The sequence below is a fragment of the Tenebrio molitor genome, chromosome 6 (assembly GCF_963966145.1).
Source record: "Tenebrio molitor chromosome 6, icTenMoli1.1, whole genome shotgun sequence".
NCBI classification, from domain to species: Eukaryota; Metazoa; Arthropoda; class Insecta; order Coleoptera; family Tenebrionidae; genus Tenebrio; species Tenebrio molitor.
The window spans coordinates 17,329,886-17,467,925 of NC_091051.1; the positions used below are offsets into that span (position 1 = coordinate 17,329,886).

Below are 138,040 nucleotides of genomic sequence, written 5' to 3' on the forward strand. Positions count from 1 at the left end.
GAAAAATAAAGCAGATTGGATTTAATCAAGCAATATTTGTTCGCAATCGCTTTAAATGCGCCATTTTCGCATATAATCAGAGCTAAAATTTAATTAAACTTTAGCCGCGCTCCCCGAGAGGTAAGAAGGAGGTATATTGCAGCGTTAATTCCCGTTACTCCCAATTTTAAACCGATTAAGAAAATCCTAACCGAAAAGTAGCTACAGGAATTGGAGAAAGGAGCATTAAATTTCATCGCATTCAACTTTATCAAAGTAATATGCCATGTACTGTACCCACTTACCCCACTACATGAGAACTTTCTTAATTTGTTTTCCCCAGGATCAACGGTTTAATTTTAATCAGGGGTGACGTCCCAACCCCACCGAAAATTAAACCCGCACAGCGAAAAAATTCCAAAAATATATTAAACGATTTCTACCAACCACCCACGTTTCTCCTGACGAAATCTTTCATCGAGGGCAAAACGCTCCCCATTGTATCCCTGACACATTACCATATCAGAAGCACAACACAATAAACATTTAAATAGAATTATAATCCTTTTTTGGGTCAGGAGAATAACATAATTTGAGTTATTGTTTAGAAATGCCACTCATAGATCCGTACGAGCGATAGCGCCGTTGAAACAGAAAAAATAAATTGGATATGGGATTGACTTCAAAGTGTAAAGAAACAAATGTATTTTCTCAGATCAGATATAGACCAGTAGCTAAATCGGAAACAAAAAAGCGCTAACCGTGACTTATATTGCGGTCATTTATCAAAATCTCCACGGAAAAAATCGACAGCAGACTCGAGTCAATTTAGACCTGGCCCAGGTCACATGCAACCCCTTCAAGGAATGAATAACTCACACATTACGTAACATTCTAACCCTGCACAACACGAAAGAACATATACACCACCGTTTTGTCAAAAAAAAAAACAGACATTCCAACCAGCCACTCAATAAAAATTAACTTTTTTTTATTGTTAATTCTCTCACTAGTGTAAAATGCATTCACGTTGTTTTGACATAATGGGAGGCCATGGAAATTTTGCATTTAATTTGGTAGTAAAGCTGTCTGTTCAATTAGGTTATGTTTTTCTAAGTTTGAGGTTATAACTAACCTCAATGTCTAGTGCATTGTTTCACTAGTTTGCAATAGAAGAATACTCAGACATCGCCGGAAATTCAGCAACATGTTATGTTCATTTTGATAGGTTCACATGTCAGGTACTTTACAAACAGTGTGTCCAACGTTTAAAAAATAAATCATGACCTCCCATTATGCCAAAACAACGTTAACGGTGTTTAAATAGGAACATTATTCCGAGCAAACCGTTTGCGCCTTTTGATTTACTGTGTAAGTACTGTTTTCCGACTGTATCTGATGTAATTATAGTATTTAATAAATAACACTTATCGCAAATATCAAATTAACACAGATTGTTTAACGGTTACCTGGCGTATACAACCATAATGGAGCCTGTGGTGGGCACCATATTTCTAACGTCAAAAGTTCATTGTAAATATTGATTACGTTGTTAATGTTTCAGCCAACTGGAAACCGATTCCTTCAGCAAAAAACAGTTCGATATTTGACAATTAAAACCTCCCCGCTCAGATTTGATAAATAAATCGACGCAATCACAGCTGACGCTTCGGATAGGACCATCAAAAACGCCAAACGATGTCCATTACAACCGTGAAAATAAACGGAAAGTTGTTCACTCCTCTCACTGGTCGTGTTATCTCAGTTCCAGTGGATTAAAAGTTCGAACGAGTTTCGATCACACCCTCACTAATATTTAATGAAGACAATTTTTTTCGAACGCTTTATCTAAATTACTGGTTTAACTGCAATTTATTATTGTTTTATTAGACATTAATGGCAACGAGAAAAATTCGTCGATAATGTTTCGATTCAATTTCAAAACTTATCATTACTTTAAATAAAGTATTTTAAAAGCGTCAATTGCTACGAAATACATAAGTCACGAACTACTAAAACTAGAACGAACACCGATAAATTATTATTAGTAATCTCGCGGCTAAATGGAAATGCATTAGTACGACGTAAAGCTTGTCTGATAACAGTAATCCGGAATGTTAACGCGGAAAATACAAATTTGAATAAAAAAGCAAACAATCAGAATTAGCCGAACAATTAAGTCGATTTTCACTTGAAGTTAGAGTTGAATTTAGCTTGTTCTAGATTGACTCTATGCATGCTGATAAAATCACAATATAAAAATCGACAGTATACAGTGTGTTTAAAAATGGCGCATAATATTTACATCACATGATTCTATGATGAAATATGACCAAAAATCTCTAGTACCAATTTACTGTTAAAGCTCGGCTCGTGGAGTTATTAAGAATCAAACTTGGAAATTTGCTTCGATTGTAATAGAGAAATATATTTTCAATTATTTTCTGATTTTTTTTTCTTTTTTTTAAATACAGGGTGGTCCCGATATAACCTGCCAAAAGAAATCCAGTAATAGGTGACGATGAGTAGAACTCATACACAAAAAATGTTCATAATAAAAGTCCTTTCGTTTTCGAGATAAAAATAATTGAAATTTTGGTCAAAATTTGCTGTACGCTAATGAGTTAATCGGGTTTAAAAAGGTAATTCTGGTTGCTTGGCTGCAATTTATTTAGCAACGGTACCTGTAACACCTATGACATTTGTCAAGTTTAATTTTAAATTTGCGAATCCTTCAAAAAGTTATGAAATTCACAAAACAAGAATACGCCGATTTGCATTTACTCTATGGCGAAACACGTGGTAATTCAAGACCGGCAAGGCGACCATACGGCGAGCGTTTTCCTGAAGGAGTCCCTCCGTCCCGTTGTACTTTTGTGGAGCTACATCTGCATTTATGTGAGGTTGGTTCTGACTGATTCCAATACGATGGCGTCCCCGATCCTCCATTTAACCCCTCTGGATTTTAATTTTTGGGGCCACACGAAAGATTTGGTATACGAAGTTGAAATAAATACAAAAGGCCAACTCCAGAAACACGTAACAGACGCCGCGAACCAGATTCGTAAAAACCCAGAAATGCTGAATTCTGTTTATGAAAATTGGTACTAAGGGAAGGCACACAGAACATTTATTATAAAATCAATTTTCTAGTCTAGTTTACCTTTCATTAGTTAGTTGATCTTCTCAGTTAGAGTTGAAAGTACGAATATGTAAAGTGTAAATAAATTTATTCAATACATTATTTCGGCTATTTAACCACAATTAAGACGATACTCTTTTTACACACATCTTCCACAATTTTGCACACACTACCTCTAAGTTTATTTACACATTGAGGAACACCACTTTATTTATTACTCATTCATCTCAGTCTACAAAATCAGCTTTTGTACCTAAATAAGCTGGTGAATTAACGCACACAGTGTACAGCAATTTCAATAAATGTCATTAATTTAATTTAGTTTGTCAGATTTGAGATTTGTCAAACGATTCAGGTACCTATGTTGCTTAGATACTGTCATCCTTACAAACACCAACAATTAATTCCTGAGTAGGTACGTATTTTTGTGGTCAGCAGCGTCGAATGGGTGTGGATAGGGGTTAATTTATCCCCATTATTTTGGACCTAATGAAGAGGGGTTTTTTGGACTTGTTAGATACTTCTAATGACCCAGAATTTTTTTGGCAGGTTATATCGGGACCACCCTGTATAGTTCATATGAATTGTATTAATTACTTTTGATTGATTGTTTTTTTTTTAATTATTATAAGTATTTGGGGTTCCCGTAATAAAAGGTCTTATTATTATTATTTATGCTATTTACATCAATAATACATAATTCAACAAGTCAAATAAATATTCCAGCACTAATTTTACAATTGTGATTATTGGTTTATTTGTAATTTCATTGTTAAAAATACTGTTCATTAATTTTGAATCTATTGCAACAAGCAACTAAGCTAGAGTGATTTTTTGAACTTGAGTAAACTCAAAAAGCAACAAGGATTGTCATTAATGTCATTTTTGTAATTAATAATAATTTAAAAAATATTCGTCTAAGACCAAATTCGGATTAGAATTTTTTGTTTGATTTTCAACGTAGATTCGCGTGACATAAATATTATGTGCCATTTTTAATACACCCTGTATAAACAGTAAAAAAACAATTTTTTAATAAATTAACACGCCGCCGCCGTGCCGGTAAAATGAGTATGTATCATTGCAATATAAAATCAACGAACAAATGTATCAGTTACTCAGTTGCATACACACTCACAACAGGAGTATAAAGTCTATTCAAATAACATCTGGACTGTCAAAATCAAAAGTGCAGGGTGGTTAAATCACTAGTTATTTTCATATTGTTTGGTCGATATCTATGATTTTTTGATTTTTCAAACTATTCACTTGGTTAAATTGACATTGTCAAATAAATTGCGAAATTATTTAAGTATACCTATTTTGTAAAAAGGTTAAGGCCCGGTTTATTCACCTTCAAGTAAATTTATCTGGCCAGTAGTTGCTATAATTTAGAATCTGCTATGGATAAATCCATGGTAATTAGTAATTACCGTTCAAATAAAGTTACTTGAAGGTGAATAAACCGGGCCTAAATTGGAAAATTCAAAACGAACTAGGGTATTTCTATTGGCGCGAAGAAGAGGGCCATAACAAATTATTATAAAGCCATACCTTCAACAAAAAACGTTTCTGATTTTAACCCAACTATGTGGAGAAGTAGCATCTTGCATTGTGAAAATGAAAACCTAATTAAAGCTGATTGGAAAGGAAAGGATACATCTTTCATTCCCCCGAAGGGGGGCGGCGGGCTGCTGAGGCTTTCCAGAGTCTTTTCAGCCACACTGACTGGAAGATTCGGGATGGGTACGGTGAGGATGGGTGCGGAAGGAAGGTGGTAGGTTACTGAGAGGTTGGATACCGACCCAGCATTCGCCTTCTCTGTGATGTGAGACCTGTGCTCATACCACGATGTGATGGTGTGGGGAAAGCTCTGAAAAAAACCCACACCGGGGTTAGAACCCGGGACCTCCCGAATGCAAAGTGGCGCGCTAAGCGCTTGCCCACAGTGTTCGGACTATAGATCACCATCAGATCATGGATCAGCTGTTTAAATCTGACCTCACTTTTTGCGTTGTTTGTGTTTTTACTATTTTTGCTCTGCAAACTGACGAGTGGTGCGTTCACAATCGACTCTTCAACGCCAACTTTCAGGAGAAATTTAAATGAACACCCGATATCTGATTTGTGGCTATATCCTCGCCCCTTGACGTCTTACTACAAGAAAACATTTTTCCAGTAAGATTTTCCGAAAGTAAAGAATTGTAAATGACAATCAATGATGCTACTTTTAGATCTATTCGATAAATCCTTTTTATTATAGCTACTAGAATTAGATCATTCATTTTTCAAAAAGATTAGAATCTTAGCTAATTTATTATTGGAATGTTATTATTGTCGTTTAGATTCTTACTACTATGTTACTACTTACTACTACTGCTACTACTACTTTTTTCCGTAGTAGGCATGTATGGGAAAAACGGATTTCCTACGTATTGCACACATGATTTTTTCTACTGGAGTTTGGATAAATTTGGATATTTTCAATTTTCTATAATTTATTAAAAAGTGGAATCAAAATTGTTCTGTTTTCGTTACTATAGAGAAACAATTTTATTTATGAAAAAAACAAAGTTTGAGTTTAAGGTGTTCGCTCGAGTAAATTTACAAAAAAAATATTAAAATGTCTGGTATAGTGAACCGTTTGATATTGAAAAATATGCAAAACAGGCCGAATACCTGAAAAGTAACAGCGCACGAATATTGAACAACGTTTTTCGTGTTAGTTTAAGGAAAGTCTTAAAAAAACATTAATTAGTTGTAAATTTTGAGGTTATCAGGAAACGATCAAAATTGAACTTTTAGAGTTGAAATATTATTTCTGCACTTGTTAGGAAATACATATTCCACTTTTCCTAACTCAAATTAGTATTCAAATATGTTAATTTTCCAAACTCTAGTAGAAAAAAAATTAAATAACTCTGACGAATCCTACTTTGGGGTGAGCAAGTGACAGATCTCTTAAAACAGATACATATAAAAATTGCATGAATTAAGCTAAAATACTGAGTTTTGATTTTCAAAGGTAAATTTGATGGTTTCTTTTATCACATGGTATAATGAAACGTCAGTTTTTCAAATAAATAAAACAAAAAGACAAATCCAAAAAATTCTAGAAATTTCGCATTTTTGCACTTTACCTTTTATCGCTCTATTTAACAGAGATTGATGAAGTGGAGTGTCCAATACTTCCAAAATCCAAATCTAGACTAAAAAGAAAGTTTACATCCGTCAAAATCTACAAATCTAAAGAAAAGTCCAAACATTCTCGGTGTAAAAAATGCTTGTTAAAAACTTTTTAAAAACGGATTTAAAAAACATAATAAAGTACCTAGATGAAGGTTTCAACTACATTTTTTTTTCATTTTCAATTAATTAACGGAGTAGATTAATTTCTTTAGTTCACATTTCTTGTGAATGAAAATTTTCATTACGCAATTCGAAATGCAGGGTATTTTACGAGTGATAATGAGCCCGACAGAATTAAAAATGCAACCCACAATACATTTGGAAGGTCAAACTGGATATGGACGCGGTAAATATCCAGCTTGGCCTTCCCAATGTATTGTGGGTGGCATTTTCAATTCCGTCGAGCTCATTATCACTCGTGAAATACCCTGTATAGGCATAACTTATATGGACACATTTGCTGAATCCCAGTAAATTAATCTGGTCACTTGTTTTGTTGTAATTAAAAGTGTTGACCACACGATCTGCACTGCACTCAAAGACTACAAAACCATAAAGACTTTTATAAGTGAGGTTACGTTGACCCAGTTGCTGAATCCCAATAAAATTTCATTTCGCTATAAAGACTGTAATAAATCTTCTAAGAAAAATATTCAACGTCAAAACGAATTTTGGTCAAATATTTGCATTCAATTCATTTTTCTCTTGCATTCTTACACTCGAGCAACTGACATTAAAAAATATGTCTACTTTGCAAGGTGACGTTACGACGCAGTTATGATATAGTCAAATGAATCTTGGGGTGTAATTGAAATTGTTAAATGTCTGAGCAGGTGGTATGTTAAGAATTTAGCTATCCTGAAAAAAAATAGAAGAGAACAATCGAATTCGGCAGCATTAATGCAAAAAGTTTTGCGCCGGCATGAAGCACCCCAAATTTGTCTTTATGTGCGGTGGTGGAGCTCGTCGTGCGGCAGACATATTTTACGTCGGAACATTCAAATCTTTAAAAGCGATCTGGTGAAGTTTTCAAAGTGTTATTTTATTGTCGGCGCACATTTCAAAACAAAACTCGTTAAAAAGTGTGATATTTTTTATACGTCCCGTTGTAAGTAAGAGTTTGGTAGAGTCGTCTGGAAATTGATACATTTGTTTTCGATTCTAGTTATAAAACCTTCAGACTGTGAATTTTCGCGGCCGTCAAGCCATCTCTCACACTTCATTTGTTCGCGAGTCATTTGAGGATCGGAGGGATGGCCGTGTGACACCCCCCGAACGTAGTTTTCGAGATCAACGGAGCACAAAATATGACTGGCTCCTTCGAATTTCGCACCGATCTCTTATTCGGGATTATAATTTAGTGATCTATGGGCGGCAGTCGATAATCGGGAGACACCGGAACGAAAGCCGCCCCTCGCGCGTTATGGTTTGTTAATTAATTTGGGACAAGGGCGGCGGAAGGATGCGTCGGGAATTCGGCTCGGCCCGGTTAAGGTGTACAATAAACGCACAGACATCTAATTAAGTGTGAGGCATTAAGTCGCTTTATGAAGTAATTACAAAGCTTACATAAACAGGTTGTAAATAATAATTCATAGGGAAATTTAAGGGGTGGAAATACGCGACCATCTACGCATAATTTATCACAGCGGTTTTGGAAACAACTCAGACAACTTTACAATTACTCCGCTGTCACTTGAAAGTTTGCCGGAAAACTTAATTTACAGACTTTAAATTGTTCCAGCGAACCTTCCGAATACACAATAATCAATGCATCCAGTCGGAGATTTCACGGTTTTCGTCGGGAAATCGACGAAAAATAACGCGAAAAGTTGCCCGAGGGTTCCGCTGCATTACACGAAACTAAACAAAATCCCCGGAACGGCTCTAAACCAGACGCAAATCTATAACTGATTCGGGAGATCCGGGCTCCTTCGCCCAAATTTCATTTTCTCGATTGCAATCACAAACGAATGAAACTGCTTCAAAGTAGTTGTAAATATTTCAAGATTTTATTCCAATCGCAATACGCAAAATGCCGGAAGAAATGCTACAACCCATCCAGTTACCAACCGCAGCACTATTAAAAATTTCAAAATACATACTACCATTCTTGATGATAAGTCCCATATCTGACAAAAGCCAAAAAGAAAATTCCTTTATTTTGTAACCAAAAAATATTTACCATATTCCAAAAAAATTTATAACAGAGCGGTTGTGAAAAACAAAAGATTTGAAAACGTATGGCTTAACTTGAATAATCCAACCGTAAATGTCATTACTAGTCGTAAATGAAGATCAAAAATGGTTTTAGTTTGAGAACGGTTCCTAGATGATGAGTCACACCATATATCTTATTAGGTTAATTATTACTAGGTACTCGTGAATTACCTTGCATAGACGAGCAAATATCGAGGGGAATTTTGAGTTTATATTTTCAGCGATACATTAAAAAGTAAAGAATTTATTTGGAAATATTTTCTTTGTGGTGAGTTTCAGACAAGATAATCGAGATCTTAATTTATTGTGCAAATCATAAAAGAAAAAAGTAATTCCCACGTCGTTTAAAAATTCACAGCTTAATTAAAACGCAACAGCAATAAGACAGTAGCAAATATTTACGTCTGGAAATAACAAAAAAATACGAATAAATTAGAATCCCACCGTAGAATAAGCTCTCACGGAGTTATCTGATTTCATTTCAAACTCAGAATAATGAATTGTAAAAAAGTTACGATTAACAAAAAAAATCAATATTTTTCAATTAGAGATCTTCAGTACAATCAAATATTAATTTTAGTTGATTAACTGACCTTACCTGCGTTGTTCTTTGCTTTAGATGTAAAACCATCATCGTTTATGCCACATTAAGCAAAAACATTTGCTTCAACCAATTAAGCATAAACCAAACTAGACTTCTTACATTCAGGCAAAACCAATTTAAGTCATAATCCATAAACGTACGATTTTGACAAAGGATAAAATCATAAATTATTATTATCTGATAACACTCGGTCGAGCTATTTGATAAAATTCAGTAACCTCCAAAAATACGTAGTTTTCTAAAGAATTATCAGATCCGTGTAACGAAACCTTGAACTAGTGGAACTAGTTCTGAAAAACTGAATAGAAATATATATATACAGGGTCGCTAAAAAGTATGGATACAGCTAATTATTTTCAGAACGGTTTAGCAGAACTCGTTGAAATTTGGCACGCAGAAGTATTTAAATTCTATCATCTGAATTTTTTTCAATTTTATAACATCATTTGTTTTGAAGATACAAGGCTAAGTTGATTTTTTTTTAAATGACACGGGGGGTCAAATTTAATATTTTTGAAGAGTATTTTTTTCTGAATTCAGTGATGTAACACATGCCCACATCGTCGCCATTTTGAACATCTTTTTTCGCATAAAAATTATGTATTTCGTGTTTAAACTTTTAATTTTTTTATTAAAATCTATTCTGTTTCAGTTAAATGTCTTATTTTTACACTTGTTTTTTGGTTAAAGTACAGGCGGCAAAGAACTAACGATAGATAAAGGCAAAATTTTCAAGGGTAGGTAACTAAATTTTAAATTTTTTCAAATTTCATTAATTCGATAATTTTTTATAAAGTTTCAATTAAAATAAGACATGCATGTGTTACATCACTGAATTCAGAAAAAAAACTCTTTTCAAAAGTATTAAATTTGACACCCGTGCCATTTAAAAAAAATCAAATTAGCCTTGTATCTTCAAAACAAATGATGTTAAAAAATTGAAAAAATCTCAGATAATAGAATTTAAGCACTTCTAACTGTGTGCCAAACTTCAACAACCAATCCTAAGCGGTTCTGAAAATATTTAGCTGTATCCATACTTTTTAGCGACCCTGTATGCTAATGACATGCTGATCTGACAATTGAAAAAGAAAGGAAAACAAGACATAATAGCATAATAACATAATTTTTGAAATGTTGACAGATGAATTCAAACTAATAAAAATTTGTATTACATATTACATATTTCATGAGACGGAATAAAAATGCAACCCACAATACATTTGGAACGTAAAGCTGAATATGGACGCGGTAAATATCTAGCTTTACGTTCCAAATGTTGCATTTTCAATTCCGTCGGGCTCATTATCACTCGTGAGATACCTTGTATACGTTTAATATACTAAGAAATGGAAAACAAGATATGATAGTGTGATCAGAAAAAGATAAAATTAAAAAAAAAAACATTGAACAACGATAACAACTTGTAATTTCAAGAAGTTTACATTTACCACATTATCAAGGACCTCTTGGCTATCTAAAAAATCTGCTTTGAACATATTTTATTCTTTGAGAACATTTCAGGTTAAATAAGATCCAAAATATTTTAATGAATCTGACCTGGAGTACATTGGAGACCTTGCTTTTTTGTCAACAAAATGCTTGCCCGCTCTTTTAAAAATTATAAACATTCAGGTTCTTACCCTGACTCGGAATAAAAATTTAGATAAATAAAAAATTAACATGTCTGTCAAGTAAATAACACACAACGTTTAAAAAAAAATTAAACCTAAAGAAAAGACAACACAGTGAAAAAGAAAACGAAAATATTTGTTGCATTACTTTTATTTTTTATTTTACTAGAATGCTGACACGACAGCTTATTACGTCATAAAAAATCGTAAAGTTTCACAAATAAATCCCATTGATTTTAATAGATTTTGTTTCGTTCTGTAGCACTGTTGAGCCCATAGAAAACATTTTATACGTCTTCGACGCTCGACCGAATAAGTTTGTCCTCGCTGTTGACCTTCCGAATCGAGATTTTTAGACTTTCATTTGATAATAGTATATTATACTAGCTGACCCGGCGAACTTTGTACCGCCTCAGAATCAATAAATGGTGTGTTAACTTATTAGGTGAATTAAATTAAGTTTTTTTATTAAGATAAAATGAATAATTAAAATGAATTGAAATTTAATGATTTAATGCATACACAAATTTAATACAGTTGGTTGCAAAAAAAAAACGGGAAACGAAAATTTTTCTAATGTAAATTTGGTTTTGTCCATTTGTCAGTTAATTGTCTACTCGACAATACCTATCAAATAATTTCTAAAAATGTCTGAATTTTGACTCAAATTCTAACCTCGTAAGAAGGTTTCACACTATGAAAAAGTTGTAAAAATGTGTCAATTTTATACTGACAGTTCCCGTTTTTTTTTTGCGACCAACTGTACCTTAATTTAATGCTAAGTACTACGCCCTCCGACGGAGGTTATTCATTCGTATTCACGTCACGTGATGTGCAATTTCTGCACGGATGTTGACCTTCAGGTCTTGTAGGGTCCTTGGATGGTTGATATAAACGCGAGATTTCAAAAAAACCCATAAACAAAATCGCAAGGGGCCAAATCTGGCGAGCGAATTCTCTACTACAAATTGCCCCTTATTGAAGTGAAACTCCAGTTCTTCGTCTTGTCGCACTCCCGGTTTGTCTGAACGTAGTGACCCATGTAACAATTGATTTCTGGTTCTGGACACGACCCAACATTGAAGCGATTTCGGAAGGGTTGCGATCACAGAATATCAGTTTGAAAAGTAGACCTCGACGGCAAACGCAGGGTCTCCATCTCCACTCTTCCAACCATGGAGGTAGTATTAACAGGAGGGAGCATTCCCTATAGCCCTATACCATCAATGCTTTAGATGCGTTATCAGTCGGCCACTCTCTGGTAGCACTTTATGACTCTTCTCAAACTACGCGCAAGCGTTAGTGACACTGCTGGCCCTCTGCTGGGATCTTTTCACATGGTGCGCTCTGTATTTAGTACCACTTTATGGCAGTGCGCATTTCCGCTTTTTTCAAATAGTGCTCCCTCCTGTTAATACTACCTCCATGCTTCCAACGCATGATGGCAGCTGACAGAGATAGGGAACAAATCTTTAAAACTACGGCACCACGGCTTCCGAATGAGACCACTCCCGCCCCATTACAGTCTGAATGACGCGCATTCCAAAAAAGGAAGTTATGTTGTCGCACCCTTTACAATGCAAAAGTAGGTAAGAGTAATACGTGTTGATCACCATTGATCACACTTGGTGTCAAAACTCAGCTGACGTTAAATATCAAATAAATTCAAATTGTCAAGCGCGCACAATGACAGATGACATAACCTTTCAAAATGAATTTTCTTCATAATTTTTTTTTCGTTAGTTATTCGATGTTTTAATAGTTATTCTGCTAATCGGGGCGGAGACAAATCCAACAATGTGTAACACAATAAAAATCATTGGTGTGAGCTCGTGACACATGTCGAGTACTTTTGAGGTTATATGAAATCACTGAATTAACTGAACGATGAAGTTATCGACCGGGGTTGAAAATTATTTAATTACTAATATCGCTATTAAAAAATAGGGGTTGATGGTAGAAGAGTGAAAATTTAGGGTTATATGTATTATTTAATGCTACATCATAAAAAAATGAATATAAATAATTTTGTCCAAAAAATAACAAATAAAAATTTGGGGTGGACGACCCTTATCACTTAGGGGTATAAAAAATAGATAACAACCTATTCTCAGACCTACTGAATATACATATAAAATTTCATCAAAATCGGTCAAGCCGTTTCGGAGGAGTATGATAACTAAAACTGTGACACGAGAATTTTATATATTAGATTATCACTGATAGAAATGCATCATTATACGAGAGTGAGAATTTTGACCGAGGAGTGTGCTTGCGCACGAGTGGGACACTTCTCACGAGTTTCATAATGGCATTTCGATTGCAAAAAATCCAAGAAATGAAGTTTCATTCAAGTAAAATTACAGCTGTCAAATTTACTCACTTGTGAGTACTTTATCTCAAGTAAAATGGCAGCTGTCAAATTTACTCACTTGTGAGTATGTACTTTATTTCACTTGTGAATAATATTTGATTTCTATCACCGAAAACAGTGGTCTAAGGTAGCTCAAAAACTCAATCTGTAAGATAAAATATAATATTTAATATCACTTTATTTCTTGACGTAGTTGTAATTTATGCATAAAGTCTGAAAGGTTGTTCCGATTAGCAAACAAAAAAAAAATCCCTTGGAGGATGTATTTAATTATACCTATAGGTTGAAAACGGAGGCTTAAGAAAATTCCGTTGCCGATATTAATTAAGAAAATAAACGTAAAGATCGTAAGTTTCGGCTGTTATTGGCTCGTGTACGTTATGCTCTCGGTTCTGCACTAATTAATACAGTAAACCCGCCGAACCGATTATAGTGGTAATAATTTAATTCGGAGATTAATTAATAATTAAACGTGCGCCGGCAAGTGGCTTGGATGACCTTCAAGACGCTTCACCAGCCCCGGAATTTGGATAATGAAATTTCAACTAATATGCAACTCGCAACGAACTCATATTGAAATTTCGGTATTCGTAAATTGCTTAGGTGGAGTGGCGGAAGCGGATGCGTCCGGCTTTGAAACCGACTTCACGGTGATATTTGTTTTGGTGACTTCGTAGAGGACACTCGGACCCGTCTGAAGAGCTCCTCTTCATCCAGCCGGACGATGCAATCCGCCATAATAACATCACCGGCGAATTATTTTGCAATATCAAAGTGCGTTTACATGATTACTCCGTAAATTTAATAACGACCTCAAAGACGCGCTCCGGAGGCTCGATTAACTTTTTTCAGAAATCGTCAAGTCGGATCGACGTCGGCGCTTTTTCCTTCAGCCAACATTTTAATTAATTTAAATCGGCCACTTTGACTTTAAACACGAGTTGTTATGCTTAATTACCGACTTCGGCAATGATGTAATCGTTACAAGAACAAAATTCGGACGAATTAATTAAGTTAAAATCTGAACCGGTCGGCGGTTCCGCCTCGGCTTTCACGAAGTACTCGAGCCGCAGCACGTTGCTTTCAGTTTTGATAAAAAATGATCAGAAAATTTCAAATCATAATTAATTTCGTATTTTACCGTGCGCTAATAGGTTACGCCTGTCTGCTGTGGTGCTTTATTTACGGTGGTGACATTTTTATGGTGTCAAGTATTTTTAATGGAGTAGTTTGAAGAAAAATTCGTTGCGGGGCCTTATAGGAAGTTCAGTGTATTAAAATTTGTAACTGGTGGACATTGCGGGGAAACGACTGGATGAGGGCTGGAGCTATGATAGCGGGCAACATAATGCACATAAAGCTGTCATAATTATATTCATAAGGTACATAAAAAGTATTTTATACTTAGGGCTTGAGGGAGAAAATTGTCGTAGAGGGAAAATTACATTTCCAATTCATGAAACGGTAAAAGGTAAAGGCGCGTAAGTTACGGAAACTTTCCGTACATAGGTGAAAATTGCCGAGTTTTCATCATGTAAGCGGAATGAATTATGTGTGTTTTTGAATAATATATAAGCACGGTTAGTTAGAGAAATTTATATATACAAGGTACTTAACTGCATGCGCTTTGGAATAATCTGCTTTGCGTGTGTACTTCCGTCCTCCCGTATGAAATAATAAACCCTCATTAAAACGCCCCGCGCGCGGCCGGCCCCGTGAAAAATTATCGCCCCCGGTTCGTTTCTGATTTTTTATTCAAATGCAATTTCGGCAACTCATTTGCGGTCAAACTCCGTGTGCCGTGAAGCTATACCGGAAATGACAGAGGAAGCATAAAATACATCTTCTTCTTCCTGCTGCCGCGTCGCTGATTCGACGACGCACCCTCGCCCTGCCGCCTTTTCATTTGAATAATAATTTAATTCAAAAGTTGTCGGCACGGCTGGCATTATTTTCCTTCGTTTGAGTTTTCATTTTAAATATTTTAATACAAATGTATTCGCGCATAATGCGCTACCGAAAACGGTTATTTTATCGGGATATGAGAAGTCGTTTTAAATATCAAATGACTCGCAGTACTCCCCCGGAACCCGTTTTTTTTTCCAGACTGAGGCTCATAAAGCACCGGAAAAATAACGCACGAAAATTAGGCGGGGATGACACGGACGAAGATTTTCCAGAGGTCACCTCGAATGTCCAAAATACTTGAATATTTTCGAAAACGAAAATTGTTGTTTTCCCGGCGCCTCCACCCGTTTTGTTAATTATAATCAAAGTTGAATGGACTTCAGCTTGGTCTGGGTCGGTCAGAAATGATTCCAAAGCTGCTCCGGGTAACTCCGTGTTGGTTCTGAACAACTCAAGGTCAATTCCAGGTTATAAAACATAATCGGTCCAAATGTAATGTTGGTTGCATCACAAATTTCGTTAGGCTCACTATTACTCGTGAATCACCTTGTAGCTTGTCTAAGTGGATTACAAAGAGGTGCAGATACTTAGGCTTCTCATGCGATTCCAATTGTTTTGCAAATATGTACATAATTACACCAAGTTTCCAAGTAAAAGTTTAAGCGATTAGTTATTGTGAATTAAAAAAAGACATGACAGACAAATATTTAAATTTTCTTTAGAGGATTGTCCGGGAAGTATTTTATTATTACGATCTAGAATCAAAATAACAATAACGCTCTGCTTCCCCTCATTTAAAGAAGTTTTGTGCTTATAAAAAGCTTGCTTTTGGGACAAATACGGAATGATGTTAACAAATTACTTAGAACAAGGTAAAACTATGGCAGAAGTATAATGCTCTTCATTATTAAGTAAGCTTCATCAAAAAATTATGGAGAAAGATTGCGGTAAAGTTTCCAAAGTTACGAGGTTGCTCTTCTTGCGAAACAACGCATCTTCTCACAATAAATCTGTAATTGCTTTGTAAAAAATTATGAAGTAGGTTTTAAATTAGTTGACCGTTCGCAAAGTTCGTAGAATTTGCTCCCTTTGCATTCTCATGTAAATATGCATTTCCAAAACTTAGGAAATATTCAAAAGAAATACGTTTTCTTGAAATGGTAATAACTGCTGCGAAAGAGTATTCTCTTCAAACCAGTTACACTTTTTTTAAACGTATTTAATTACTTTACAACTTTAGTGTTCTGATATGCAACAACTTTTCTTATCTTAGCTAAGAAATTTTTTTTTTGTTCGACACTGTCAGAATTTGAGAATTTTCTCCTATTTGAACGGATTTTGATAAATGTCACAACTTGTCAAAACGAAACGTCAAGCTAATTTTAAGATTTTAAGAGATTTGGAGGATTTAAGGGACTCGTTGTACAAAAAAACGTTGTATTCAACTCGTTCATGTGTAAATTGGGCTCTCTATGGCCCACGAATGTCATAAAGAGCCCAATTTACACACCAACTCGTTAAAAAAGCTACTACTTTCTATTTCGGTGTCACAATGAGCATTTTGTGACACTGAAAACAATTTCACAATGATCAATTTTATAGCATCGTTTCTAGTGATTATTGAATATGGGGTTGGTATTGATAGTAAATTTTAGAGTTAAGCGTGATGTCATTTGAACCTGAATCCATGCAGTGGGATCAAAATAAACTATTAAAGGGGTAAATTATTATTGTAACAACATTTGGGAGACAATTTGAAATTTAATTTTCAATAAAATGACATTGCTTCATCAATACCAACCCAATTCCATTAAAATAAAAGTCACTTTTAAAATTAAATTAATGAAGCCGAAATTGAAAAAATAGCATGTTACACTCGTTTCACAAGACATTTTGTCGAACTCGTTCCTTGAAACCCTCTCGTTCGCCAATAGACTGTCTTGTACAACTCGTATAATAATACAGGGTAGTAAAATGTGTACGGCAATGAAGATATATACCATTCACGATGTTTTGGCATAAGGGGAGGCTATGGTTTCATTTTTTAACGTTGGATACATGTTTGATTTCTGTCATCTCTGCTGTCACTAAAGTGCCTGACATGCGGACCTATCAAAATGAACGTAACATGTTGCCGAATTTACCGTAATCATAATTAAGCGACTTTAAGACGTATTGATGGTGTTTGTATTAGACTGTAGAACATATTTTCAGTAAGTTACAATGAAGTCAAGTTTTTTTTTTGTGTATAAATTGAATCGTAGGTGAGTACAAGAAAAAAATGTAACACGGATAGTGAAGGAAGAAACAACGACCCAAATGAAATGGCACAGGGGTTTTGTAAGACCTATTATAACTTCGCGATATAGTTGTGAATTTATGGCTTCAGTCTATTTTGAAATGTACTCCTGAAATTTGCCAATATTTTTGTAGATATTGTGAAGAACTTATTTCGGAAGATTGGGCAAAATTAATGTGAAATCTTTCATTTGAAAACGTTTTTCCTTTAAAAATTTCATTAGGAGAATCTGACTCGGAATTTGATTGGGATTTTGAAGCAGGTAATGATGATTCAGAATTTTCTAATGAAATTATGGAAGTTAAAGTTCTTTTGTGTCATAGACGATGGGTGTGTAAATATTTTGCAGAAAGATTCGAATAAAGTAAGGCTTAATAAGTAGGTACAAGATTTTATACAATCTAGTTCTAGGAATGTTTTGGTTAAAATGAAAAATTCATTGAGAAGTTACTAACTGGTTGGTTAAGACACTGTATAGCTGGGTTATCTAAGTGGTGCATAAATTAACAGGAGCTACTTCGTCTTTCGGTCCCGGTCCCTACTATTCTGTAGTTTGTTCAAGTCAGTTTCCTGTTTTGTTAAATTGGATTAAAAATGTGTGAGTATTGTTATATTGCAAACTAGTAAAACTGACAACAATGCACTAGACAATGACGCAGTTTATAACCTCAAACTTAGAAAAACATAACCTAATTCAACAGACAGCTTTACTGCCAACTTAAATGCACTTTTTCCATGGCCTCCCCTTATGCCAAAACATCGTGAATGGCATATACAAGTTAATTTTTTTGAAATTTTTGAAACCAGTCCTGCTCAAATTTACGCTGATTTGTTAGAAATTAGAATTGACAAAAAAAAAATCAAATGAGCATGGACGTTAATCAAAAATACTGTCAGAGTTGTCATCTAATTAGTCGAAATGGCTTTATTATTAGAAAAATAATCAGCTCTCAGAAATGTTGCTAATGTATGGGCAATGTTATCACGTTATCAGAGTGCAGCTGCGGCGTCCAGAGAGTACGCAGAGCGATTTCCGAAAAGACACCATCCTGGGCCACGTCAGTTATTAATCTAGTACAGCGGAGAAATAAACAGGACCGGACTCAAAATTTTAGAAAACAATAAAAACATACAATCAATTATCTCCGTTAATACAAACATCTTACTAAGAAGATTTAGGCTAAAATTCTTAAGAATAATGTATAGTACCTCGTGTTACAAGGAACGCCTCAACTTCGAAAACATCCTGTATATTATTGTAAAATCAGAATATTTGTGTTCTATTTATTACCCTTTTCATCATATTATCTGATAATTCGGTATTCTTTGAGATAGTTTGTAGAATTTTATTTCATTTCTCCACCTTTTTTAAATATTCTAAACTGAATAAAATACAATGTTTCTAATTTTGACATATAAAGTGACACTTTTCAGAGTTAATTGACGTTTGGAAACGTCACACTTTTCGTAACTGGTTACGAAAAGTAAAATCTTTCCTAACTGGTTAGGAAAAATTTATTGTATCACCAGTTGACACTGTCATATTTTTTGTTTTTAAGCAAAATAACCGTGCCTACTTACCTACTTGATATTTTAACACAATAATAATTAATTATTAATGAAATTCATTACTTCGTTTAACGTTTGCAGAAACTTTTTTTTTGTCAAAATTAGAAAAAATCTTGTATGTAACACGTTTGGAAATGCAATTTTGTGTAACTCGTGTGATTTTGCGGGATCTCGCTGCGCTCGTCCCGCAAATATTCCACTCGTTACACAAAATAATGCATTTCCTAACTGGTTACATAAATAGCTATTATCTATTTAATCAAACAACAGACAGATTTATGAACACATGTATTTTTGTAAAGTAGAGACATTACATATTTTTTCTCAGGCTCTGTCACAATAAAATCCTTTGTTGGTTCATGAATTTGTGCGTGTAATAAAACACTAACAGTAATGTCAAGACAGAGGGAGTTGTCTATTTCGTTCGTCGTAACGTAATAAATCCCTTTTTTTTTACCTATTTCATCAAGCTCAGGAATCAACAAATATATCGCTATATCTTGGACTTGGCTATAACTCTCAAGTCAACAAAATTTTTAGACCATTCGGAAGCCTGGAAGATTTATTTATCTTAAGGGGCGTTAAAATAGTAATAATCTTTATTGGCCAACAGAACAAATATTCGAATTGTATAACTGCAAACGTTTAGATCAATATTATTACTACAGTACCTACTGACCAAAATTAAAAGTACATACATAGGCTGAATTGTTATAATGTAGTATACAGGGTGATTCACGACTAATAATGAGCCTAACGAAATTTGTGATGCAGCCAACATTACATTTGCACCGATTATATTATTTAATCAAAATCATTATATGGATTGTGAAATGATCAATAAGAACACTATTTAAAAAACTATGGGGACATTCATTGTTAGTTGCATCACAAATTTTGTTAGGCTCACTATTAGTCGTGAATCCCTTGTACCGGGTGTTTTTTTAAATGTCACCTCGTAGTAGACGTTGAGGAGTCGATTGTGTGTGTGTAAAAACGTAAGATTAAACAGCTGATCCGTGATCCGTAACCCGTATACCGGGTGGGGCATCGTATACGCGCACGCGAGAAATCGTGACTTCTAATTAAATAAAATTGTGGAAATTTTTCAGACTTACCTGGCTATTGGTAAGGTACATTTCATAATTTTTTGATAATTTTTCACTTACAAACAAAGCCAAAAAAAAATTAAAATGTAAATTTCAACCAAAAAGTCAAATTCTGATTTTTATACTAACCTACCCAGATTCACTTCCTATAATTATTTACGAAATCTACGGAAAAAAATACCAATTAGATTTTGAATTAAACGCAGTTTTACATTTCAACTTTCAAAATCATTATTATTTATGACCTGCTACTTGTGCTGTCGTAAATTTAGGTGACAATGGAAACTGTCAATTTTATGGCAAAAAGGTTTAAAACGGTCGGCTATACCTTTGTTGGGAAATTATACCATTGTGCCCTAAATCACCCGTCTGGTTTACGTTTAAATAAAAAAGCGAATTATTTAGCTAACCAAGTCAAAATTTGTAATTGTGCCACCAGGGTTTGATGGGCTAGCAGATACAGATTCATTTAGTGTAAAAACTTTATAGGTAAATTAACAGTTAATTTCAGAAAACTAATAAAACTGTTACGGCCTTATTTATTAACAAAAAAAAAATTAAAAATTCTCAAATATACCTTATCAATAATTAGTCAGGTATATAAAATTTCGTCAATTTTATTTAATTAGAAGTCGCGAGAAACCAACATGGAACTCTTGAGGCGGTTTGATTTTTTATTTTCTTTTTAATTGTCGTTCAAAGCAACCACTCAGGTGTTTATACCTAAATGATGTTAACCCAAGAATTCTTTTATTAAAATACTGAACGGGAACCTTATTTATAGCCCGTTTTTTAAATTCCAATCTGTCTGGTATTTACGAATTAGTCATGAGAATGAGTCAAATATTTTTAGTAGCACCATACTAATTATTTAGGGGTAAACTACGTCGCTTTCATTTAAGGGAGCACAACTGCAAGGGTGAATTTAATTTTCTTCCGTACGGCACACGGGGTGAACATTAGTTGCCGTCAGAATTTCAACGCACGCTGATCTCAATGTAGGTGTCAAATTTTTCTTTTATTCTCCTTTAAATCTTGGCTCGAGCAGAGTTACTTTTGAAAATTAGGCTAATTTTTTTTTTATTTTATTCCCCGAGAAAACTGATTTCAGTGCTGCTTTCGTGGTCCTTTTAAGTCCCAGACAGCTCCCCGTCCTTATTAATTTAATCAATTCCAGTGCGGAACTGCAAGCTCAAAAATTACATTCCTCGGTTTATTTTTCGTCGGGTCCGCTGTGCCGAGTTTTCCCTGGAAGAGATCGCGATAAGTCGTTCGCGGCTGAATGGGGTTGAGATAGGCGACGCTTTTTAACCCGGTAATTGAAGAAATGATAACCTAAGACTGCTTTTTGTCGTTATCAGATCACTATTAGTCTGTTTGCGCCGAGGGCAGAACGCGGTGCGCTATAATATGTATGTATAAACTTAGCGAATGTAATTACGGGAGTTTGTGATTAATGAATCTCTGGAGAGGTAATTAGACTCTGAACCTTTCGCCTTCAGTTCAGAAGTCCTTAGTTGCTCGCCTATATCCTTCCTCCCCGTCGTCTTTGTGCCGGTTCCGTTCCCATCCCGGTCTTTTCTCGGCGCGATTACCGAAAACGGCCGCGTTTTCGTCGTTTCGCACCTGAAAAATTTGTAAACTGATTAGATGTGTGCGAGAATGGGACATCCGAACGGCTTAACACTGAGAAATGGCAAGTGCCTTTCGGGGTCGAAGTCGGATTACATTCGATAGAGAGTGCAAGTTCATGGATTCCATCCGATCTTATCTGCTTGCGTCTTGTATACACGTGGTTAATACTTTACACTCCCACGAAGGATTGGACTCGTTGACATCCCCGACACACCGACACCTCTCACATTTATCAGACAATTATTACCATTACCGCTGAAAATCCTTCCCGCACCATCACCCGTAATTATTATTAACAATGGCGTCACCCAGATTTGGACTAATCCAGGATCGGATACTTAATACAGTTCTTCGACTTGTTCGAAAGGAAGTTTTAATTAAATCGTGGAGTTTTTCGAGACGAGGTGAATTTCGAAAAATTTGCATCGACCCCGAACCCTTCCCACCGATAGAAAAGAAATAAAGATAACAAAAAATTCGTCTCGTCTCCGATTTTAAATTTTAAATTCAGCTGGCGAGTTTGGCGGTGTCTCCTTCAACCCTCTCGTCCTGTTCGAATGCGGTCTGTAAAAGTGAAAATAAGTCATAAAAATTAATAATGGATCCCAATGGCCCATCCAGCCCCCTTTCACTGCTGCATTATTAATTTACGGTGTTTGATAAACTTTTGATTTGATGGCTGTCGCTCCATATGCATATAATTCACTCCGCATATTAAATCGGGGTGGAACACGCGGAGGACATCTTCGACGTTTCATTCGTCGGAGCAGACAGTTAAATAAAGGGTTGACTTTAGCCATCGCCGAGTGGCAGGATATAAATCGGCAAAGTAAACAGTCCTTTGTGACTGTTTGAGTTGAACGAATACGAATAAGAATGAGCTCTAAAACTGAGTTAAATTGAAATCACAGTTCTGTTTCAAACACTTGGGTCGCTTCCGCATCAGACGGTCGACAAGTCTTTGAACCAGGTACAGATAAATCGTGGTATTAGTTATTAAAAGAGAAAGAAGGGCACAAGCACGCCAGAGAATTCCAACCCTTTGCTCCCAAGGCCCCCATTTCACGCGCCGTGTTCTCGAATCACTTCCTCGTATTTTCGATGCCTCACACCGACTTCGTTGCAACCGTGCAACTGACGAACAAAAAATAAAACAGACGAATTGGGAATTCGATCGAGAGGTCGAGGTTTTTATCGAGAGGAGGATGGATAAGGCAAACGAAATTAAAGTGCAGACAGTGGTGCCGCATAAATAAATATTCGGTTAAAAAGGTAACCAAAAAAAAAAAACAAAGTACCTAAAAGTTATTCTATATTAAAAACATAGGAAACCAAGATTTAAGACAAGTTAAATACAAAAATTGATTGTTCGTTCTTGGCATACCTAATGTATTGATTTGTAAAAATTTAATTAATGAAAATAATTAATGCATTATGTTGTCCCTCCTCCACGACGAGGACCTAATGAACTTGGAGGAGACTTACAGTAAATGAAACACTTTGCAACCAAATGTGGAAAGATAAAATAAATTACAACCAATTATAATAAATGAAATGAGTATCAAAAAAAACGTGACTGTAATAACTAATAATAACCATAATACAGAAGCAATTAAATCCTATGTATTCATCAATTTGTAAACAAAAGATTTTTGAAGTTTTGGATTTCGAGAAAGCAATGATATTTAAGGAAGTTAATTTAAAAACAAAAATTGGAAAAAATAGATTTATACAGTGAGTTTTTTTTAAGACTGGCCATAGGGTTTTACATGCTAATTTTTCAACCCCCTGTTAACTTTTATTTTTGTGGAAATTACAAAGCCTGTTTTTAGATTAAAAGTAATATTACCTAGCCATTTACTTCATTTCGTGATACTTAAATGGTTGTAATAGACAATTTACAAACAAAATATTATTGGCAAAAATCCACAAAACAGTCTGAATATTACTTTAATAAGGATAGATTCATTATTTATGTAATAACAAGGTTCTTCACTTCAATAAAAATTAAATGAAATGTTCAAAATCGCTTCCATAGGGAGTTAAGCAATTACACAATCAATTACATATCAAAATTACAAATGTCAGGTGAATATTTAGCCTACTGAAAATTTAAAATTGAACCAAACGAAATTCAAAAAACGTCTTTTTACTAGCTTATTCCTTGCTTCTGGTTAATAAATTAATAATACATTATCATATCCCACAACTTTACTACAAAACTGGGTTGAATATTTTCATGATGACAAAACTTAACAGGGGGTTGAAAAATTAGCATGTAAAACCCTATGGCCAGTCTTAAGGATGAACTGGAGTAACATTGAAAAATGGCGAAAATTGCTCAAAATTGGTACAATAGTCCTATCCATGCTAAAGTACTGTGCCAAATTTAAAAAAATTTGATCGAGGAATTTTAAAGTTATTACCTTTTAAAGTTTCGGAATATTTTACACGCGTTCTTACGAGAAATCGATCAATGCTCGATTGCTCGTATATAAATTGATAAAAAACATATTCCAAAATGGCCAATTTTTTTTTAATTTTTCACACATAAAGTATCGATATCGTAGAATTTTCTAATGAATTTACAAAAAAGTTGGTCGAGGATTTTCCATGTAATCGCTAATTATATGTGGAAAAACACGGTTTTTGAGGTTATGTACTATTGGGGACAAAATACTTTGGTCGTCATTTTTCTGTCACTTCAAAACAAATTAATGTAAACCAAGCATTAACGTCAAGTCAACATTGACGACAATTTTAAATTATTGACTTTTCTCTTGTCAAAAATATGGGACCTTCCACCATTCAAAAATTTAGAATCGTCTCCCTTGCTTCTGAGGGATTGTCCATGGGCCAATTGCCTTGTGGAAACCTTCTCAATTTTTCCTCCTTGGAATTTCTCATTCAGTGGTCCATTTTTCGGTATTTAACATTTCGCAATGATGAGTTTGACAGTGACAGTGGTTGACAGTAGTAAAAAATAAGGTTAACCGTCCTAATGCTTGCTTTACAACTTTATGTCAATCAACTGACTTTGACGACCAAAGTAATTTGTCCCCAATCAGTTGCGGCCGTTGAAATCTCAGACAGGAAAGATTTAAACACTCTGTATAAATTCCGAAATTTGATTAGCGTAAACAGGGTTTTCATCAAGGATTATAAAGTCACTGTCAGTATTTGACATATTAGGTCACAATCGCGCGTAACTTTTGAAATGCCGCAATTATCTGATTTGCAAAAATGTGTTTGACTGAGGGACGGTGTGAGTATAAGAGCCATTGCGAGAGAAATTAATGTGGATAATGTTTGAGTGACATTTTGAGAAACGTCACTTTCAATACCATTTACTAAGCTAAAAGTTTGGCGTTGTCAAAGTGTCTGAGTTTTCAACGGCCGCAACTGTACCTGTTTTACGCATATGATTGACGTCGGTATACAATATTACACTCATATCGCACGTTTTACTAAAGTTACGTTAAGAACTTTAACAGAAATGCAATGATAATTGAATTCAGTGTGGTTCTGTTTACTTTTACGTACAGTCTTAGTCAAAAGATTGTAAAATCTCATGTAAGTAATTATCCAAATATCAAGAAAATAAACACAAAATTTACTTGCAACTGATTACAATTCGTTTCCAAAAATTAAAAACTTTTTTTTCAAATATTGATTCCTCGTAATAAACGTTTCATAGCATTATAAGAATTCCGCAACTTTTTGCTGAGATTGTTACTCGAGTTCATCCTTAAAAAAAACTCACTGTATACTTACTACTCCACAATTGAAAGTTCTTGATTAAAAAAATTCGGATAGCTTCCGAGAAAACAGAATATCAGAGTTTACTCTCACGTTGCACCAGTACCGAATAGGTACTATTTAACTAAATTTAACTTAACATCTTAAACAACTTTATCAAATAACAGCAAAAGAAAAATGTATCAACAAGTTTTTCCGGCTTGAACTACGTTCCGTAACTCTTATTCGATTAAGTTCAGTTGATAATCGAGATATCATTAAGTACTTGGTTCCCCACCAGTTTTACTAAGCAATATACTCGAAGTGTTCTCAACTACTCAAAATAGAGTTATGCAGTTTTTTGTAATCATCCATCACAATTAATAGTCCGCAAAACACAGTTTCTATTTTAATCCGATACAAAAACGAAAAGTCTCTCAGAAGTCAGAAATCACGAATAATTTTGACAATCCAATATGGTGGATGCGCCATGTAACCTTTGCGGTTGCAGTCAAACGGTTTTATGATTAAAATAGTTACACATTTAGGTAACATTAAGTTCGTTAAGTCAAGTATGTATCAAAAAAAAAATTATAAACTGAAGCATTAAACAATGAATAATCAAACCTGGACCTCACATTACTCCGGGACAATTTTGTTGAGTGACGATCAAAAAATCAATCAGTACAAATGCACATCTGCAATGTTTCAAAATTCCTGTTCGCATTTTACAAGAATTACCAGCGGCTAGTAACCAAAATGTGAGTAGACAATTGTGTCAGGCTTGGACGGCGATAAATGAATACAAATACAAGTTATATTTCCCGCAACTGACCTAGGGATTTCTGCCATAACCTCTCCGCCAACGATCTGTCAATTGTGACGCACTCCCTCATTTTAGGTTAGAAAAAATGGCAAGAAATTTAGTAAATGAAATAAAAGAACTGAATCAACCACACGTTCACATAAAAGACGCCGAACAACTGAACGTTAAACTAAACGGTATAATCAATGACACCTTTCAACAATTGCAAATAGTGTCAGATTTCGATTTGACAATAACGAAACAACACGAAAATGGCAAGCGACACTTAAGCAGTTTCCGTAAGTTTCTTCAATAGTAACATTTCACTTGTGCCTCCTAATGTTCGTTTCAGGTATGTTTAGCTATTGTCCATCAATTACGGAGAAGTACAAAGAGACGTCAAATGCGTTGGTCACAAAATACTACCCAATGGAGTATGACCCAAGCATACCCCTTGATGAAAAGCGCAAATTGATGGAGGAGTGGTGGTCGCAGTCAGAACAAGCTCTCCGGTAATGCTGTGACTCTTTTACACTTTATTCATTACAGAAAATATATTATAGTGGTTTGACAGTGAGCCCTCAAGAGATCGATGAAGCTGTCACAAAACTAGCTACCTCTCTAAGAGACGGAACCAAAGAATTATTTCAAACGCTATTAAACAACGATGTACCTGTGCTAATCTTCTCTGCTGGACTAGGGAACACGGTTATTTCAGTTTTGAAACATTACGACGTATATTTACCAAATATTAAAGTACTTAATTAAACTATTCTTTGGAGATGCATTGACTGATCACACTTTTTAGGTGATTTCAAATTTCTTAAAGTACGATGACAACGGCACAATTCAGGGTTTCCAGGGGCCTCTAATTCACGTTTTAAATAAAAACGAATTTGCCATAAAAAATTCTGATTATTACGACCTCGTAAAAAATCGCAATAACGTTATTTTATTAGGAGACTCTCTAGGTGACGCTAAGATGGCCGATGGGATGGCTCACGCTAATCATGTTCTCAAAATCGGATTTATATTTGAAAAGGTTTATTTACTTTAAAAATCTGGAGTTTGTCTTAATAACTGTTTTTAGGTTGAAGGCAATCTCCCGGCTTACATGGACACATTCGATATAGTCTTAGAAGACGATCAAACTATGGACGTCGTCAGGGCCATAATTAGGCTGATTAAATGAAATCGTTATTGAGACGTAAATTATTGTTTACTTAATTAAGGCTAAATATCTCACAAATGTATATCTGCCAGAAATGAGGTCAAATCATCTTTTGATCTATTTTTAGTCGCCTTTAAATTCCCACGGAACCCTCATTATTCTTGACTCATTGTTTTTTAAACAAACAACGTAAAGCAAAGCTCTCATGGAGTACTTATAATATTTTTACACAAATTAAAATTTGTCTGTAATAATTATACAGAGCGGTAATTACTTATTTTTCTCGTCAGTCAAAGTTCGATAATATATTTTTAAGGTCACAGATTCGTTATCAGACTTGTGATACTCTCCACTGCTTGTTGACATATTGTGTGAATGATGATGTCTCATTTGAATTTAATAAAAACAACAAAATGATACATTTCCTTCCTTCATGGGAAACGCCAACAGGAAACACAACTGATAATTAGCTCATTATCGCATTATAAAAGTCGGTAAATCATGCGACAGTCGAATAAAATGCAATTACTTTGCATTTTATTACAAATAGCCTTCAAATACGGCCAACTCGTCGTGACACGTGAAAGAGATTAATGGACAATTAGTTTGGAAACGAGGCTACTAAATTGGAAACGGTTTACTTTTCGAAGCTAAAAAAATTCGGCTCGCTCGGCCTGAATGCCGTGCCGGCCGAGAGGTTGGATTATCGGTGGGCGTTTATATAAATTGTTCCTCGCAAAAGTGATGTCGTTTTCAGCGAAACAGCCGTCCGTCGAATATGTAGTAAATTATGATGAGTGGGGACGACTTGCGACTCTTCATAAACCGAAACTCAGTCGATCCGTGGCGAGCGACGTTCGAAAAGCGACTCGAAAAACGTAAATAATGTCGATAACGCGAGCCTCGAAGATGCCGTTCGAACTGAACAACAACTCCCCGGAACTTTTCTCTGGTTCCTTCAAGAGAAACCGGAACGAGTCCATAGTGTCCGTATCTAGTGCCTCCAGTTGCCATTCGGATTCGAGCGAGGATGTGGAGGGTTTATCGAGAAAGTCATCCACAACGCAAGAATTAGCACAAAAGGATAACGCAGCCGAGGTGAGAAGATTAGATCTTGGCAAGGGTCGCCCATTGTCGGGAGTTTTTCGGCTTTTGTGTAAGAAACTCGGTATCTCCACAATAGATATTAGATAATATTTTAGCGTTTGAGCGTCGCACGGACAATAATGTTGCATTGCTTAACCATTGTCTTTAATCAAAAGGGTCAAGCAATATGAACCATCCATTTTGCATGGAGCTGGCGTACCACATCCTGATTGACCATTACGATTAAATATGCCCAGATTATGATTAATCATTAATTCCATCTGATTAACGACAAAGACACGCTGACATCCACAAAACAACTCCAGCGCGCTACAATTGCTTCGGCTGTTCTTGGACATAAGATAAAATCCAGATCAAGTATAATGAAGTACCTTCATTTTTTGACCTATCACTTTGTTTTCAGTCAGAAGCAAAATATTCCTAATTAAAATCTCACAAACAGCTACACTAATTGAGGATTTAATTGCCGAATTAATTCTTATTTTAGTTAATTATCCGACATGTGTGTCGACCGTACAAATTACCAATACACGATAAATAAAAATAAACAAAAACTTGAAGTTAAACCATTAAGTATTTTACTTATTTACGGTCAAAAATAAAAAAACAACAACTATTAAATCATCTGTTCAAGACATCAAGTTTATGAGTCAGTTTATTTAATAAAGTCGTAAAAGTTTGAAGGGTTTCATAAAAACATGATTGGCATTTTTGTTATTTTATGATAATCGTCTTGTTTTTCTCTTAAAGATCTTGTTTAATTAAATTATTAAATACCAATTAAATTACCTACTTAATGGCAATTTTCTTAGATAAAATAAAACACTTGAAAAAACACGTTAAAATGTTGGCCCAAATTTTACAAAAATTTTCCCCAGATAGAAATAAACGTTTTCACACTTTTTAAGTCAAACGCTACTCTGGTTCTTTCCTCTTGATTAAAAAGGAACAAATCATTAAAAGTAGAATCAGATCTGATATTTTATTTTTTAATTACTCCCTTGGTGATTACCTATTAGGTACTGTTGGTAGTTGATAATAATAATTAATACTGTTTATTACAGAATAAGTGCAACTTTTTATTATAGAATAAAAAATTAACAACAAAGTATAGGTACATCATCAAATCATTATTAGAAATAATGTTTAGACGCTGTTAGTTTCTACGTAATGGCTTTTTATGAAAAATAACTGTAATTAAATAAGGAGGAGTCATTTAAAATTTAATTTGCACTACACCACATTACAAAGAAACTTAAATTGATTATTAGATAGTATGTATTTCAAATTTAGCAAGAAACGTTGTACTTGTTATTTATGGACTCGATCCACGAATATACATATTTATGTTTCGTCACCAAGTAAGAATTCTACTGCGTCTTTTGTATTGGACAATATTTTATGAATGGGCATTCTAATTTTCAATAAACACTTGCAACTAAACCGTAATTTATTATTGCATCGTTTCATGTGCGACCAAGAGTATTAAAGATGTAGGTAACGAGTTCTCATTCCAGATTTCCAGAAATAACCAGTGGTGAAGTGGTGTGCTAATTTGCTAAAAAGTGACATATTATAAACTTTATACAGGGTGTAGTCGATGATGCATAAAAATAAATAAAATGTGAAGAAAAACAAAACTGACAGGAGTACTGTTTAGAAAAATAATCGCTACGTTAAAATTAGAGCACAAATAATTATTTCTCGTGTCTGGTCAGTCAGAAAAACAATCGCATTTAATAAAGAAAAGGAGAAATGAATTATTTGATGGGGTTTTTGTTTGAAGCGGTAGTGGCTCGTTTAACTTTTGTAGTGTAGGATGGATAATCGCATTCATACAGAATGCGCTGTCAAAGAAAAACAAAGAGAAGGTTGCGTAAACTATTAAATAACACTGTTTTTAACTCTTTAAGCAAAAGACATATGTATAACCCCTAGAATACTATTGGTTCACAGATGATTTTTTTATTGATACCTTCACAGTTTTTCTTAGTGTTGAATCCGCCCATAAGAAATAATGTCGTATAGTAGTCGAGAAATAGTCAATTTTGTCTTAAATTGTAAATCATTTTACAATATGAGAAAAAACCGTCTTACCTTACTACCATAAATAATTCCATTATACCCTCTAATTTTATTGCTCCTTTGTTCAGGGTAAATACCTAATCCTTTTTGCTGTGTTATTTATGGTAGTTATAAGACAGTTTTCTCTCCTATTGTAAAATGATTTACAATTTAAGTCAAAATTGACTATTTCTCGAAGACCACTTTACCAAACTTTATAACATACTAATACTTTTATGAGGGTTGGAACGGTTGGCACAGCCCATTGCTGTCGGTCGTCATAAATTACTCAAATCTTTGAAGATTCAGATTACTTACTGGTGGTCTTCAACGCATTAGGTCGCACCGATCAGGATTGCATAAATGTCATTTTTGATAATACGTAATAATAATTTAAAAATTATTCGTCTAAGACCAAATTCACATTAAAATTTTTTGTTTGCTATTTAACGTAGATTCGCCTGACATAAATATTATGGGCCATTTTTAATTAGTGGTCCTAGGTAGGTACCTAGAAGGGCCCGAAAAATCCAATAAACCATTTGTTATCGAAACAGTCAAAATTCTTGGTACACATTACAAAATTTCGAGTACGGACCATCATGCTGCAAACGTTTGGAGCGTGCCGAAGCAACCGAAATCAGTAAAGTCACTAGATAGTATTTGCGCCATCTTTACGGACAAGCCATAAACCATTGTAACCATTGTAAGAGGTAATCGACTTATTTTATAACGAGTTCCCAATATGGTTTGCTCCTACTACAAAGGTATAAAGATAAAGATAGAAATGAATAGCACGTCCAAAACTACATCAGAACTAAAAATTTCTACCATTAATTGCCACATCAAACGTGCGTGTTCAGCCAATCAGAGCGCTTGCTTTCATCCAATCAAAAATGTTTATCGCGATAAAAACGCCCTACTACTGTGTCATCTGTCAAAAGTGATTAAAATTGCATGCTACTTCTGTCAGATTCTCAAATTGTTTTTAATAATTGTGGTTTTAATAACTGTATTATAAATAAATAATTACTTAATGTTAAAGTTTGTATTCTGGAATTAATCTTTCCAAAAATAACACGACCCAATTTTTAAAATCTGATAAATTTCCCAATTTTCTCTTAAACATTTTTGCTTTAGACAATTTTACTCGTTGATATTAGAATAAAAATGCCCAAATTCAACTCGTTAAATTGTCAAAACATAAAGTTTATCCGATAAAAAAATTAGATCTTGTAATTTTACCTTCGACTAAAATTGAGTAGGTACTGAGCATCTTGCAGATTCTAGTAGTATATAATGCACTTTTAAACTACACCAGTTCAAATTTAACTATACAGGGTATTTCACGAGTAATAATGAGCCCGACCGATTTGAAAATGCAACCCACAATACATTTCCATTGCAAACCTGGATATTGTCCGCGTCCATATACAGCTTTGCTTTGCAAATGTATTCTGGGTTGTAATTTCAATTCCGTCGGGCTCATTATCACTCGTGAAATACTCTGTATATTTTGAATTTTACACATTACATTTTTCTTTTAGTTTAAGGCATTGACAAACATTTTACAACTCTTCCCTTTTAAATAAATTAATAAATATCAGTGACAAAACTAGAAATTTCTCCGTTGCAGCAATTTGTGCAGCATGCTTTTCAAATTTTAATTCGATGCAACGCACACACGTAGGTATGTGTTCCATTAAAGTCTAAATTTCCACTTACAACAGAAAATAATTTAAAAAAGTAAATTTACAAATCCAAGACTCATACTGAGCCAATGCAAAAAGTGCCGTAGAATAAGTTGTCTATCATGAATCATGATCCTTCTTTATTTGTTTTTATAATTAATAAAAATTTTCTGTAAACCAAGAGGAACATTTCTCTAGAAAAGATAACGTAAAATAGGTGTAAATACTGTAAATCTCGCGTGGGTTCAAGTAGAAAAACTCAGTTTCTTTGGTACATTTTACACAGGCCAGACCTTCCTTCCCTAGATCGATAAAAATTATATAGTGGAAGAAATTACACAGCGGTTTAAACTGACAGTTTCTTCAGACAATCAAATATTCGCGTGCACGAGTTCATTGTTCGTTTGTTCCAATAATTTATTGTTATTGTGGTTAACAAGGTTGGTAATTCCCTGAATATTTTTATTTGTCAGATCACAGAATTCCCAAAAAGCGTAAGGTTTTTAATCGCCGAAAAAAATTCGAAACTAAACTTTTTACCACCTGTAATTCTCGATTCAGCACTGAACCATGAGAGTTGTTGAACTCCCAAAAAATTCCAATTTGATCAATTTTCACCGTCTTTATTCTACATATATTCTAAAGTGACTTTTAGTTTATTTTAACGTTCTGAAAAATATTGCAGTTACCAACGAGTTCATCAGGTCGAATTGTGTTTAGGTACATGAAAAGGAAAAATTATTCAAAACTTTACCCCTCCAACGTCACCGTAAGTGGAGGCGCCTTTATCACACTGGAGACAACACTGAAACATTCTAAAATGTCCGGCGATTGTCTTATCTTTAAAAATTCCTGTAATTTTTGTCCAACAAACTGAAAATTGTTTTTGATGCACATAAATAAACAACGAACTCAGGACATGTGTTTTCTGTCAGATTATAGTCTTTAGTGCGACCTCAAATGATAAGAATTGCTTAACACGTGACCTGACCAGTTTTCTTCGTTCCATGTGCAATGATTGGACTTTACTGTAAAATTATGATGATTATGAAGGTAAGTTCAAAGGAAAAAACAACAAAAAATGTAATTATTGTATTAATGACAAACTGAAAAATTTTCAAGAACACGAGAGGTCAAGTTTAATTAACAATAATTTCAATCTGAACGCTGGCAGAATTATGAGTCCTATTAAGATATTTTATTGCTTCTACAAACACTTAGCTAATTGCAACATTTTTACAAGTTACTTTGTTTCTACTAAACTAACGCTTTATGGGATTACGGTAGTGATAAACATATAAATGTTAAGAAGCGTGAATTATTAACTAGACACCGTTTACTTGTTTACTGCGGCTTTAATGACATTTATTGCAGGATTTGTGAACACCATTTTGCAGCAATTTCCCTCTATTCAAGAGTCGATTTTGTTCGTTTTTAATTTATTCCTGAATTGGGTTGGCTAAATTGCTTTCCATTTCCAATTACGTCCGAACTATTCAAATCTGATATATTGCTAGACTTTTGGATCATCAATCCACAATAAGTGTCACAGGAAATGGAAATCAGACTTGTTTTTTTTTCTCAACTTGGGAGTTCTTTGTTGATGTTTTGCTTTGTGTTACGTTTTACAACAAATTTAAAAGTGCAGTTCTGATAAAAATGAAGTACTACTCCGTGCAAGCAACGCGCAATAAATTTAAATAATCACGAAATACATTTACCGCAGTCAGGTGCTCACGACTTAGATCTCGCCTTTGGATAGTGTACTGCAGGAATTTTTGTATTTTTAACACGCGTTGGTTTGGGAATATTCAGAAAATAATCAGCGATCCTGTTGCTTATTTTTGTAAAAGGATCTGTTTAAATAATTTCATATGAGAAACCGTAATGAAAACAAACCTTCAGACGCGGTATCAACGGATTTTGCATTAAAGTAAACACATCAGATACATTATAACCGAATAAAAAAAACGGTGTCAATGCGGCAATCCATCAAGGAAAACTGAAATCTCGTCGAATCCGACGAGATAAATTTTGCACGATAAATCGATGTCCCAGTTCGAGAGAAATTACAGCCTTTTCCGCCACCCATCACTTTTATATAACTTATTGCCCCTTTCCACGCCAAACCTCAGCATAAATAAACAGCCCAGAGCCTGATTAAAACATTTATGCGAAATTATTAATGGATTTGTTTCCGCCAAATGAACAGGACCGAGGCTGCTGTGGTCGGTGCTCGGCGTTTGATAGTTCCTTCATAATTTCATTGTTTCAGGATGCAGATTTCAGGAGGTTTCGATCGATGTCCGATGGAGCCACTCAACGCTTACCCAACCAGGAGCCCTTCGAGGTGTTCCCGAGCCTGCCGGATTCCGTCCTGGAAAAAATGGGACTTTTGGGCAACGGAGCAAGGTACGATATTCCCAAAACCGCTCATCTCACCGACGTTCACCTCCTCCACATCTAACTCTTTTGCCGCCGAGTCTCCTTGTATAGAGTCGGCCTTAATCCCATTACCCTTGACCATACCCGGGCGATTTGCTTTCTTTTCTGCATGTGCTAAATCGCCTTTGATATTGTGATAGCGTTGAGGAAATAGCGTTCCGATTTGCGATGTTATTGTAAGGCATTCCTAAACGGTGCGTGGGTCGAAGGTACAAGAACAAAGAAAATATTTTCGGCCTGAATAAACGATGAATTTCCGCCGATTTTCTTTACATAAATCTTTTCGAATTAAAGCGAAAAGAGTTATATTTGGTGCCGCCGCACAAATTTATTTCTCGCAGAATAAACTGTGATGGCAGGAATAATCCGCGGTAACGGCTCAGGCTCAGCTCTAGATTTTCTAAAATTAAAAACTGAATTTGTTTGTAACAACTTGCATCGCAGGATCTGTCCACTATGCATTTCTGTGACGATACAACAGCATAGCAACTCATAATAAATCTTAATTAAGCCCTAATTGTTGTCATTTAATTGTGAGTAGCAGATATGAGTAAAGTTTAGATTTGGCATTTGAATCAGATTATATAATTAAAGAGCATCGAAAGTTTCAGCATAAAACCACATTAAAAACCGCACTTCAACGATAACGCAACCTTCATATTTTTAAAACTTTCTGAGAAACGTAAACAGACGAAAACTCGGGATATTTCCAAGAACCGGTGCGAACTAACTTGAAAGCTTTTCCGCAGGGAACGCTTAAGCGATGAAGAACTGGAGCAAAAATTCGTGGCTTTGTCTCTGGCTTTTACCATCGATGCGACCACCGTCAAAGACAGGTGCGAGCGTCAGAGGCGGTATCGAGACCAGACCGAGACCAATCTGAACACAGAGCTGGAGAGGCTGATCCAGAAGGCCAACAAAATGCAATCGTTATGCATCGATGCCGAAACCACGGAACTTCTTTCGGCGCTCTTGGGGCAGATCGATATCGTGATGAAGGCGTCTTCACACGCGACCATTTCTTCCGAACGATACGGGGCGGTCCAACACGAAAATCGTATATCAGAATCCGTCGGTGTGATGATCAATCATGTGAATCTCCTCAAACAACAAAGAGATTCCGCCAGGAGACAACTTCAGTACACAAAGTGAGTTTTTACAGCGACTGGAGACTTAGAGAATAGATGCATCACGTTCGTGTAATCTACATCCTGGTTCAGGACTACTCGTTTATCTGAGAAATTCATTTTTTGTAGAGTTATCGGTTCATTGACAGGGCCATAAAGTATGAAATAATTTCCGATAATAAAAAATTGTCAGATATCAAACAACATTTCACAAATAGATTAGTGCTGGCTGTTGCGAAATATTTATGAGCTAATTTTAGGCGGGTCCTGCAGAATTCGAATTCTTCAGAGACGGCTCCAGCCCAGAAACAAATCGCAACCACCTCGAACGGTAGGGTGATTACAAAAAGACGGGCGAGCATTGCGACGATTACACGACCAATTGAGCTCTCTAAAACTGCAGACGCTCGTAAAATAACTAGGAGGACTTCAGATCTATCCTTGCGAGCTTCCTCTCTAGCGCGCAGTTCTAGACCTAACCGTCTAGAGTAAGCCTTCGGGAAAATTCGAAGAATTTATAATGACTCACAATTTCAGACTCGGAGTAGATCTAGTCAAGATCAAAGAAGGAATGGTCGAAAACGAACCAGTTACCAACGACCATAACAGCGACGACGAGTCGAACCAAAACGAAGATAATTCTAGTCTGGAAGATAACAGTCTGCCATCTGTGGAAACAGAAACAGCTCCACTCTCTTTAAGGTTGTTCTTGTCCAACTTTTTAGGGGTAAATTCTCACAAAAAAAAACCTTACAGGTATCGACTGTTGAGACGTTTCAGACGGTTACGTAACCACGCCGAAGAACGTTACGACAAATGGACCGAAGATGGTACACTTCACGAGATTTGTTGCTTTTGTGCTCTTATGTGCTTCTCAATTAGCATCATTATAATGGCGAACATATTGATAGAAGTAGAGTTTGCAAAGCGAGGATTGGCTCCGTCTAATTTTTTTTGGTTCTGGACCGATCACGGAAACACACAGATCCAAAAACGAATATATCATGGGAGCATCAGTACAACTTAACCCTTCAAATTATTTATAGTTGTAACTTAATAAACGTTGTTTTCAAGATGCATGTTTATTTAATTAAACGTTCTATTTTCAGTTTCATTTACATTTTAGCCCTCAAAACCTGATTAATAATATTCGAACTGGATATCTCAACTAACATTTGAGAGGAACGTACCCCACGTTACCTGTGACCTCCACATGGCCCGCTGTCATCTCAATGTCATGAATGTCAAAATCTGCTAACCTAAAAGTGTTACTGGAATACTGCATAAAATGGAATTAAATTACAAAATACAAACGTACGCGTGGGGTAGGAAAGGTGGTGAAAGTAAAGTGGCGGCTCTTCATGCGAACGTTAATAAAAATTTTAAAATCGAGAAGAATGTGCCGTACGCCGAGCTCTGGCTAGGAACTCATGTTAATGGACCGTCTAGTCTCAAAAATGGGGATGATTTGTCGAAAGTAATAGCTCAGCACCCGGAATATTTGGGGGATAATGTCCGTAAGCAGTTTGGTGACCAACTTCCATTTTTGTTCAAAGTCTTATCAGTGAATCAAGCATTATCGATTCAGGCGCATCCTGCAAAGGTAAAAAAACTGTTCACCTTTAACTGCATTTAATAGAGTGATGTTTAGAAACATGCAGAAGAATTGCATAAACAACGACCTGACATTTACAAGGACCCTAACCACAAACCTGAATTGGCAATAGCATTAACTCCTTTTGAGGCTCTGTGTGGTTTTAGACCTCTTCCTGAAATTTCATTTTTTCTCATGAGTATTTTTTTACTCTTATTTTACAAAATTTAATCTATTAGTGTTCTTTAACCATTTCAGACATTCCTGAATTGAAAAAAGTAACTGGCGATGCTGCAGAAAAGTATAAAGCTGACACTGTTGAACTATTAAAAGAAGCTTTTAAGGCCATCTTTGCCACCCCCAAACATGTAATTAGTGAACAACTGAAAAAATTACTTCATAGGTTTCAGTCTCTAGGTATCTTTTATTATTTTGTAATCATATTTGTAACATTTTTTTTTTAGATGTAAATGAAAGAAAAAACCAGCTGGCAGATCTTATTGAGAGACTTTATCGCCATTACCCTGATGATGTTGGATGTTTTGTTGTATATTTTCTAAATTATCTGAAATTGGAACCTTTTCAAGCTATTTACTTAGGGCCCAACTTGCCTCATGCATACCTTTATGGAGGTAATACATCACTAAGGCCCAGTATTTCAGTGCAGGGTTAACTTTTGGGTTTGCAAAACGCGGTTAAATTTTAACCCAATTATTAACCTTGTATGCGCATTTCAGTGCTTAGTTATGGGTTAAAGTATTTAACCAACTTTTTCTTAATGTTGGCAGTGCTTTCGGCAGACATATTCGAAAAGCTCGTAGCCAGTCGTAGCGGACAGGTGTAGAATGCTGCCGTTTGCTGTCAGCTGTGACAGTATTTAACCCACGTGTAGAGTTGTTTTGGTTAAAGAGTGGTGTTTTTATTCAAAAATTCATACCTATTTTTTTATAATGGAATTTTACAACAGATACCGACTTTTGGATCAGATATGTATATTAAAAAACAAGAAAATAATTATAAATATTAATGTAACAATAAAAAAAAAAATCTTCTAGCTCTTTTTAATTCGGGGAAAATCAGAACATATAAAAATTTATGAAACACAAGGTACGGGCATACTATTAAATAAAATAATCTTTTATTAACAAAAAATAATTCTTTTACAATACTGTAAACTATAATAAAAAAATATCTATTCAAGTAAAAATAAATAATAATAATAATAATAATATATTTGCATGTTATAAATTGTACAATTTTACACATTGTCTACAAATACCGAAAAAAAAGCAACAATAAAATAAAGAGATATAAGTAAAATTTAAACAAAAAATCTATAAGGACTTTGTAAATGAATAAATAAATAAAATAATACCTATTGTAAGATCAAATTAAATTGAATTTCACAATTAACATTTTAATGTAAATACAATGCTTATATCAAACTCTAATTTTTTGACCTTCGACGACTGTCCATTTTCAAACTTTCATTTGGCGCCCCTTCAAAATGCGAAATAGCCGTTATAAGTGCTAATTTAATATTAAACTTGCCAAAACAGAAAAATAAATAATTCTGCACCGCACTTTTGGCACGAGTAATGCGCATGTCTAACCGAGAAAAAGCAGGTTAACCCACCCCTATCCCCTGGGTTAACTTTCCAGTTAAATTTAACCTTGATTAGAACCAACCCGACACCGAAATACCCCTAACCAGGTAATTTAATAGTTAACCATTTTTATTTGGTTTAACCCACGACTGAAATACCGGGCCTAAGGGTTGTTTAACAATAAAGTGATTGTTGTTTTTTTTTTACAGATTGTATTGAATGCATGGCTTGTTCTGATAATGTCGTCCGCGCAGGCTTGACTCCAAAATACATCGACGTAGACACGTTATGCTCCATGATTATTTACAAGGGTGAAACAGCAAAAGAAAAAATCTTTAAACCAATCGTGGAAGACAATTGCTGCCAAATTTTTAAACCACCGGTAGCAGACTTTGCCATTGCTCAAATTCGAGTAAGTTTGAACCTTGGCTCTATTGTATGCACAAAACTTCGAAAAAAACTTTCCCAATAAGTTGTTTACAGATATTAACGGTAGATGGCACCTAGTTCTAATGAAGCGTCATCTGTTGTTACATTCTTAATTCTGATGACAGGGGTTCACGAATTTTATTATGTATTTCCTGTACTTACATAAAAGTTGTCCCTATTTAAAAAGCATGACTTGCTGTATTATAACAGGCCTGTTCACACTAAAAATACATTATGCAAATGTTTCCAAGAAAGAGCCAATTTCCGCCGATGAGAGCGCGACAAAACGGGCGCTTCACTAAAAATAATAATCAATACGCAAAATAACAAAGAACAGTAAACACAAAAACAACGAACAATAAGGAAAAAGTTCACAAATTTAATTTCAAAGCAGCAAAAAACAAGGAATTTTTTCACAATGTCATTTGAACAAGAAAAATTCTCGGTGACAAAATCTTAAGATGAATAATATCCCCAAAAAGCGCCCGTTTACTAGTGCTCTGCGGGGATCACTCAAACTACACTTTTGAACAGGCCGATTATAATAGAGCAGTCATGTTAAGAAATACATAATCAATCATGATTCAACACTTACCAATTTATTTTACAGGCTCCTATCTCTCTAAAAAGCTATAATGTTAAAAAACGAGGTTCAGCCAGTACTGTGCTTGTTGTCAACGGCAAAGCCAAATCAGATAACATTTGCCTTATTCCTGGAACAGCTGTATTCTTGCCAGCAAATCAAGAGTTCAAAATAAGTGATATTTCTGAAGATTTGCTTATGTACCAAGCACTTGCCAATGTTTAACTAGGTACTATCAGATTCTGCTCATGCAAAAAAGCTTTATTATTATAAAGTCGATTTCATTACTATCCGTCCATTAAATAAAAAGTAAAATAGGCAGAGTTACCTTTTAGTAGTTTATACTTTCTGTGGATGGCAACTCTGCTCTTTGTCCGCAAAGACTTTTTTACTGCAACAGAGATACTGCAATTACATTTACGTGCTTCAGTTTATTAGGGATCGTTACTTCTGACTCTTAGTGTTTTTGATTTTCATACTTTGGCAAACAACCTTCACAAGAAAATTTTACAGACTTCACTGTAGGGAATTGGCGGATAGTAATGACCTCGGGTGTGTGTACATATTGTGCATATGTAGATTTGCAATATTAGATTTACCCAACAAATGTAATTTTTAAGGTTTTTATTAGTAACAAAAAAATATATTCCATAATTTCAATGAAAAGAATACATTAAAATTAAATTAAGAAAATTATTTTTAATTCTTACAATAATAAAATAAAAAGTACTTCCTAGACTCAGTCAGTCTTTAAAACGTAGTAAATTAACAAATATTTTGTATTTCGTGGTCCTCGCCATGGTCGCTGGATTTAGGCACTTCATTGTGCTGAGTAATCTGATCTGTCACCTTTAAACTAAGAGAAACTTCAATCTCTTTAACCTCCTTTTCCGATTTATCTTCACTTTCTGAACCGCTAACGGACTGTTCATCATTTTCTGTTATATTTTTCAAAACGGCATCGACTCTAGAAGGCACATTTTCTTCATTCTCAGTTGTTGCATTTTGTTCTGCAGTTTCAATCTCGGTACATTTAAATTTAATAGAGTTGTACAACTTCTTATTTTGTGCTTTCTCAGCTAACTCCGCCGCAAATTCCAAAAATTCTTTACGACTACGTCGCGCCAATACTTTTGCGGCGTCCTCATATTGTTTCAAAGAAATATAGCTGAAAATCGATATTAGAATAAATTAACAATTTTACGAGTTAAATTTACCAGAAAGCAGCATTTTCGAAATTCCCAGTATTGGTACAATGTTCGGCCCATTGTTCCGTAACTTTGGTAATCATATCGCTATCTTCGGGAAATCTTTGTTTGGTTAAAGCCAAAGCTTCTCTGAACATCGAATTTAAACACAAGCAATTGACTGCTTCCTCCACTTTGTGACAAGCCAAGAAATACATCGCGGTTTCTAAAGGATCAGAATTCGCTTCTTCCGATAATTTCTTGGCGTAAACTTCACACGCGTTTCGCCACAGCCTAAGTTATAACTTAATTAAGATGACTTTAAAATAAACATTTACTTACTTTGGTGAAACCATCGGAGCTAACACAATCAGTGTGGGAGTAACACGATTCTCATTTATGGCGTCTTGAATGTGATCTTCCAAATTTCCCTTCCACAAAGAAATCATTTCGCAAGACTTATGTTTTCCTTCCTTTTTCTGTTGATCGTCTGTTTTATCGATAGTATCGTATCATTTTAGTTCGTTCCATTAACAATAATAAATACTTACAATTTGCATCCAAGAGTTGGGATACCTGTTGCTTTGTCCCAAAGAGTTGTAGAGGGTCCAAAGAATTATCAACATTCTCAACCAAACTTTCTCCACTTGCCAACACTTTTCTCATCTCGGCAACTTGTGCGCTTATGTTTTCATCATTTGAAACATAAAATGGTGGAACTATCGAGTTCTTAGCAACAATTTTAATCTTCGAAGGCACGTCCGCTTTAGTTTTATTTTTATTTGACTTTTCCAAATCACTCTTAGCTGTTTTAGCTAGCAATCGTTTTCTGGCGGTCAAAAATTCTACAAAAAATTATATCGATAAACGATACCTCATCGATTTATTTTACCTTCGTCGGTCCTGGGTGGATTTTTAGAAATCCTCCAAATTCTAATTGTTCTGTCACCGATTATGATTAAATCGGGATCGTGAGGACTCCACAGAATACTCTGATTATGTCCAATAAATGGATCAACAAAGGTTGAAATAAGAGATTTTGTAATCACATCCCAGACCTGAACAACAGAAACTATCAGATATTGTAATTTTCAGAAAATTTATTTAATTACGAGAGCCAAGCCGTCAGCTGCCGTCGACACAATTTTATTCCCTTCAAAAGGACACCACGCTAGAGACAACGGAGGCTTCAAATGTCCTTCAAAATTGGCTACAATATTATCAGCAAAATTTTTATTTTCTTCTAGAGAACTGCAGTCATAAACTAAAAGTCCCTTCGAGGTGGTCGCAGCGAACCATTTGCACCGAGGAGAAATCTCGACGTTATTTGTAAAAGCATCTGGATGCCACACGATTTTATTCAGACACTTCTCGGTCGGATAGAGTGTTGTAAGTGCCACCAGATCCGTTGTCAAAATGAGCAACAAACCATCTTTACCATTTATTAACAACAAAGTAAAATCTGGCTTCCACGCAAACTTATAAACGTACAACTTTTCGGGGAGCTCCAACTGTATAGGGTCTTGAACAACAGATACAATAACGTAAAATTCAAAATTGATGTTTTACCTTCGTTGGGTTGAGTTATATCGTAAACTGCCATTTTTCCTTCAGCCAATACGTACAGTCCTAGATTGTTCTTATTTCCCTCGATCGGTCCCCATTCGACCTTGTACACTTGGTTGCGAAAATAGTGAGGAAACAGAGTATTTTTTTTGGAAATCATCTCAATAAAACCGACCTAAATGTATAATAAAATTAGATATTTGGCAACAAACTTTTTTTATTTCATTACTCGTCCTTCTTCGGTCCCGAATCCCAAAACCATTTCTTTAATTGGGTGCCAAGCAATCGCAGATACCTTGTGCGTAAACTTTTGTTGATATTTCTGCATTTTGACAATTTTTGTATGCGGAAGACTTAAATCCCAAACACGAATATTTCCGTCTCTTAGACCGATCGCTAATCTAATAAAGATCAAGAGAGTAAAGAGTTACAGAAACAAAAATGGAAACAAACCGATTCGGATCGAGAGATAGTGAGTCCAAACAGGTAACAGAAGCGGTAACTGTGGAGTAACTAAGCCGTACTTTTCCTTCATTTACATCGTAATTTATCAAACGCCCGTCCTGACCCCAAGTCCACACTTTTAATTCAATTTGGTCACGCCAATTGTATCGAGATGAGTATTTGGGCGGCGCTACTATGTTGAAAATAAGAGAGGAGTGTTCATAATGAACCACCTTGTACTGTTTATTGGATCTACAATATCCAATTACTTTTAGTCTTGAAAAATATAAATTGGTAGACTTACTCTTTTGGTTTTGGCAAAGGCCAAGCTAGAACCTCGCCTGTTGCCGATGACGAGAGGATCGTGTCGGGAGTGACCCAACAGATGGCAATCCAAGCATTTGAATTCTTGTCTCGGCGACTGCCCCTTTTTGGCATATTGAAAAACGTTTGCATTCGTCCATCCGTGCCTGCACGCCAAATGTAGATGCTTTTGTCTTTTCCGGAGGATGCTAACAAGTATTCAGTCCTTGGTTCCTCTTCAGTTTCGTCATTTTTGACAAATGATTCATCCGTCATTATTCCACTATCTACCGCATCAACTGCATTTGCCTCTTGTTCTGCATTTTTATCTTCTGTTTCACTTGTTTGTTCTTTTACTCCTTGGTTATTCTCACGTTCAGCGTCAACGTTTTTGTCTTCATCTAGTTCGCTTTCCTCACATTTCTTTTCGATTTTTGTTTCACATTCTTCCTCCTGTCCACTTTTAAAATTCTTATCTTCCACAAATGAAGTATCAGAAACGAGATCATCCAAAAAGTCACCACTTGGATCAAATAATTTTGGCAGAGGTCTATCACAAACTCTCTGCTGACAAATTTCTTGCGACGGACTTAATTCTTTTATGCTTTCTACTAGCGCTTCAAATGTTTCTTCAAGTTTTTTAGATGGCGTTGTGGGCACATCTTCTCCCAAAATTTTAGACTTTAAAGCGTTACACTCATCTAAGAAGTCGTCAGACTCCACAAGAGGTTTTTGTTCATCTTGGGAAATTTCCGCATCATCGACATGGACTAAATTTATCCAAGGATTTGATTTTTTAGACTGAGAAACATTTTGCTCATTTTCCAATTTTGGATCTTCATTTTTGTTCTCACTTTCCCCTCCCTCAGATGTATTTTTAATTTTGTTCTCTGCATGCCCTAGGTCTTCACTTTTATTGTCATTTTCCCCACCCTCAGATTTATTTTTGACTTTGTTCTGTATATGTCTTGGAAAAATATTAACTGGTGCAGGGCACCAGGATAATGAGACAACAGCCTGATAGTGCCCCCTCAATTTATACAGAATTCGCCCATTTCCTGAACAAAATAAATGAACACAGAACTAGATAGTAAAAACGTGGTGAAACTTACGACGTAAATCTGCGACAACCACACCACCATTATTTAAACCAAAAGCTAGCAACCAAGTAGCATGAGGACAAGAGGAAAGACAGGTGAGGGTGACTTTGCTTTTGAATAAATCTTTCAAAGGTTTAGATTCATTTGTATTGATGTTCCATATTGTAATAAAACCGTTTGAGGCGGCGCTTACAACTCTATCGTCGCCAGCAAAAACGGCCCCAATTACTGGTTCTTTATGTTCCTAAACCATTTGATTACAGTTGAAAACAAAAAATTAAATGTACTTACCACATGATCCTTGTTTGAAGTCTTTTTTTCAAAAGTCTCAAGGTTCCATACTTTGATTACGCTATCCTCTCCCAAAGAAACTGCATATGAATGGGGATCTTTCCATTTTTTGTTCAAACTGATCGAAGTAAGACTGTAATGGAGAAATAACTAATCAATTGATTTGGTTGGACTTAAAATGAAGAAAAGTACGTTTTAGAGTGGGCTCCTTGGATGAATGTTACTTCGGCACATTCTTCAGGGCCCCCCTCTTTGAGGACTATTATATCGTTTTTAGATCCATACACCAATGTGTTGTCTGGGGCACATGTCACCACCGAACTCCTGTACCAAAGGGGTGCAGGTGGAATCACTAACTCGTTCATTTTTATAAGTTTTATAAAATTTTAGTTTTTAACCACAAACCACTGTACGAAAAAGCTGCGAATGTACGAAATTTAAAAAACTAAGTGGGGGGTCGGTAAAACAGATCACAACTCTATCAACAGGAGTAACAATCAATTTGAAATTGTAAATTTGTAAATTTAATTTAAAATGCAATGTGGTCAATATGTCCGGTACAAATGTTTACTTTTCAAATGATTATAAAGAATAAAGAAAGAATCATTGGGAAAATCGCTGGAAAATCCAATACAATTTGACATTTTGACGTATATAGGTATATATTGACAGTATGACAGTTGCCAAGTGGTTGCCAAGTGAACAATACCGAAATGTCACACGTCACGCGTCTCTAATCTTAAAATATGTATGAGTTTTAAATTTATCATTTTCAATAAATCGGTAGTCGTTCTTAGTGAAGATGGAGCTTAAAGTATTTACTTTGAATTGCTGGTAAATTCTGACATGTGATAAGTGAGCATTGGCTTCAAATAGTAAGTTTCAGGGGCCTTGCCGTAGTTTCAAGAGACAGGATACACAGAATAAAGGCGATAGGAGAAATGTTAGCAACAAGCCATTATGATGTAGTCTGCCTTCAAGAAATTTGGCTCAAATCGGATTATGAATTAATCAAGCACAAAGTGTCAGGAGTCTTGCCTTATTCCCACTACTTTTACAGGTGATTATTTTGTATGAAATAACCCCGACTGTATCGCCGTTTTTAGTGGAGTCACGGGTTCTGGAATTTGTATCTTGTCACGTCACACAATGGAAGAAGTGTTTTTCCATCAGTGGCCTGTCAATGGATACATTCACAAAATCCACCATGGAGATTGGTTTGGTGGAAAAGGAGTAGGTTTATGCAGATTGAAAGTTAACAATTATATCATTAATATTTATTCTGCACATGTAAGTCTTTTTTCATGATAATTGCATTGGAATTAATTAAAATTTCCTCAGTTACATGCAGAATACAACCGCAAATGTGATGAATATCAAGCTCATAGAGTGCTTCAAGCCTTTGATACTGCTCAATTCATTCAGATGACATCAGGAGGTGCTGACCTGGTCATTTTAGCTGGAGATTTAAATACGGAACCTGGAGATTTAGCCTACAGGATTATACTGAATGTGTCTGGATTTACAGATGCCTTCAATGAAGCTGGTGAAACAGTACAAGACATGGCAGCAACTTGTGAGAGTCTCACAAACAGTTACACACCTACCGCTCTACTCAAGAAGAATATACCTGGTAAAAGGCTTGACTACATCATGTATCATTCCAGCTCAAACTTACAAGTTGACTTAAAAAGCTATGAGCTGCCATTGCCTAACAAAGTCCCTGAGTGTTCTTACAGTTACTCAGATCATGAAGCTGTAGCTGCTACTTTGATTATCAGAAGAAGTGAGATTCAGTCAATAAAAGAGGATGTGCATTTAAAGAAAACAATATTAGAGGAGAGTATTGAGATTTGCGATGAAGCGCTCAAGAATTTGAATAATCATAAATATTTGTATTGGTTTTTCACTTTTGTTTCATTCATTTTACTTGTTGTTACTTTAACAACTAATTCGCCATTCGGCTATAATTTTATTTATCACATCTTAAAGATTCTGATAACCATTTCTATGTTTTATACACTGATGATGGCTACAGTCTGGAATAAAATTGAAAGACACGCCATGATTGCAGGAAAACTAGGGATGAATACTTGTTTAAAAAAAATAAAATAAAAGCCAAAGATGTTTTCTAATAGAATTGGATTATCGTTCCATTTACGAGTATTATTAGAATAAGGGCCAAAAAAATATCTAAATTTATGCTCAATGTTGTTTATATCGGAACTCGTTTATTATTGATGACACAAAGACCAATCAATATTGCTCATTATTTCTTTTTATTCCTAAACTTGTATTTTTATAACCGCTTTATGGCTGCTTTGCTGTGAAATGGCTTTCATTCAAACATGTTATGTTGCAAAATTAATTAATTTATATCATCTGACCTGTGATAATAATTTTCTGTATTTATTATATGCATTTATTTAAAAAATAAATACTTTATACACTCTACAACCCTTCTTTCGACGAAATTATAAAAAAAATTTGAAGTCAATCCTTGAAATTGTTTGAATCTAGTAGCCTAGGAAGCGTGCTATCTTGCCGCCTATTTTCAAATGTGATTCTATTTTGCCATCTGTTTGATGCTGATTGGCTGATAGTTTTGTGTTTATTCTCCTTCACGAATGCCATGATATACGTGGTCCTTAAAACCTCAATTACATTTATCCAATGTTAAATTAACTCACCTTACGATTAGTTTTGAAGTGAATTAAGCTGCTGATGTTTGCAATTGTGTTGTGAATACGTTAAATAGTGTGCTGTGCATAAAAACCGCTTCCGGAATTTGAGGTTAGGTATGACATTTTAATTTGTCGGCCGGAACTGATTTTCGTAATTCCTTGTAAAAATCGGGTGTTCCTGTACATTTCTAGTAACAACGCAACAACAACACAGTCAGAGTTCTCAATTTCGTACATTTTCGGCGATAATTTTGCTGCTCGAATCGATATCAGGAAGTGTCGTTCAGTAACCCCTCCGGTTAATTTTTTTAAATTAGATTAGTCCTTGATGACTTTCATTATTTAATATTTCGTCGCGAATTATACGAGCTTTTCTAGTAACTAGATACTTATTTGCATTGCAGGACAATATATGACGTCACGTTGAGCACAATGCACATAAAAATTGTAACTGCAATAGTTAGTTTACTTATAATTTTTTCCAACGGAAAATGTGATGAAGTGGATGACTCTGAAGAAGCAATAGTGGAGACAGAGGAACCTGTCATAGATATACCATACGAAAGTCCTGAACCCTTAGATCCAAAAAGAATTTATTTAGCTGAACACTTTGATGACTTGGATCAGTTTGCCAAGCGATGGGTGAAATCGCAAGCGAAAAAAGAAGGAATCTCAGAAGATATAGCGAAATACGACGGAGAATGGCAGATAGAGGGGGCAGGGAAAGACGGATTAGTGGGTGACAAAGGTTTGGTACTCAAATCGAAAGCCAAACACGCCGCCATTGCGTCATCCTTATTGAAACCTTTCAACTTTGACACCAAACCTTTAATCGTCCAGTACGAAGTGATTTTCCAAGACGGGCAAGAATGCGGCGGTGCTTATTTGAAATTACTGAGTCAGGGCCCTGAAACCCAAAATCTGAACAACTTCCACGACAAAACGCCATATTCCATTATGTTTGGTCCCGATAAATGCGGCAACGACCATAAACTGCACTTCATATTTAAACACCGCAACCCTCTTAACGGCAGCTTAGAAGAAAAACACTGCAAGAAACCGAAAGAGCGCATCGAAGACGCATTTTCCGACAAGCTTCCCCACTTGTTCACTCTGGTGCTGCAACCTGACAATACATTTGAAATATCTTTGGACAGAAAGATTGTCAATTCTGGAAGCTTGTTGGAAGATTTCACCCCCACCGTCAATCCCCCTAAAGAAATCGACGATCCCAACGACAAGAAACCTGAAGACTGGGATGAGAGGGAGAAAATTGCCGATCCAGAAGCTGTGAAACCTGACGATTGGGACGAGGACGCACCGGCTCAGATCGTCGACGAATCGGCGGTGATGCCCGAAGGTTGGTTGGAGAACGAACCGACTCATATCCCGGATCCCGATGCTAAAAAACCGGACGATTGGGACACGGAAATGGACGGAGAGTGGGAACCTCCGCTCATCGACAATCCGCTTTGCAAAGATGCGGTCGGGTGTGGATCTTGGGAACCACCGCTGATCAACAATCCGGAATTCAAGGGCAAATGGAGGGCGCCGTTGATTGATAATCCGAATTACAAAGGGAAATGGAGGCCGAGGAGGATCGCGAATCCGGAGTTCTTTGAAGACAAGCACCCCTTCAAAATGCAGGCAGTTGTAAGTGTAACTTTTGACAGGCATTTTGGAAGTAAATTTTATTATCGAGTGATAACAAATCGAATTTTCTAGGAATTCGATTTGTGTCGTCAATGGTACTATTAAGCGAATCAAGCGGTGCTGTTGAACTCGATATGAAATTGCTCTCGACGTTGTGGATGTAATGATAATTTAAATCAATATTTTTCTTAATGGGAAGGTTCCTCTTGTCAGATTCAGTGGGAAATTGTATTTGCAAAAGCTTACAGATTTTATTTATTTAATTTAAATGTACCGAGCATGATTTTACAATACCGACGTATGCGCACTTTATACATAATCCATTACTATGTACTTTGTAAAAATTAATGTTTGCGCCAGAACACAAATTCAATTTAAAAAATTTAGTCGTTTTATCAAATTTTCATTGGTCACGTTTTTGAGCTGAATTTGAATGTGTAGAACGTTTTTAAAAAATTGCCTTTACCCTGTCTCCTCTTTATTAAATTAGTTTCATGGGAAGTATAGGATGACTCAATTCATAATCCAATTATTATAATAGTATTCCCTCCATAGTCCAGCAGGAAGGTTGCGACATTTTACGGCATATTAAACCCTGGTTTTAATACGCGATTAGCCGAAACCGCTCAGGAACATGTCGTTTTCGCAACAAATATTAAACAACATAACATGTTAATGCGTAAATTATCTGTAGAGGGGGATACGGGTTGCTAGGTAAGATACTGTGTGCTTAAACCGCACCCAACTGAATATTTAAAAAATAAATTACGGGGCCGAAAATAGATATGATATTCATTTCGTTCAGGTTCTTTTTTTATTGTTTATAAAATATCAAGAAAACAAGTGTATAGCCCAATTAAAGTTCAAAACATCAGCGGTGTCGATAAATACAGGGTTATTCTAAATGATTGTAGTCGAAGTAGGCGTGAAAACTGAATGTAAAATTTATGGTTGCCGCTCCACATAAAAAAATCATCAAAATGATGTGTTAAATTGGATGCAAAACAACTCAATATTTTTAAAATTGATTGTAGAACAACTCAATATTTCTGGATTCAATCGTTAATTTAACAAAAATAAATAAATCACCGCACTTTTCACCTAAAAAATGACAGTGACAGTGACACAACTGACAGTTCACATGAAAGCGGCAAAAACGTAATAACATGGACATGGCCTACTTCGACTACAATCATTTAGAATAACCTCCTGTATATGTTAGGTAGGACAGGTTTTTCGTAATTATGAGAAGTACATTCGCCAGTAAAGTTTTTGTCATTATTCAGAAAGATAAATTAAATGAAAAGTATTTTTATCTATCTTTGGTTGACGAAGAGTGGTATTTACATAAAAAATGCATTAATTCGATTAGTAAATTATTAAGCTTGGATATTTTACGTCAGAGTTTTTTTGTTACGGTGGATAAGGCGGAGAACATAGGTCCTCCTTTTTAACAGTAAAAATTAAAATGGTGACCTACTACGATTGTGACGTATGATGTATGTCAAACCCTTCGTTACGTATTTCCGATAATAGCAATTTTATAGCAGGGTTCATTATGTACAAATAAAAGCCAGATATTACATGTTTATTTTTGTATTCGACAATTATTGGATTATTTTTATTGCAGTCCGCTGTTGGTTTCGAATTATGGTCAATGTCAAAGGATATTTTCTTCGATAATGTGATCATTACTGACGACCTCGCCGTCGCCGACCACTGGGCCGCTGCTACTTTCGATAAGAAGAGGCAAAAGATTGCCAAGGATTCGGTTAGTATATGTTTTAATGCGTCGCTAAACTCCAACCTGCAAAATGTTGTTAAAAAAAATATATTCAAATCTGAAATAGGGTACGTTGTGGGGTCGCATCATGAAAAAACTGAATTACAAGCCTCTACCATGGTTTTTGTATTTCGTTTATTGCGCCATACCGATCGGTTTTTACATATGGTATCTCTACGTTTGCGTCGAGGAGGTATTTTATTTTGTACCCCAGTAGAATCGTCCCTTTATAATGCCCCAGTGACCGCTTGAATGTACTTTTTTGTGTAGGAGAGCGTAATTCAAAAGTTAGCCACCCTGACCAACGAGTACCCTTGGCTTTGGGGTGTGTATATTCTCGTGCTAGGCATACCAGTTGTTCTCGTATTATACCTTTGCTGCAAGCCCGGATCCTCTGCTAGTCAGAGTCAGGTATTTAGTTGAAAGATTTTACTCGATGTGTATTGTTGATGTGTAAAATCGCACAGGAGAAAGAGGAACTGAGACAAGCAGCGCAAAACAAAAAGACTGATGAACCGACTGAAGACGTAGAAGAAGAAGCGAAAGAGGAAGTGGAGGAAGCAGAAGTCGAAAACCCGGAAGACGACGATAGGGAGAAGAATTCGGGACCGGATACCGACGAGGAGGAAGAGTCGGAAGGGAAAACAGAGGTGAGGTTGTCGCGATCGAAGTTTGTTCAATATTTGACTTGCGTTTACGACAGGATCATTCACCTAAAGGTTCAGGGGACGGGGCGAGGAAGAGGAAAGTTCGTAAGGAGTGATAATTTTTTTAATAACATGCACCAGCACTGTTTTCATCTTGCAAGTTTGCAATCATTTATTTATGATCGTTTTGTTTTTTCTTTTTTGCTGTAAATGATTCGTTCCATTTTTTTATTAGGGAATTTGTACTTTATTAATTGAAGGTATAGTTGTAGTTGTTATGTTTTCGAATAAAATATTTGACAGCGATTCTTTTTCTGATTCGAGTCAGAGTTGGATTTGTAAATAAGAGTTCTACCAGACCAAACAGAGTAAAACCATTTTAGTCCGTACTAGTATTATGTCACTTTTAATGGGATAAATTGCATGATAATGATTTTTTGCATCAGCGATTTTTCTATATATTTATATAATCTGTCCTGTGATTATGTAATAGTTCAGAGGAAAATAACTTACTTAAGTTTATTGTGTGGATTAAAGCTACAATAAATAAACTTAAAAATAATCACTTGTTTTGTTGGCGTACACTTGCTCTTGAATCCCGAAATTTTGCGGCATTTCCTGCATCTCTTCGGTCAGCGGTATCTGCTGCGTGTGCGATATCGTCCGACTTCTCCTTTTAAACTCTTTGTTGTTTCTGTCCTTGAAAGAATGATACTTCCGCGCAATCTCCATCTGAACTTCGCTGTTCAGTAAACAGTAGACCAAACTGGCAAAGAGACCTTGGAAAGCGGTGAACGTCTGGTCGAAGAACAACCACAAGATTTCGAAAGTTTGGTTGTTGTCGACGTAAAACGACAACACGAAGGAAACGGCGTAAGGAATTCCAAACAGCGGTACCAAGATCAGAATTGCTCTGACGAGCTTCTGGTATTTGACCCATCTCTGTTGGATGTACATCGAAGTCAGCTTCACAGACAAGATTCGCATTATTAACGTGAACAGGATGAAAGTTATCTGGAAATTATTTTCGGAAATCAGTCGACAAATCGCTGACGTACTTACAATGACGGAAAGTCCTATCGGAACGTCGATGAACATGGCTACATATTTATTGGTTTGTTGCGTCCAGCAGTAATAATTTTCAGTTTTAATTTTGAAAATTATCCAAGGCAATATAAAAATGACGGGGAAACCCCAGCCCATGCAGTAGTAGATCGCAACACCGTTCTCTGAGAACAGTTTCAAGAATAGTAAATTGTGTAAGTATGCGCTTTCCATCAAAAGAAACATGTAATTCGACATTATGAAATAATTCCATAGGCTGATGATAGCTTTGCAAACCCATGACTGAAAAAGGTGGACGAATGAGTGTTGTTGGTCGGACGATACAAGCTCAAACAAGCTTTTAATTGATCAGAGCACTCACGTAATCCGCTTTGGTGAAGACCGGTTCACCGTCTTCGTAGATGATTTCGTGAGGTAAAGCAGTGCCCTTAACAAATAACCCGTCCTTAATAAGTGACATCAACGCTCTCATTACAAAAGATGCAAACAAGTGAACGTGAAGTTTATTTCGAGCGCAGTGTAATCTCCTAAAAATAATAGTTCATTTGTCTTTATTTGCTCGTAATTAACTTACTTGATGTATATAAAAACAAACAGAGCGATAATTAGCGATATTGTTGACAGAATATACCCAAATTGTGTAATGCTTTTGATAATTGGTAGCCATTTATTGTAAATACTTGGATTGGTCAATGTTTCGTTCAGTATTTTTTTCTCAATGAAAAGGATACCGCATTCGCTGTAATTGGTCCACGGTTCGATGTTTCCCAGTGTGAGCCATCGTCCTTCGCTGTCGCATTGTTTACTGGCGAAGCCCTGAAAAAATAAATGTTTGTAGCGTTTTGAAAAAAATTCTGACTCAACTTACGATTTTCGTTGATTTTATGTACTCGTTAGAGCACGATTGGTTCGCTAGGACGCCGGCGAGAGTCTGCGGCCAACACATGAGACCATCAAACGTTAATTCGCAGAATTTGCCCTCTGCTGGAGACGCATCAATGAAAGAATTATAGCAATTGGTTTTGGCTTTGTTTAAAATAACATTGATTTCAGACGAGTCGTTCATCGCTTCGACCTTTGCGGAGACACGATTTTCTTGCGTTCGGTAAGGTGATATTGGGCGGAATGGCAATATTTTTACTTGTTTACCAAACGACTCCACTTGACATAGATGAATCGACTATTTTTATTTTATTAAATCACTTAAAGTTCTCCATTTCTATTTATAATAATCGAAAAATTTTAAGATAATCGTTACATAATTGCATGAAAACATTTTGTTACCGAGCGCTCGTTCGGCTATAAATCTAATTAATCATTTGATCAAGCGAAACCTTTTCTACTGATCTTAGATAGTAATAGGTAAATATTTGCGATTGCTTTCAATCTGATTGATGACTTTGCCAATCTGCGTTCAAAACAACAACAGTGCCAGATTCAAATTTCCCGCGGCCGATGTCTACTGTCAAAATTTTGGAGGTTATGTTAATGTTCGTTTTGAATTTTGCAAATTATTTCTTCGATAATGCCCAAAATAAAAGTTGATCACGTTGTCAGTTTCAGCAGCGAGGATCCCGTAAGTCCACTTCGAATAAAAATTATAATTGTATTAAAAGACAATTCCAGGTACACGTTGCAAACAACGTTGTGTCCAACGATCCCGCTAAAAAGTGGAAATGCAGAGAATCGGGAGAGAGATCAGCCACTATCGTCCTTCAACTGGAAAAAGCTTGCGTGATCTCGGGAATTGATATCGGCAATGAAAATTCAGCCTACATTGAAGTGCTTGTTACCAGATCTGGCACCACCGATGAGTATAAAGTGTTGTTGGTGATGTCTTCCTTTATGAGTCCTTTAGAAGCGCGTCAGAGCTCAAATATTAACAAGGTTCGGATGTTTAGGCAAGATCAGTTGTCAAAACCGGAATGTGAACAAAAATGGGATAGAGTTAAAATTGTTTGTACTCAGCCGTTTAACAGACATGTTCAGTATGGTTTGTCATTTATCACATTTCATACTCCTGCAGATAAAGTCAATGGAGCAGCTGTCCAGGCGACTATTGGCAAATTTGCTCTAAGGCCTGAGTCACCTGATGATTTATCAACTGGAAGCTTATTTGCTAGACGTACGGAATATCAAAAAGAACCCCTTTCTGTGGCAGCTGCAATCAGAGAAGCCTCATCATCAGCCTCTCCAGCAACCAAACCAAGATTAAAGATCAACAATACATCACAAAAAAGAGATGATAGTAGTGACAGTGAAGTTAAAAAGGCTTTACCTAGAAACAGAAATGAATTGCTTTATAACAAAGATGAGGAAGAGCCTAATGAAAAGATCGACACAATAATTGAAAAGAAACAGAATGATGTTAAAGATAAAAAAGCTAAAGAAGAACAAAAAGCTAAAAGGAATGCATCACCCAAACCTCAAGCTTCAGGTGAATCTAGTAAGAGAAAACATGAATCAGTTTTGAGTACTAGTCCTAGCAAAAAGGCTAAAACAGTAGAGAAACGCAAGAAACCATTTTCTGAGTTGTTACGAGGTGTTACTCTGGTGATCAGTGGTATCCAAAATCCTGACCGAGCAAATTTGAGAACTATGGCGCTTGCTATGGGGGCAAAGTATAAACCAGATTGGGAAAATAGTTGTACACATTTGATGTAAGCAACTTAAACAAGTCATAAAAATAAAGTCAACAGGTTTCTGTTACAGTTGTGCCTTCACAAATACCCCCAAGTTCAATCAAGTAAAAGGTAAAGGCAAGATTGTTAAAAGAAATTGGATTGAGGAGTGTCACACGCAGAGAAAGCGTTTGCCTTGGCGGAGATTTTGTCTGGACAAAAATGATTCAAAGAAACCAGAAAGTGAAGATGAAATTTGGGAAGAAATCAAGGAAGAAAAGGTAGAAATTGATGACAGTACTGATGAAGAGGGCTATGATGATACACAGTGAGTGTTTCATGTATACTTAGTAGGATGAAACGATATGGGGAACTCATTATAAAATTGCCCCTTACAATGGTTTATGGCTTGTCCGTAAAGATGTTGTAAATAATACCTGATTTCGGTCGCTTCGGCACGCTCCGAACGTTTGCAACTTGATGGTCCGTACTTGAAATTTTGTAATTTGTACCGGGAATTTTGATTCTTTCGATAAGAAATGGATTATTGGATTTTCCGAGCCCTTCTAGGCACCTACCTAGGACCACTAATTAAAAATGGCCCATAAATATGTCACGCGAATCTACGTTGAATAGCAAAAAAAAATTGTATTATTATCAAAAAGGACATTTATGACAATCCGGTGCGACGTATTTTTTATTTCGCAAAAATTTCAGAGCACAAATGCGTTGAAGACCCCAGTAAAAATGTTTAAATACGGCCCATTTCTGAACCTACAGTGGCTTGGTAATTTGGACAGCAATGGGGTGTCCCAATCGTTCCAACCCTCATAAAAGTATTTATAATTTCGAAATTGTGGATTGAAAGAGTTTATTTCAGGATGCAAAAAAGGATAGAAGAAATTCAGGCTAAACAGAAGGAAAAGGAAAACAACACATTCACAGCAGATACAGATGAAGAAATAATATGTATAGATGATACTGATGACATACCAAAGAAATTACCAGATTTTTTAGACTTCAAGACTTTCTTCATTGATGAGACTCTAGACGAAGACATTTCAAAAATGTTGGAGAGGTATATAATAGCATATAAAGGGTAAATAGTGAAATTTTTAAGTTTCAACAAAACTAAAATATTACTTTTTAGAATTGTCACCGAGAATCCTTCTGAAGACGTAGATTATTTCATCACTTCTGAACTGAACGCTGAAAACCTAAAAAGCTACAGCTCGCAGGCAATATGTGTAAGACCTGACTGGTTGTGGGACTGTCATAATAATAAAGCGTTAGTTTCTACTGACGGTTATATACTATAAGGTAAGCTAATTGTTATTTATTTTTTATAATAAATCGAAAAAAAAATTAATATTCTAAATAAAAAGCGAGACCAGCTTGAGTCCACTTATCCTTTTCCTTCACATTACAGAAAACTTGCAAAGACGTCAGTTGTTTTTCTCTGTTAGAAGTGTAATAAAGCGGGACGTCCACGCACCTATCTTCTTTCACGGCAATTTTCTAAAAAATATTTTTTATCGAATTGAATAACCGGTTCGTGCTTTACCTTTTCTCTCCAACTGATGTAGCAATTCGGCGAGGGATTAATGTTTTCCGAGTGAGGTAGACACGGTTTTAGAATGCTTCCTTCAAACAAACCGCCTTCCACCAGTAATTCAGTCAAAATAATATGATTTTTGTGGGTGGGAACTTTCCAACTCGATTCCAATTCAAGCTGATCCATTGAAATGTTGCTTAACCTAAGGATATGTTAATTAGCACGTCGGTAAAAACGTCAGCCGTAATTTTTAAAAGAAGGGTGACCCTTACCTTGAATATTCTTGCTTGTATGAAGCCAAAAAGGCACTTGGGTGCAACAGTGAAGATAAATTAAGGGGGTTTTGTAAGATCTCAGTGGATCTTTTATCCTTCCATTTCGAAATGTTTGCAGTTTTGCTGATTATACTTCGCAAATATCGGGTGGGATCTTTGGGACCTTCCCATAACAACTCCCATGGTTTAGGAACCTGTAAACTTGAAATAATCAGACAATAAACAAAAGTAGAAGTGACAATTGACCTGATAATTTATTAATGAATTCCCAACTAGCATATCCGTATCATTGGGAAGTGCATTTCCTTTGCAAATTTTATTTAGAATGGCGATATTTCTGTGTATATTTTGCACTAGGCGAATTGCGTTATGAAACTCCTCCGCCATAAAAGTTTCGATTGAAGAATTACTCGATACAGAAGCGGGTACCGACATACGGACAAAATCGTGCCCTTGATTCAGCTTCTTCCACAACATCATAAACGGCGATAAACTCCTTTGCCAAAGATCTCTGTCAAATCGTAGAGAAATTTCTTTAGAGAGTAGAATAGTTTTGAGTTTGGTTACGATTTCATTGGAAGTTTGCTTTTCCCAAGCTCGCCCAATATTTTCAGGCAGTCCAAAATACGAAGGCAGATCTCTTTCTGGTAGTTGTTTTAAGACGTTCACGTAATCCTGGAAAACTGCATAAAAATCAAACATTTAGTGATAACTGCAGCGTACGTTAAACTTCGAAGAACTCGGTAACATGATTTTAGTCCCGAAGGGAGTCCACCTGTGGCTCAAAACTTCATCCACCAAATACTGCCTCAAATATGTTTTGAGAATCCCCATATCGTCGATATTCTCGATCCTGCCCCCATATACAGCGTCGCAGCACAACCCAGAAATAAATTTCCATTGCACTTGAGGCGACTGCATTTGCCACAAATCTTCCACGAGTCTGACACACGTTGCTAAGTCTGTGTCGCTAAACTCGTACCACTTTGACCACCCTTGGGGAATATAAGTGCGACGTTCCTGAACGATCGCGTGAATGCACGAAAGAATGAAGAAAATTCGTCCCGCTGTCGGGTGCAATTTCTCGATGTATTTGCTCCCCCAAGTGGCGTACGTTCTTTGAAGATTATTTCGTAATCCTTGCGGGGCCTCGTACACGACTTTCAAACTGTTTTGGGCTAAGACAAAATTGAACGTAGGATTCGGTTCGGTGATTAACCACAGTCTGAAGTTGTCGTGTGGTTGCAAGTTTTGTAGATTCTGACAGAGAATCGACAACCACCCCGTGACCAAATGCAAATTTTTCAAAATGAGCCATTGTCCAGCTCGTGCCGTTTTATCTAAAGCTGCAATCGCTTTGCTCTCTTGACCTTCCCCCATTGCGACTTCGACAAATTGATTCGGAGCCAGATCACGAATTTCCGAAGAAGGATCGCTTCCAGAAACTGTCAGTATTAGAATAGGCTCCGACGAAGATGATTCTCTAAAGATCTGATTCAAGTCGAACACTGGAGGATCGACGCTTCTTAACCCCGTCACGTGTAAAACGCATTGACTCATTGCGGAGTAAGCACGATCAGGGCGTAGAGCTTGCACGACTAGAAGCTTCTGAAACTCGCTAATTTTACAATGAGCAGGAAAATCCCTCTCGCAACAATCCGACGCCATAAACTTGTTCCACAAATTTTGTTCGTCTAATTGCAAAATTTGGTATAATGCCGGCAGCGAAGCCTGCAGATTCTGCACGCTGTGTAGACAGTGTTTTGGAATCCACGGAGGGATGTTTTCAGGGTCTCCTCTTCCGGTCACGGAACTGCCCAAAAAGTGTCTCCACTCTCCCGACTGGACGGAGAATAATTTTTGAACCAAGTGCATCGCGAACGTCAGTCGATCTGTCTTCATAATGCCCCGACTTACGTAATTGTAAACGGTGAAAAAGAGATGCTTCTTTTGAGACTCGACGGTACTCTCCATTCCCTGATTGCTCCAAATGATGAAAATAATCCCGTAGGCTTTGTAAACTTACCTGAAATGTCTGCAAAGAGGTCAGAAATAGGCGAATACAGGCGGGAACCGACAAAACATAAAGAACATTAAATTTGGAGAATTCGTTACAAGCGAAGTACAAGTAGCTCCCAAACACAGAAATTTCTTGATAAACCTCGTATCCAGATTGGAGTTTCTTCTGTATCTGCAACGACTCCTCCAAGGCTTTTGTGATTGCAGTGGAACTCGCTTTAGTTTCATTCAAAGAAGCCAACAAGTTCTAAACGATAACCGCATTGTCAAAATTTGGTTTTCATTTTTTATCTCAAGCTTACAGAATTTTGTAAGATATCTCCCGAAGAATTTGCCAGATCTTCGAGGAGCTGATTTTGAAGCTGGTACTGTTTCTCTTGTAATTCTTCCCTTTCACGCAACAGTTGCTTCCTTTTGTCCTCTAGTTCGGGATTTTCTTGGCGAATGGTGCAGGAGAGGAGTTGTTCTGTTAGTCCTGCGTGAGTCACAGTAAAATTCATGGTGGAAACTATGGCACTGACGTCTGCAGCTACTTTCAACTGTTCATTTCTGCTGCTCAAAACCATCATAAAGTCGTAGTGGTAATCAATTAATTTTCCGTTAAAATTTATGAGTTTTCTTTCGCCTGAAAATAATTTGTCGGATTAGGAACATGTCAGTTATGACGACAAACCTTGATAAACAAATTCTTTTCGCAATATCGGAAACAGTACAGAAGAAACTTCTTCGATCTCTTCAATAACCAAGATCTTTCCAAATCTGTAACGTACGAGAGAATAGAAGAAACATAAAAAGTTGTGTAGCTCTAACCTGACTGATAATTCCAAGTTGGTGTTAAATTTCGGCGAATTTTGTGTGACTGTTTCCATCTGTCGATTTTTGAAATGATTTCTGAACCAACTTATTGCGTTGGAAGTTGGATCAATAAGCAACGGCGTAATCTTGGCCTACGAGAATATGTTAAATTACAAGAAAAACAAAATAATCAGTCGAACTTTTAAAATTATGCTGGCGTTTTGGACTGACAATTTATCGTAAGACAGTCCTTCGCTTTGCCATTGTAGATGTTCTCGTTCACTGGACAAGAACTCTTCAAAACTGAAAGCGTCAACTCCAAGTTCTTTGATCCACCTGTCCAAGATTATTCTGCGAAAATCAGAACAGAAATCGAGTTGAACACATTTTAATTCAATTATTACCGCCTTCCTTCTTCCGATTCATCCGACAAATAAGTAATGAAAGCCGAACCTAAAGAACAGTTTTCCGGAAGTTTATCAATCTGCTGTGACAACTCTTTTAATTGCTCCTGCCACCTCTGATATTCATCATCCAGCTTCGAAACCAATCCTTCAGCGGCCGCTAGTGTCTCTTGAGCTTTGTTCAAATCGATTTCAATCTCAGCGGCCTCCTTGGTGTAGGCGGAAAGTTGAACTTTTAGTTTTGCAACCGTGGCGTCAACATCGGACAGTCCCGCACTCAATTCGCCCAATTGCGCCTCCGCACTTGCCAAATTTCTTAAACACAAAAATTAACTAAAACAAACCAAATCCATTGTTTTCTCTCACTCTCTCAGTTTATTTTGTTCTCGTTCTAAAGGTTTGATTTTGTCGACAACATGCGAATATTTTACGTTAGCCGCGACCCATGCCGCTAACGGTGCTGCCGCCACCGACGCCCTTTTGGCCGCTTTGGGATCGAAAGAGTCGCCTTTGTTCGCCATCAATCGTTCCACAGATTGGCGGTTTTCGGTTGTGATTCTGCTCGCGTCGAACGATCGAATCTCTTCCTTGACTCCTCTTTTGGCGAGGAAGGTTTTCATACTGTTCCAGGAAGTGTCCTGGATTCCCATCAGTCTTAGAACCCCTTCGAGGATGTCTCGGATCACGTCGGGAGGAGCTCTCAGAGAGCGAATTTCCGACAGCGATTCCGACTTGATGTTCCCAACTGCCGATCGAGCCTCTTGAATCAAAGGCTCCACTTCGGAAAGTTCCGTTTCGATCTCCTTTTTCCGCACCATCAATTGCTGATTTTCCGCTTCAGTTTTCTGTTTCAACACTTCCATTTCTTCCTTGTGAGTGCTGGCGTTCTTCATCGTGTTGCTGATCATGTCCAGAGCGGTATTAGCCTTGGCTTGTTTCTCAGCAAGTTTATTTTGTTGTTCGGCCGCTTTCTGCTTCAGCTTCGCCACTAAACTTCCAGCCTCAGTTAACTTGGCAACTCCAGCTTTTAATTTGTTCTGTTTCGACGTTATTGTCGACTTTTTCTTGATAAAAATCTCCACGTAAAGCTTAATCATCGAGATGAAACGCGAAGGAGCTGCCATTTTTTCTTTAATTACTTCAAAAATTTTTGGGAAGTTGCTGCAATGTTGCACTTCACTTTTTTCGTCACTCTCGTTGGACCTACAAAATCTCAACACACTGTCTCAAAAACTTAAGAATTTTTCTTTACCTGTTGATAACTAGAAGGGGCATCAATCGAATCGTCTCCAAACTCCATTCTGTCTTCCAAATGATCGTACTTTCATGGAGAAATGCTGGACAGTTTTCAAAAATATTCCAAATATTTTCATTATTAACATCTATGCATGCCACAACATGCAGTCGTCTCTTCACACCTGAAGTTTTCAATTAAAACAATTAAAATCATCTCATTAAAACCAAGTAGTTACGTTCGTTGAAAAACTCCATTAAATTTCCTTCAAAATTTTCCCTGCTGGCCTCATCCTTCAGACCGGCAATCATCGATTCCAATTCCGCCGCATTATACAAACCAGGAACCTAGAATGGAACTTGAACACTTCTCATTTCAGAAAGAAGAAAATTGTACCTCTCCTGCTGACACCAAAATGTTGATTAAACTCAAAATGTGTTTCTGGTTAAAGATGTGGTCTTCAAGTAACAAATAAACTTGTTCCCCGTCGAGTCCAGATAATTGTATTGCCTAAGAAATCTGGAGTCAACATTTTTTCCATCAAATCTATTAAATCACTTACAGATTTTAAGTCAGCACTGAACTGGGGTTGCGCTCTCGAAATCGGAATTATCAGTCGAGCCGATTGCAAAGATGAGACAATTTTAACCGCAGATTTTCTGCCAATTCCAGCTCTACCTACCATAACTGCATTACCCTCAGGAGCGCTCAAGATCTTTGCCACACTTGCACTCAATTGGAGCAATTCACTGGTAATCAAAATATCCAACTCTTGACCTTCTCGCCCTAAAAATCTACAATTATTTTTTATTTTTTCTTCAAGTTATCAAAACACGACCAAATTGTGTGATTCCTCTTTGTACACTGCTAGTCCATTCTTCTTCGCTCAATTTCTGAAGGAGAAAGCTCTCGGTCGTTGAAGAATATTGCGGAGCTGGCACGCAAAATTGATTTTGTATCGCCTTCATTATGTTAGACGAACCCCATTGGGTTTTGAAAACTTCACTAAGTATGTTTGCAAGTTTTAGACGATCTTCTTCGCACACTAGTTTATCCCCAAATTGCTTGGTAGCTTCGTAGCACACTATTTCCAAGAGTGAATTTTCTGCATCTGTCTGAAGAATATCTTTGTAACGCAAAATGCTAGAACACCAAATGGTGACATCGTGAGGACTGAAGTCGTAATGTTTGTAATTTGTAGTCAAGAAAGTACCCCTTATCTACAATCGAATGTTTTACAAGAAAATTATTTGAAACAAGAAATCATACTTTGTCGTAGGTCGCTATCATTGTAGCTGCTAACTTAACAATCTTGGCTTTTGGCCAAACACTCACACATTCTTTGATCAGAACTGTTAAATATGATACTAAAATGATTGACAAATCTTCTTGGTCCGGTAAACTACGACAGTAGATTGTTTTATGGAAATACAATTAAGTCGATAATTTACCTGATGTTGTAATTATGAACTATAGATGTAAATCTGGTCGATAGAACGGTTGTAGCAGACATAGATCCCACTATTGTGATATTTTCGTATCCTACCAATTCTAGACTCGAATCGAAGAAAGCTTTGTACGTTATCATCTAAATAAAATGAAATGTGTCATGTACCACTTCAAATGATTGGTCAGTTGTATAAATTTTTCTTTAGGAATTCACAAGAAGGTGAGTTTAATTCAAGTGGTTTTAGTCAGTTTTCGATATTACTTTTTGTTAGAAAAAAACAGTGAAACGTTTAGAATTAAAGAAATCACTGACAAGATAACCACAATGGAAAAGAAAGTCACGCAACTCGAGGAACAAAACAGGGAGTTACGAAAACAGTTGGAATATAATCGTGATAAGGAGGCAGCTCTGCATAAGGTGCTACACAATTACGATAATCTGCTTAAGAAAGTAATAGACGAGAAAAATATGAAATGGCAACAGGACGAACACTCTTGGCGTATAGCTAATCTGGAATCCGCTTTTTACGACTTATTGGAGAAGTACGAGAGAGCAAAATATCTCGTTAAGGGTTTCCAAAAGAACGAGGCAGTTTTGAAGAAACAAGTTCAGGAATATGAAAATATGTTAGACACGGTAAAAGTGAAGTTTTCAGCTTACAAATCAATATCGGAAGAATCGACGGAAATAAAGAGAAGATTAGTGGTGGATAAGACCAAGCAGGGTGCCGTAGGAAAGAGACGAAGACTAGTAACGACGATATGATTTTAAAAACGATTACCTGGTGCAGAAATTCAATCACAATGTTAGTCTCCCACTTATCCGGTTTCAGTAAATGTAAATTTTTGAAGTACAGAGTTAAATTACCCCTCTTCGGTTTATAAACTTTGCCTTTGTTTGTGTTTACCACGATACAAAGCTGAGAGATTTTGTTGATGATGTAGTTCGGAACTAGACTGGCACTGCAGTGGATTGTGGCCAATTCCATATCTGATCGTTCCTTGACCAAATGCTCCAAAATCAAGCTGAAATTGAATTTTTATCTTGTATCTGAATTGAAGTCTAGGCCTTACGATTTCGCTGAACCGTGTGGTCCAACTAGTAGAAAATTTTGTTCGTTTCCTGGCAAGAGCCACGTTCTCAAACCATCCAGCGTCTTGCACACATCTCCGGTTAAAATCAACGGGATTTTTCTACTAGCTACGTCTAGAGTTATGTTCGGATTTGTGTAATAAGTGTCAATGATGTCCCTCTCGCTGTTGTATCTGGATTTTAGGATTAAGGGCGGCGGAATTTCGCCCATCCATTCGTAAATTTGTTGGGCGAATAATTCTCGAAAATCATACTGGAGCTGTTGCCCCAACCCGTTAACCAGAGCAACAGCGAATTGAGTTTTATTTTTGACATCATACAACTGCGTCAACCCGGTTTTCGCTACGGCTATTTTAGAACAAGGTACTGAAATTTCTCCCTCGTTGCAGATCCAGTCAACACCTTTCAGAAAGTAGTCGTTGATGTATGACCCGAGAAGGCGTTCAAAATCTTCAGGTTGATTTTTGATATAATTCTCTGTGTACGAAGCGACGTCTAAATCTTGTTCGCTGAGTAGAACTATACCCATTCGCGAAATTGTCGCTGGCGAAGCATGACTTAAATCGTGCGTTTCAAAAATGAAGTTGACGTTGGGCCCGAATTGGACTCTCCAACCTGACGGTAGTGACAAGAGGCGGTTGTCGTCGAGGACTGAATTGAGCGCCTCCACCCATTCTGGATCGATATTGCCGTCGCAAACGATCCAAGACCACGTGTCTGTTAACTGTTATTGCAAAATTTGTAAGAGTTAAGGCCAGAAATTTACCTGATGGTTCTGTCGTTACTTGAAGACTGTACAAAGTTAACACACCATCGTACCATTGTCTAGTGTCCAGATCGATTTGACCCAGTAACTCAGTCTTTTGCATACTTTTAGGATTGAAATCATGTTGTTTCAGTATTTTTCCCATTTTATTCAAGGCCTGGAACAAATTTTGACAAAATATACGATAATCACACGGTGCTTACGTTGAACAGTAGATTCCGTATAGAGCTTTTTCCCGAGCTGGGAGGGCCAACAATAGCAACTCCCATGCGCTGTTTGAGTTGTTCGTACAATTCCAAGCATTTGTCGATTTGTCTTTTGTTAACTGCAAGTTTTAGCTCTTGGCAACTTTCCTCCAAAGCTTTAACCAATACTTCGTTTCCCATGTCTTCTATAACGACGTCCTTGAACACATCCTTTATCAAACCTTCAAATTTGACACTGTCTGCGAATGTTAATTTAGACAAAGTGTCCATCCTCAAGACTTTAACCACCAGAGATAGTTCTGTGAGTAACTGATTGCCTTCAGCTTCTTCAGTTTTCTTTCTGTGTTGCTTTAGAGCCCTTCCACAACCAGTCAAAATTGTTCTAATTGCTCTAAGACCCCAGTCGTAATGTTGTTGCTTGCTTAACAGTTTACTAAAAAACCAATTTCCAAAAAAATGCGTATTTTATTTGGTCGTTTACCTTGACGAGTCAAAGATTTCGATCAATTTTTTCCCGATTATGTCAGCATTTTGATAACCGTCACAGTGAAGTAAAGTCCTAGCAATTTGTTCGTGATCTGGGTGAGTCATCACCACTGGTCTAAACAACTGTTTCAGATTATCCGGGAGTTTATTACGACCCCCGTAACTTCCACCTGCTGGATTAAGCGTGACAAAAATCCCACAGTGTTTGTTGACAATTATTTCTTGGTCCAAGAGACCCACTTTTTCTTGATGCGTTTTTAGCGCGATCTGTATGGGTTGTATTTGCATGGATACTGCCGACAAAGTCGCCTCGTCCAAACGGTTAAACTCGTCGAAACAACCCCAAGCTCCACTTCTGACCAATCCGGATAAAATCCGTCCCATGGAAGAGGCATCTATGCCTTCGTCACAATTAAAAACTAAAACTTGCCTGCCCAAAAGTCCCCCCAAAGCTTTAACCGATTCGGTTTTGCCCGTTCCAGCTGGACCATAAGGGTTTCCCCCCATTCCCAAATGCATTCCTTGGGTTAGAGTCAAGAAACAGCGATCTGTCAGTGGAGTTCTGACCAACTTCGCCGAATTCCCCAAATATTCGTAGGCATAGTCCATGCGAGCGTTGGCCATTTTAATCGTGACCTCACCAGACGAGTTGGAGTAAAATCTCAACTGTTTTTGCCAGACCCAGTCAGTGACTTTTGTTATATTCGCGTCGAGCAACTCTCCGAGTACATCGATGTGGTGGATGGTGTCTAGAAGCAGAGACTTCAGTTTAAGTTCCAAAATGTTATTTTCTTCATTTGTGTCGAGATTCATCGATGCAAAACTAGTCTCTTCGCCTACGCTTAGTTCCAGCGAACTGTAGTGGGTCAGTTGAGCTTTGTAGTACGCCAGCAGAGGAGGCAGAGTCATGCTGGCTATGGCTTGTTCAGTTTTGAGCGTGAAAGTTATGTTGTCTGCCAAACACAAGACTTGTGATGGGTATTTCAAGGGGTCAGCGTTTTGGCCTTCGCTGAGGCACTCCACTAGTAGTTCTTTCAGAGTTGATTGCATTTCTTTGACTAACCCGTTTAACCACTCCTCTACAGGCTTGTTAATATTGATAGGATTGATCAACGGGACGATTTCACCTTGCAGCGAACACATTGCAACAATTTTTGTGCCATCGTTATCCAACTGAATACTATTAATCCCGGCAAATAATTTTTTGAGATGAGTTTGAATAACTTGCTCCTTAGATGATTGTCCGACCACTTCCAAAAGATCCTCATCACCGAGAAATAGAAAACGGGGGAATTTATCACGTTTCTCCTAAAAATCATAAAATTCTAAGTTGCTGCTGCAGTTTTGTTTGCTTTTTACCATGAGGAAGTTATCTAAACTCTTCTGGCAGCGATTCAACTGATCTTGAAGATTTTTTAATAATGCGCTCAGATTTGGATATCTGCACAAAGACGAAACGCGTGGATCTTTCTCTATAAAGATTAACACATGATGGAAGTCTTTGTCGATTTTGTCGAAGCGAGCTTTTTCTTGAATTAAAGTACCACTACCAAAGATAGGTTCCAGATAAACCCATCTACGAACAACAAATAATTAAATTTGATCAGATGGATTTGATTTCAATACTTTCGCTGGATTTGGGCCAATAAGGTCAAGTTTTGATCCAACGTTGCTAATTTGTTCTCCCATAAGCTAGCTCGTTCGGAAAAACTTTCATAATCAGCAGAGTTTTTGACCGATTGCAATAGACTCTGATTGTCTCCGATCTACAAACAGCGAACGAGTTAACTAACAAATGGAGAAAACTAAAATACCTTGCTTAGAATTTCTTTAAAATCTTTCACCAGCATTATGTTTTTGTTTCTAGAATCTGTATGAGATGTTAGAATGAATCTTGCTTGAACGTCCCATTGGTCAAGCTCAGCCAATGCTTGTCGCACAACAATTTCACTGGCAGCTTTCTTACAGATTATCTACAACATATTTGTTAGGTTGGTCGACATATTTCGACAACTACCGACTTGTAGTTCTTTGACTGAAGACGATAACTTGTCCGAAACGTTTAGAAAATCTTTAAATTTCAAGTCGTCCAGAGATTTTAGAGGCATTTCGAGAATATTATATACGTCGATCCAGTGCTTATCTGTGAAATCTTCACCTTTGACATACTTCAAAGATCCCATGATACCCTAAAAATTCAACCGTAACATAGAAAGACTACTTCACATGAGAAAATACTTCATATTTATGGATTTCTTGAAGCATTCTCATCTCCAAATCAGTACTTTTGTCAGTATTCTTCAACTTGGCTTGCCAACTAGTTAAGAAGTCTTCAAATCGGTAGATTTTCTTTCTAAATACGATCCACTCTTCATTGGTCAGAGATTCGAGCTCATTATAGAACTCTTCAAATAGCGACCAAGAGTCTTCCGCTTTATTTAAATCAGTTTCGATTTCTTGAATCAAAAGAAATTCAGGTTTGTCAATGTTGAATTTTTCATAATCGGCAAAAAGGTTATCCTTCTTCTGCATTAAATCTTGCCATAGCACTTTCTTCTCCTTAATATTAACCAACTGTTGATACAATTCTTCCGTGGACTGGTCAGCAATCTGTCCGGTATGAGGTTTAGGCTTAATCTGTTCCCATTTTGCCGCGAAACGTTCCATTTCTTTTTCTATATTCTCACTTTCAATGTTTAGAGTCGTTTTAATCGTTTCCATTTGTTTAGCAATGATATGTTGGTGATTTTCCAAAAGACTTTGCAACCTCTCCCAAGCCCCTTTGAAGCGATTCACCGAATCTACTTGTTCTCTGGTCCAACTTGACAAAATCTGGGACTTTTGAATCATCTGATTGTAGCATTCTTCCATCTGAAACAAAAGTGCAATATTTTTGACAAATTTCTCTCAAGAATCAATACTTCTGACGCTTGTTTTAAAATATTGGCATGTGCAGCACCAGTTTCTCCCACTTCTTCTATGGTGACTGGTTGTTTGGTCAAAACTGCAGTCGAAGGATCGACGTAGTTTTGTAGCTTCACAACATCTTGAGCGATGGAATCTTTAAGGGAAAGTACCAATTGGTCCCAATAACTTCTATTGTGAGATTCTAAATCCGAACGCAATCGTGACAGGCCTATGAGAAAGCAACCCACTCGCTCCTCGGTACTACAAAACATTTGATAGCCTTTCGGTTTTTAAAATACTAGAAATTACCTTGGAAGTTTCGCAATTTCTTGACCGAAGGTTTTAGAGGCCCTAAAGTGCAAATCCCAATGTTGCCAATTTGTCAATTTGCTCACATCAAGTGAGTCAAGCTGAAGCCACGATTGCCAATGCTTGAGGACTCCCCCCAGCTGTTCGAACAAGTCTAAAGTGTGTTTGTTGACTTTTTCCAAATCGTTCCGAGTTCTCTCTATGATCTCACTGAAAATATGTTTATCTGGATCGTCTGAAACACCTCGGAAAGATGTAGGTATGTCCAGAAATTTTTTCAGTTGTTGTTGATACTTTTCCATTAGTACTGTCTGGTCTGGAGAGAATTGCAATTCTGACTTTCTGTAGACAATATCGGTGTAAATTTCAGGTAAATACAAATGAAGAGTATCCAAGCTTCTGATGTACTGTTTTTCCAGCACTTTACACAGATTTGTGTCAACATCCGCCTTCCATGTTTGCATGTTTTTGAACCCTTTATCTTCTACTTGGGTCATAATATTCCTCATATACCTCGTAGCTTCTTTCCACTTACTGTATTCTTTTATCAAATCAACATCTTCCAGAAACTTTATCTAAAAATTACAATCAAGACAGTAATCAGACAGCACACACACCTCACTTTGTCAATTATTTGATAATAGTAAGAGGCCAAGAGATTGTTTTCTTTTGACAATTTTTCCACGGCGTTTTTTAAAGTTTCCACATATTTCTCCACTGATTTCGTGTTTTCCCAAGAAACCACCTCTTCTTCTTGGACCAAACGTGACAATTCCAAAGCGCTTGCTAACATCATGGGTCTTTGACAAATAATCATTCTATTTCCTATAGTGTTGTGAAAATTTGCTATCTACAAACAGAATACCAACATTTTTTCAAAAATGTTTCATGTTAGGTACCTGTTCTAGAGTTCGTGCTAATTTCATAAACTTCTTTGCATGTTCACTAGTTTGGTCAATGTGACTTGGAATATGGTACCCCAAAGCTTTAAACTGTCTAACTTCTGAAATCAGAGTAACCAGACGATCAGAATAGTTCACTTTCATGAGTTTGTTATTTTTTGAAAACTGCACTACAGGATCAGACTCTTTTAGATTCAAAATATCTTCTTTAATCAAAGATGAAATCTCTCTCGTCCACGATTCGAACAACTCAGTATGTTGCTGTTTCAAATCTTTCAACAACTCCGTCACCATTTGCTTCAAACTCTCGTAACCGTTCAGATCTTCTAACAACTTCTGCGAAGTTTGCAACACTTCAGTAGCTTTAGCTTCCAACTGTTTAGTCATTATGACTTCTGCGACAACTTGTGGAGTGGCGTATCGAACGTTCAAGGTATTTTCGGAAATGTTTTGAGACTGAAGATGTCTGACATAGTCGTAGAGAGAATTTAACAGATGTTGTCGCTCCGAGAGGAGAGTTTGTTTCAGTATAGGTCTACCGATCAAAGCTGAGTACCGAGTGAATTCGTGAAGAAGTTGTCTCGTGTTGGCGTCAACACTAGATAGTTGTTTCTTGAGTTTAGCTGCCACCTTTTCTTCCGCTGGTTGCAATAAATATTCGAATTGTTTGCAAGCTTTCAACCACAAGTTGGAAGAGTGTTGACCAAATTCGAGAACGTTAAGATCTAAAAATTAATCAAATAAAAATACGACTCTTTCTTTTGGAAATGCTTTACTCTTAAAATGTCTGAACATGTCGGTGGTTTTTAATTCCTCTTGTTCTTGGGGGGTCAGTAGTCGAGTTAGTTGTCTCAGAAGCGTTTGCACATTCAGAATCTACAAGATATGAGATGTAAAATTAAACTCGACACGTGACGTAAAACTGTACTTCTTGGAGCCTTCCAACAAGTTTAGTCAGTTCTTGGGGTTGGTACACTCCATCCTTCCACATGTTTGAAGAGTAGTTAGGCCAGAATATTTCAGTTAATTGTTTACAACTCTCCAACCAACGGTCCCCAGTTGTGATACATTGGTTTAAAACCTCCGCCACCGTGTTGTAATTGTCACCCCAAATGTCACAGTCAGTCAGTTGTTTGGAAATACAGCGTTTCACGTCATTGGCTACGAGATCCATCAGGTGGGTCATACGCTCAGGAGGATAAGGGGATGGTTCGTGACGCCACAAGTCATCCAAAATGCTGTGAGCATTTTCGAGAACTTCTTCCACTTCGTTTAACGGTAAGGCATCTATTACACTGAAGAAACAATTTTATTAAAACGGAGACAAGATTAAAGGAATCACCTAAATTCTCTTGAAATGGGTCTCAAGATGTCGCTAAAAGATGCAGCGTTAGTTCGTGTTAATCTGTTCTTGGATGACCGAGAAACGTTGTCCCAATATTCTACTTCATTTTCTAAAGATTCTATAACTGAAGGAAAAACGGAATTTTTTGAAATGTTAAAACTGTATTGTTTAAATAAGAGACTTACCATTAAAAGAGGTTAAATTCGAGCTGAGTAAATCATCTTCATTGGTTGAAGATAGGATTGAAGATCGTATTTCTGCTTGTAAGTTGGCTAAATGACGTTGGATTTCAGGAGAAGTCTTCTAAAATGATTGTTGCTTAAATGATTGCATTTTGCAAGAAACAATTAATTGGTAAGGTAAACAAATAAAAAACAAGCCTCAAATAAAATTATTACATTTAGAACAGTAACATGTGCAATCATAAATAACAAATTAATAATGATCTCTCTGTTGGTTCGTACCCACCTGCGTCAGAAGGGGAGTAAAAACATTGTTTAAGGTGTTATAGAGGGCCAATGTTGGCGGCCCACAAACCGAAGTGATTTGTAACGAAGACAAAATATTTTCTTCGGACAAAACAATTGGTCTGACTTTACTAAAAACAACGATTTTCTTCTCGACACCGTCCACCTCCTCAACAAATTTAAGTTTTTTTCTATCATTCTCTTCGACGAAGGCATAAAGGATCAGTTTATTTTCACTTTGGATGAACTCGTCCACGTCAGCAATCCCAACAACCTCCTTATCCCAAGTTTCTTCAGACAGTGAAGCACCCAAGTGACATTCTATCGAAAGGCTAAATGAAGTCTTGTCAAATTTTGAACAAATCACCTCACCTGCAGTCCTTATTATGAATTTTTTATTGAAATCGCCCATTTTGTTACGTAGACTGTGCCAGGATGATTGTTTAATGTTGACTGTGTACCATGACTACATTTAGCGTTGTCTTGGAAACGGTGTATGGAAACATGAAGCATATTTGGGCTGTGACGTACTAGGTGGTTTTAATAATTTGCCTGAATTTGTATCCGAATTCTGTTTCCAGATGCTCCAGCGCCTTGGCATGTGTGTCTTGGATGGGGTATTGAGAGAAGATCTTCATGACATTGTGACGTTTTAAATATCTGTGGTAAATTTTCTCAGAAAACTTGACCTGTTTCACGTAGTCGATTCTTACAGCGTTCAGGTCAGCGGTTGGGTGTTGGGCTAAAGCCCTTCCGAGGGTAGCATCTAGGCTTATAGATATATAAATAATAATAGTAGGCTTGCGCAGCTTCCTCTCGAATCTTTTACATTCACTCATGTTTGTGGGAAAGTCGTCGATGATGTATCCATGACAGTATTTGAAAGTATTTTTAATTTCCATTTTTAACAGCGTCACGTAGTCTCTGAGGTCCAGTGTCGAAGTTGATTTTGTCCCCTGCGGAGCCAAGTGTTTCATGTGGATCAAACGGTAATTGCTACATTCCGACAAGAAGTGGGCCAGGGTTGTTTTACCGGACTGGGCCGGGCCGATTATCCAAAAAATGGGTAACGATGAATCGACAAAGTCGCACCACACCGTGTCCCTCCTCAGGAACTTGACTTTATTGTAGAGTTTTTGAAAGATCTTTTGGGGAAATTTAACACGGCACATTTTGGAATTTGAGTCGAAAAAGTCACGTTATAATGACAGCTAAATTTTTATTCAAACATGTTTCAAAATAAAATACAAAAATTTTAACAAGATTTTTTCTCCAGCTTTAACGGGTGGTAATCTATTACCGATTGTGAGCGAGGAGCGACAAGCGCTTCAAAAGATTAGAGGTTTACACGGTTTATCATCTTTTAATAAAAAACTGTTACACTGTTGTAAATAACAAATATAAATGGATCCAATAGAGGCTAATAAAAAACCTACAAGTAAAGATCTTTCAGGTGGCGCTTCATCAGCGCAGTAACCGCAGTCCAACAATGGAAAATTAAAGGAGAGGATGTACAATACCAATGGAATGTAAATTACTTTGCATTTATAATCCTATAATGTAACGTCAAGTCTGCTGAAGACTTCCATATGAAATGTTTCACGGTTCTTAAATCCATGGAGGGATCAAGCACTTGATCGTTACAGGTTAGTTCAATTTGATCGACGTTGTAGCCGTTGTTCGTCGGTGTGGAAGAGTCGGCGTCGCCTCCTGGAGAACTCGCGTTTCCGTCACCCAACAGTTTTTCCAAAATGTGTTCGGCCACTTTCCGACACTGTATAAAATCGTTAGCCACTAATCTGTCGGGCTGCAAAACAATCACGTAACACATGAACACTTCACTACCTCCATTACCTTTTTAAGTCTGTCTTGTTTTAACAAATGTGAAGGAACAGAAGAGTGTGGTTGTAGATAAAATTGAACTTTAATGAATTTTCCGGTGCAGTTTTCTTCAATGTTTGAAATTACCCAATTGGGTACGGTTTCATTGAGTAGAGCGTTTTCAGTGTCGCCAACCGTATCACCTACTAGTACTCTATAAAGCGTGCGTCCACCTACTTCGCTACAAAATTTTACAATTCATGACAGCTTAAGACATGTGAAATGATCATCTACCTTAAAATTAAAGGTATGTGTTTGGGTACAGTAAAGTACAGTTTGTTTTCTGCATCCTTCTCGACCCCCCTCCAGTGTTCAAACAATGCTTGCAATAAAAGCTTGCCGTAATTCACCTTCTGATCAGGTTCCGGACAATCTCTAATGCCAGCATCTCTGGCAGACACCCAAGCTGAAAAGCAATCAACTTCATCTTGTCCTAGATGTATCGTCAACATTCCCGTCTTAAGATCAACGTTGAACCAATTCGGAACGTGCACTACTTTAAACCGATTTTTTATTTCTTCTTGGAAATTTATTTGACCTAAATCCTCAATTTTGCGTGCCTACAAAAACATATTTTACTTTCCAAGTGGCGACTTCTTTTTCAATTTTTTAACGATAAATACTGGAGTTGCGATTCACTTTGACATAATCTTAAAATTAGTACCCTTAACACGTCATAGAGGGCGACGTTATCGTTTGCATCTTTGGTAAGAATGTGTCGTTTGTCATTCAGTACTGCTGCTTGACGAATAGCAGCGCCCCCTGGGATTAACGAGATTGGGGACGTAGGCATCTTGGCTTCCTCTTTGAAATGCTTCTCTGTTGGTAATTTCCAACAACGGATACTTGAATTCGACGTCGACACCTGTAAAAAATATTCTTAAAAAAAAACAAACACCAAACAATTGAAAAAATGTCAAACTTGACAATTTCCAACTGACAGTGACTAGGGCTCCATCTAAACATTGACTACTCACCCACACAGCTTGCTGGTCTGCTGTGAAACACATTTTTAAAACTGGCGCTTCTTCAACGCATACAACGACGCTGTTTTGGGGGTTTTTCAGATCGGTTATTATGACCTGCATAAATAAATCATAAATTAAAAAAAAAAAAACTCACGAAAGATGACTGACCTTTTTGTCTCTCCCACCAGAGATTACGTGGCTGAAGTTTTCAGTAGCTAAAAGTGCCCAAACTGAATCCCCATGTACTCTAATAGTCTGAATACACCTTTGCCCTCCTAAACTCCACACTTTAATGGAACCATCACTGCTGCCAGATATACAGTGGCTGCCATCTTTTGACACAACTAACGCCTTCACGTTATCTGCATGTCCTTTCAATTTAAACAATTTGACACAGTTTCTGGGGTCCCAAAGCCTTAAAGCTTTTTCAGTAGACCCACTCACAATTACAGTTCCTGGAGGATTCATCGCTAAACTATAAATTGATTCTTTACTTCCCATCAAACTAGAAGCTACAAATGCCTACATTAGACAAGAAAAACAAAATGCAATTGAAGAACATTTACTTGTAACAGTATTATTGCTGGCAGTCAGAGCTGTTAAAGTGTTAATGTCCCATAAATAAATAGACTTATCTAAACCTGCTGAAGCTACTTGTTCTCTATCTTTAGCATAAGCTAATGCTTTAACATAATCTTTATGTGTTCTCAATGTTGACATGCAGAACCCTTTATGGGCATTCCATACTTTTACAGTAGTATCAGAGCTGGCTGAGATTACTAAAAATATTATCAATAAAAATTAGTACACTTTGGGGATTTAAGTGATTACAGTGACGACCCCCACAACATAATACTATATCATTGACCCAGTCAGTGTGGTGCTCCATTCCATGTAAATAACGCTCATGTTCGTACACTCGTATGATGGAGTCTCTACCAGCAGAATACAAACGATCCAAAGCTGGATCAATTTGGAGAGCATTGACGCCAGATCTATGTCGTTTCTCTTCTGCTTCGCATATCACCATCGAAACCTGATGGTTTTGTTTGAAAACGTCTATTATGTAAATAATGGATGTAAACAACTTACTTGAACTTTCTTTCGCGGATTTTGTCCGCTCGGCTTTAAATTTGCCATTGCAAACGCTCCTCAATTGTGTAACATTTTGGACAATAATGAATCGACCACTGCGTTGCTGGATTAGTGTTGACAAACTTGCTTGAGATAAATTTAAAAATAATTTGAGGTTAGAATGTTCAGACTTGTGCTTGACGTTTTAAGAGATCACATCTTTCAAAAAAGAAATTATAACCTATTTATAATTGCAGTCACAGATTGCAGGATTGCAGTGTTCATCAAGAATATTTATACAGGATGTTTTCAAAGTTGAGACGTTTTTTTAGCATGTGAACATGTGAATGTCCAATTTTCACCCTTTTGCGATGACGTCATTATCTAGTAACTTCACGTATGTTTGAGCTAGGATCAGAAACAAATTTGAATTGATTATAAATATATACAGGTGTTTCTGAAATATGTGTTAATTTTAACCAGTGGAACTTTTCTCTATAACATTTTTACGAAAAAGCAATACAAATTGATTTAAAATTTGGAATAAATTAACCATCAAAGTGTATACCCACCTATGGGTGAAAATTTTCTGTTGTGATAGAAACAGAGCTTTGTTAAAAAATTCCATTGTTATAGAAAAAAATAAATAATCAAAATTTAGATTCTCATGGTTACAAAAAATAGAAACTAGTTAATCACACAAAACGACTCGTTTGGTAAAAATTGTGGGGCAAAAAAATCTTGGAATACTTTTACGAATTTTACAAAATGTTATAGAGAAAAGTTTCATAAATTGGCGAGTTCTTTCACTGGTTAAAATTAACACACGTATTTCAGAAACATCCTGTATAATGTTTCAAATTTGTTGACAATTGCTTCGAAAGGTTATGTTTGTAATCAATGTAATAAGTGAAAGAAATTAAAAATTGTCAAATTGACAGGAGCATAAAATAACCTCAAAGTGACCATCAATAAATAAACGTGCCTTTTTTTTGTTTTTTTCTGTTTTTGTCGTTTCAATAAAGAGAAAGCGAGGAAGGAAATCGTGACGTCACCTCAAAAGGGTAAAAATTGCGTATATAACGGCTGACTATTAAAATTTTCACTTGGAGTTGGCTTTGAACGAGTTTTTATTTTTTCTGTTACTTTAGACACGCAAGAACGAACGACAAATGTCAGTCAGTACAATTGAAACATAACCAAATTAAGAGAAAAAACATGATTGTATTGACATGTCAAACTTGTCAGTGTCTAAGGTGCAACGGATAACAAAGAATGATCCATAGCCAACCCTAAGTGAAAATTTTAATAGTCACCCGTTATATGCCATTCACGATGTTTTGGCATAAGGGGAGGCCATGGAAAAAGTGCATTTAAGTTGGCAGTAAAGCTGTCTGTTGAATTAGGTTATGTTTTTCTAAGTTTGAGGTTATAAACTGCGTCATTGTCTAGTGCATTGTTGTCAATTTTACTAGTTTGAAATATAACAATACTCACACATTTTTAATCCAGTTTAACAAAACAGGAAACTGACTTGAACAAACTACAGAATAGTAGGGACAGGGACCGAAAGACGAAATGGCTCCTGTTAATTTATACACTACTTAGATAACCCACCTATACAGTGTCTTAACCAACCGGTTAGTAACTTCTCAATGAATTTTTCATTTTAACCAAAACATTCCTAGAACTAGATTGTATAAAATCTTGTACCTACTTATTAAACCTTACTTTATTCGAATCTTTCTGCAAAATATTTACACACCCATCGTCTATGACAAAAAAGAACAAAACTATTCAACTTCCATAATTTCATTAGAAAATTCTGAATCATCATTACCTGCATCAAAATCCCAATTAAATTCCGAGTCAGCTTCTCCTAATGAAATTATTAAAGGAAAAACGTTTTCAAATGAAAGATTTCACATTAATTTTGCCCAATCTTCCGAAATAAGTTCTTCACAATATCTACAAAAATATTGGCAAATTTCAGGAGTACATTTCAAAATAGACTCAAGCAATATATTCACAACTCCATCGCGAAGTTGTAATAGGTCTTACAAAATCCCTGTGCCATTTCAATTGGGTCGTTGTTTCTTTTTTCACTATCCGTGTTACATTTTTTTCTTGTACTCACCTACGATTCAATTTATACACACAAAAAAACTTGACTTCATTGTAACTTACTGAAAATATGTTCTGCAGTCTAATACAAACATCATCAATGCGTCTTAAAGTCGCTTAATTATGATTACGGTAAATTCGGCAACATGTTACGTTCATTTTGATAGGTCCGCATGTCAGGCACTTTAGTGACAGCAGAGATGACAGAAATTAAACATGTATCCAACGTTAAAAAATGAAATCATAGCCTCCCCTTATGCCAAAACATCGTGAATGGCATATAGTAAAGTCCATTCATTTTGTATTGAATTTTTCAAGGTCAAATAATTTAATTTTTTGGCTTTGTAATTATGTTTTGTAAATAGTGACATGCAGGTAAACACCGTAAACGTTGAATTGAGCATTGCTAAATCACATTATGTTGGTTATATGCATCTCACTACATATTTACAAAACATAATTACAGTGCCAAAATTTAAATTATTTGACCTTGAAAAGTTCAATACAAAATGAATTTCCTTATGCTGAATCAATTATTTTATCGTATTTCTTTTGTTTAGTAGCAAAAAGCGCCATGCTGATAACTTCTAAAGTTGTTTATTATGAAAAGTCTGTATTAGTGTTATTGGTCAATTTCGTAAAGCATTTTGATTGTGGATTTGAGAGACGGTTAGTAAGAAGTTTTGGTTCCTTCAGTCATAAATTTCGAAAATGAATTCCTACGAACGTTTAAGTTGACATACTACAGCCGAACAATGTGCACAAATTGTTGTATATATACAGGGTCTCTATAAATGATTGTCGGGTCCAGCCAGCCATGGAAACTTGTCAAATTTTGAATGTGCCGCTTTGTTCGGCAAATAATGAATGTCACATTTTCAGGTTAGGTTGTTGGCTTTTAACCAGGGACAAGTTTCAACTGTGGTTTACTCTTGCTAACATTAATGTATTTATTATTTAATATCAACACCAACAGGGGAACAATTATTGCCCCCATCGTACCGCCACACACTGTACAGGAATTGGTATGAGAACAAATCTAAACAGATAAATACTCGTATTGACAACACCTTGTCCCCGTATACCACAATACAATACTGCCTTTTTGTCTGCTGTAGTGTTTTCACATTTCTTGTTTTATGCTAGTGGTAAATACGGCCTAGACTGAATTGTCGAATATGGTATTGACTCCCATTTTTTCTTCCAATATAAATAACAGTGTTTTTCATAACAAGTAAGTCTTACTGGTTTTTCAACAAAATCAAATGTATTCAACAACATAATTTACAACACTAAATAACGATAACAAATAGGTATTTTTTATAAAATAGATTGAAAATGTCCCCTATTAACTTCTAAACACTTGACAATTCTTCATTTATTTTCAAAAATATTTTGCAGCATTTCTTTGTTAAGGGTACAGCAACACTGCTATCCACAGTTCCACACACCAATTTTCAAAACATGTAAAGGAGTCTCTACAAATTGGTGTGGATTCTCAGCACTCCAAATTCTGAAAGTGAGGTGATTTTCAAACTGATTACATTATTAAACACAACTTTGATAATCTGCAGGTTGGAGTTCTTGTACAACACTAATTTTATAAAGATGCAGTTGTAGCCTATTTTTAATGATTTTGTGACAAGTGCTTCGTGGTACACCAGATTGTTGAGATAAACAGGCTATGGATATCTGTAGAGTCTTTTCCACCATTTCTTTCAAATCCTCGAGTATTTCATCAGATACTGGTGGTCGTCCTAATGATTTACCCTTTCTAATTGTTCTGATTGTTAAAAATCTGTTCACAATTCGCTTAATGTGAGTTAACAATAATCTTGAATGTTGTTCGGATATTTTGCTGGAATTCATTTTTACAAACAGATAATTCCCCATTACTAAACCTTCCATTTCGAAAGTAAAAAACCACAATGAACGTGTTCTGTTCAACAGAATAAACCATTGTAAAGAAAATAAAGCTAAAATAAAACATAAATCATTAAAGCATACCTAACCACACAAATTTTGCCAGTGTATTTACCTCTAAAAGCGGACGTACTTGCAATTTTTATTGAAAAATACAGATTTCTGGTGTTTATTAACTGTGATTAACTGCGATAAAACGAATATAAGGAACCAAAACTCCACTGACAAGCGCAAACGAAACGTCATTCACTAATGTCAGAAGTGACCGTGAAAACGAACTAGAATTTGGCATCGGTTTCAAAAAAGCGGAACAGTAAAATTTTTTTCCAAGGCTGGCTTGACCAGACAATCATTTATAGAGACCCTGTACTATGGCGGACAATAAATTTAGGCCGGCCTGTCATTGGCTTGACATCAAAATGTGAAGCTGGCATTATGTTCAACTAACCCCATTTTCGATTTTTGTCATTCTTGTCATCGTGACAGCGATAATTAAAATTAAAATTGGGAAAAGAAGCGTCCACCAGAGATGAATGTTACTACAAATCAGTTATGCTAGTGCGTCATGATCTGTAAGTTACGAAAAGGGCGAAGGAAACGCCAAACAGCTTGAAAACCTTCAGTTTGACAAACTGACACATCAGTCATAATGACAATAAATGGTCGCTTGCATTGACTTTTTTGAAATGTCAGAACTGTGCCGGCCTAAATTTATTGTCCGCCATAGTACTAGCCGAAGACGGTATTAATTAACAAGATATTGAAAATGGTCTTGATCTGCACCAGTCAACGGTATCTAGAGTTTTGCGTCGTTTCCCCGAGACAGGAGAATACTCTAGAAGACCTGGACAAGGACGCAGACGAACAACAACAGCTCAACGGGATCGTTTTCTGCTTTTACGGTCGTTGAGACACAGAACTCTGACTGCTCCAGCTTTGCAAGTTATGACTTTAGGAAGATATCAATTCCAAATTAGTGCAAATACTGTTAGAAGAAGACTTGCTGAATACGATTTAAGGACCAGGATACCGGCAAGGAGCCCACAGTTGACAGCGGCTCACCGAAGAGTACGATTGCTGTTTGCCCAAAATCACGTTGATTGGGAATTGGATCAATGAAGGTTAGTAATGTTCTCTGACGAGTCCAGGTTTTGCCTGGATCACAGTGACAGACGTGTCCGGGTGAACCGATGCTCAGGAGAGCGATATGCTCAATGTAACATTATCCCGAAAGTCAATTTTGGAAGAGGTTCCGTTATGGTTGGTGTCACTTTCGACGCTCGCACAGAGTTGGTGGTGCTAGAAAGAGGAAACCGAAATGCGGCGACGTACATTACCAATATTCTGGAACCTCATATTGTTCCATTCCGACCATTTATTGGGATGACTTTATTTTTATGCATGATAATGGTGGACCGCACGTTGCGGGAATAGTGCAGCATTATTTCCGTGAGGTCGAAATTGGGCAAATGCAATGGCCAGCAAGGAGTTCAGACCTAAACCTCATAGAGTAATTGTGGGATCCTACAGATAAAAGAGTTAGAAGGTTACCAAATCCACCAACAACTCTTCGTCAGCTGTCTTTGGGTCTAACTGAAGTTTGAGAAGAAATTAAGCAAAGAGTTATGCAAATCCTCATTTTAAGCATGAGACAATGTTGTGCAGCTGTAATAAAGGCACGGGGTGTCAACACCCACTATTAAATGTTAAATTTCTTTGTTTTCTCCGAATTTGAATTTTTAATTTTTTTGTTTTCTTCACTTCTTTGTTGTTATCTGATTATTGTAGTGTTTACTTTTATAAATCTACTTCTTTAATAATTTACAGTTCGAAATGTTGTAACTGGAAATAAATTTTGGCTCAAAAACACGAGTTTTGAAATTATGCGATAATTTTGGCGGGCAGTGTATTTCAAAAACCAGTGGTGTTTTCATGATTTCAATGACACCAAATTTTTCCTAAATGTTTGAAAGGACTCTCAGTGAAAAATTATGTAAATTAATGTAGCGGTTATTGAATTAAAATGAAATATTTAGGTAGACTACGTCCACTGATGAATGCATTTTTTTAAATATCCTTAGATAAAAAAATCCCCAAACCATAACATTAAAATATTAAGAAAGTATCATAGATTGTGTTGGTAATATCTTGAAGCATTCGCGCCACTAATTCTCATTGGTTGTTATGAAACCCACGTGAAAAATAAATTATATGACATTTCAAATTTGAAATTGTCAGTTCTGTCAAAGTGGTTTAAGCATTTAGATATGCGATTTTTCATCTTTAGAGCTTTGTTTTGCGATTCTCTGGTTTTAAAAGTTATTAGTTTTAATCGTGTTGCTGTTTTGATCTGTTCCGTTGCGATTTTTTGTTGATTTTTTTAAATTTGTGAAGTGAGTGCGTGCCTCAAGAATCTAATTACAAACATCGAAAATGATACAGAGGTAATTTTTCTTCATGCATTAAATAGGAGTACATATTAAATAATCTCTTGGTTGTGTTTAGCCATTTCCGAAAAAAGCTGGATATTTTAATTTCAGTAGCCAGCTTTTTCGGAAATTCGAAAATGTATTGTGGGTTGCATTTTTTATTCCGTCGGGCACATTATTACTCTTGAAATACCCTGTAAAGTCGGTACAGGTTGCAAAGAAGCAGGGGAAAAAAATTATGTTGGTAACATTTCTGGTAATTTACAACATTTGTAGTTGGCAACGTTGGCGCTTCTTTCTTTCATGAGATTTGAAATCCCTGTCAAATTGATATAACGTTTACAAGGAGAACGTTTAAACGAGAGGCTAAATAACCCAGGACGATCCTTACCAATACGCATGCGTTAGTAACTTGGGTGCTTTGTTGTTACAAGTACCGCATCCGCATGGTACTGTACCGCGTGCTGCACGTAAGGCAAAGAACAGTAGATGAGTAGAACACAAACTAAAGATATAATTATGTTTTTAGAATCTTTTAATAGGTCTATTATTGTATTCAATTTGGAGTCGTTTATGGCTATCTATTAAAGCACTCGTAGTTTAATAGATCTCTAAGATAATTTTTATCAATATTTCAGTGTACCTACATATTATGTATTGTCATTTACATCAAAAAACTTCGAATATTAATGTTCAAACTCTACTTTTTAACATATGTTGCAGATGTAGTTGCATCCGTTACCTTGAATTACCAATTACATAATACAAAATTCAATAGAATTTAAAAATTTAATTTTTTTATTTAAAAATTAAAAAAAAAAATCTAAAAAATAACATAAAAAAACTCGCCTACGGGTCGTTTTCTAGATTCGTGGGATTCGAGCGCAAAATCAACCCTTATTAAACTCGTCCAAACATTTCATCACAGTTTTTTTAGCAGCAACATCTAAAATCGTTTCCTCGGAAACGCATACATTTAGTAGAGTTACCTTCAGGAAGGCGTGTGTGATTGGTTATCTTAAAATCGTTTTCATTTCAAAACTTTTCACGTTTACTTTTCACGTTCGTTGTTGTAGAATCCTTGTTGGATTAAATATTAAAATTCACAGTTAACAGCTGACGTGCGAGTTCTGGGACAGCCTGTATAAATGAGTTTACTACATAAATAAGCTCTTTTATTGTATTGTTTCTTATTAGATACGCAAGTGTTGTTCTAATTTTTAAACAATAAATTTGCGATATTTTCTAAGTCCGTGAACGTCAAATTTAAATAACGCGCAAAATTATAGTACTTGCGCACAAGTATGGAATGACCTGGGTCATTTAGCCTCTCGTAACGTTTAATACACATAACCTAAAAGTCAGCAATTTGACAGTGCGTTTGACAGTTAAAAAAATGGAACTAGAATCCCGACGCACACCAAACAAGTAACTGTTGCAGTCGTTGCAAACATCGTTACATTAGGCAAATTTCTCAATGTCGGTTGCAAGATGCTTTTTTGCAACCTGTACCGACTTTATTAATAAAACCTAATATACAGGGTTATTCACGAGAGGGGTACTTCTGAATTTTTAATTTGGCGCAACCAACAATACCAATGGCAGTAACTACTAAATCAAATGTGTTATTTCTTTTAAATTAGAAATCAAAGTAAGTTGGATAGATTTGTGAGAAATGTCAGATTGGCAGATAACCTGTATTTAATCAAAATTCAACAAATTAGCAAAGTAAGTTAATGTAAAAGGCGTTCAAAGTGTCTACCATCGGCTTCTAAACATCCGCAGCGGCGACAGAATTCTTTGCACACTCTCCATAAATGAGGAACATGTCAGTCTTTTCGTCGTTATTATAAAAACACATTTTTCGAATTGACAAAAATTTTTTGCTTTAACGTCAAAGAGACAGAACTAGGAGCCATCGTGGATTCAGTTATTTTCAAAATTTGAAATCAAAATATTGTTGCAATGTGTATAATAGGTTGCGGTAAATAGAAATTCAGAAATACCCCTCTCGTGAATAACCCTGTATTACTCCTACTGTACTGAAGTTTTCTTTCGTCTTTCGTCTTCCCTAAGTGCAAAAATGCAGAATAATAATAAAACATCACGTGTAAACCTGCTCTTTCCATTTTTTAAAATTTCGCGCCGGATCTATTTGTTGTAGCGTAGAGTGAACATTTTTAGTAACATTTATGGCAAGCAATCTATGAGTGGACAGAGTATACCCGTTTCATTAAAAAAATTGAAATTTTTACAAAATATTCTGCAGCGATACACAATCGTTCCTGAATTTTTTGAGAATTTTAAATCGATTAGAAGTGAGTATTTTCGATCGAAGGGTAAAACTTGAATCACCCTGTACAACAGTGCAATTTTTTTAACTGTTGCCATTGGGAACTGCATGGTAAAACTTATACCCCCTGTTAACTTTTGTTCTGATGAAAATATGCAAAGCATTTTTGGAACAATGGTGGAAAATTTTTCTTCCAACGTCAAGTCTGAAAATGACATTTCCATCACTCAATTTAGAGATGAAAGTAGGCGTTTGCATCACATGTGAGGAAAGTAAATCACTTCCCTCACTAGTGGGGAAAGTAAAAAAAAATTTTGATCCCCATTTAGGTACTTTCTTTAAAATAACGTTCATACATACATATACATTTGTAAGAATTCTTTATTAACAATTAGCACATACAAAGATACTTAACTTTTTTATCAGTATTATAGAAATTAAATGTACAATTTTTTACACGAATTAAAACTCCAAATGTTCCTGATTTTTTTTTTCTAAATAACGTGTCGGTACAGAGCTTGACGTTGACGCCAAACTAGCACTTCTTACTACTTGTCTCCATATCAGTAACGGATTGTATTCCTTTCCGTAGCGTGCTCGAGATTTTATAGGTAATAATTCCAAAGATACCTAGTTCGCTGCTTCTTTAATTTCTGTATTTGGTAAATTTACAACACTATCTTCTACTTCCATCACTATTTGTTTAGTAAATTCTGATTAATTTTCACGTTTTGGTAAAAACACGACTTGACATTCATTAATTAAATTTTATTGTTTACTGTGAGCATGGAAACGTGATTTTCAAATTTTACTTCTATGTTGATTTGTATAAAATAATAAATTGATAATACCTATGCAAGATAAACCGAAAGCTCTTGACGTTGGAAAAAATAGTATGTTATATACGTGAGGAAAGGTCCATTGCTAAACTTGAATGATTAGATCAACTCGCTATCGCTCGTGATCCAATTGTCATTCTCGTTTAGCAATGCATCCCTTTCCTCACTTATATAACAATATACTATTAAACTATCGGATAGATTACAACTCAATATCCTAAACTGTCGAAAAAATTGTGAAAAAAATATTTTAATAAAAGTACAAAAATTATCTATATTAATAACATAATTACATAAACATTTTTGTTTTATAATACAAAAAATTCCGATAATATTGCGGAATTTGGAAAAGTGCCCCGAATGCTTGCAGCGTTTGCACGTTGAATGGCAAGGGAAATCCTCTCGAAAAGGAATTTCTTTGATTTTGAATCGCCTGATTCCGCGATAAGTTGGTTTCCGATGACATTAATGAAATCGATGACTTCTTTGCACCAAGGGCCTAAGGTTTCAAATGCTAAACCTTTAAACACGTAGTTTGACGAAATGATTGAACTATATTTGCTATGTTTGCGTTTGCAAGCCATTTCAGCGGCAGAACCTGAGACTTCAGATGATTTCAATACGTAACGGTCTGCAAGTGTATCTACAACAGTAACGTCCCAAACCAAAGGTTGACCTTTAATCCACGGTACTAAAGTGAAAGTCATCCCATCTGGGCGTTTTCCGTCATCCCGAGACAGTCCGTTTGGTTCTAAAGTTGAATTCACATGAATAGAAGTTAAAGATCGGTTGATAATTGAATTAATTTCATTGTGTCTTGAAAATCTACCACTGCTTTTGAAACAACTTAGACCGTGGGTGCCAATTTCGTCAACTTTCGCATTGCATTTGCAAATATGAGGTGTACAAAGATTACCCACTCTTAAACCAATACAAACTTGGAAGGACGTGTTATCTAAAAGAGTACCAATATTAGGAGAAGGTATTGCATGTAACCAAGATCCTGATTCTCTGCATTGCAAAGCCTTAAAACGAGCCAAGTCTCTAGGTGAATTAAAGATTAAGTCATTGGCAATTATTCCTTTGATATTAATATTATCCCAATTCTTCTGAAATTGTGGGATTGTTGGTAGTTCGTTCTCATTTGCTACACCCCAGACTGCTAAAGCTTCATCATAATGGTGAATATTAAGCTCATTATCCTTTGAGTTTAGTAATAAAGAAACAAGCTTTTTAACCCCATTAATTGAAGATAGGAAAGCAGGGAGGCAAATATCGGAAATGCGACGAATTCCCAGACCACCAAATCGGTAAAGTGGACTGACGCCATTGTAAATCAGTTAAACGTAAATTAAGTATTCTCTCTAAACAAGACTTTAAAGAAGAATCAATTGAATTAACATAATTAGAAAATTTCCAAAATGGAGTTGTTCTTAATAAAAAATTAAATTTTGGTATGAAAAGACAGTTTTTGATTAAAGTATAAGCCACGTGTCTGTTAAGGAGTTCAGCTTTTTTTAAAAGATTTTCAACTGTAATGATACAGGGTGTTTTCGAAGTTGAGGTGTTCCTTTTAACCTGTGATAGTATGCGTTGTTCTAAAGAGTTTTAGCCAAAGTCACCTTAGTAAAATGTGTACGGCAATGAAGATACAATAAGTTAATTTTTTTGAAATTTTAAAAACCGGTCCTGCTCAAATTTGCGCTGATTTGTTTGAAATTAGAATTGACAAAAAAAATCAAATGAGCATGGACGTTAATCAAAAATACTGTCAGAGTTGTCATCTAAATAGTCGGAATGGCTTTATCATTACGAAAATAATGAGCTCACAGATATGTTGCTAATGTATGGGCAATGTTATCACGTTATCAGAATGCAGCTGCGGCGTCCAGAGAGTACGCAGAGCGATTTCCAGAAAGACACCATCCTGGGCCATGTCAGTTATTAATCTAGTACAGCGGAGAAATAGACAGGACCGGACTCAAAATTTTAGAAAACAATAAAAATATACAATCAATTAACTCCGTTAATACAAACATTTTACTAAGAGGATTTAGGCTAAAATTCTTAAGAATAATGTATAGTATCTCGTGTTACAAGGAACACCTCAACTTCGAAAACACCCTGTAGTTTTTTCGACGGTGTTTTTGAAACCTTTGTCAAAGATTGGAGAACCTAAAAGAGATAAACTTTCTCGGTCACAGATTTTAATGCCTGGTGCTAAATTTTGAAATTCCTTTATGACTTTTAAATCTGTGTCTTCAGAACAGCAAAAGATCTCGCATTTGTTAAAGTTTAATTCAAGGTCAATTTCCTGAGATAAATTGATAACTTTCTTAAAGTCTGATAAAACTACTTCTGGGTAATCAGCTAAGGTTCCATCATCTAAATACCATATATTCATTTGAGAATCCAAAGATAAAATAATTGGTTGAATGGCAAGACTAAAAATCATGGGACCGCAGGGATCTCCTTGCTGGGCTCCAACAGAAGAAGAAATTAAATGATTACCGAAAAATAAAGTTGAAGGATTTCTATAGCATTGATAAAGATAAGGGTACAGAAGTGGGGTATGACATTGAACTTCTTTCAGAATACAATCCCGTTCGACTGAGTTAAAGGCGTTTTTGAAATCTAATTTAAGAAGAACTTTGCCACGGTTTTGATCGTTATTAACAAAGGTTCGTGTGGTATGAATTGCTGCTTCGCATCCTAGTTTAGTTGCAACTCCAAGTTGGTGTGGAGATAAATACGAATTTACAATATTACGACTTTGAAAACAGGCTAGCTTTGAAGTCAATCTTCGCAAACAGTTTCCGATAGCGATCGGTCTAAGTCCTCCATCTTTCTTGTTAAGGGCACATAAAGACGCACCATACAATAAATGGCAGATTTCTGAAGGAATTTGCCCAGATAATAAAAAATTGCACAGTTTGGTTAAAGCTCTTATTGCCTTCTGACCTGCTTCACCCGCTGACAAAGATATAATATCTTTCAAGTATTGTGGGCTCATGCCATCTAAACCTGGAGAAGAACCGGCAGGAAATGAATTGATAGCTTCTCGAACGTTTTGCTCATTGACTATTAAACTAATGTCTCCTGCTTTGGAAGGGTCTGGGAAAAAAAGTTCGCGAGATGGTGAAGGATGTTTTTTTTTAAGTTCTTCGGCAACATCTTCGTTGAATGAAGCTAATGAGTCATCCGAGGACAATAATTTAACAGCTCCTCTGATATCAAAATCGGCTACTTTTGCTTCCACTTTCTTAGCTAATGATAAATTTGTACGTTTCTTAGAACCAGTTCGTATTTGAGGTACTTCAAAATTAGAAAGATTTTCTTTTATATGCTTATTCAACGACTTATCAGATTTCTCTGCTACATTGAAAGCTCTATACGAAAAAAGCAAAAGATTCTCAAAGGATGATAATGATTTGGTCGAAAGACAATTATTAATAATGGAACTTAATTTATCTGCAGCTAAATAGTAAAAGTGTTTTCTTGCCACTATCATTTTTAGCAGAGTGAAATGTTAGTTGACTTTTGTCACTTTCATTTATAGTTATTTATTATTATTATACAAGACGATAAAATTGTATTTTATCTTCGAGCGAAGATAATTAAATTTTATCGTCGTGTATACGGGGTGTCCCAACGGTTTGGCAAAGTAGATTTACTAAGTTAATATAAGTTCTTTGAAAAATGTTATTATTTCATGTTATACATACAAGTTATGAGCACGGTTTAAAAATATTTTAGATTATACAGGGTGTTTGGTGTATCGGTGGCAACACAAACTTATATTTTTTTAAATGGAACACCCAGTATTTTTTTGCGTTTTTGGAAAGCTCTCATCAAAACAAAGAGGAAGATACCACATTTGATGGGTCTAACTTCTACTGTTAGTAAACTATTCGCTCTTTTGTGTCCGGACAAACCAAATGTTGAAAATTTGTAAAAAATATAACAGATGATAATTATTTAGATTAGGTTCTTTTAGAACATTTTAAATATCGTCAATTTTATTGCCTTGTTGAAAAACATTAAGATTTTTACTTAATTACGTAGAGGGCGCTTTAAACGCAAACTCTTTATTTAGTCAATTTTTTTAAATGGAATACCCTGTATTTCGATATACCGTTGGATAGCTCTTTCAATGAGCGTTCAAAAGATATAAGGTGTTTGGCATCTAAAATAAATAGTTTATCCACAAATTTCATTTAAAATATCAAATAGGTATTTCAGATTTTTCTTTAATTTAACTGAACCAAAAAAATACATTTCATCGAGTTTAATATTACTATAGATTTACAAAATAATTCAAAAGAGAATAAATTTAACCTTTAATTAACTTAAAAAAAAGAAATAAAAAGAACAAGTTCAAGAAAAAACTTCCAGAAAGTGAAAATGAAAATGGCAGCAACGCAATAGGTAACTGAAAACTACCGTATGTAGTTGTCATGGTTACATTATTTTTCTCTCAATTATTGTTGGTCAAAAAGTCTAAAACATTCACACTGGAACCACGTTATTTTCTGCGACATCAAGGGCTAAATACGTATTACAATATTCATCTGGTAAAACTCATTTTGAAAACAATTTGAAAACTTTATAAAAAAAAAATACAAACTCTTCCAAGTTTATATTGGTTTAAGATTGGGTTGTAATCTTTGTACACCTCATATTTGCAAATGCAATGCGAAAGTTAACGAAATTGGCATCCACGGTCTAAGTTGTTCAAAAAGCAGTGGTAGATTTTCCAGACACACTGAAATTAATTCTATTATCAAACGGTCTTTGACTTCTATTCATGTTAATTCAACTTTAGAACCAAACGGACTGGATGACTTTAGTGCCACGGATTAAAGGTCAACCTTTAGTTTGGGACGTTACTATTGTAGATACACTTGCAAACAGTTACGTTTTGAAAACTTCTGAAGTTTCAAGTTTTGCCGCTGAAATGGCTTGCAAACGCAAACATAGCAAATAGAGTTCAATTATTTCGTCAGATTACATATTTAAAGGTTTAGCCCTTGAAACCTTAGGCCCTTGGTGCAAAGAAGCCATCGATTTAATTAATGTCATCGGCTTATTGCGGAATCAGGCTATTCAAAATCAAAGAAATTCCTTTTCGAGGGGATTTCCCTTGCCATTCAACGTGGAAACGCTGCAAGCATTCGGGGCACTTTTCCAGATTCCGCATTATTATCGAAAATTTTTGTATTGTAAAACTAAAATGTTATGTACTTATGTTATTATACAGGGTGTCTCAAAATTCGCGAATTCCGAATTCGAAGCGTTGTAGGGGGTCACTTCAGTAGTCCAAATAGGGAAATTAAAAAAAAAATCGGGACTCCCCCTACAAAGATACATTGGCCTGAAGGTCCACTCTTTGCACTGCGTTTTCTTCAAATACAGGCTGAAAAGTTCAGTGTTTATTATTTATTATTATACAGGTGTCCCGAAAATGGCGCACTTCCGATGCACTACTGTGTACAAGAGGTTTACCATAAACGTGAGAAAAATGTTAAAAAAATTCTATTGGGCTTAGTATTTGCTGACTTGGCGGTTTTTGAAAGTGGAACTTAACAGCTCAATTATTTCGAAATAAATGTATTAAATTGTCATGAAAACTACCTCTAATCGTACATATTATCACAAAGTACAACCTATACCAATATCCGATCCTGCATAATAGAGAATTTAGAAGTTTAGGAAATCGTAAAAATTATCTTAAATCCACTAAGGCAACACTGCAAGATAATGATGTACGAGTATATCTTTGTTTACATTGTACTATCATTTTTGCAATAATTGATTTTTTTGTCTGAAATTTTTTTTCGATATTTTTTTCATGTAGATTTAAACATCCTCGATCAGGTAGTAAGTAGTGAGTGCGCCATTTTCGGGACACCTGTATATTTATGGTGTAGATGATTGTGGAAAATAATAACGTAAAACAATCTTTTGAAGAATAGTTTAGTTTGGAGTAAAAAAATCTAAAATTTTTGTAATTTTTATTGTTAGGGTAATAAAAAAAACCAAATTACTTTATCTACCCTTGCTGTTTGTTGTTTTTTTTTTTTTTTTTTTAATAGCCTTTCCCTTTTCACCGTACTGGTACCTTGCGGTCGGCTTTTTTCCTCTTTTTTCCTTTTTGTGCGGCGGGGCTCCGGGGTACTTTCCCCGGCCACCCACACCCACCCTCTTCTCTTCTCATCTACCCTTGCTGTTAAAGTAGCACTTTGTCAACCCCCGGGCGGTTAAAATGCTACTTGACCTTTTGATTTGAATAAATAAAAGCACACTTTAACATCTGCTATAGAAAAAAAAATAAATAGCGAGACCTGCTCGAGGCTATATGATTAAAATAAATAATAAATTAAAATATAAAACCTAATTTTTGTTCCCATTTCGCCTATACTACGTTTTTTGCCAACTTATTTACGTTCATTAATTTCAACTTTGAAGAGTAAAATTAGTCAAATAAAACTGCTTGTCGTTGTTCAAACAGTAGGCATTACGTAGTCTTATTAATGATTTATTATTAAAATAAAAATTAGCACCAAATCTGCAGTGGATCATAAATTAACAGGGGGTATAAATTTTACAATTCCCTATGGCAATAGTTTAAAAAAATGCACTGTATACATTATTATAGGTTTTTAATTTGTTGTAGCCAATTTAAGGCGTTTTTAGTTATATGAAGTTCGGAGAAACCGTGCTGGAATTTAGTAAGGAGACATTCTTCCACAATGTGTTGGATGGTTTCTTTTTCTGCGCCGCATTCACAAGAGGGGTTTTCACGAATGTTCCAGTGAAACAGCATACTCGTATTATTGCATTTGCGCATTTGCCATGGCCAGTTCTAAAAAGCGATTTCATTTGCACCAGATTTTCCTGGGTAGGTCAAATCCCGGAACTTGTTTTGTAGGATCCTCAATTAAATTTTTATTGAAAATATCTAGGTACCTACGTCTTGCCAAGCTGGTTTCCAATAATTAGATATGAAAAACGCATGAGAAATTCTTCTTTCCAAAGTGGTTTACGTGATTTTAATCTATAGGACAGGATGGTAAATTTGCCATGTTTTGTGCTATGGAGTACATGTTCGGTGAATTTTGAAATTTATCCCAAATGCGTCTTGTGATATATTTTCTTCTACCTAATACATATCGATAATATGATTAAATGACCATACCGTAGAACCAGTTATAACTTTAGGTAGATATTTTTTAAGTTTCCGTATCGGTATGGTGACCTTGTTAAAAATCTAATTCTAATTGAAATGATGAAACTTTTTACTGAATTTCGTGATGTAATCCAGTGTAAGGCAGCAGTTCACTCAAAAATTGGTAATTTTACAATAAATAGGACACTTTTACAATTGACCCCTAAATTGTGCATAATGTTGGTAAAGTCGTAACTGATCTAGTCATGAAACAAGTATTTGAAGAATATCGTGTTTCAATTATTCACTATATAAGTGCCACGGTCTCGGATAAATGTTATTATCTGAAGTATTACTTCCTCGAAAAGATACAAGATGGTGATGGTAAGTCCAACCAAGTTTACCTAATCAGATTTATTTCTCTTAAAATACAAATTACAGCTTGTTGCCCTTTTTGCCATTGTTGCAATCAGTACCGTAAATGGCGGCTTCCTCCATGGTGGCTCAGCCGGTGGTTCAGTTGCTAGTTCCAGTATTTACGCTGCGCGAACTATCCATACTGGAACCGCCGGCCAAGGGCACAGTTTTTCAAGTGGTAGCGGTTCAAGTGGTGGAGGCAGTGGCAGTTACGGAGGAGGATACGGGGGACATTATGCAGGAAGTGGTGGATTCAGCTCGGGAGGATTTGGTGGTCACGGCCACGGATACGGTTTCAACGGTTGATTGACATTTACTACTTAAGCTACTTATATCGACTATTATGTTAGAGAGGGGTTCACTGCGTCTTATGTAAACGAGGCATTTCATTAGTAATAAAGTAAGGTAATTAGGATTGTTGTTTTTTAAGTGAAAAGAATCTTTTAAAAAAAGTATATATTTATTGAAGTCGGGTAGGGGGTAGGATTTACCAAATCAGAGGAGTGGCTGCTAATGGAGCGGCGATGAGTCCTCCGCTCCAGGAAGTCGCAGCAAGAGCTGGAGTTCCAACCCAACCGACACTCAAAGGAGTCGCAATGACTCCACCGTAAACCACAGCGACAGCCAAAGCGAAGAAAAGAACAGCAATCTGAAACAAAAAAGTATTGTTGTTGACTTGCGCTCTTTCCAACAACTGATCTTACAATGGCTTTCATGGTTTTTTGTTTGTGTGTGTTGACAATGTGGTTTGAAATAGTTTGTCTGATGGGGTGAAGACTTGGAGATATTTATATAGGACACTACATCCTTGAAAATTTACTTTTTGCAATTTCTAATGCAATTTTGTCAACTATTTCAACAGATAATTTGGGCAAGTAGGTGCACACAATATCGCATAATTTTAAAATAAAATTAATACCACAAAAAAAATTAAACGATTTCCTGATCAGAGGATCAGTTTTGTAGGGGTTACGGGAGTGGTTTACAAATTAGAGACAACGGATAACGGAAGTTCAAAATTCCTTTGTGAGGCAGAAAAAAATTAATATACAGAGAAACTTTCGTACAAAAAACACTCACGGAAATGATATTTTGTCCGCTACACAGAGGTGTCCGCTTTTCGGAGAAAAGTGAAAAAATGTTTGGAATTAGAGGATGAACAATAAAGTAAATAATGTGCAAATATAATGTGTAAATTTAGTGGAAAAGACAATCTCAGGCTTTTCTCAGAAAACATTCGTTTTCGCGGGCCCGTTGTCCGCTTTAGAGAGATTTTGTGGTCAAAAATTGAATGAAAAAGCCGTCCGCGTCCGTTATTGGGAATGTCCTCTTTATAGAAGAATTTATTGCGAAGAAACTAATGGGACGACTCCGGGGAATCAGAATTTATCTGCTTTTCGGAAGTGTCTGTTAAGGGAAGTTCGACTGTATTCTATACTTTATCCAGCGCGAGATTGGGAGATTTTAGATTGTATTAAATTAACCTAACACTACAAAATTCACTAGAATACATTAATTAGAGCATAATTTCAGGGCAAATATGTTACTGCTTGAAGGATATATTTCAAATTTTACGTGCGCTAGGTATTACTTCCTCTGCGTAGAATTTAGTGGTTTTTATGTCAACCAATCTCTCACTGGACAAACTTTACCTGTTTTATCTATTTAAACAAAAAAGTGGAGAGATTGTCATTTAAAAAAATTAGTGATGACGTCATCGCGCAAAAACTAATGACGTCATTTAAACGAGTTGCACGTCACATGGCGGCATTTTTCGAAATAAAATCGACCTGTATGAGCGATTTTCCTAAAAACATTACATAATGCTATTATGAATTTTGTTCCAAACTTTATGTTCACACTGTATATTATAGTTTCAAATTACAAGTTGAAGTAACAAAATTAGGTTTAAAAAGTGAAACATTTTTAGCTGAAAATTAATGTTATTTATTTAATCGAGTATCTAACAATTAGTACTTAGATAGTTTAGAAAGTTTGATTTTTAGTACCTAGTAGGTATTATGTACAAACTGGCAAATTTTTATAAGTATTGGAAATCGTTGTTAAATAATTATTATAGATGTTTAAAAACTTATAAGGGATTTTATCTTACAGGTTGAGTTTTTGAGCTACCTTAGACCATTGTTTTCGGTGACAGAAGTCAAATTTTAATCACAAGTGAGATAAAATACTCACTAGTGAGTTAATTTGACAGTTGCCATTTAACTTGACATATCACTCACAAGTGACTAAATTTGACAACTGTCATTTTACTTGAATGAAACTGCATTTCTTGGATTTTTTGCAATAGTTGCACCTGTAAGATAAAACGTCGTATATCACACGTGATCGAAATGACATTATGAAACTCGTGAGAAGTGTTCCACTCGTGCGCAAGCGCACTCAAAATTCTCACTCTTGTATAATGATGCATTTCTATCACTTATAATATAATATACTATAATCAAGAATACACTGATTGAGGTCTGAAATTTTTGAAAATCATACACATTGGAAAATTCGAATCGTATTCTCATTTTATGCATTTTTTTTTTTAAATAATTTGAAACATTTGCAAAAATGCGGGTTTTATACACTTCTGGACAAAATTAAAGGGACCACCAATAAAAATTAAAATTACTTGCTGAAAGTCTCATTGATCTTAATAAAATTCACACATGTAGTAGTTAAGTGTACTTTACGTTATTTAATTGGTATGAATGTCAAAAAAATATACAAATTCAACTTAATCTAGCTAAAAAACTAAAAATAGACAAAAATTCGAAAAACAATTAATTAAGAAATGTAACTTTAAAAAATTATTAACGTAAACTAATAACTTGTGTTTCCGCCTCTGGCTGTTATGCACTCTTGCATCCTTCTTGGCATACTGCTAATGAGGTTTTGAATGCTCTGTTGTGGTATCTGATGCCACTCTTGTATAAGCAAGTTGGACAGCTCTTCAAGATTTATTGGAGGTGCATGAGCACTTCTAACTCGTCGGTTTAAGTGATCCCACAGGTGCTCAATAGGATTTAGATCAGGGCTTTTCGCTGGTCATTCAAAGCAGTTGTTACAGTATGAGCAATGTGTGGTCTTGCGTTATCGTGCATAAAAATAAAGTTCGGACCAAAATTTTCAGCGTATGGCAGTATATGAGGTACAATAATATCGTCCCTATATTGATCCATTGCGCACTATTACTAATTGTGTACGACCATTGAAACTTATTCCGCCCCATACCATCAAAAATCCTCCACCAAATTTATCAACTCCACGAATGTTACACTGTGCGTACCTTTCACCAGGTCTTCGCAAAACGAGAACACGACGATCGTTATTGGAAATGTGAAATCGGGACTCATCAGTGAATAGAACTGAATCCCACTGTCTTTCATTCCATTCCTGGTGGTTTAAACAGAAAGACAAACGATTTATTTTATGTAAGGCTGTCAAAATTGGACCAGTTGCAGGTTTTCTGGCAATCAGATTGACTTCTTTCAGCAAAAGTCGATAATTAGAACTAGACTAGAGGACGGTATGAGCATTAGGCACATCGCAAATGAAATAAACGTTGATAAAAACACGGTACTTTTGGCAAAACGAAAAATTGAGGAAACTGGAATTATTAGAAGAAAACGACAACGTAGGTATTTTGCTAATCTTACGAGATGATCTTAAAATGTCGTAAACTCTTTCAGAGCGGCAGAGAATATCAAACCCTGGTGAAGATATGCGTTTAGTTAATTTTCTAAGGGAGCACCCTTTTAGTACCGCAATAAGAGCAAAAGTTCCATAAGAACCAGTCGAAAAAGAATAAAAGAGAGTGAACTACGAAATCGAAGCGCGGCCAATAAGATATTTTTGTCAGTAGCAAATAAAGAAGAAAGACTGCGTTTCGCCTTTCAACATATAAACAATGTCAACTTTTGGGAAAACGTAGTCTTTTCAGATGAAAAAACTTTTCAATCATGCAGTAATGGACGGGTTCGTGTTTATAGACCAGTTGGTGAACGATTTTCTGAACAATATGTTCATAAAATTAAGCGTAGTGGACGTTTTTCTGTGAATGTTTGGGGGTGGGTGAGTTCCCGTGGAACGGGAATATGTGTTATAGTGGAAGAACGATTGACAGCTTTAGTTTATAGAGATATTCTGGAGCAAGCACTGTTACCTTCAGTTCTACCCATTTTTGGAAATAATTTTGTATTCCAACAGGATAATTGCCTTATTCATACAGCGCATCTAATAAGAGATTTTTTGCAAACTAATGAAGTAACCACATTAGACTGGCCAGCGAGAAGCCCAGACCTCAACCCCATCGAAAATATTTGGGGTATCATGGCCAAAGAAATTAATACTAAGATCTTGCCCCAAAATCGTCAAGAATTAATTCAAAGTATCTCGGATACATGGGAGCAAATATCTGTGGATTGTGTACAACGCACAGTTCTGTCAATGCCGAGGAGACTCCAAATGGTCATAGATGGTAACGGTGATACAATAAAATATTAACTTTATTGTATTTGATTTGTTCAATTTTTCAAATTCTTTATTTTATACGCCACTGACTTTCTTTCAGTTGGGTGACATTTTATAAACTTCAATTTTAGGACCATGTTACAGCCAACATTTTTTATTTGTCACACTGTCTGAGTTTGTAGGGGCCGCAACTGTACATGTCATTTAAAAAAACCCAATGTAGTCTAAGCTTTATTGTCATAAATGTCATAATAATTAATTTTGACGGAACTTCAAAATAAACTGTCACAATTATGCACAATTATTTTACATTTTAGTTATTGATTTCCAAAGTTTAATAAAAAAGACGGTTTAGTTCTCAGAAAATCACATCTAAGCACTTGCAGCTTTTCAGAATTGATGAATGCAATGTGCAAAATGATATGAGACAATAGTTGATATTAAAATGAGGTTATTAATACGTCTAGCACCTAAAGCCTATTTCACATTTTATATCAGTCAAATTTGAAGTCTGCCCGAAATTCCGTGCTCCCAATAGTACTTACCACAGATTTGTTGGTATTCAAAATTTGAGCAACTTCTCTCTGCGAATATCCTTCGCGAAGAAGAATAATTATTTGAGACACTTTCTCAACTCTAAGATGCCGTCTAGGCATAGTTTTGGTTTAATGTGTGACGGAAAACAGATTTTGTACTTTTATAATGATAAAATCAACGCTTTAATACAGTAAAACAACTCAAAATTGAATCTTTAACAAGTACAATTTTTTGTTGACATTTGTTATTTTGGAAACAAGTGCATTACCTTTGTTCATTTCTTCATGGCATGCTATAAAAATAATGTAATATACACTTAACTACAGGGTTATTCTAAATGATTGTAGTCGAAGTAGGCCATGCCCATGTTATTACATTTTTGCCGCTGTCATGTGAACTGTCAGTTTTGTCGCTGTCACTGTAATTTTTTAGGTGAAAAGTGCGGTGATGAGGTTTTTATTTATTTTTGTTAAATTAACGATTGAATCCAGAAATATTGAGTTGTTTTGCACCCAATTTAACTCCCGTGTGTACTCACTTATTCACATCATTTTGATGTTTTTTTATGTGGAGCGGCAACCATAAATTTTACATTGAGTTTTCACGCCTACTTCGACTACAATCATTTAGAATAACCCTGTATTACATGTGTGAATTGTTGTTGTATGTATATTTAATACCTATACAGGTTTATAAATTATCCGATTTTCGACATTTCCCACTAACTCAATAAAATACAATAAACTATAATATAATAACTAAAACTAACTAACTAAATAAGACAATAATTCAAAACAATAACAAATTAGCAGCTTTCCAAATACAATTATCCCTCCCCACATATTGTCCCTCTTCTCCACTCAACCTTCTTCATCCATTCGATCCCTCTTCCGTCCTCATTCAACATTTCTTCTCTACTTTCCTCTCTCTCTCTCAATTCTACGCATTCATTCAACATATGTTCTATCGTCTCCTTTTTTTCTCCACACATCCTGCACACTCTAATCCTATCCTCATTCCAATATTTATTCTCTCTCTCCTCATTTCCACACCTAAATCTTGCTATTATCACTCTCTCCTTTCTACTCTCTCTTCCTAGGTACTTTGGTAGTTCTTCCGTTATTATTTTTTCATACTTCCCATTGTACCTAGATTCCCTAATTCTCGTTCTTCTTTCCTGCACTTGCACATCTCTGTCTCTCTGCACCAATTCATATGTCATTGCTCTGCCTCCCTCTCGCATTCTTTCTATCTCCGCTCCTGCATACCCATTTCTTTCGAAATATGCCTCCCTCTCTTTCCATACCCCTTTTCCTATTTCTTTCCTTTTTTCTTTCAGACACTCTTGCAAAATTCTACACTCTCCTCTCTCTATCAACCTCTCCTCAAATCTTATTGCTCTCTTTCCTGCTTCTATTCTTATTCCATCCCTTTTTGTTTCCTCCATCACTATATAGCCCGGTGTCTCTCTATCTACTCCTAGCACCCATTTCAAATATTTTCCTTGCACCCCTTCCAACCCTTCTTGCTCTCTCCATCCCCATATTTCCGCTCCATACATCATCACGCTTTTCACCAGACTATCAAACATCATTATTCTCCTTCTAAAGTCATGTCCAAATTTTCTCTCTCCTATCCCCCATACCGCTCCCGTTACATTACATGTGTGAATTTTATTAAGATCAATGACACTTTCATCAAGTAATTGTAATTTTTATTGATGGTCCCTTAATTTTGTCCAGAAGTGTATATTCAATAAAAATAACCACAATGTTTCTGATGCATCAAGCCAGATCAAATCTTTATAGCCTTGGTTATGAAGAATCGCATGTGACAAATCAAATCTCTGTATAAAACAGTGTTTGACAAAAAAATGTATCTACAGGATATTTCACGAGTGACAATGAGCCAGACAGAATTGAAAATACAACCCACAATACATTTGCGAAGCAAACTTGAATATTATCCGCTTCCAAATACAGCTTTACTTTGCAAATGTATTGTGGGTTGTATTTTCAATTCCGTCGGGCTCATTGGGTCATATGCATAAACCATTAGCAAATGCTTTTACTTGTACACTTGCCATCAAAAAAAATGGGAAATTGGCGTACACAAAAATTTGTTTTTGTATGTTTTTTAATCTGTTTAATTTGGGTTTTTTTTTAAAGAGGTTAGAATTATCTAACATTATCACCGAAATGATTAATCAAAAGACTTGGTAAAATTAATATGCAGCAAGAAAAACGTATTTTATTAGGTACGGTCGGTGGACAAATAAAACTGGGACACTCAAAATTTAATCAATGTAAATTAGACCATTGAATTGTCAATATATTTGTCAGTCTCTATATAATATGTCATACTAAAGTTAACCTATTTGTGATAAAGTCGTAATTAAACGATGCAAATTTGTAAATTTTGACTTATGTGTCTGTCATTTTTGTCCCAGTTTTATTTGTCCATCGACGGTACAGTTTAGTTGAGGCATACTTAAAACGAAAAAGTAAAATTAAAAAAAAAACCTTTGACAACTGTTTGATACGAATAAAACTGACATAGGCTGACAATTAATAATCTGATTTACACGGATTTACATGATCAAATTTTAGATTTCCCATTTTTTTTGGTGTTCAGTGTATTAGTGAGAGATAGAAATACATGGACTCTATTAGATAGAAAAAGACAAATATATAGTATAAGCAAATGCTTGTTCTTATGCATACCCCATCCTATCACTCGTGAAATAGCCTGTGTATGGCTTGCAAAGCCAAATGGTGGATACTCATTGGAAAATAACTAAAGTTTAGCGAACTCGGCTATTGTTTTCCGAATCTAAAATTTATTATACCTAAGTACCTACATCAAATTTATCTGGAGAACGAGATAAATCCAAAGAACCTTAAATCATCAACAGAGTTACAGAACTCTAATAATAAGTGTTCAACAACGATTTAAAAGAAAGTTATGAGGAAACATTGCAAAAAGGGTGTTTTAGACTTTATGAAAACTATTGTGACCAAGCTATACTGTTTCGGTTCAAAAAGAGGAATCCAACAATACGAGATTTATTGCCCCATTTGGTAAAATAAAGGAGCTAGACCATTTGAATTGTTAAATAACATAAAGTAAATATAAACTATAAAATATATCAAGATAAGAAAATAAAGAATAAAATCTATACGTTTTTCCAAAAGTTATTGTGAACGAAAAGAAATTACACAGATAGAGAGACAGACACACGCACAGCCACGATGCGGAAAACCAATTTTCTTTATGATTTGAGGAGACTATAATCAGAATCTGGCTTTATCTAGAACACGATTTTTCGACCTCATCATCATACTTCCATTTTCTTGCGGAATATGGAAGCAAAAATACACTTTATAGCAAGATGAAGGCCCTAATAGGACAAGATAAGTCAGGGGTTTATATGTATAACATTGGTTATGAAAGAATATAATGAACGCTGGTAGTTGAGACTTTTTGAGAATGAAACAGTAAACGGGTAATGTTTGTAAAGATTTGTCCAGGAATTCTTTTTGAAATATATTGGTGCTGTTAGCTTAATAGAGGATTTTTGTTGAACTAAAAACTGTGATAAAGGAGATGATATTTTTTAAAGTAAAGTAAAGATGTGAAAGATGGCACTTCTAATTGCCATATTCAATGCCGTTCTGCAGTGAGTAAGAATAAAAGACAATTTTTATGCAGCCAAAATGTTTGCATTACTAAAGCAACCGTCGAGGTTCCGTACGTCGTCGTTACTTCTGAACATTTATTTTTAGAAAGTAGAGAAGGTTGTTCTAAACTTTTATGAAAAATTGTGTCGTACGACGTCACTGGTTCTGCTTATATTAAAATGAAATCATAAATATTAAGTAAGTTTTGAATCTCTATTGTTTTGTGTTGACTTCATTACAGCAATTTATTTCAATTTAGTACAAAATTAAATGAAATTTGAATCAACCGCCATTTTCATCTACTACTCTAATTTATTTTTAAATAGACTATATTAAACATCACCGAAGTGGAGATTTATTTTTTCAATACGACCGCCGTAGACATGTGTTCTAAATTAAAATAAACCGGTTTATCGTTTTTGCTTTGCAAATTTGTGCCTATGACGGTTGTCCCGTCCTGGGTCCGGCCCTGTGCTTCGAAAATTTATCGCTGCGCCACCATGAAATTTTCAATCTAGCCACTTATGGATTAATTTAGCAACAAAACAAATGAACGTGTTTTCTTTTAGATTTTTAGAGAGACGCCGGAGCAGTTTTTCCCGTCTAATTGTAGCATTCAGGATAATTTTTTGAGCAAATCGGGTAAGTCAAATGCTGTATTTATCCAAGAAAGTCATTTGATAAGTCTCCCTTGACTTTCGATTTCGAATTGTGTGGTGACATTGTTGCTGGTTGGATTTTTACGAAAACACACTTTCGGTCTTAAATAATGATAAAATAAGGTCGAGAGTCGTTCGAGGAGGTTTCCCGGGTCTGCGGATGTTTGACGTATCCCCACCAGCACTCAATAACCCATTGCCCTTGCGCTTAAAGACGCAAGACGCGCCATTTGCTAAACACTTGCTCGTTATGGCATTGGTAAGTTTTTCTATCAATTATTTTTATTCCCGATGTAAATTTGGCCGAGAAAAGCGCAAAATTTGAGTCAGAAAGTGAAGAGATTCGGCTCCGGCATTCCGGGGGCTTTTGGTGTTGACGCCATGTTTGTTTGCTGCAGCCCCCTTAAAGGTCCTAATCTATTATTGTTTTCAGTTACACTACTCACGCGATTAAGTTTTCGTTCATAAAAGGCCTATAAGGAACCAAGATCATGATGTGTACGAATGTTTCGGAAGACTTTCCTGAATCCAAGGAAATCACTGACAAGTCAGATGAATTTGGGGATCTTGCGATTTTTGAAGGAAGTGTTAAGATGTGTGGTAATGATGCGTTAGAGGATGGCTTATTGGCCGATCCTGATAAGTGTGGCATGTGTGGGTAGGTTTTTTCTTTTTTCCTTTGTGGTTGTGTATTGATTGATCTGATTATAGTGGACCATTGGTGGTGTCTCGGATGCTGCACTGTTTGCATTCCTTCTGTGAAGAATGTTTGGACAAAAAGTTAGTTGGAGAAGGAGGTGATGCTGGAACTACCGAAGCAAGCATTGATTGTCCTACTTGTGGGCATCAAACCAAGGTAATGTTTAACTGTCTGCATAGTTCAATAAACCTATGTGTGGAGTTTTATGAGAAAAACTTCGATTATAAAAATATAATTAAAACCACCACCTACTTTTTGTCTTCTTCAGTTACATAATAAACAATAATTATAGGAACCTGTGCTTTACTATAAGGATATAAAATGTATGACATTAACAAGGTGTATTTAAAAAACAGTTCTATGCATTTTTAATATCTCTATTTTTATTACTGGATTTAGTTAAAATAGTGATTTGAGTTTGTCAGGACTTTCAAAAGTAGGAGGTGTATTATTCAGAATTATATGAAATATTATCAGTTACATGTTTATAGTTGTGATAATAAATGACCTTGACTAATTTAAGGTACTTCAGATGTTTTTAATTACTATTACAAAAGGGCCCGGCATGAAGGCCGGATTTATTTGTCTTTTGTTTTGATTATTTTTATGTACTTTAAAAATGTAAAAATGCTATTCAATGCAACTTTGGTAGTTTTGACGATTTTGTAAAATGTGTTTTAAAAGAAATTTCAGAATACATAACTTCAAATTTAGCCGTGAATTTATATTTTTGCTGTATTAAGAAGATACACAGCTATTGATCATTAAAAGGTGGATGTAATGGTTTAAACATAGCTTTAATAAAAAAAAAAGAAAAGAATATCATACCAATTAAGTAAATCAATAGCTTGATGCAAATTGATATTTTTTCATGTACAAATGCATACATTTGTATTATACTAATGTAAGAATGTCCAAAAATATAGTTTTGCTATCTTATAATTATTCATCCACAAGTTGACTTAAAATATAATATAAAATTTGTATGATAATAATAACTCTTCCAAGTGTACTAAAAATGCATTCTGGGATTGAAGTGGATCTCGGTTGTGTTACAACAGTTTAGCTAAAACACAAGTTCCATGGATTGATTGGTGTGTTATAACAATCTTCTATTATGGAAAATACTAACTTCATTTTTTTTAAATACTCGCAAACGTTTTTCATACTATCAAGCGTTTAAATAAGAAGAAAATACATTATTGTTAAATGTATTTACAAAAGCAGTTTTATTCTTTTGTTTATTTAACTTAAAGATAATATTTTATTAAAACATGTGTCAAATGCTAATGTAGCATTGTTAAGAATTTACCTATTCGACAATTTTTCTATAAATTGATTTTTTTTTAATACGAAAAACGTTGCCATAGCGCTCAAACAAGGAACATGATCGTTAAACAGATAATTTTGATATGCTTTATTTATTTGATGAATATTTCAAATACATATCTCAACGTTTTTTAAATCCTACTGTAAATAGCGCATAATTATATTTTTTATATTTGAAAGAATCTTTTTTTATTAATATCAATGGTGTTGCAAAGCTTTTGAATTTTGCCAGTCCAAAAAAACGTAAATAAGGTGTAAGTAAAATCAAATAAAAGATAATAATGTTTACAAAAAGTGTTTATATGATAACGAGAAGCCGGGCCAAAAAAGTGGACTGAGTTATTTTTCCAGGAAAACAAATTTGCATTACATTGTACGAGTATGTAATCAAAACAATTTTACTATTATAACTACAAATTTTATGCCCAAGGAATAAAATTGGTAATTTACTTTTGTGTTTATAATAGATTTTTTGAATACATTGACTATTAAGCTATTAAGCCTTAAACATTAATTTTTTCCGTGTGGTTGTTATTTGTAAGAAGGAAAAATGCTTGCGTATTTATATCTTTGGCACTTTGAACTGCCTTAAACCCACTTGTGTTGCTATTTTAGTAAATCGATGATAACTTTAACTGATTTCTAATAAAGGAATAGAAAAAGGATATCATGTAATGTAAATTTGAAATTGTCCGTTTAGGTCGGCACGAAAAAACTGGCTGCTCTTCCCCTTGACGTAACCAAAACCAACATTTCGGACGTGTCAAACTCGTCCAGTTTACACTGCACCTCGTGCACTGCCAAAGAGCTGGCCAAGTCGCGTTGCAACACCTGTCACAATCTATTGTGCAACCATTGCGATTCGGCCCACCACTACATGCGCTGTTTCGAGTCGCATCAGGTCGTGGCCTTGGAAGATATGCGCAAAGACGGTATCAAGATAACCATACACAAGCCGTTAGAATGCGACATTCACCAAGGCGAAAATTTGATTTACTATTGCAACAGTTGCAGTGCCACGGCCTGCAGTGAATGCCTCAAAAACGAACACAAAGGTGCGGAACATCACGCGGAGGGAATAGCCGATTCGGAAATGAGGGTCAGACAGGAGATGAAAGCCTTATTGGCCGAAAGCAAGAGTAAAGTCGAACAGCTGATGAAGCTGTCGACAGGATTGAACAACAGCTTGGAGGAGTTGGCCCATCAACGTTCAACGGCACGCGACCTCATCAACGAGTCATATCAGAGCTACAAAGCCGTCTTGGAAAAGTGCAGAGATGAGGCTCTATCCAAACTCAACGAGCTCTACCACGAGAGGGAGCTCGTAATAATGAAAGAGAACGACGAAGTCGGAAAAACTATCGGTAATTTTGAGGACGCCAGGACCTACACTTCGCGCCTCCTCGAAATTTCCACCGTTCCTGAAATAATGTACCTGAGAAAAACAGTGGCCGATCGTCTGTTGGAACTCAACAACAACACTCCGAAATTCGACGAGACATTTAACATCGAATTTCGGACAGACTTTGGGACTTTCGAGTCGATGGTCAAAGAACATTTTGGTGAATTTCGCACGGAAAAGTCGAGAGAATCGAGTCCTCTGTCGACGGGCGTTCCTGTATTGGTCCCGCTGACTGTGGCGCAACCGGTGACCAACGGTTGCAACGCGTCCTCGATTACCAACAGCAGTCCGATCTCGCTGCCTACTTCAATGCAGTCATCGTTCGACGGCGATCTTAGCGGAACCATGCAGAATTTCTCGTTGGCCCAGAGTCCGCCTTTGCCTCAGGTGAATACGGCCGCTGCCGCCGCCATGCCCGGCTTTTCTAGCATTGCTGAATATAATCTTGCCCAGTTGGCGACACTTGCCGAGAGTACAAACAGTGCAGCGACATCGCCGACACCTCCGTTTAATCTGGCCGATTTTCTCACCAGCGACACTGCCTACAAGAATCTTGCTTCACTTGCCAAACTGGGACTGAATGCAGGTAAACATTTTTTTTTTCATGAAATATAAATCAATTACATTTATTGTGTATAAAGACAAAGGAATACGCACGGATTATCAGTGGACACGGTAATGCATTGGGAATTTTCATACTATACGTTTTTGTAAAAGAGAAAAATTGCTACGCTGTGCAACAATACTTTTTTTATGGGTAGATTGTTTATATTTTTTTTTTAATTGAAGTCGAAAAACAATTGTGAATAATATAGATATGATACGTCCTTTTTCGATGTCCAAAATATCACAGACTCAGGAATACCTAACTTCAATTCAAATAATAAGTTTAGCCTACCATACCTTTGTTTCTTTACACAATTAACTCAATATTACTGGTTACAAAAATTTAACATTTTGTAGCTTCTTGCCTATAACCTTTTTTTACCCGCTGAGATGCTAGGAGGGATGCTGTTGGAGAATATTTATAAAATTGTGTAAAGCTTCATCACTGTATTTAGAATAGTGTGAACGAGATTCTAGCCTCACCTAGGAAACGCCACCTACACGCAAAAAAAATTGCTGCTGGAAAAAATCGTTTTCAGAAGGATTAATTGGTTTTAATTCATTGATTAAATTAAAATTTTCTCAATAATTAATTTAACGAATCTGATGTACAGTGGCGAGCACGGAATTTCGCACACATGGGACATTTTACTGACATAATTTTATTAAAATGAGATACTGGCGGCAGTTTCGTGACAGTTTAGGTGAAACATCAGTCATGATCACATATATCATGATTGATTATAACGACAATAAAGCTTAGACTAGATAGTTTTTTTTAATGGCATACAAATTGGTGTGCGAAATTCCGTGCTCCCCACTGTACCTGTCATTAAATATTTAGCTAGTTAATTGTTTTATAAATAAAACCTAGTCACAGATGGTGCTATAAAAATGAATATCAATCCCTCGATACGTATTTTTATCTTTTTTGAAGTATGTAAGGAGTCGATCAAAGAATAGTTGAAATAACTTTAAATTCATTAAATATACTAAAACGAGAATGAAATTGTATTAATTTAGGAACTTGTTAATTACATGTTTAAATTTAACAGGTTCCATTATTTCAAGTATGTTTAAAAGAATTGTTGTGTTTTATGTTGGATTTTCAGCTCACCATTGACTTTTCTGGTGTACTGTACAAAAACCACGTCCCGCCAAAACAGGACATCTCGTTCAACGATGAAGGAAATCAAACGTCTTTTTAATGAAATTTTGCAAACATGTCTGTTTCATAGTGCCTTCAAAATTGAAAAAAATCGCCTCTAGAGTAGGGAATGGATTATCTGACATGCCTAATTTAGCACCTAATTTTCGCACTTCTACTTAATGCAGAAAATTTTCTTATATGTCGTGTTTATTCGTCGCTTTTCAGTCTTATATGTAAAGATCCTAGTAAGTATTGGAAATATGACGCGATAGGTTTATTTTTTCCTCAGACTCACTTTTTCGTATTTTGATAAAATTTGGTGTTTGTTTTTGCGAAAACGAGAAACCATTTTAAAATTACTTTTCACCATAACACTTTTAGTAATGACAAATTCTTTAGCAAATGCTTGTCTTTCTTGACATGACAGCGAAATGAGTGATACAGTTTTCTGCACAATAAGAGCAAACAAATTGCAGAAATAGTCTTAATAAATAGAACATACTCGTATAGACACTTATAATATTGTTTTTAAAACGTAATGTCAATCAGTTCATCAAGAAGATATTTGTTTTCTTTGTCCGTGCGTTGTAAACGGCCGCTACAGACGTACTCAATTGGTGGTGTTTTTCTTCACGCTTTACTTGATTACTGTTTTTTTTTTTTGCTTTGCTCACGGTAGTCAGCACATCACACCTGTGGCGAGTTGAGAAGCACATTCTTTTTTTTTCTATATTTTTTTTAAAGTAATGTTTTTTTTTTTCTTATTTCAACTTGCTGTAGATACATTTGGGCAGTACTCTGTAAAATTAATTTTTTTACGATTAAGAAACAAAGCGAATTAGAACGATATCTGAGACCAATGAATTGAATGCATCGAAGATAACGGAGTTTTTACTTGATTAATATAGATTTTGTTGTACTTGTAGCAAGTGTTTCTCAGTTTGGTGATGGCCGTTAGCGGTTCTTTTTCTCTATACATACACTTTTTCATCGACCTTGTAATGTGAACGATGAACGATTCTTGAAGTGTCTGTTTTAAATATAGATAATCCGATAACCAACGGAACTATGATAGTCCGTTCTACATCGCCCGCATCTCTCAACTTGACCAACAGTTTAATTAACGGATTCGGTGCCGTTTCCTCGTCTACATCTCCCCTACTCTCCACACCCGACGACATAATGTCTGATCCCATGTCCAATATTCTTCCAGCACCCGCGACTAATCCTAACGGCACTCATACCCGTTCAAACAAGGTCAGTCCGATGCAAATCCGCAGCAAGTTCGGCCAACTAGGTCCTAACAAGGGACAATTCAATTCGCCTCACGGATTCTGTCTTGGTCTAGAAGAAGACATAATCGTTGCTGACACCAATAACCATCGCATACAAGTAATCATTTGGTCAAATTTATCAAGAGGGATCGATTTTGATCGAATTTTTTTAGGTTTTTGACAAATCCGGGGCCTTCAAATTCCAATTCGGGACGTCGGGCAAAGACGAAGGGCAATTGTGGTATCCGAGAAAAGTTGCCGTGATGCGCACAACCGGTAAATACGTGGTCTGTGATCGCGGCAACGAACGTTCTCGCATGCAGATCTTCACGAAGAATGGACATTTTTTGAAGAAGATCGCCATAAGATACATCGACATTGTCGCGGGACTCGCAGTTTCTGGACACGGGGAGATCGTGGCAGTTGATAGCGTCAGTCCGACAGTATTCATCATCAGCGAAAGTGGCGAGTTGATCCGTTGGTTTGATTGCAGCGACTTTATGAGGGAGCCTTCTGATATTGCCATACACGGTAAGTGTTTTTATTTAGAATGACATAAACCTCCCGAAATAATTGGGTGATTTGTGATTAATCACTATAAATAATTAAGAATTTAAAATGTTAAAAATATTGTGAAAAATTTTTTTTTCTAGGCAAGGAATTTTATGTTTGCGACTTTAAGGGTCACAATGTGGTGGTTTTTAGCGACGAAGGTCATTTCTTGAGACGAATTGGTTGCGAAAGTATAACCAACTTTCCGAACGGTATCGACATTTCTGACGCTGGCGATATTCTCATCGGGGACTCGCATGGCAATCGTTTCCATGTGGCAGTTTTTTCGCGTGATGGATGTCTCATTTCTGAGTTTGAATGTCCCTACGTTAAGGTATGTAAAATTGCCTTACTTAGCGTTACTATTGACCACAACCTGCTGTATTATAACCGGCCTGTCCATTTCATTAAAAATGCATTATGAAAATATTTCCGAGAAAGCCAATTTCCGCCGATGAAGGCGCCACAAAACGGGCGCTTCACGCTTAAAAATAATAATCAATGCACAATATAACAAAGAACAATAACAACACTAAACACAAAAAGATTCACGAATTTAGTTTCAAAGCAGCAAAAACAAGGTTTTTTGACTTCAAATCAAAATGTCGTTTGAACAAGAAAAATTCTCGGTGACAAAAACTTAACATGAATAATATCCCCAAAAAGCGCCCGTACACTAGCGCTATGCGGGGATCACTCAAACTACACTTTTGAACCGGCCGGTTATAATACAGCAGGTCGTGCTGTTGATGTTAAGTGAAATAATAATTACGATTTCAAGATCAGACGTTCTTTTTTGAAATAAATAAAGATAGTTCTGTTTGTTTTGATAGACTAATGGGTTTTTCTTCGTAGGTGTCGCGGTGCTGCGGTCTGAAGATCACCTCCGAGGGTTACGTCGTGACATTGGCCAAGAACAACCACCATGTCCTCGTGTTAAACACGCTGTACATCCTGTAGAGTCCCAAAGCAAGTAGTTTTGATCTCGCACTGTACACAGTACTGAACTGATTTTTAATTTTTATTTTTTAGTCTTATTTTTTCTTTTTTTAATTCTATATATAATTTTAGAGAGGAAAAAAGGAAATTATTTTGGAACAATTAATTACAAAATGAGAGCATTTGTTAGATTTAGATGAATTTATCCAAAGCATTATTTAAAATACGTATATATTTATGCATACTTAGAAACGTGGTTAATTATTTTTTAATATTATTAATTATATTTTTATCGTTTTTTCGAAATTTTTTAGCAGCAGGCATAATATGGTTCCTACTATTTAAAAACAAACAAAAAAAGAAAGCGTTTATTTTACGGTGTCAATTAGTATAAAAGAAATTAATTGATCGCTTGACTTGGTTTATTTCGAATGTTTGGAAGCTGAACGTGCCAACTTTTAAACGTCTAATTTTCTTTTCAATTATAGCACAATTTTTTTCAATTGAAAGAAAAATGCTTCGTTGTTTCGTTATTTTATTGATGTTATTATTTTTATTTTTTATTATTATTTTTTTTTCGTATGAATGAAAATTTTGTGAATGCGTCGTCTTTTTCTCTATGTCTCTCAATACTTACATACTCAGGTTGGTTAGCGTTTTCAGTGCCATGTAGGTTAAGTCCTAATTTAGAAGGGAAAAAAGCAAAAAAAAAGCCTAACAGCAGCGAGCTTTGTGATTTCGTTAGTGTCGTCGCGACCTTCTTAAGGCCGCTCCATACTTGCCGATTCCATTTTTGAGAGAGAGCGCGCGTGTGCGTGAGTTTCTAATCATCATATTAATTAGTTTTTTTTTTTATTAATTATATTGTTTTTTTATTTTTTTTTCCTGAAACTCCGTCGTCTTTTAATCGACGGTTAAACCATGCCTGTGATAATAGTATCTTCAGGATAAGTTGTGACCTTAGTCTCTCGTTGTTATTTTGTGTGCTGCGCTGCCGCCCGCTTGTTTTTCAGCGCGCGGTCTCGCGTCTGCTCACAAGTCGTTTTTAAAATTATATGTATACATAATAAATAATGAAGAAAAATGCAAAAAAAATATATAAAAACGAAAAACTCGACGAAAACATAATAAAACAACTCGAATTTTAAGGCAGATTGTTTATGTATTAAAATAATCGTATCTTATATACACTGTTTATCGTCCGTCGTAGAGAAACTGTCTACGGCGCGTGGTTATTGTGTGACCTCACATATAGTAAGCACGTGACGGCCCTACTGTATAGAAATGCCTGAAATCTAAGCATCCCGTAAGTGCAAAGAATTGGATCTCATGTTAATTAGAAAAGTAGATTAAAAACAAAAAGCCGTATCAACATCTATTGGTTTATTCAACGACACGTCTGTGTCGAGTACCGTGTGCCTATTATTGTGTGGCATCGCAGTAATGTAATTTTGTTACATTTGTTTTTTTTTTTTATTGTTACACATCTTAGTGCAAATTTGTTAAGTTTTTTTTTTGTTGATCAGAGTCATATTTTTAGGTTGTATATAAATTGTTTTTTTTCCTATTATTGAGCAAGAAAGTTCTATTTATTTAAACTTTAGTTATGTTAACGCGGTACAAATTGAAATTGATCATAAGTAGTGGACAGTTTCTCTGCGAAGACTTGTTCTTCAAAATTCAATGTGATGTCAATAATCTCACAATTCAAGAAATAATAAAGATACTAATAATGGTTATTATTATTGAATACAATTTTATTTACCGTGTATTGGAGTAGTTTTGTGTTTTATTTATTTTTTACCAAATATTTACACTGTCATATGCAAGTAATCACGTGTTGTTTTATTTTTTAATTGACTAGTACGGCTGTAGTGATACTTTGTATGGCATTTGCTCACGTCATCGGATTCGTCCCTTTCGCCCTCGACATATACCTACAAACAAATGAATCGAGGGAGAGACGGATGTGGTATTTTAAAATAAGTATATATCAAAAGGGTTGAAAAAATTTCGGTTTTTAAATTGAACATTTAATATATTATCAATGTGATAGATTTTTTGATGATTTTTACAATCACAGTCTTAGTGTATGTACCAAGTGTTTTTTAGATACTCGTATACCAGTAATTTTGCCATATAATATATTATACATGACTTAAGAATGAAAAAGAAGAAACAACCTGATTGTATTTTGTTTCTCGGTTGAGTATCGTATACATATATTATATATTTACATACAAAAATATTATGAATATTTATATTAATGAAACATATGTACGGGGTGCGTAACGGCACGTTGCGTCACGGACCCGCTAATATTATCTCAAACAATATTCACTAGCAATAAGTATTTTCAGTCAGTATTGGAGTGAGGAATTAAATCATTCCATCTGCAGACATGAATTAGGTGCTGCGAAACGGTGTTTTGTTTTTACTGTATTATTTTCAGTGTTTTTTTTTTCTCGTCGTAGTTATAGGTTAGACTTAAGTTTATTGGAAAATATAACGAAAGGAGAGAAACGGTCCTTAACACATATTTCTCGCGTTAGTAGCTGTTTTTGAACTCCGCTTGTCCGTTATATTATGCCGATCGTTACTTAAAATAAAGAATATAATATCGATGTAGGCGTTTTATAGATCCTGTCAGCTCTTGAACAATCACACTATTTCAGACCATAATTACATGTAACGTGGTTGTGAGCTTTTTCTATTCTACTTTATCAATGTTTTTTCGAATATACAATATTTTTTAGCAGTTTGGGAGATTTTTCCATTGTAGTCCAGAGCAACTGGTGGTGAAGAGAATGACGGGATGTTAACAGGTTACTAGAGTCCAGTTGCTTTGGACTATCGCCGCCCTTAGTGCTATGAAACTGACACTTGGTTTCGACACATTTTTATATTAATAGTCATTTTAAAGTACAAATGTTTAGTATGGATGGATGACATATCACGTTTTTAATGATCACACATGATTACACATCTCTAGTTATCGTCGCCGCCGACTTGCGTATCTGTATCTGGCACAGGGACGCGCTAGTTATTGACACCAATTATTGTGTTGGACGGTGGATGGGGGGTCAGATAAAGCCACGACGAACGTTACGAAATCGAGAGGGTAACGGACGAGGAGCCTTGCGGCATTCCCATTAGAACAACGCAAGGGTCCATTCTGGTACCTTTACTGTTACGCCTGTATTGCTGGAATGTTTTATTTTCACGCGCCCGTAACATTCGTCGTCGGTGACTTTTTTAATAATTGAACGAATAAATTCACTGTGTCTTAGTCCTGTCATATTAAACGAATTAAGATGAAGAAGAAAAATGTATACATTTTTGAAAATAATATTAATTGTTATCTCTTTCCAAAGATTTTTTTTTTAGTGATGTAAGGTAATAACAATGAATTTAATCGCTAAGCTCTGCATTCTGCTAGACTATAATAGAGATAATATCAGATGTTTACAGTGTTTGTTCCCTATATTATAGGTGAGAGGTGGTCGTTTATTTAGATATTTGGCGTCGTTTTAAACTCTTAAAAACAGGAGGGAGAGCCTATGCTTAATAATAACTATAAATATTAAATAATAATTCGATTTTCATTGTAGATGTCGACAAGATCTTCGTGCTGTTTGATTGGTTTAAATAAAAAAAAGATAAAAATTTTGAACAAAATTTCTAAAGCAGCAGTTCTCTGTTACCTGCCTCTTTTTTAATAATTAAACAAATCAGTTGAGCTGTGGCATTTAAGAAGTTTTTGATAGAACTATTTTTGATGTGAACGAATCGTATAACGTGAAGTGAACGATGCACAACTATTGCAAATCGTCACGTTCATGCGAGTCGTATATTCTGTAACAATCAACTGTCAAAAAAAATACAAAAAAAAAACTGGCCGATCTAAAAATCGGTCTATGTGTACCTATATTGTAATTAATAGCACTCTTGTTTCTCTGCTTAACCTTCCACTAACGATAATAAACGAAAATTTTTAAATAACGTAAATTCAGAGTAGCACGTGGTAAGACGAAGTAATGTTGCTTTGTCCCGTTTACAATCGATACTTATACCGCATATACACTTTTATCTTATTATTGTAATATTATATGATGTGTATTATATTCCAAGTGATTTTGTAGTCGTTTATGGACATTTGATATAGAATATTTTCCATTATTCTAAAATTCATGCCTCTGAACAGTACTAAAATTTATATTATTATATTTGTTGCACTCTATGGTTATTCAGGGTTACAAGAGCTATGTGAGCTCGTATTTTTGGAACTGTTTTTTATTTAAATTGTACTGAGGTTGTTTTTAATTTGTAAGTTATATTATTGGTTTTTGAATAAATATAATCCAAGAGTTTGACTTTTTTTTCCTTTACTGGTTTATATTGATATGGAAATAATTCATTCATTCTGAAAATGTTTGGATAATCGGCCGCATCTATTACACCCTCGATTCGTATAAAAGTTTAGTAATGTTTTTTCAATTAACAAAAGTTATGTTATAGTATACTACGTAACGAGAGATTGAAATGGCAAATTACGCACGAACCGCGTAGCGGTGAGTGCAGAGTGGCAGTGGAGTCATTCCACGAGTGCGTAATTGCTTTACAACTCGAGTTGTGTACTATACTTTTTCTACGAGCATTATAGTTAGATTTTGACAATGATTAGGTAATGATTACATTCGTGTGGGATAATCTACGAATCGACGTTTTTCATAAACTTTTTTTTTTGTGTGCAGTTAGTGGAGTTAAAATATTCCTCATTACTTATAACTACATAGAAATGTTTAAATTAGGAAAGACAAAGTGTGTTAAACTTACTTTGATTTTCATCATTTTATTTTCTTGATAAATTGTAACCCCCAATTTCATAATCAGCCTAAAGTTACTTTAACATTAAAGTTTACCATTTACCATAGAAACATATTGTTGCAACAAACCATTAAAGTCACTTTAAGACTTTAGAGGGCGATTCAAACCAGAACAAGACAAGGGCGGGGCTTAAGATGCGCGCCGTTAAAGCGACCAGTGGCGTATGAAACTATTACTACTTGATTAAAATAATAAACATTACGAAATGAATGGGCAAAATTGATTTGAATTTTCAACAGGGTTTTTTTTCATTTTACACAACACAAGCACAACTGACAGACAACAATAAGCCTAAAAACGGGAAAAATTTTACTTTCTAACGCCGCCACTGTACACGTCCTTCCCTTCTGAAACAATGGACTGAGCCGACGTCTTTCTACGCAGACTACCTGATGTCACTTTATCCTGTTCTGGTTTGAATCGCCCTCTAAAGCCTGTTTGACACGATGCTAAATTTATGAGAAAATTTACTAGTAAATGAGAGAGGACCAATGAACGATCAGGATCTGACAAAGACAGACTATGATCCTGATCGTTCATTGGTCCTGTCGAGGTTCTCTCTCATTTTCTAACAAATTTACTACGAAATTTAGCATCGTGTCAAACAAGCTTTAGTTTATTGTGAAACTGGCCCTAAGTCTTGCAGGTTTCGACATTATCGACGACCTTGAGAAAGACATCTGGAGATTTTTTTTCTAATTACTCAATTGTAAACATTGCGCGAGGTTATGTTGTCGATTGTGGAGTATTTTGTTTAGAATTTAAATTTAAAAAAAATGGATTTTGTCAGTTACATACGAGATCAAAGTGAAAAGTTAAATTCACGTGATTATGTGATCAGTTTGTGGAATGAATTGAGCGGAAACAACAGTGAAGTCGAAATAAACTCAAATGCTGTTAACGATTTCAATAATCACTTACCAGTACTGTTGGAACAGTTTTGGGAAATCGCGCTAGAAAAGTTAAATGCAGAAACAGAAATAGAGGAAATTGATGACGACCTGAAAGTATATCTTTTGGTTTTAATATACCAATGTATCACACAATCACACGAATTGATTTCATACAAATGTGTCTTGTATGCATGTGAAGTATACATTCATTTGCTGACAACTGCACAAAGTGATGACTTTTATAAAAGCAAACTTTATCGTGGGGTTTTGTCTACACTACAGTCATCTGCGGAGGCTACCATTTCAAGAAATTTAATTCATTTTATGTACAAATTAAGATTATTTCTGGTAAAAGCAAAATTGGATACTTCTGATTTAGAAATAACTTTAGCCACGTTGATTCAAATTATATTTCTAAAATCTGAAGAGATTTTTCAATCATTTGATTTGTCTTTTTCTTCAAACTCACTTTCTTATGAAGCACTGTTAAGTTTGAAAGTTTTAATAGAACAGGAGAGTGTACCATCAAGAAAATTTTTAATTACCACATATTTGTTCAATGGATTGAGAAAATACAGTTCAGCTCATTTAAATCCACGTCAATTTAACGTAATTCAAGTTAATCTCAGAAATTTGATAAAAAGCATGCATAAAAAATTTAAGGAGGACCATTACAAGACATTTATGAATGCATTTATTCACATTTGGAAACATCCCGATTTTACATTTTATGGAGTAATTATTAAATAAATTGTCCATTGCCGTAATAATTTTGAATATTGTAGGAAGCTGTGCTGATAATGAATAGTTTAAATGAGCACCACTACCAAACTTTGCTTGATATTCTACATAAAATGATATTATCAAAAACTCCTCACAAGAACATATTTAAATTATCGCTTGCAATTATCTGCTACCCTCCTAGATATGTTCCGATAGAAAAAGTGAAAGTTACTAATGAAGTTTTATTTAAAAATATCCTGCTCAATTGCATATCAAGCAAGAGCGACGTCTCTAATTTTGCAGTTGAGTCATTAGCAGACATTTTATTGTCACCTGATTTGGAAAAAGAATATATTAAGCAACCCATAAAGGTAATTGTTTTGAAAATGTGAACATCATGTTTGTAATGTGAATTGTAGGTGGTGTTAAACTGTGATCATGAACAAAATTTAAATGTGCCAGTTCTGTTGCGTGGGTTGCAAAGTTTGATGAATAAAAAATGGAGTAGCCGTTCCAGAAATAAAAATTTGTTTGTGGTTGCTGTTTCTATCATGTTATTTGCTGAAGAGGAGTATCCAGAAACTTATAGAGAGGTAAGATTACATCTATTTAAAAACTATCTGGGGAATAAACGACCTGCTGTATTATAACCGGTGTTCATTTAATTCAAAATGTTTCCGAGAAAGAGCCAATTTCCGCCGATGAATGCGCCACAAAACGGGCGCTTCACTAAAAATACTAATCAATACGCAATATAACAAAGAACGATGACAACACTAAACACAAAAACAACGAACAATAAGGAAAAAATCCACTAATTTAATTTCAAAGCAGCAAAAAGCAAGGAGTTTTTTGAATTCAAATTCAAAATGTCATTTAAATAGGAAAAATTCTCGGTGACAAAAACTTAAGATGAATTATATCCCCAAAAAGTGCCCGTTTACTAGCGCTCTGCGGGGATTACTTAAACTACACTTTTGAACAAGCCGGCTATGGGTGAATGTTTTGTTTTGAAATCGGAAAACAATTCTTTGACGTAACGGCTTATAAAATTATTCATTTGGTTTTTTTTTAATTATTGCCGATTACACTCACTATTTCAGATTGTTGTAAAAAGGATAACGAGCTAAGAAAACATTGCAGGAGATTTATGCTTTGGTTACTGGCTGCACTTAAATTTCCTTAGCGTCGGAAAGTTATGTGAAATGTGAATCAATCAGGTGATTCACGAATCACGAGTAATAATGAGCCCGACAGAATTGAAAATGCAACCCACAACACATACATTTGGAACGTAAAGCTGGATATGGACGCGGTAAAATCCAGCTTTACCTTCCAAATGTATTGTGGGTTGCATTTTCAATTCCGTCGGGGTCAATATTATTCGTGAATCACCTTGTATATACTTTGATTTAATTTTCATGTAAATAAAATCTGTAAAATTAAAAAAGAATCAATCGTAAAATTTTCAGCAATTTAGGAAACCTAGACTGCATTGCCTAGTTGGGCTCCAGAGTGACCATTTTTAAGAGCTAATGTTAGGTCCTTTGTTATCTATTAAGTTTTTTTAATAACAATATTCCTGAAATTACTAAAGAAATAATAATGAAAACGTTTCATCGACAACAATATCATCAGCAGAACTAGATATTAGGGTGTCCAGAAAGTTCTGAGCGTTTTTTAGAAAAATAGATCAAAATAAATAAACATTTATTACTTAAAAAATTAAACAACAATTAAACTATTTCGCCGTTATTGTCAATGACTTCCAACCATCTTTGTCCCAAAAACTCAATTCCACGACGAGAGAAGAGGGACTCTTTCGTCCCGAACGATTCTTATCTGTAAGACCTTCTTCCCCATTCAGAAATTTCGCAAACCATCGCCCACAAGTAGACTCTTTTACCGTTCCCGCACCTTCAATTCTGCATATACATATTTCTTGTGGCTGCTGCCGCTGAATGCCCACATTTAAACTCATATAACATTAAATTACGATTTCGTTCTTTTTCCATGTAAACAATCAATTACCAGAATGTAACCAATTGAAAATTATTTAACTGAGAAACGTCAAATTGTTTATGGACAAGTGTACTTCATGTTTTAAGAAAATTACCAATTGATTTTACATTTATTTTATATCGTGAAACAGAATACCACAAAAACGCTCAGAACTTTCTGGACACCCTAATATTATCTTAATTTATGATTAATGTGGTGTTAAATTTGAATTAGATTATAACAAGTGTTCAATTGAAATGTTCATCAAGTTGGCTTTGACTTTATTTTTTAAAAGACAACAAAATCGTAAATTAAGTTGGTTAGACAAAGATAGCGACAAAGATCAAAGCCAATTTGATGAACTTTTCAATTGAACACGTGTTATTTACTTGTGTTCTTTTTTTAAATCTTCTCAGTTTATTGATTGCGTGCGTTTTGGCCTTCTAAAGTAGTCAAAAGTGTATTTGCTTCCATTTCGTGGTTTTCATAATATCGTTTCAATTGTATAGGTTTTGGAAATATTGTGTGAAGAAGCATCACCTTTCGATCTCAAACCATATCTTCCTCTTTTGTCGGAAACTTATATAAAAATGACAACCAAAAATTACAAATTTAGCGCCTTTCAAATTTTAAAAATAATTTTCAAAATGTCTCTACATCCAATGGCGTCATCAACCGAATACGTTAAGGTATCAGATTTGTTAAAATGTGAAATGCCCAATAATTAGAACTACATTTTTAGTACTTATACACGTCCATGGTGTACCCAAATGTTTGCAAAGGAGTAATGACAAAAAGCGAAATTTTCATCGATTTAATTATATCAGATGATTTTAATTATGTGGATTTTTTCCAAAAGTGTCAAACTTTGGGATTTATTAAGTGAGTGGTTGTATTTTTACTTTATACAGAAATTTAAAATTTTCTTTGCAGAATCGAACACATAAGCAAATTAATGAGTAATCTCTCGTCTATTAACGAATCAAATTTGAAGTTACTGTGCGCCATTACACATTTAACAGAGTATAAAGAATTGTCGATTATAGCCAATCACATTAACGATCACTTCATGATGATATGCAACAATTCAGACTTGAATTATTTATTTTATATTTACAATAAGATCGTTAAAAACAATTCAATGCGTTCCTTTGAGGTTTCGAGGAGTAACGAAATAATGACGTGTTTTATAAAGCATCACCTTCTCAGACAAACACTTCGTTGGAATTGTGTTGCCAACGCTTTTGCTTTACTGAAGACTCTCAAAGATTTTACAAATTTGGAGGAAGATTTTGAGCAATTAAAACAAGTACTTATTTGAATTCAATTCTTTATTATTATTTTTTTATTCACAGTAAAATATTGCAGCAATATGACAGAAAGTTAGCTTTAACTTTACAGGACCGAGGCAGTTTTCTGCCTCTACTGTATTACTCCCAGTTGGTGATTTTTAGCAGATTAATGCCAAGTGAAGACAACCTGATAGCCATGACTGACTTTTTGAAACTCTGCTCCACTGTAGCGCACAGAAGTAAGTTTTTTAAAATTTGAAGCAATAAAAAAATTGTTCTTGCAAATTTAAAGGTTCTCCAGAATTCAATCCGAAAATTTGGATCGGATGTTTACTCCTTTATACGAATATTTGTATCGTTAAAACAAGTTTAGTGGAGGCGTGTTTGGATTTTTTGCATAATGGTTTGAACAGTTCTGTGACAGCTGTCAAATTAGCATCTATCAACATGACGTTTGATTTGTGCAATATGTTGGTAAATCATCTTGATTCTTGATTGTTTATTGTATTTGTTTATACAGGGTGACTCATAATTTTGAAGACATCATCAGCTACATGTTCAAGCAGTTGGTATACGGAGATGCTGTTTTTAAAAAGACTTGCTTACTAAAAATCGATCGTTTAATAAGAGATGACTATCTGAAATTAGACTTGAAACAGTTTTTGATTTTTGTATCAATCCTGGGTGATTGTAACATCAGTTTGAGGGATTATGGTAAACAGTTGTTGTCAGAGAGTTTTTTTACGTCAAATACGCTGGTCATCGCTAGATACTTTGTACCTTTCATTGTACATATTAATGGTTACAGAGTAAGATTCTTTTTTTAAATATCTTTTCAATAGGTAATTTATTATATTTTTATTTTAGAAACATTCTTCTTACATAATAAGTAGTAATGGATATGAATTAGTTCAACTTGTGTCAAAGAACGTGTTGAATAGGCGAAAAATTTACAATTTGCTATTTAATAGTTTACCGATGAAATCCCGGTTTAGCATAATTTACATTTTGACGATACACGTGCTAGGTATTTAAGTAAACATTTTTTGTGTTAAGCATTCAATTGTGAAAACTCATTTTACAGAAAACTTGATGAAAGGAACGATCGAGCTTGCCGAGGGTTTTTTGAACATGATTAAAGATTCAATTTATATTTTTAAATTAATGACTCCGAGCTCCAATGAAGATGAATCCAATGAGAATTATAACAAAAAAGTTGTAGCGAATATTTCAAAATATCTTCTACAGAGAACTGAATTTACAGAGAAACCTTCCCACACGGTAAGTTCAAATATGCAATTGTTTTGTTTTTACTGACATTTGTTTAGGAATATCACAAAGAAATTACGAAAGCAACAGAAACTTTATTAAAATTGTTATTTTTTAATGACAGTAATAATATTCAGAAATATATTAGGGCCTCAATTTTCGATGCAATTATTCACTGGACTAATTTTCTAATGCTTGATGTAAGTGACTTTCTGTATGACAATGACAATGTAAACATGTTTTTTTTTTGTCTTAGTTGATATATCTTGTCCACGCAGAAAGGAATAAGGAACTACGACATTATTACTCTAAATTTGATGAATTTTTCAAGAAAAATGGTCAAAATATGATCTCTGCGGAAGAAACGTTAGAAAGTGAAAGTGTTTTAAGCACCCACGTTGTCTCCATCGGCAGTAAGTATTATTACTAAAAACTGATTCAGTTGAACAATCTTGACTTTAATTACTGGCATTTAAAGTTATTTTGAACTGATTTTATTAATATTATAGTCCATGTATCGGGTGTTCATTTAAATTTATCCTCAAAGTAGGCGTTAGAGAGTGGATTGTGAACACACCACGGATGATTACAGATCACGGATCAGCTGTTTAAAGCTAACCTCACTTTTTGCGTTGTTTGTGTTTTTAGTTTTTATTCAACAGACTGACGGGTGAAGAGTCGATTGTGAACGCACCGTTCACAGTCGACTCTTCAACACCACCTTTTAGGATACATTTAAATGAACACTCAATAGTATCAAAACATAAAATGGATCATTCTTTATTAATGAGAAATGGTAGATCTGTTTTTATGTAGGTGATTCAGATAAACTTGAGAACTTCTCTATTGATTATGTAATGTGTTAAATGTTTTGCCGTATAGCGAAACAGTTACTAAGAAATTGTCACGAAATTATACACCACAGAAAATTTTGTAATACTGTCAAAAGACAAAAAGTGATTTTTGAATTTCTTTTTCACCATACCTATTTATTAATTTTTTAAATTGTTTTCAGATTTATTATTTAGTGTAACTGAAGAGTACATTCCAGAGTTTGAGAATGATTAGTATTTTATTAGTGAAACTTTGTGAGAATTTTTATATATCTTTTTGTACCTGCATTTTGTTAATAAAATATAAATAATTAGAAAATACTGCTCGTACGATTCTACTCTCCATCAAGCCAGTATTTGTATCTGTTGACTTTCCTAAGACTAAACTACTCAACATTCTAGATTAAACGTCTCATTAAAATCCATTTATTGTTTATCATGTTTCAATTGCTACAATTGCTTTTGCTATTGGATAAACACTATGGTATTTCAGAATTGATAAACCGTTATGTCTAGATTTTTTTCGACCATTTGCTCGTCAATCCATTGCCTGAACAAACCAACATTGCCATAAATACCGGGAACATTCTCCATTCCACATCCAATCCCCCAAGCAACGATACCAACTTGAAAATATCGCTCAGTGCCTTGAATCGGGCAAACCAACGGACCACCTCCGTCTCCTGTGCAAGTATCTTTTCCGATCTCACCCCCAGCACAAACAAAACTGCGATGCAATTGGAAATATTTTCCCAATTTAGTTTTTCGTAAACTTTCCTGACATTCCTTTCTCGGTACCATAGGTAAATCGATTTTCTTCAAGATCACTTGGTACTGTCCTTCTTTACCGAAAACATCTTTCCCCCAGCCAGTCGAAAGACATCGAGCATTATCCACCGTTAGATTTGGGGGCGGTAAACATATAACATTTATGTGCGGTGCCAATTCTACTGGTTTTTTTAGAAATAACAGCGCGATGTCGTTGTACAAAATCTCTGAATTATATCCGGGATGAATTTTAATAGAGTCTACTTCCACGTCTTGAAAGGGGTACTGTTCCTTTTTCGTCTGGGTGTCCCATTCGCCTGCACGGATTTTTAGCTGTTGTGTGTCGTCTACAGCAACACAGTGGGCGGCGGTGAGCACGGCTTGGGGGTGAATAAGGGCTCCTCCACATCGGTAGATTAGTTGGGACTGCTTTTGTTCTAAAGTAAAAACGGCGACCATCCAGGGGAACTCCCCGAATTCAGCTTCGTTTGTTGGATTTTTAATTTTAATGCCGATGCCGTCGGGGTTGCGATACCCACAGGCTGCTTTAGGTGGTGGTGTTGGACTTGGTTCGATTTGACCACTTCCACAACACTTTTCTATGACCGAAGGACATTCACTTAATCTGCAAATTTACATATTTTAGAAATGATGTGCAAAATTTTGCTTTCGTTACCTGACGTCAATAAGTCCTGCACCGTTTGTATTAATTGTGTTATTTTTGCACAAGTAGGCAGGTACACATTTGCAAGATTTTGACGTAGTAGGTTCCCAATCGGGATTTAATGAAGTAAAAGTGGTACTATGAAATGTAGTTGTTGGTGAATTAGTCGTTTGAGGTGTGGGTTTTCCCCAGATATCGATAATTAAGTTACTTTGTAATGCAGGAATGTAATAAAGAAGATACAATAAAATTAATCCTCTCTGCGATAGCATGCTGTATTATTTTCTTTTAGTTTCTGAAAAGGTTACTTTTATTTTATTAGCGGCTCTTTACATATTTTTTGTGACTTACCAAAAAGACTACCATTCAGCTGAACACAGGTAATTGTAACTACAGCAAACCATCATTTATGGTGTTTGTCTTTTTAAATCGGAGAAGGAAGGCCAGTCAATCTTGTAAGTCGTTTAGATCTCATTATGAGCCAAATTAATTAGTTTCTAAGTACTTATTTGTGCCCACTTAAGAATTATGTTTTATTCCGATTGTCAATCCTGCATGATGAAGGCTGATTTGTTATTTCTGAAAGTAAATAATCAACACGTAATCAGCGTTAATCAGTTATTTGTTATAGAAAGTAATCTTATATACAGAAAATGCAACCCACAATACATTTCCAAAATTAACGTGGATATTTGTTTTATGATTTAAACAACATAAAACATGGTTAGCTGTGCAGTTTCGTAAATTTTGAGATAAACGTCATTCACTTGGTTAAATGAAATTGTGAAAAAACGAAGAGTTTTTGGGAAAATGTCTATTAACTGCATAAACGCGCAACGGCAGAAGCGTTTTTACTACATTCGCCATAAATTAAAATCATGTCTGTTTTCTCATCGTTCACATACATTTTAATCGTCGTATTTGAACTTTTTCGTAAATGTCAATTGTGACAAATAAAATTATTGGAAGCAAAGTCATCACGGATTCATAATATTTAAAATAGCCACGTTAATTTTGAAAATGTATTGTGGTTATCATGTTCATATCTCCCTTAATGTTTTCTGTATTAGTTTAAGGCCGGGTTTATTCACCTTCAAGTAACTTTATTTGAAGGTGAATAAACCTGGCCTTAACCTATTTAGATAAAAAAAAAAAAATCGAATTTTGATTAATTTCACTTAATCGCCTCCTGACGCGAAACCCTATTGATAATAATAGTTATTTATGCACCAAGTACAAAGAGTGAATGATTATTGCACGCGACGTGGGACAACACGTCAAGTGCAATAACACTTTTTGCACGTGTTGCATATAACATTTTTTCTACGATCGAACAAAAAATCGAGAAAAAAACAACGATAAGTCTTGTGCGTCGTGTGTGAAGAACGCAACACACACTTTTTGCACGATCGTAGACAGACTGTTGACAGATGCGTGCAATAAAGACTTTATTGCACTAGTGCAATTAAGAGGCACTTTTTCCACTAAAAACAATGCAATGAACACTCACTTTTTGCACGATCGTAGAAAAATAAAATAATAGGGCAGGTTTATAGCTCCATATGTGTGTCTCTTCATAGCCAAGCGTCAAATTTTTTCGGTAATTAGAAACCGCATAATCGCAAAATTGGCAAGGGAGGTGACATTCCCTATACAGAGTATCCCAGAACTGGCGTACATCCCGTTAACTGCAAATGGAAATATTTATTCTTAAATGGATTCTGCAAGAAAAATTGTTTAAATCCATTTTGTTTTTAAGTTACAACGATTTTAATTTAACCAATCATCATAGACAAATATAAATTCAATCCATGCGTTTCCTAGGAAACAACAGCTCACGGTAGATTTATCTGTAATCTTTCTGTTGTGATTGGCTAACTTAAAATTGCTGTAGTTTAAAAAATATAAAGGTTAAACAAAAAAAATTGTAGTGAAATTTTTCTCAGCAGAAAGAGCGGAGCATATGTACGCCAGTTCTGGGACAGCCTGTATCCGTTGCTTAATTACATTGATTTGGAAATCTATGGTCATAGTAATGTATTAAGAGTTCCTTTAATAGTTAATAGTTAATCGTTATATCAACATTAAATTTAAACTATCAAACATCACAGCAGTAAAAAAAATAGGGGGATGGAAATCACCGGCAATCAAATTGCCGAAGGTTATATCGACGATAACCTAAATAACAAGTTAGAAGGAGGAAGAAAAACTGTGGGAAAAATGTACAAAAACACGGAAAATCCACCTGTAACTTTTAATGACTGTACTAATTACTATTAATTATAATTACCATGGTAACAAAAGTTAATCCTAGAATTGATTAGGTAGGTTAGGTACTTTTGTATTTAATAAAACGTAATATAGTTTACTGTTTCTTCTCTGGTAGTTGTAGATAAAGTATAGTATTCGACACGCGTATAACAGCTATCACGCTCGTGCTGTAAGTTTCATCTTCGCGTGCAATAGCTAGTATTATTATACGCTCATTGAATAATATACTATTACCGTAATGTATACAACTTTACGAAGAGTTAGTTTTTGCAACTTATTTTGTACGATTCGTTCTTATATTTATATTCCTTATCAACAATACATTGTAAATAAACTGATAGTAATCAAAACGTACAACTTGTTTTGGTTTGGTTCACTGTACGACTCGTGCGTCAAGCGTCACCTGCGTCACTCAGGACACGTGACAGCTGACGGATGCGATTATTTCGAACGATCGATTTTTCGCGACACACCGTATACGTGCAATTAGACTGTTGCCGTTGCTTATCACGCTCAGAAAATGTCGATTTATCGCGAATTCTTCCCAATTAAATTATTCAAAGCAGGTGGGACAGGTGCGATCACGTGACTTCCCACTACCTGTCAACCGGTGAATCTGTTATTCATTCGCCAGAAATGCGAGCGAATTAATTAGTTAATTGAGTGCCAAAGAAGCGTGTTCAGCATCAACATGTCGGCTCACAACACCCTCGCCCAAGAGAGCTCCATCACCGACAGTTTCTCGGCCCCGGAGTCGCGCTTTGAGTGCCCCATTTGCCTGGCGTGGCTCCGGGACCCCGTCCTAACCTCGTGCGGCCACCGATTCTGCCGCAACTGCATGGAGTCGTGGTTGGAGTAAGTCGCACAGCCCCCTTAGCCCGATTCCCAAAGGTGCGGTTGCAGACGCGAGAACGCCCGCTGCCCCATCGACAATACCAAGCTGCATCGGGACAGCGACATTTTCCCCGACAACTTCACCCGCAGGGAGATCTCGCAGCAGAAAACCAAGTGCCCCAACATCGTGCGAGGCTGCATCGAGGAGCTGTCCCCGCTCGACGTCGACGCACACCTGCTGGTGTGCAAGTACAAGCCCCCTGAGCTTCCCGAAAACGAGAAGTTGCGCTGCTCGTTCGTCGAGTTCGGATGCGAGGATAAGTTCGAGGACGAGCCGGAGGCGCAGCGGCACCTGGACCAGCACGTCCAGAAGCATCTCATCGTAATGTATTACTTACATCTTGTCGACTGGAATAACCGTGGGGTTGCAGCTGCTGTCGCAAGCGTACAGCAAGTTCGCAATCGGCGCCCAAAACGGCGCGAGCTCGTCGACTATAGCTCAACAGGCCAATTTCTGGGACCCGCCGTCCAAGAACGAAGCCGCGGTTTCGACGAATGACGTAAACGGCCTCTTGAAGTGAGTTCACGTTTGTTTTTCTTGGACCAGTTGCACAACTCGTTTTTAGGGCTCTGTACGAGAAGGTCGTGCTCTTGGAACAAAAAACTCGAGAACAAGACATCATTACTGCCAATATGTCGGAACAAATCTCATCGCTCAATCTCTCAATGTCCAAGATGCATTTGCGCTACTGTAACGGTTGCTACTTGTGGCATTTTAACGACTTCAAGAACAAAATCAACGCCATGAGGAACGATCCCCACGTCATGCACTACAGTCCGGGGTTCTACACCTCGACGTTTGGATATAGGTTCGTGGCGCCACCTAATAGTCAAGGTCAAATCTGTCAACCCTCATGCTTTTTTATAATGTTTTTAAAATTGTGCCATCAATATTGTAGCAGATGATTTTAGATTGTGCATCCGGTTAAACTTGTCTCCCAAAGATCCAAACTACATCGCCATTTTGATCCACGTGATGAAGACGGAGCACGACCACGCCTTAGACTGGCCCTTCAGTGGCAGATTATCAATAATCCTAGTCCATCCGTTGTGAGTTTTGTGACGTTCCACAGTGCAGATTGTTGTTTACGAACTGTTTCAGAGAGCCTTTTCGCAACATAAAAGAGACGATGATGACGCGTCCGGAGCTGGAAGCGTTCAAGAGACCGGCTCAGGACATGAACCCGCGCGGGTTCGGCTACACGGAATTTGCCTTGATCGAGGAGATCTTCACCCAAGGTTACGTCGATAATAACCAGTTGTTGATAAAAGTGCAAGCTCAACCCGTTTGAAAGAATAAATTTTTTAAAATGTTGGTTTATTAACTTTGGCAGTTATTTCACATTGCATATTAAGCTAGGGAAATATACCTTTGAGACGTGTTAACGTGATCAAGAACATTAATACACTGCGCCGCAAAATTAGCGCATACTGTGTAAAAACTTTAAAAAGGCCTGTAAATTTAAATTTTAAATGATGCATTATGAAAAGTGGTTTTCTAATGAGTATCGGATTTAAACTTTAAGATAATGCGAATGAACATTTTTGGTTTCCAAATGGCAGTGAAAAATTTTCTAAAAAGGAATACGACTAATTTTCTAAATTATGCGTTAATTTTACAGCGCAGTGTAATTAAAACGATATATCACAAATATAACAGCCATTCTACCTAGGCTATATGTGCCGTCGGAGAGGGTCTCCGAGGACGCTCTCGAGCGTCAGGTGTTAATAACACGGAATGTAATATACACACATGAATAAATGATATGTAAACAATAACTTAGCAGACAGTGGACATGTGGACCTGACACGAAATATCGATGTTAGATGAGAAACATTCGAGACCTGACCTAACTATCTGTTGGAGCCACAAATGTATCCTACAAAGTACAATTATAAAAATCAGCGCGACAACTAAAAGTACGACTTATACGTTAAATAATAAATACTTGCCTTTTATAAAAATGAAACATTTATTGTCAACCTATTATAGGGATGTGACTAAAAGCAACTTTGGGTATTATAGGAGTATTACTGTAGAGAAGCCACTCTTCTGCGGACGCGCAAAAATTGTACGTGCGGCGACTGGTGCGCAACTACAACAAAAACTTACATTCACAACCTACCTACAGTCGATTGCAAAAAAAAGTAGACAAGAAGTTTTCGACTGCTTGGTCCAGTCTTCCAGTTTTTCGATTTTGGTTGGCAGCTGACTACGACTGTATTCTTGGTTGCCTAGCCGAATACAAAAAAAAAGCTACATTTATACAATAACATTTTGAGGAAAAACAATTATAGGAAACTGTTTTTGTCTACTTTTTTTGCATTCGACTGTACCTGACACCGTACCAACACTTACGCTATAGAACGACTTGTCGTCTGTCTTCTTGGGGGCCCCGGAGCCGGAGTTGTCGACGACACCGACATCACCTCGGCCAGATCTGAAACCATTCGTGAGTTGGCGTTGAGGTTGCTGCGGTGGCTGAAGCGGTGGAAGCCGATCCACTCCTTCTCGTCTAGGACGCGGAAGCCTTCCAGGGTGCGGTAGTAAGGGTCGAGGCAAAGTTGCGCTACCGAACACTTGAGCGGTGGTGTCCCAACCGTCCTCGAGGCAGATCGCCACGGAGGAACCTTGCAGGTCGAGGAGGTCGACCACGGCACCCGACAGCTGCATTATGTTCTGGATTTGCTGCAGCCACTCGGAATTCTCGATTAACCTGGATGAACGCTCGCGATAATTTTTTTATTCCGACCAAAACAGTTTTCATTCATTTGTGGAAGCTCTGTTCGAGGACGTCGCTCGCTGATCAACTTCTTGAAAGCAGTCTTGGTGTGCCGCACGTCGTAATACTCCACCGGAATGAAATCGGTCTTGGGGGCGGATTCCACTTTGACCCCTTTCATCTGCGCCTTCTCGCCCAGGATGTACAAAGCCGCCCTCTGAAGAGTGTGAATGAACTCCGTCGTCCATCGAAAGTCTGATGTTGCCTCTGGCCTGCTGCACGTTGGCCAGAGACGCTTGCGAACTCGTGTCTCCTATCTTTGAGCGACCCCCAACGGCCAAAATTCTTGGGATCTTTGCCACCCGAAGACCTCTGAAACATCCTGCAACCTATCGAACATTACAACATTGTCCACCGACGACTAGTCGGTGATTACGCCAGAGTTCCCATCGCTTTTAGAAGTTTGAAGCATCGGGCCACTTCCGGACATGGCCAACTGTATCAAAATGCTAGACGCTTAGCGTTTTGATACAGTTGGCCATGTTCCGGAGTGAGAGTGGCGCCACCTAGCGGATCGTCGGCTGCCAAAAACAACGAGTTGACACTTAGCGAACTGTCGGACATGCCCCAGGCGGACCCGTGTCTAAGGGAAAAAATGGGAGTGGCGGAGACCAACGACGACTGATATTTTTCTTGTTCGAAGGAGGAGGTGGTCTCGGTGGAGGTGTTCGGAGTAGGGGTGACTCTTCAACATCCCCATCACACTCTTGCCCTGGTGGCCTGCGCCGCGCAGGAGGAGAGCTTTGGTGTGGGGGTGGAACCACGTCGTGGTCGGAATCCTTCCCTGGCGGTAGCACCGGCAGAAGCATCGGATGCTCTCGTCGGTCACCGTTGCCGGAACGACCAACAGAGCCGGATAACTGCAAGCGAAAGTGTAGCGCGTTGCCGACATTTGTGCAGCTGGTGCTCACCTTCTGCACATCATATACATACATGGAGTTGACGGTGGTGAGTCTGAATTAATCGGGTGCGGATCTCGAATTCGTCGGAGATGAGTTCTCGTTGGACAACCGCAACCTCTACCATTCCTTGACGTAGCTCCACTCCACCAGGCGCTCCAGGATCTTGGCGTCGGCACCGACGACGGCCTCGTCTCGAAATCGTCGATCGACAAGTCGTCGTCGTGACTGTACCCGTCTGTGTTGGGCAAACTCTCTTCCTCTCTTTGCCCTTGTGGAGCGACGTCTGACTGACCACCACCTATCCGGTGAAGGCGAAGTGGTGGAAGACGTCGGGCGGGTGTCTGATCTTGTGGATGTACTTCCTTTCCACGTTCTCTGCGAATGCCAGCTTCAGTTGAGCTGGAGGCCTTCTTGTTGCCACTGGTCGAGGTGCGCCAAGTATTGCACCGCCACCTTCTCTTTGGTCAGGGAGGTCACCTGGATCACCTGTTCTCAGGCGAACGAGTCGCAGGGGGTTCCCTTGAAGATGATTCGGTAGTTGCTGAGGAAGATGGCGCCTTCGGCTGGGAGCAGCGGAGGACCTCCCAGCAGACCGGGACTGCTCTCTTCTCGTCCGTCGGGAAGAAGGTACACGCGCAACCCTAGTAGGAGTTGGGATGACATACTCAGTACTCACTTTCTTTTTCGTGATCATAACAGATCACAACCAACAACGACAAAATAGTCCGCTAAGCGTGACATTGTTTAATTTAAATCGTCAAGTGTAAGGGCGGCGGTTTTGTGTTGTCGCTTGTACCAAAATATTAACATTTTTGTGATTCACTCGTCAAAATATAGTAGAAAAGGAGTTGTATGATCTGCATCTGCACGCTCGGTGCGCTCAGCGAGAAATTGGTCCGAGGTGTGCACCGAGGACGCACAAAAAACAATTTTTTTTATAACTAATGATTTAATAAATAATTTTAATTATTAATAATAGTTACTATTAATTGACACACCCTAATATTCTTCTAAACAAATCTTTACGCCATTTAATTCACAACTTTGAACTTCAACTTCTGACGTTTGACACTTTTGACGTGGTGGTCTATGACTCTATGGTGATTGGTGGTGGTTGCTGAAAAAGCCATACCTAAGCTTCAGTGGCAGTTAACACAAAGACCATACGTAACTGAATAAATGTATGTATTTTGCACGAGTATTTTGATTTGATTTGATTTTGCCATATAGAAACCTGTTAAACATGAAAGTGCATGAAAGATTTTCCCAAAAGAGACCACTAGCATCGCATAGGCCGGCAATGGCCGGCAACCGTCAACGCGAAAATTGTTAGTCTAATATCATTTGTTGATAAATTCGTGTTATGGACCACCAATAATACGAAAATATCAACGTAAGTACTGACAGTCTGATCGATTAATCTTTCTGGTAACATTTTAACACCAATCACTTTATCAACATTGCAAAATTCGTGCCTTGACCAAAAGCATGCTGTTTTTTGCCATGTGATAATATGTTATTTTAACTTCCAGTCAATTTGGTACGAAATAATGGCAGGACCAGACGTAGCGGCTCTCGCCGCAGACTTAGCGAGAGCCGTCGAACTGACAATGAGCACCGGGGCTTCACAAACTGACCGACTTAAAGCATACAATGCATGTGAAAGCTTCAAAGAAACGTCCCCCTTGTGTGCCGAAGCTGGACTGTATCTAGCTGCAGGTACTCAACATTCGTTAATTTCTAGACATTTTGGCCTACAGTTGATGGAGCATACGGTCAAATATCGTTGGACACAGATATCTCAACAAGAAAAAATTTTCATCAAGGTATTATTATTGCATCAGATTTCATCATGAAGGGTCAACATTTCGATTTTAGGAAAATGCCATGAAGTTGCTGGCTGCTGGTGGCATAAGTGATGAACCTCATATGAAAGATGCTCTGAGTAGGGTGATTGTTGAGATGGTGAAGCGTGAGTGGCCCCAGCAGTGGCCAGGGTTGCTCTCTGAATTGTCAGAAGCTTGTTCTTGTGGAGAAATTCAGACAGAGCTTGTTTTGTTAGTATTTTTGCGTTTAGTGGAGGATGTTGCTTTATTGCAGGTAATGTCATTATGTTTGTAATATCAACAGGATAACAGATTTTTGCAAATTAGTTCTTTTGAATATAAATTTACAGACTGTTATTTTTGATACAGTAAACATGAGATATTTGTTTGAAATTAAAGTTGAAATATTATTTAAAATTTGATAACCACTTAAAGGAACAATGTTATCATCTTTAAAGAATTCAAGCTAAAAACTATTAAACAGAAATTTAACGCTGCAGAGTTTCTTTAATACAGTTTTTCATAAATCACAGAATGTTTTTTTTTATTCATATTGATTCATGACAGTATAAAAAATATAAAACGATTAAAATTAATTTATTGTTATTGTCATAAGCTAGAATTCACGTCGCTTAAATTAGACAATGAAGATACACCTACTTTGTAGTGAGTCTTGAGAACTTCCTAAGAGGCTGGAAGACCCTCAAAGATTTTTAAATAGAAATAATTTACATTTCAATGGGTTTTGGTTGTAAATGACATGAATAAAATATGTCCCATCCAATACATTTCATTTCTGTTTAATAAAAAAAATCGTTTATAATGGACACGACAATGAACACTGCAGAAAGCTGCAACTTGTAATCTTCCAGCTGTATTAAAATATCGACTTACAATCATAACAATAATATAATTAATCAAAATATGAAAATATCTACAATTTTTCCCGCATAGTAACTGTAAATCACTAGTTTATGAATTAATTTTTACCAATTACGAATTTACATTAGCTGTAATTTGTGGTGGAAAATTTTAATAAAACTGGAATATTAATAGAGTTACGGTTGCTGCTCCAGTCTTACGTAAATTGGTTTTTAATTTTTAATTATTGCCCTGCACACTAGTTTATTTTTTTTTTTATAATTGTAGACACTGGAATCAAATCAGCGAAGAAAAGACATTTATCACGCTCTCACTGCTAACATGGCTGTAATCTTCGATTTTTTTCTTCGCCTGATCGAACTGCACGTCAGTCAGTTCAGAACATGCGGGGATGCAAATAACACAATTAAAGCAACAGCTCACGGTAGAGTGGTGCAAGTTGTGTTGCTGACTCTAACAGGATTTGTTGAATGGGTCTCCATGTCCCACATCATGGCCCAGAATGGCAGATTGTTGCATATTTTGTGCTTGCTACTGAACGATCTTTCATTTCAATATCCCGCAGCAGAATGTTTATCTCAGGTAATTTGTATGATTAGGTAAATCCATTTATTCACCAATTGATTTTTTAGATTGTGAATAGAAAGGGCAAGGTTGACGAAAGGAAGCCTTTATTGCTTCTTTTCAATGATGAACCTATCCAGTGTTTAGTTTCTGCAGCGAAAAATCCCGGTGCCATTTTAGACGAACAACATTATTTGTTCAAAAAGAAACTTGTCCAGGTAAGAACCAATAAGACTCTCTTAAATTATACCAAGGACATCGTAACATTTTATCTGCCCCGCCCATTTCATTTTCTTAGTTACCAATCAAATAGGTTGTTAAGACGATCTGATTTACACAGTAAAAATTTCTGACTTTCGAATTGTCTTAATGACATTTTATTTTTTAGAACCCAAAACAATAATCGTGGACTTGACAACAAAATTAACTTTTTTACGTGGCAAATGTGATGAAAAGTTGTACAGATTGAATCTGGCTTTGATTCTGATTGGTCAATTTTAGTGGGCGGAGCAGATAAAAAGTTATAACGGCAATACTATCGAATTTGAATTTTTTTTCCATAAGTAAATGTCAAAATTAACAAGTGACAGTTTAGAGCTAAAGTCAAAACGAAACATGACAGGGCGGAGCTTACGATGCGCGTTCTCTAATTTACCACTGACAGGGGCGTATCATACAGTCGTCAGTTTAGGGGCAAAAACTTAACCAAAACTCAATTTTCTTCATCTGATAAAAGAAATTCTACACCGAGGTCATCTACTTTTGTTGTAGAACCTCTAATAGAGTAATAAAAACTATCTTCATCTTCAGAACATTCCCCTAACACCCTCTATAGCGTAAACAAAAGAAAATTTTTGACTCCGCCACTGTCATATACGTAAGCTGAATTCAACTGATCTACATTCGTCTTCTGCGCAAACCACGTGATGTCATGTTTCGTTTTGACCTCTAGTAAGTTACGCCGCACGTTTTCAGAAATTTTGTTTTCCGTAGCCACCCCTCATCCCTAGTAATAGTATAGTAATGCAAATAAATGAATAGAGAGAGATAATGTATATTCTGTAGGTTTTGGGAGGTCTCACAACCCAGCTCTGCATGTTGTGGGGCAAAGATGGTATGTCGCGTCCCAGCAACTTTTCCGCCTTCCTGGAAGCCATCTTGGCCTTCAGTAGTCACCAAAGCTTGACCTTGGCCCACATGGCCAACCCGTTATGGAACAGTATGCTCAAACACGAACACATCTCCCGCGATCCAGTTTTTCTGTCGTATATCCCGCAGTGGGTGCAGTGCACAGCTCCAAAAATAGTCAAATTCAATTACCCATCTTCGAAGACGCAAAGCACCGACGCAGGGGGCGCTGCAGCCGCTTACGCCAAAGCCGATTTCGACAGCGAAGAGGAGTTTTCAACTTACTTCTACAGATGTCGCAGCGACTTCTTGGACTCGTTCAGACAAGCCACGGTGGTTGCACCTTTGGTCACTTTCAATTACGTCGAACAGTGGCTGATAAAGTGTCTGCAAGTGCCTAATCTGACATCGGGTTTGGTCGTGTCCGATCTTCTGTTTCAAGAATGGGAGGCCTTGTCCACTTTCTTGGAGAGTATTCTGAGCAGAGTGCTTCAAGCTCAGGAACGGCCTTCCATCGCTTCGGGTTTGAGGCTGTTGCAGATGTGCTTGGCCTATCAGCCCGTCGATCCTCTAATACTCTCCACCCTGTTGACCTGCATTTCTGCTCTGTTCGTGTTTTTGAGTATGTCGACTGGACAGATGGCGCCCACCGCTAATTCGGTCGCCGCGTCTGGAGCCGCACTGCTCCCTCAAGTTTTGGACAAGATATTCTCGACTTTGGTGTACGCTCCCGAAGGACAAAGCAAAGATACTCGATCTAGAGCAGTGAAGAATGTCAGAAGACATGCAGCGTCGCTCATGGTCAAGATAGGAAATAAGTATCCGCTTCTGTTGTTACCTGTTTTCGATCAGATAAGAGCCACCGTTGAGAACTTGTCGCGACCTGACAGTTTAGCCGGTTTGAGCACATTGGAGAAGGTGACTCTGCAGGAAGCGCTGCTCTTGATTTCGAATCATTTCTGTGACTACGACAGACAAAGCAACTTCGTAAGAGAAGTATTAGCAGAGGTGAGTTTGTTGTAGGAAATACCGAGAAAATCATTTTTTAAAACGAAATTTGTATTTGAGTTCATATGACGACTTGTTTCTGCTTTAAGGCGAATGCTCAGTGGCGCTCCATCGTAGCATCCGGTGCGTTCAAAAGCGCTTCCGATTTCATCTCTTTCATCGGTCTGGACAAGCCACCCGTTTCTCCTCATACCGACAACCCGCACGGACAAAACCGAAGCAGCATCGTATTCTGCATCAATCTACTTCTCGGAGCTATCAAGCGCTGTTCTTGGCCAGAAGATCCCGAGAGAGCGACTCGTGGTGGTTTCGTCGTCGCGCTTACGGAATCCGGAAATCCAGTATGCAGGAATCCGGCGGCACCTCACGTCGTTCCATTGTTGCCGGATTTGCTCTCGTTGATTCGCATTTTTAACGAATTGTTCACGTGCGAAGCACAGAATTTGATTCACGACAGCTACAAGGGGTGCTTGGGAATGCTGGAGACTGAAAAATCGAACTTGTTGGGGTTGATCGGTCACTCTGTGGGAGATCTCGGAGAATTGCAGGTCGTTCAAAGTCCATTGGAGAGGATGCAGAGGTTCTTGTTTGGACTGCACGAAAGTTGTTATCATATGATCGGATCTATGGGGCCTTCGTTGGGCAGGGATTTGTACACTTTGCCCGACATAGGATTAGCAATAATTAATAGTGTTTTGGCTTGCTTGCAAGTATGTTGGGTCGGTTTTCTCTATTATCTAAACGTCTTGATTTTTTTTTTATTTTTTAGTACATACCAGATTATCGAATGAGACCCATCATAAGAGTATTTTTGAAACCCTTTATATTCTCGTGTCCTACACCATTTTACGATGCAGTACTCTTGCCGATTATTGCCCATGTATCTCCTCTAAGTAAGTTGAAAACGTCTCAGAGAGATCAGTTAAAAAAAATCATCTGATAAAACACAAACTGCCTGATTCGAATTCAGTGTTATTTAAATTTGTTTGTTCTTCAGTGCTCTCCCGGTTACACACCAAATGGCTCCAAGTCAATGAATTTCGCAACAGAGAAGCTCAAGAAGATAATGCCGACACTCAAGAAGTCCTCGAGGATATCCTAACTAGGGCATTGACACGTGAATATGTGGACGTGTTGAAGGTGGCTCTAGTGGGAGGAGGACTTACTCCCGAATCAAATTCGGAAAATATGGAAACTGAAGATCTGAGCATGGACTCGCCCACTCCACCTCCTCCAACCCGTTCCAATATGACCACGGAAGTAATTTCAGACTTAGGTCAGTGGTTCACAACTACATTATAAGTTGATTAATATGTCACATCTGAAACGTGTAATTCACAGGTTTGGTACTATTGCGCAGCGAAAAGACTTGCCAGTCTATAGTGTTGGCAGTATTGGGTGCATTATCCTGGATCGACAGTAATGGTTCTTTAAAAGCCACATTTTTGACAGGTCCCATTGTTAGACAATTAGTTTCTGATAATTCGTTAAACGGAGAGATGGCGGCTCATATAATGGCGTCCGTTTTAAATGCTTTAACTTTGCACGGTCAACACGAGGCCAACCAAGGATCTCTACTGACTCTAGGAGCACAAATGTATGAAATGTTGAGGCCTACTTTTCTCGAAGTATTAGGAGTGATGCAACAAATTCCCGGTGTGAATCCTGTGGATTTGCAGAAGTTGGATGAAAGGATTTCGGGAAGTACCAGTAAAGGGAACAAGGTGGAAAAAGTGAAAAAGGATCTATTCAAGAAAATTACGGGAAATGTAAATTTACATTCCTACTTCATCGATTTCATCCTGATGTATACTTTGTTTCAGCTGATCGGGAGAAGTATGGGTCAGTTGTTTAAGAAGGAAGTTAAAATTCATGATCTACCCAGTTTAGCATTTTCAAAAAAGCCTGAACGAAAAGAAGTCATACCAGATTTGCAAAATGTGTTTAGTTAATATTAATATTATCTAATGTTCGTTATTTATTTAATTTATTGTACAACATTCCCTGTTGTTCAATTTCTAAAACCGACTGCATACTTGTCTTTATGAATCAATGCATTCTTTTGTACATATTGTTGTGATTTTAATTTTATTTACGATATTATTTTGGTCTCTAATAAATAGTAATTTTTCAAAGGGGTTTTATGTAAAAAAAATTAGTCGTAGAACATTGGGTTTTAGAACTATTTAGAGGACACATTGATTTACACAAGAAAACTGTAGCGTATTACATGTAGTTCGGCAGTTTGTGGAATAAACTGCGCCACTTTTTGGTGAAACAAAATTTATTACCTTTCTATAAACAATAATACAAGAAATCACAACATTACATTACACGGGATTTTGATGTATCATTTTGTATGTTACATACAGTTTGAGGTATAAACGGACATTGCTATAAAGTATAAACATATAGTAGGAGCAAAAGATAATGGAAACGCATTATGA

The 138,040-nt window shown here is 36.2% G+C and overlaps 15 protein-coding genes and 4 long non-coding RNA genes across 35 annotated transcripts; 12 read left to right on the top strand and 7 right to left on the bottom strand.

Moving 5' to 3' along the window:
• Positions 1-25,218: 25,218 nt before the first annotated feature.
• Positions 25,219-27,799, top strand: cN-IIIB (cytosolic 5'-nucleotidase IIIB). Of its 2 annotated transcripts, none has more exons than XM_069051493.1 (6): positions 25,219-25,235; positions 26,302-26,504; positions 26,558-26,717; positions 26,769-26,961; positions 27,014-27,247; positions 27,296-27,799. In XM_069051493.1, coding segments are annotated over exons 1-6 (894 nt in total). In that variant the 5' UTR covers positions 25,219-25,233; the 3' UTR covers positions 27,398-27,799. The 2 variants fall into 2 exon arrangements, with proteins under 2 accessions (XP_068907594.1, XP_068907593.1); XM_069051492.1 differs by lacking the exon at positions 25,219-25,235 and adding an exon at positions 26,041-26,161.
• Positions 27,800-27,956: 157 nt separating this feature from the next.
• Positions 27,957-37,039, top strand: LOC138133538 (inositol 1,4,5-triphosphate receptor associated 1-like). Of its 4 annotated transcripts, XM_069051488.1 has the most exons (7): positions 27,966-28,474; positions 34,514-34,650; positions 35,433-35,831; positions 36,071-36,298; positions 36,348-36,512; positions 36,567-36,858; positions 36,920-37,039. In XM_069051488.1, the coding sequence occupies exons 1-6, from the start codon at positions 28,262-28,264 to the stop codon at positions 36,835-36,837; spliced, it is 1,413 nt and encodes a 470-aa protein (XP_068907589.1). In that variant the 5' UTR covers positions 27,966-28,261; the 3' UTR covers positions 36,838-36,858; positions 36,920-37,039. The 4 variants fall into 4 exon arrangements, with proteins under 4 accessions (XP_068907591.1, XP_068907589.1, XP_068907588.1 ...); XM_069051487.1 differs by lacking the exon at positions 36,920-37,039 and having other exon boundaries at positions 27,967-28,474; positions 36,567-36,885; XM_069051489.1 differs by lacking the exons at positions 27,966-28,474; positions 36,920-37,039 and adding an exon at positions 34,317-34,466 and having other exon boundaries at positions 36,567-36,885.
• A 48-nt stretch (positions 37,040-37,087) lies between these two features.
• Positions 37,088-47,371, top strand: LOC138133164 (uncharacterized). The gene is made up of 10 exons (XM_069050961.1): positions 37,088-37,413; positions 37,462-37,603; positions 37,663-37,821; positions 37,869-38,036; positions 39,221-39,423; positions 40,051-40,246; positions 45,712-45,748; positions 45,801-45,974; positions 46,021-46,204; positions 46,256-47,371. The coding sequence occupies exons 1-10, from the start codon at positions 37,099-37,101 to the stop codon at positions 47,027-47,029; spliced, it is 2,352 nt and encodes a 783-aa protein (XP_068907062.1). The 5' UTR covers positions 37,088-37,098; the 3' UTR covers positions 47,030-47,371.
• On the bottom strand, positions 40,633-45,367 carry rig (rigor mortis). Its single transcript, XM_069051478.1, has 13 exons — positions 45,107-45,367; positions 44,915-45,047; positions 44,636-44,867; positions 43,525-44,581; positions 43,230-43,472; positions 43,006-43,177; positions 42,780-42,951; positions 42,323-42,732; positions 42,103-42,268; positions 41,762-42,055; positions 41,553-41,700; positions 41,241-41,504; positions 40,633-41,191 (listed from the first exon to the last, which is right to left on the bottom strand). The coding sequence occupies exons 1-13, from the start codon at positions 45,277-45,279 to the stop codon at positions 40,789-40,791; spliced, it is 3,867 nt and encodes a 1,288-aa protein (XP_068907579.1). The 5' UTR covers positions 45,280-45,367; the 3' UTR covers positions 40,633-40,788.
• Positions 47,372-47,543: 172 nt separating the features above from the next.
• On the top strand, positions 47,544-51,987 carry LOC138133536 (calnexin-like). Of its 2 annotated transcripts, none has more exons than XM_069051483.1 (6): positions 47,544-47,712; positions 48,003-49,251; positions 50,882-51,022; positions 51,305-51,445; positions 51,502-51,684; positions 51,738-51,987. In XM_069051483.1, exons 2-6 carry the CDS (start codon positions 48,031-48,033, stop codon positions 51,795-51,797), a joined length of 1,746 nt encoding a protein of 581 aa, XP_068907584.1. In that variant the 5' UTR covers positions 47,544-47,712; positions 48,003-48,030; the 3' UTR covers positions 51,798-51,987. The 2 variants fall into 2 exon arrangements, with proteins under 2 accessions (XP_068907584.1, XP_068907585.1); XM_069051484.1 differs by having other exon boundaries at positions 47,544-47,707.
• Positions 51,988-52,186: 199 nt separating this feature from the next.
• On the bottom strand, positions 52,187-53,812 carry LOC138133539 (parathyroid hormone/parathyroid hormone-related peptide receptor-like). Its single transcript, XM_069051491.1, has 5 exons — positions 53,615-53,812; positions 53,321-53,562; positions 53,108-53,273; positions 52,744-53,028; positions 52,187-52,695 (listed from the first exon to the last, which is right to left on the bottom strand). The coding sequence occupies exons 1-5, from the start codon at positions 53,810-53,812 to the stop codon at positions 52,234-52,236; spliced, it is 1,353 nt and encodes a 450-aa protein (XP_068907592.1). The 3' UTR covers positions 52,187-52,233.
• A 371-nt stretch (positions 53,813-54,183) lies between these two features.
• On the top strand, positions 54,184-56,766 carry XRCC1 (DNA repair protein XRCC1). The gene is made up of 5 exons (XM_069051486.1): positions 54,184-54,322; positions 54,373-55,406; positions 55,459-55,695; positions 56,248-56,466; positions 56,518-56,766. Exons 1-5 carry the CDS (start codon positions 54,272-54,274, stop codon positions 56,684-56,686), a joined length of 1,710 nt encoding a protein of 569 aa, XP_068907587.1. The 5' UTR covers positions 54,184-54,271; the 3' UTR covers positions 56,687-56,766.
• Positions 56,689-72,091, bottom strand: btv (beethoven). 2 transcript variants are annotated; one of them, XM_069051477.1, is made up of 39 exons: positions 71,952-72,091; positions 71,581-71,900; positions 71,298-71,412; positions 71,110-71,236; positions 70,696-71,062; positions 70,544-70,643; positions 69,765-70,492; positions 69,488-69,715; positions 68,866-69,440; positions 68,571-68,817; positions 67,888-68,520; positions 67,671-67,838; positions 67,464-67,622; positions 67,276-67,415; positions 67,009-67,225; positions 65,645-66,957; positions 65,161-65,596; positions 64,958-65,114; positions 64,173-64,908; positions 63,881-64,124; positions 63,101-63,237; positions 62,919-63,051; positions 62,488-62,869; positions 62,212-62,435; positions 62,046-62,159; positions 61,888-61,996; positions 61,668-61,833; positions 60,782-61,618; positions 60,416-60,730; positions 60,212-60,362; positions 60,027-60,163; positions 59,890-59,975; positions 59,519-59,841; positions 59,224-59,463; positions 57,921-59,174; positions 57,444-57,872; positions 57,195-57,391; positions 56,932-57,124; positions 56,689-56,885 (listed from the first exon to the last, which is right to left on the bottom strand). In XM_069051477.1, exons 1-39 carry the CDS (start codon positions 71,989-71,991, stop codon positions 56,733-56,735), a joined length of 12,630 nt encoding a protein of 4,209 aa, XP_068907578.1. In that variant the 5' UTR covers positions 71,992-72,091; the 3' UTR covers positions 56,689-56,732. The 2 variants fall into 2 exon arrangements, with proteins under 2 accessions (XP_068907578.1, XP_068907576.1); XM_069051475.1 differs by having other exon boundaries at positions 71,298-71,415.
• LOC138133541 (uncharacterized) lies at positions 63,047-63,984 on the top strand. Its single transcript, XR_011160399.1, has 2 exons — positions 63,047-63,318; positions 63,371-63,984. It is a non-coding gene; the product is annotated as an uncharacterized lncRNA (long non-coding RNA).
• Positions 71,964-72,841, top strand: LOC138133542 (uncharacterized). The gene is made up of 2 exons (XR_011160400.1): positions 71,964-72,106; positions 72,161-72,841. It is a non-coding gene; the product is annotated as an uncharacterized lncRNA (long non-coding RNA).
• An 81-nt stretch (positions 72,842-72,922) lies between these two features.
• On the bottom strand, positions 72,923-77,832 carry LOC138133535 (WD repeat-containing protein 48 homolog). Of its 4 annotated transcripts, none has more exons than XM_069051480.1 (12): positions 77,690-77,832; positions 77,343-77,639; positions 77,000-77,186; positions 75,521-75,721; positions 75,260-75,464; positions 74,995-75,207; positions 74,597-74,940; positions 74,438-74,542; positions 74,125-74,325; positions 73,695-74,020; positions 73,434-73,641; positions 72,923-73,386 (listed from the first exon to the last, which is right to left on the bottom strand). In XM_069051480.1, the coding sequence occupies exons 4-12, from the start codon at positions 75,566-75,568 to the stop codon at positions 73,114-73,116; spliced, it is 1,923 nt and encodes a 640-aa protein (XP_068907581.1). In that variant the 5' UTR covers positions 75,569-75,721; positions 77,000-77,186; positions 77,343-77,639; positions 77,690-77,832; the 3' UTR covers positions 72,923-73,113. The 4 variants fall into 4 exon arrangements, with proteins under 4 accessions (XP_068907581.1, XP_068907580.1, XP_068907582.1 ...); XM_069051479.1 differs by having other exon boundaries at positions 77,000-77,274; XM_069051481.1 differs by having other exon boundaries at positions 75,521-75,645; positions 77,000-77,639.
• A 313-nt stretch (positions 77,833-78,145) lies between these two features.
• Positions 78,146-79,323, top strand: LOC138133544 (uncharacterized). The gene is made up of 2 exons (XR_011160402.1): positions 78,146-78,651; positions 79,028-79,323. It is a non-coding gene; the product is annotated as an uncharacterized lncRNA (long non-coding RNA).
• Positions 78,872-80,238, bottom strand: LOC138133543 (uncharacterized). The gene is made up of 2 exons (XR_011160401.1): positions 79,665-80,238; positions 78,872-79,602 (listed from the first exon to the last, which is right to left on the bottom strand). It is a non-coding gene; the product is annotated as an uncharacterized lncRNA (long non-coding RNA).
• A 21,589-nt stretch (positions 80,239-101,827) lies between these two features.
• On the top strand, positions 101,828-114,372 carry mei-P26 (meiotic P26). Of its 4 annotated transcripts, none has more exons than XM_069050157.1 (9): positions 101,828-102,036; positions 102,487-102,711; positions 102,765-102,909; positions 104,783-106,070; positions 108,286-108,632; positions 108,688-109,045; positions 109,168-109,400; positions 109,922-110,035; positions 113,617-114,372. In XM_069050157.1, the coding sequence occupies exons 2-8, from the start codon at positions 102,545-102,547 to the stop codon at positions 110,024-110,026; spliced, it is 2,643 nt and encodes an 880-aa protein (XP_068906258.1). In that variant the 5' UTR covers positions 101,828-102,036; positions 102,487-102,544; the 3' UTR covers positions 110,027-110,035; positions 113,617-114,372. The 4 variants fall into 4 exon arrangements, with proteins under 4 accessions (XP_068906258.1, XP_068906261.1, XP_068906260.1 ...); XM_069050159.1 differs by having other exon boundaries at positions 101,834-102,036; positions 104,783-105,871; positions 105,938-106,070; positions 109,922-114,372; XM_069050160.1 differs by having other exon boundaries at positions 101,831-102,036; positions 108,454-108,632; positions 109,922-114,372.
• A 1,209-nt stretch (positions 114,373-115,581) lies between these two features.
• Positions 115,582-122,222, top strand: LOC138132458 (uncharacterized). Of its 3 annotated transcripts, XM_069049942.1 has the most exons (14): positions 115,582-116,520; positions 116,571-116,879; positions 116,928-117,101; positions 119,019-119,198; positions 119,252-119,391; positions 119,443-119,818; positions 119,878-120,040; positions 120,094-120,271; positions 120,322-120,610; positions 120,669-120,828; positions 120,886-121,082; positions 121,130-121,270; positions 121,327-121,483; positions 122,086-122,222. In XM_069049942.1, exons 1-14 carry the CDS (start codon positions 115,669-115,671, stop codon positions 122,136-122,138), a joined length of 3,369 nt encoding a protein of 1,122 aa, XP_068906043.1. In that variant the 5' UTR covers positions 115,582-115,668; the 3' UTR covers positions 122,139-122,222. The 3 variants fall into 3 exon arrangements, with proteins under 3 accessions (XP_068906043.1, XP_068906044.1, XP_068906045.1); XM_069049943.1 differs by lacking the exon at positions 121,130-121,270; XM_069049944.1 differs by lacking the exons at positions 119,019-119,198; positions 119,252-119,391 and having other exon boundaries at positions 115,583-116,520; positions 119,666-119,818.
• Positions 122,223-122,313: 91 nt separating this feature from the next.
• Positions 122,314-125,987, bottom strand: LOC138132460 (phenoloxidase-activating factor 2-like). 2 transcript variants are annotated; one of them, XM_069049946.1, is made up of 4 exons: positions 125,962-125,987; positions 123,687-123,914; positions 123,348-123,630; positions 122,314-123,296 (listed from the first exon to the last, which is right to left on the bottom strand). In XM_069049946.1, the coding sequence occupies exons 3-4, from the start codon at positions 123,605-123,607 to the stop codon at positions 122,393-122,395; spliced, it is 1,164 nt and encodes a 387-aa protein (XP_068906047.1). In that variant the 5' UTR covers positions 123,608-123,630; positions 123,687-123,914; positions 125,962-125,987; the 3' UTR covers positions 122,314-122,392. The 2 variants fall into 2 exon arrangements, with proteins under 2 accessions (XP_068906047.1, XP_068906048.1); XM_069049947.1 differs by lacking the exon at positions 125,962-125,987 and having other exon boundaries at positions 123,687-123,915.
• Positions 125,988-126,062: 75 nt separating this feature from the next.
• On the top strand, positions 126,063-127,825 carry Traf6 (TNF-receptor-associated factor 6). The gene is made up of 6 exons (XM_069049945.1): positions 126,063-126,461; positions 126,510-126,822; positions 126,872-127,017; positions 127,067-127,309; positions 127,413-127,550; positions 127,603-127,825. The coding sequence occupies exons 1-6, from the start codon at positions 126,298-126,300 to the stop codon at positions 127,790-127,792; spliced, it is 1,194 nt and encodes a 397-aa protein (XP_068906046.1). The 5' UTR covers positions 126,063-126,297; the 3' UTR covers positions 127,793-127,825.
• On the bottom strand, positions 127,371-131,342 carry LOC138132462 (uncharacterized). Of its 2 annotated transcripts, none has more exons than XR_011160090.1 (3): positions 130,217-131,342; positions 128,817-130,143; positions 127,371-128,735 (listed from the first exon to the last, which is right to left on the bottom strand). XR_011160090.1 is itself a non-coding variant. In XM_069049948.1 (3 exons), the coding sequence occupies exons 2-3, from the start codon at positions 129,172-129,174 to the stop codon at positions 128,480-128,482; spliced, it is 432 nt and encodes a 143-aa protein (XP_068906049.1). In that variant the 5' UTR covers positions 129,175-130,143; positions 130,195-131,339; the 3' UTR covers positions 127,371-128,479. The 2 variants fall into 2 exon arrangements, 1 of the variants encoding a protein (XP_068906049.1); XM_069049948.1 differs by having other exon boundaries at positions 127,371-128,596; positions 128,860-130,143; positions 130,195-131,339.
• Positions 131,343-131,444: 102 nt separating this feature from the next.
• Ranbp21 (exportin-5-like protein Ranbp21) lies at positions 131,445-137,728 on the top strand. The gene is made up of 11 exons (XM_069049949.1): positions 131,445-131,578; positions 131,718-132,011; positions 132,064-132,285; positions 133,161-133,475; positions 133,526-133,675; positions 134,523-135,593; positions 135,683-136,303; positions 136,363-136,486; positions 136,591-136,869; positions 136,935-137,362; positions 137,417-137,728. The coding sequence occupies exons 2-11, from the start codon at positions 131,736-131,738 to the stop codon at positions 137,543-137,545; spliced, it is 3,615 nt and encodes a 1,204-aa protein (XP_068906050.1). The 5' UTR covers positions 131,445-131,578; positions 131,718-131,735; the 3' UTR covers positions 137,546-137,728.
• Positions 137,729-138,040: the final 312 nt, after the last annotated feature.

What these genes read in the sequence shown, in the direction of transcription:
- cN-IIIB (XM_069051492.1), top strand. Translation starts at nt 26,091, where the DNA reads ATGCACATCTGCAATGTTTCAAAATTCCTGTTCGCATTTTACAAGAAT. An exon ending in GCGACACTTAAGCAGTTTCC is followed by an intron (nt 26,505 to 26,557) that starts GTAAGTTTCTTC and finishes TGTTCGTTTCAG; the next exon opens with GTATGTTTAGCTATTGTCCA. An exon ending in CAGTCAGAACAAGCTCTCCG is followed by an intron (nt 26,718 to 26,768) that starts GTAATGCTGTGA and finishes AATATATTATAG; the next exon opens with TGGTTTGACAGTGAGCCCTC.
- LOC138133538 (XM_069051488.1), top strand. Translation starts at nt 28,262, where the DNA reads ATGTCGATAACGCGAGCCTCGAAGATGCCGTTCGAACTGAACAACAAC. An exon ending in AGACAACTTCAGTACACAAA is followed by an intron (nt 35,832 to 36,070) that starts GTGAGTTTTTAC and finishes AGCTAATTTTAG; the next exon opens with GCGGGTCCTGCAGAATTCGA. An exon ending in TCTAGACCTAACCGTCTAGA is followed by an intron (nt 36,299 to 36,347) that starts GTAAGCCTTCGG and finishes TCACAATTTCAG; the next exon opens with ACTCGGAGTAGATCTAGTCA.
- LOC138133164 (XM_069050961.1), top strand. Translation starts at nt 37,099, where the DNA reads ATGGAATTAAATTACAAAATACAAACGTACGCGTGGGGTAGGAAAGGT. An exon ending in TCATAGGTTTCAGTCTCTAG is followed by an intron (nt 37,822 to 37,868) that starts GTATCTTTTATT and finishes TTTTTTTTTTAG; the next exon opens with ATGTAAATGAAAGAAAAAAC. An exon ending in GTATTTACTTTGAATTGCTG is followed by an intron (nt 45,749 to 45,800) that starts GTAAATTCTGAC and finishes AGTAAGTTTCAG; the next exon opens with GGGCCTTGCCGTAGTTTCAA.
- rig (XM_069051478.1), bottom strand. Translation starts at nt 45,279, where the DNA reads ATGAACGAGTTAGTGATTCCACCTGCACCCCTTTGGTACAGGAGTTCG. An exon ending in TATAACTCAACCCAACGAAG is followed by an intron (nt 42,733 to 42,779) that starts GTAAAACATCAA and finishes CTGTTGTTCAAG; the next exon opens with ACCCTATACAGTTGGAGCTC. An exon ending in TTCGAAAATGCTGCTTTCTG is followed by an intron (nt 41,192 to 41,240) that starts GTAAATTTAACT and finishes ATCGATTTTCAG; the next exon opens with CTATATTTCTTTGAAACAAT.
- LOC138133536 (XM_069051483.1), top strand. Translation starts at nt 48,031, where the DNA reads ATGCACATAAAAATTGTAACTGCAATAGTTAGTTTACTTATAATTTTT. An exon ending in CCTTCAAAATGCAGGCAGTT is followed by an intron (nt 49,252 to 50,881) that starts GTAAGTGTAACT and finishes TTTTTATTGCAG; the next exon opens with TCCGCTGTTGGTTTCGAATT. An exon ending in AAAAGATTGCCAAGGATTCG is followed by an intron (nt 51,023 to 51,304) that starts GTTAGTATATGT and finishes TTTTTTGTGTAG; the next exon opens with GAGAGCGTAATTCAAAAGTT.
- LOC138133539 (XM_069051491.1), bottom strand. Translation starts at nt 53,812, where the DNA reads ATGAACGACTCGTCTGAAATCAATGTTATTTTAAACAAAGCCAAAACC. An exon ending in ACATAAAATCAACGAAAATC is followed by an intron (nt 53,563 to 53,614) that starts GTAAGTTGAGTC and finishes TTATTTTTTCAG; the next exon opens with GGCTTCGCCAGTAAACAATG. An exon ending in TCTTCACCAAAGCGGATTAC is followed by an intron (nt 53,029 to 53,107) that starts GTGAGTGCTCTG and finishes CACCTTTTTCAG; the next exon opens with TCATGGGTTTGCAAAGCTAT.
- XRCC1 (XM_069051486.1), top strand. Translation starts at nt 54,272, where the DNA reads ATGCCCAAAATAAAAGTTGATCACGTTGTCAGTTTCAGCAGCGAGGAT. An exon ending in GTTTCAGCAGCGAGGATCCC is followed by an intron (nt 54,323 to 54,372) that starts GTAAGTCCACTT and finishes AGACAATTCCAG; the next exon opens with GTACACGTTGCAAACAACGT. An exon ending in GAGGGCTATGATGATACACA is followed by an intron (nt 55,696 to 56,247) that starts GTGAGTGTTTCA and finishes AGTTTATTTCAG; the next exon opens with GATGCAAAAAAGGATAGAAG.
- btv (XM_069051475.1), bottom strand. Translation starts at nt 71,991, where the DNA reads ATGGGCGATTTCAATAAAAAATTCATAATAAGGACTGCAG. An exon ending in GTTTAGATAACTTCCTCATG is followed by an intron (nt 66,958 to 67,008) that starts GTAAAAAGCAAA and finishes TATGATTTTTAG; the next exon opens with GAGAAACGTGATAAATTCCC. An exon ending in AAGAGGAATCACACAATTTG is followed by an intron (nt 62,436 to 62,487) that starts GTCGTGTTTTGA and finishes GTAGATTTTTAG; the next exon opens with GGCGAGAAGGTCAAGAGTTG.
- LOC138133535 (XM_069051480.1), bottom strand. Translation starts at nt 75,568, where the DNA reads ATGGCAAATTTAAAGCCGAGCGGACAAAATCCGCGAAAGAAAGTTCAA. An exon ending in CAGACCAGCAAGCTGTGTGG is followed by an intron (nt 74,326 to 74,437) that starts GTGAGTAGTCAA and finishes TATTTTTTACAG; the next exon opens with GTGTCGACGTCGAATTCAAG. An exon ending in CACATACCTTTAATTTTAAG is followed by an intron (nt 73,642 to 73,694) that starts GTAGATGATCAT and finishes AAAATTTTGTAG; the next exon opens with CGAAGTAGGTGGACGCACGC.
- mei-P26 (XM_069050157.1), top strand. Translation starts at nt 102,545, where the DNA reads ATGATGTGTACGAATGTTTCGGAAGACTTTCCTGAATCCAAGGAAATC. An exon ending in CTTGTGGGCATCAAACCAAG is followed by an intron (nt 102,910 to 104,782) that starts GTAATGTTTAAC and finishes TTGTCCGTTTAG; the next exon opens with GTCGGCACGAAAAAACTGGC. An exon ending in TTGAATGTCCCTACGTTAAG is followed by an intron (nt 109,401 to 109,921) that starts GTATGTAAAATT and finishes TTTTCTTCGTAG; the next exon opens with GTGTCGCGGTGCTGCGGTCT.
- LOC138132458 (XM_069049942.1), top strand. Translation starts at nt 115,669, where the DNA reads ATGGATTTTGTCAGTTACATACGAGATCAAAGTGAAAAGTTAAATTCA. An exon ending in ATCCAGAAACTTATAGAGAG is followed by an intron (nt 117,102 to 119,018) that starts GTAAGATTACAT and finishes TCAATTGTATAG; the next exon opens with GTTTTGGAAATATTGTGTGA. An exon ending in CCACGTTGTCTCCATCGGCA is followed by an intron (nt 121,484 to 122,085) that starts GTAAGTATTATT and finishes AATTGTTTTCAG; the next exon opens with ATTTATTATTTAGTGTAACT.
- LOC138132460 (XM_069049946.1), bottom strand. Translation starts at nt 123,607, where the DNA reads ATGCTATCGCAGAGAGGATTAATTTTATTGTATCTTCTTTATTACATT. An exon ending in GCAGGACTTATTGACGTCAG is followed by an intron (nt 123,297 to 123,347) that starts GTAACGAAAGCA and finishes GTAAATTTGCAG; the next exon opens with ATTAAGTGAATGTCCTTCGG.
- Traf6 (XM_069049945.1), top strand. Translation starts at nt 126,298, where the DNA reads ATGTCGGCTCACAACACCCTCGCCCAAGAGAGCTCCATCACCGACAGT. An exon ending in TGCATGGAGTCGTGGTTGGA is followed by an intron (nt 126,462 to 126,509) that starts GTAAGTCGCACA and finishes GTGCGGTTGCAG; the next exon opens with ACGCGAGAACGCCCGCTGCC. An exon ending in ATAATCCTAGTCCATCCGTT is followed by an intron (nt 127,551 to 127,602) that starts GTGAGTTTTGTG and finishes GAACTGTTTCAG; the next exon opens with AGAGCCTTTTCGCAACATAA.
- LOC138132462 (XM_069049948.1), bottom strand. Translation starts at nt 129,174, where the DNA reads ATGCAGCTGTCGGGTGCCGTGGTCGACCTCCTCGACCTGCAAGGTTCC. An exon ending in ACGACAAGTCGTTCTATAGC is followed by an intron (nt 128,597 to 128,859) that starts GTAAGTGTTGGT and finishes TTTTTGTTGTAG; the next exon opens with TTGCGCACCAGTCGCCGCAC.
- Ranbp21 (XM_069049949.1), top strand. Translation starts at nt 131,736, where the DNA reads ATGGCAGGACCAGACGTAGCGGCTCTCGCCGCAGACTTAGCGAGAGCC. An exon ending in TCAAAAAGAAACTTGTCCAG is followed by an intron (nt 133,676 to 134,522) that starts GTAAGAACCAAT and finishes TATATTCTGTAG; the next exon opens with GTTTTGGGAGGTCTCACAAC. An exon ending in TAAGAGAAGTATTAGCAGAG is followed by an intron (nt 135,594 to 135,682) that starts GTGAGTTTGTTG and finishes TTCTGCTTTAAG; the next exon opens with GCGAATGCTCAGTGGCGCTC.